Source organism: Myodes glareolus, chromosome 3 (assembly GCF_982192425.1).
Source record: "Myodes glareolus chromosome 3, mMyoGla1.1, whole genome shotgun sequence".
Classification (NCBI taxonomy): Eukaryota; Metazoa; Chordata; class Mammalia; order Rodentia; family Cricetidae; genus Myodes; species Myodes glareolus.
The window spans coordinates 3,592,748-3,736,926 of NC_142028.1; the positions used below are offsets into that span (position 1 = coordinate 3,592,748).

Below are 144,179 nucleotides of genomic sequence, written 5' to 3' on the forward strand. Positions count from 1 at the left end.
GAACGCCTTTCCTACAAAGCCATATCAGCTTCCTGCAGGAGCACAGCAATGCGATGTCGGCTACTGACAAGCGTTTTCCGTACAGCATCATGGCGTCCCCCAGAGGAGCCGGCTGGCGCAGCACGCGCCAAGGGAAGAGGCGGTCGTAAAGGAGTCGCCACTTCCTCTTCTCCCACCTCCCACCGGCTGTCGTAAAGGGTGAATGGAGAGAGAGTTGTGGGGGGGGGCGAAGGAGGGAGGACAGGGGGCGCGGAGTCAGAGTGGCGCAGCAAGTAGCTGCAGGCGGCGGTGTCGGCGGCAAGGGGTTGGGGTAAGGTGGTTCCCTGTGGCGTCCGGGCCCGAAAGGGCCAGGAGATAACCCGTCTGCAACCCGGCCTGCTGGCCCTGGGGCCGGAGTACCCGCCCGGGGCCATGGACCTCAACCGGATCATCCAGGCGCTGAAGGGCACCATAGACCCGAAGCTGAGGATTGCGGCCGAGACGGAGCTGAATCAGGTGAGCAGCGGGCCTGCTTTTTCCTCCTCTTCTCCCTTACCCGCCTCCGTCCTCCCATCGCAGCCTGAGACTCGGACCCCTGCGGAGCTGTTGGAGCACCTGTTGGGCACCCGGTCCTTTCTCGGTGCGCTTGTCCAGCCCACTTGGACAGCACAAAGAAGCTATGAAGCCCTTGCCAGTGTTCTTTGGGTGTGATTTCTTTTCCTTAGCGCGCTTAACGCGGGGACGCGGTGAGAAAATTCACTAAAGCTGAGCTAGCTTTTCTCCGGACCCGCCCTTTTCAGGTGTTGCTGTTGGAAACCCGTTCTCTCGCCTGCTGCTGGCGTGGGGCAGAGTTTTGCTGGAGCGCTGGGCAGTGCTGTCAGAGAGGCTTCTAGGGAGCACGCGGTTTCCATGTACCGTGTACCCTTTCAAAGACCGGACTATAATACATATTTGAGGCATTTCTTTCCAGTGCTGAAATGTGTGTTAACTTTTCCCTTCTTTCCTTTCTCCTTTTTGTCTTTTTCTTTCTTTGCGGGGACAGGGTCTCACTATGCAGTTTAAACAGGCTGGCCTGGAACTCAGAGATCCGCCTGCTGCTTCTGCCTCTACCCCTAGACTTCTGGTATTAAAGGTGTGCTACCACATCTGGCCCAACATTTCAAGACCGTAATAGTCATAAGCTCTGTTTCTGCACATGTAAGAGGGACCATGGGCCCCTTACTAAAAAGTACAAATTAAAATCTCCTTGCATGACTTGACAATTGTTTGAGGTTGCTCCAAGTGTGAGTGATATTACTTAACTAGTCTATCTTAAGGGGTCACCAGGACCAGTGGCCTCTGCTTCTCTGAGAACAATTGGGCATGCGAATTATGGGGCTTCATCCATGATGCAAAGACTCTGAAAAGCTGCGAGTGGTAACAAGTTTGTATTTTTACTGGCGATTCTGTGCCTCTTAAAAGTATAGGCCAGTGTGTCTGTTCTAGTTGAGTTTTAAAAGCAGGTCTATTCGATCTTTGAAAGTGATACTGTTAACTGAAAATCTGTGTGAAGTTTGCGGTACATGGGAATCCAGGATCCCCAAGAGATAAGAAGGAAAGCCGGGACTCTGCTACTATCTATTTGGCTCTGCTGTGGACTGTTCAAGAATTCTTGAGGCAGGCCCTATTTGATTTCCAGCCCTGCTCAAGCCTGTAATCCTAACACACACAAAGTTGTGTTGAATGAAAGGCTAAGAAGGATGCTTTGATGTTTCAAAAAGGAGAGTGACAGTCACCCTAGAGCAAGAGACAGTTAAAGTCAGTGGCTGTCCCAGACTTTGTAGAGTACTGTCTGGAGCAACAGTCGTTAGGTACATCCTAGTGACTGTTAGTACATCTTACTAGCTGTGTGTTAGTAAGAATGCCATATGAGGGCAGGACTTGCAACTTGCTGGTATGCACACGGAAGGCTTCTTGTTTGACACTGCTCTCACCACAGAGCAAGAGGTCCCTTTGATAGTGATAATAGGGAACATAGCTTTGATGCTATGTTATGCTTTTTGCCCATAGCCTAACCTTGCCTTCGGATTTGCCAGCACATAAGTACAGCTTTGTTTGGAAAGCAGAAGAGGCTTGAAGCCTGCAGAACCTGGAGAGGTTCGATCCCATGCTCTCTTCATAGTATTTTAATCCAAATTCTGTCTTTACTCTTCCATGCTCCCTGTCTGATCATCTCACCAGAGACTATTTTCTTTGTTACTAACTAACACTACAAAAATCAAACCAAAACAACAAGGTAACATTGCTGTGTAATTCATTTAGCATCTAAGTCTTGTACCATGTTTTGGATTGTAATTTGCCTTCAATAAGTTTTTGTACTTGAAGCAGAAAGACTAGATGTGTGGTGTATCTTATTGTTCATAAGATGTGATTTTGGTATTGGGTTTTGCATCCTTGTCTCTTAGCACCCCTGTGTCATCCTGTCTTGCTGCACGGTTGAATAAGTGTCCGCTGTAAGGGATTAGAGCTCAGCTCTTTTACATCCTCCCTCCCTTCAGGGGGCTCTCATATAGACTAGACGGTCTCCACCTTGCTGTGTAACGGAAAATGTTCTTGTACTTCTGATCCTCCCGTGTCCACCTCCTGAGTGCAACACTACTATGTGGTTCGTGTGGTGCTGGCTCTGGCTTGGGGCTTTGGGCATGCTAGGCAAGCACTGTGCCAGCTGAACTACACTCCTCCCCATCTGTTTTTTTTTTTTTTTGTATGTTTACTCCTCTTCCTCCTCCTCTTTCCTTCCCCATCTCTTTGAGGTAGTGTCTTGCCATGTAGCCTAGTCCTCCTACCTCAGCCTCTTCTGTGATGGAATTATTGTAGGTGTGTACTGTCAGGCCTGGCTTTTTGGTTCTTTTGGTGGTAGAGGGGTTTGAACCTAGGATTTTGCTCATGCTAGGTCAACTGTTTACCATTGAACTCTTATTCTCAGCCTTAAGACATTTACTTTCATTGCCAAGTTCTGGAATCCCTACTTTATAGGTGTGTGTGTGTGTGTGTGTGTGTGTGTGTGTGTGTGTGTGTGTATCTTTTTGTGGTGGTGCTTACTGAACCTAAGATCACACAGGTGACATATGCCCCCAGCTGCAACCTTAGGCATCCATCGTTTTCTTTGTCCTTTAAGGAGTTTGCTTTGAGGAATAGCAAGTTATTTGCTGAGTTGTGTTTTAGGCATTGGTGTGAGACTCTGCTCAGGTAGCTCACAAGCTAGTTGGAGACAGGTTATGAGTTCTGTAGGGAGCAGTCTACAAGTGTGCTGGGATAAATAGATGGGATGGTCACTTTCTAAGGGCGGCATTGCTGGAGACTGGGAGGCTGGAAGAAGAGAGGCAGGGCTAAGCACAGGGCAGGAGCAGAGGGTACAACAGGTTGAGAAACACTTCATCCATCCATTACACCAGCTGGTGTTTGAGGGGCTAGTGGGTCAGAGACCAGGAATCTCAAGTCTTGGCGTTGTATGAGTTTTCATAAACTGTAGGATTTAAGTAAGAAACACAACAGTTTATTTTCAGAAGGCTTCACAGATACAAAGCAAATAGACCTAAAAAGTCATTGAGAAATGACTCATCTTATTTGTTAGAAACTTGAAGCCCAAAGAGGAACAGTGATGGGGTATGATTTGTAAGGGAAGTCGCATAGGAATGCATCTGCATTTGCCTTGATGTTTTAACTTGCCAAATTAACAGCGGTCAAATCAACAAAGAAGTCCATGTTTCAAAGTTCCTTAAAATGACCAGCGGTTGCAAAATAGGAGTTCCAAAATGTGTACAGTGGCCACAGTTTTAATAAGAAGCATTAGTCTAAGTGTGCAGGTTATTTCTGTGTGTATAACAGGTTTGAAGAATTGTGGGGTGATGGTGGTGCATGCCTTTAATCCCAACACTTGGGAGGCAGAGGCAGGTGGATTGCTGAGTTTGACGCCAGCTTAGTCTACAGAGCAAATTCCAGGACAGCTAAGGCTGTTACACAGAGAAACACTGTCTCGAAAAACCAAAAAAACAAAAACAAAAAACCAAAAAAAAAACCCAACCCAGCAAAAAATAAAACTAAAAAACTGAAGTCAGTTTTTATGATTATAATAAACTATAGATGTTTATTTTTGATTTGATCTTCCACTTTTCAGAAAGCTATAAACCTAAATTATTTTAATAACATATATTGAAATGTTAGAAGACTGAGTTAAATTCATATTAAAATTTCCCCCATTAAAAACTACTGTTAAGCTGCACATGGTGGTACACTCTTTTAATCCCATCACTCAGGAGGCAGAGGCAGGTGGGTCTCTGTGAGTTCGAGACCAGCCTGGTCTGTGGCTGAGTTCCAGGACAGCCAGGGCTGCACAGTGAGCCCTGTCTCAAAAAAAACAGAAGACAAACCAAACAGACTGATGTTAAAAACACGCCTTCTTTTAAGTCAAGACTTTTTTGAGATCAAGTCTCACTGTATAGCTCTGATTGGTCTGGAACTTGTTGGATAGATCAAACTGGTCTTAAACTCAAAAAGATCCACCTGCCTCTGCCACCAAGTGCTGGGATTAAAGTCACATGCTGCCAAACCCAACAGAAAGATTTATTCCTAATTGTATGTATAACTAAGAATACACATACATAAATAATGTGTATGGGTATGTATGTACACGTGAATGCAGGCTGCGAAGGCCAGAGTCGTCAGATCTCCTGGAGCTTGAGTTACAGGCAGTTATGGGTGACCCAGCGTGGGTATTGGAAACTGAACTCAGGTGACTGCAAGGGCACCAAGCACTCTTAATGGCTGAGCCATCTCTCCAATTCTCATATCTGTTTATTTTCAGACAGGATCTCATGTAACCCAAGCTAACAAATCTGTTTTTATTTAATTTTAATTTATTTTTTTTAAATTCTGTGGATGTATATGGGTATATGCAGGTGAGTTCCAGGCACCTGTGAGCGACTTGATGCGGGTGCTGGGAACTGAACTCGGATCCTCTGAAAGAGTGGTAGCTGCTCTTACTGTTGAGCTCTCACCACAGCTGTTCTTAAACATTTTTATTTACGTGGATGCTGTGTGTGTGTGTCCTGAGAAGGCCAGAAGAAGGTCTTGGCTACCCTGGAGTTGGAGTTAGGGATGTTTGTGAACCACCTGATGTGGGTATTGGTGACTGCACTTGGGTCCTCTGGAAGTTAAGAGCAAGAGCTCTTAACTGCTGTGCCCTCCCTCCAGTCTCTCAAACCTGCTTTAAAATAACTACTTAAATTTTTTTGTACTTTCAATTATGAATTAAAAGGAATGTGTCCTTTTATTGATTGATTGATTGATTGATTGAGATAGAGTAGCCGTCCCTGGTCTGGAACTTGTTTTTAGATCAGGCTGCCCTAAAAATGACAGAGATCCACCTGCTTCTGCCCCATGAATGCCAGGATTAAAGTGTATACCCCCACACCTAGTTGGAAAAGTCATTTTAAAAAAATTGAGTAGGGCCTGGAGAGATAGATTAGCAGTTAAGAGCTGTTGCAGGATGTAAGCTGTTGCCAGCTTGTTGGGGTTTCTGTCCCGCCCGGTACCCCACAGCCGGCAAGTCCCAGAGAAAATCAATCACACAGAGATTTCTGTAAGTTATAAAGCTGATTGGCCCATTAGGTCAGGCTACTTATTAGTCCTTGTAACTTATATTAATCCATTATCATTATCTATGTTAGCCACACTGGCTCAGTACCTTTCTCAGCGTGACAGCTCACATGTTGCCTCTTTGGTGCTCTGCGCAGGAATGGCAGAGGAGGCTTCTGCTTCCCAGAATTCTCCTGTTCTCATTGCATCACCTCTACTTCCTGTCTGGTTTTCCCGCCTATACTGCCTGCCTGGCCAATCAGCGTTTTATTAAAATACATGATTGACAGACTACAGATAATTCTCCCACACCAGCAGGTTATTTGATTATGCTGTGAACCCTGAGATTATGATATTTATTGGAAAAACCTGTTTTCTAGTTGTGGCGTGACTCAACCCTAGCACATACCTTTAATCTAAGAAGTTTTCTGCTTGAATACTATAAACAGGATTAAATAAAATCAACCATAGATCAAGAGACAGAGCAGGCAACCAGTTGACAGAAAGTGAATATGAATATTAAGAAAAAAACTATAGAGAGTAAGAGGGAGTCAGGAGGACAGATAGAGAGACTCACAGGAAGTAGAAGGGAGGGACATTCAGTTTAAAGAGTTATTTTGAGATGGAGTAGAAAGGAGAGGCTTCTGGGACTTTGGTTGAGGAGGAAGGTCACCTGGGTGCGTTTTCTGAGCTAGAAAACTTTGACCCTAGCATCTGGCTCCCGAGTCCTTGTTAAAATTGAATGATTGATATCTTGTTAAAAACAACACTGGATGCTTTTCCAGAGGACCTGAATTCAATTCCCAGCACCTGCATGTTGGCCCACAACCATTTGTATCTCCAGTTCCAGGGAATCTGACTCCCTCTTCTGACTTCTGTGGAGACCAGGCACATACGTGGTGCACAGACATACAAGCAAGCAAAGAACTTATACACATAAAAATAGATTTAAAAATATTGAGTGGGCTGGCAGCAAGTTGGCTTAGTGGGTAAAAGTACTTGCCTTCCAAACCTGATGACCAAAGGTTGATTCCCTAGATCTCATGTAAAGATGGAAGGAGAGAATAGTCGTCACAAGTTATCTTCTGACCTAGCGTGGGCACGCGTGTGCTCTCTCTCTCACACACACACAAAGAAAGAAAGAAAGAAAGAATATATATATAGATATATCTATATATCTATATCTATATATATATTTTGAGAAAAATGGAGCGGCTGCACTTGCCTAGCTGTGTCTCAAAGGGTGATATCGCCTGCATAGGCTTCAGAAACCGTCAAACTGAATGGACCCTGCGGAGTGTTCAGGGTCTGGTTTCTCTCCTTGAGAATTTTTGAGGCTTCTAGCAATGTCAGTGGGCAGGTTGAGCGGAAGTCCAGGAATGTGCAGAGCTGTGGGATGGTTCAGTACTAGACATCTATGCAGAAATATGGTCAGAAGCAGTGGGGTTCTGTGTTGGTTGTGCCCATGGCCAGACCCAGAAACAGGTCAGATCAAACAACCTGCGGACGAAATAGCCCAGGCAGCAGGCTGAACAGGAAGTTGTTAGCATGGACTCTTGAGGCATTGTGATATTGAGACGACGGAGCCTGGGAATACCTGTCCTCTGTGTTGTCCATGCTTCATTGTCCCTCTGGACCAGCCTCTCTCTATAGCCCGTGGAATTCACTGTCCCTCTGGATCAGCTTCTCTCTATAGCCCATGGAATTCACTGTCTCTGGACCAGCTTCTCTCTATAGTACGTGGAATTCACTGTCTCCCTCTGGACCAGCTTCTCTCTATAGCACGTGGAATTCACTGTCTCCCTCTGGACCAGCTTCTCTCTATAGCACGTGGAATTCACTGTCCCTCTCTGGACCAGCTTCTCTCTGTAGCACGTGGAATTCACTATCAACGTGTTTGTCTTTTTCTCCCGTGCTGGGGCTTCTGGTTTCTGAAGATGACATTTTGTTTTGTTTTCTGTTTGTCAAAAATAGATATCAAGAAAATTAAATCCCAGATAATCTGTGGTGAGTAGGTTATATTAATTGCTTTTCTTCTTCAAGTAACACAATACCTGAAACAAGCAACTTAAGGGAGGAAGGGTTTATTGAGGGAGTAGTCCATCATGATGGGGAAGGCCTGGCATTCAGAGCTTGTAACAGTTGGTCACATTGCAGTACACAGTAAGGAAGCAGAGAGAGCTAAATGCTGGTGTCAAGCTGGCTTGCTGCTTTTTCTTCAGTCCAGGACCCAGCCCATGTAAGGAGTGTCTTCCCATCTCAATGAACTCAACTAGAGGTCCGTTCAGATATGTCCAGAGGCTTGTCTCTGAGGCCGATCCTGTCATGAAGACCGACAATGTTGACTCCCACAGAGGTCCAGTAAAAGGTTGAGATTGTAAATCCATTAGTAACTCTTAGAGTTCATCAATAAAAAATGAAATATCTCCTTTCAGAGGATAAAGGGTGTAAGAAATTTGTAGAGGAGATGAATGGTCAACAGAGAGACCTTGAGTAACAGAGGAAGTATCTTTTAAAACAGTGATAAGATTTTAAAGTTTGAAGGCTTTCCTGAGGTCGGTGAATGAGCCCTCCTGTGCAGGTGTTAGAGGGTTGTTCCTGAGGTAGGTGAACGGGCACTCCTGTGCAGGTGTTAGAGGGTTGTTCCTGAGGTCGGTGGACGAGCCTCCTGTGCAGGTGTTAGACGGTTGTTCCTGAGGTAGGTGAACGGGCACTCCTGTGCAGGTGTTAGAGGGTTGTTCCTGAGGTTGGTGGACAAGCCTCCTGTGCAGGTGTTAGAGGGTTGTTCCTGAGGTAGGTGAACGGGCACTCCTGTGCAGGTGTTAGAGGGCTGTTCCTGAGGTCAATGAATGAGCCCTCCTGTGCAGGTGTTAGAGGGTTGTTCCTGAGGTAGGTGAACGGGCACTCCTGTGCAGGTGTTAGAGGGTTGTTCCTGAGGTAGGTGAATGAGCCCTCCTGTGCAGGTGTTAGAGGGTTGTTCCTGAGGTAGGTGAACGGGCACTCCTGTGCAGGTGTTAGAGGGTTGTTCCTGAGGTCGGTGGACGAGCCTCCTGTGCAGGTGTTAGAGGGTTGTTCCTGAGGTAGGTGAACGGGCGCTCCTGTGCAGGTGTTAGAGGGTTGTTCCTGAGGTAGGTGAACGGGCACTCCTGTGCAGGTGTTAGAGGGTTGTTCCTGAGGTAGGTGAACGGGCACTCCTGTGCAGGTGTTAGAGGGTTGTTCCTGAGGTAGGTGAACGGGCACTCCTGTGCAGGTGTTAGAAGGTTGTTCCTGAGGTAGGTGAACGAGCACTCCTGTGCAGGTGTTAGAGGGTTGCCTAGACTGCTTTGTGGAGAACATCATAAAAGTATTCACATTTTTGTTAGTTATAAAATTTTTTTCCTCTTTAAAGTATTTTCACAACCTTCATTTTACCTTGGAATTTCTCTAATTGTTTACAGTTTTTCTTTCATTTGGACAGTAATGTATTCTGTAATGGTGCTAATAGCTATTCTGAGTGCCCTATTTTTACAAAACATTTCTTTGTAATTTCAGTCCTACAAGATTATTAATTTTGCCCCCAGCTTGCTTCGGATCATAGTCTCCGACCATGTGGAGTTCCCAGTGCGTCAGGCAGGTAAGTTGCCTTTTCAAGTCAATGAGAGTTCCACTTTAAATCTGAATAGTTAAATGTACTGTACAAGACCTGCAAAATGAAAACATTTACTTAATAATTATTAAAAAAAAAAAACCTTCCAAAAAAAAAAAAAAAGACTCGTACAAGATCTTGACAGTCAAAATTCTAGCACAGATGCAAGCATGATCCTTAAAGCCCCTCCCCTAGTGGAAGAGCTGCTAGCAGTTGGTGGCTGCTGAGGAGAGTCACTCTCCTTTGTGGGTGTGACTCTGTTAAGTTGCTCGTGCCTCAGTGGATGTCCACACACCCATGCTCGTAGGGCATCACTAATTAGACTCGGGACTATAATAACAACAGCAAAGCATAAAGAGGACACAACGATGGGAGGGTGATGCCATAGTGGTCCCTAGGGGAGCTGAAGGGAAGCAGTGGTGGGCAGATATGAGCAGTACACGCTATCCATGGTTGCATTGCTCAGTACACGCTATCCATGGTTGGATTGCTCAGTACACATTAACCATGGTTGTATTGCTCAGTACATGTTTTCCGTGGTTGAATTGCTCAATATATGTTATCCATGGTTGGATTGCTCAGTACACATTAACCATGGTTGTATTGCTCAGTACACGTTATCCATGGTTGGATTGCTCAGTACACATTATCCGTGGTTAGATTGCTCAGTACACGTTATCTGTGGTTGGATTGCTCAGTACACGTTATCCATGGTTGGATTGCTCAGTACATGTTATCTGTGGTTGGATTTTTTTCTTTGCAAACTATCAGCTCCTTAATAATGACACAGAGACATGATTAGTTATGAGAGCTCGGCCAATAGTTTAGGCTTGTTTCTAAATAGCTCTTATAACGTAAATTAACCCATATCTTTTAATCTATGGTCTTTTACATGGCTAGGTTACCTTTAACCATTTCTTAACTCTGTCCTTTTACATGGCTAGGTTACCTTTAACCATTTCTTAACTCTGTCCGTTTACATGGCTAGGTTACCTTCACTCTGCACTGCCCATGCTGCTTCCTCTGCGCCTCCTGTGTCTCCGCCCTTCTTCTCAGTGTCCTCTGCCTGGAAAACCTGCCTACTTATTGTTCAGCTTTTTAATTAAACCAGTCAGAGTGGCACATATTCCCAGTGTACACTAAGATTATTCCACAATTTCCAGATGTCATGTGTTTATGCTCAGTCTGAAAACATGTATATGATTTCCAGGTCATTTCTGTGTCATTTAGGGATGTCCTCCTGCTTAATGTTGCTGCTTTGACTCCCATATGAAACTCTTGAATTCTTCCCATCTCCCCTTCCCAAGTTGGCTTTTTGTACCTGTAAAGTTTTCCATCTCTGTTGGACATTGCATTCCACATGGAAGGCTGTTTAGCCTTTGAGCTCCGTGAGATTGAGTTGAAGTGGTCCCTCTGATTCCAATGCATCTGCTTTTCTCTTAAACTCAGCTGCCATCTACCTGAAGAACATGGTGACACAGTACTGGCCGGACAGGGAGCCTCCACCAGGAGAAGCAATATTTCCATTCAATATCCATGAGAACGACCGACAGCAAATCCGTGACAACATTGTGGAGGGGATAATTCGGTCTCCGGATCTGGTGAGGTAGGCCGTGCCCTGTCTATGATTTGAAGGAGGTATTTGAACTCCTTGGTTGGGACTGACTCTTGGGTGTAATCTTCCGCTGTGTGTGTGTGTGTGTGTGTTTTATTGTTTTGAGACAGGTCTCTTGTATCCCAGACTGGTCTCAAGTGTGCTCTGTGGCCAGTGATGACCTTGAGCTTCTAGTCCTCCTGTCTCCCTTCTCAAGTACTGGGATTACAGGTGTACGATGGATATATGTGGAATTGGAGCTTCTTTCTGGGCAAGTTTTTACCAACTGAGCTACGTCTCCAGCTCAGGAAATGAGTTTGTAGTGCCGTGTATTGGAGCTTAGCTGTGGAGTCAAGCATCTTGCAATCTTAAAATAGAAATAAATTTACTTCAGTATGTGATCCAGTCATTAAGTTTTCAGCAGATGAAACGGTGGTGAGGCATAAGATTGTTTATATCAGATATTAAGTACAATCATGATGAAAACAGGAAAAAAAGGAAACTTGAGGGAGGCGGCAACAGGAAGAACAGGCGTTGAATTGTGGTGTGGTTATTTTCTCAGCTAGGAGAACACAGGTGTGTGCACTAAAGAAAACCTCCTTATTCTCACTGGTTTTCTACAGGACACTAGTGTTCCAGGACCCTCTCAAAACCATTGTATGTTTATCTGTGAAGATGCTTGTTCCCTGGTCTCCAGAATCTCCCAGTGTTCCTACAGCAACACACAGGAGTAGCTTCTCCTGCCAGTCTCACACTTGGCCGGCAGTGAGCAGTGGCCCATGAGGCCCACCTCAAGGTGGAATCTTAAAGAAAAATTTTAGCTATGCTTAACGCCAGTGTTGTTTAAAGGAACAGCTACTGGTAGTGGACAGGGTTCCTGTTTGTTTTGAGACAGTCCCCTGTCTGTGGGTTTGCTCTTCCGATACCCTAAAGACTCCTGAAGATGCTTGTTCTCACTGTCTGATTTTGACTTAAAGTATTGAAGAGAAAACTGATTTGGTACCATAAGGAAGGCAGAAAATGCTGCTTAAGTTTTTCTGGTTGTTGTTAATCTAAGTTATTGGATATTCAACTGAACACCAGTTTATCTTTTTTTTTTTTTCAATTTGGAATCCTGGGACTGAGGGTGTAGCTCAGCTGGTGCAGTGCTCTCCTAGCGTGAGGCGTTGGGCTCGTTGCCAGCACTGCTGCAGTGGTGTGGTGCATGTGTGGATCCCAGCACTGCGTATAGCGGTGGGGTGCATGTGGTGCATGTGTGGATCCCAGCGCTTGAGATGTAGCAGCAGGAGGGTCAAAAGTGTAAGGTCATCTTCGACTACATATTGCACTGGAGATCAGTCTGGGCTACATAAAACCTTTTCACAAGTAACCAGCCCGCCAAAAACTACAGTTTGGAATGCTAATTTTGTCAGGTTAATTTTCTAATCAAATAGCCTTATGTAGACATCCTTGCTAGTAGCAATGGTCGTTTGTAGAAGGAGCACTTTTGTTTCCCTTTAATTATCTTCTCAATGTTAATCACAAATGAAATCCCACTGAAGAGGTGATGTCTGCACCAAGTGCTGTGGGACAGCTTCTTGCATCCTTTTGCCAAAGCGGAGGAGGTATTCCTCTCTTTCTGTTTTATTTCTTTGGTTGCTTTTTTTTCCCCACTTATTTCTTTGGAGGTGGTTCCTAGATTTCCCCTTTGCAGAAATTCCCTAGCAAATCTATATTTGTTTTACTCAAAGTACAAAATTTAGCGTGTGTTTTCACTATGTTTATCCACTTGATAGATATGTGTATATGTACACATGCACCTTATACTTAGAGAGGTGCTCTACCAATGAGCCACACACCAGCCCTAGGCTTGCCCATTCGGTAGATTTATGTGTATCTGTGTGTCTGCCTGTCTGTCTGTCTATCATCTATATTCTATATGTTTGCATATCTCTCTATATATTTATGTGTGTATGTATGTATCATCTATCTCTGAGTGTGTATACATAATCTATATCTTATTATTCTTTCTCTCTGTGTCTCTGTCTGTTTGTCTGTCTTTCTCTGTGTTTATGTGTTCTATAGATCAGACCCAAGACCCTATACATGCCTCTCTTTCTGGATATGAAGACCCAAATATAAAATAAGTAACAATTTTTACAGAGTTGAGATAGATTTTCTGCATACTTTGATTTTTTGATAGTCTTTAAATTAATTTTTAAAATTTTATTTATACTTTTATGTGTGAGTGCTCTCCTTGTATAACTGCCTGCCAGAAGAGGGCGCCAGATCCTATTACAGATGGTTGTCAGCCACCATGTGGTTGCTGGGAGTGGAACTCAGGACCTCTCAAAGAGCAGCCAGTGCTCTTAACCTCTGAGCCATCTCTCCAGCCCTTGAATTTATTTTTTTAAGTTCATTAAAAATACCTTTAGGATAAGACGAAGGTTTCATATATTTGAAAAAATTCTGTTTATTTTCAGTAGATTGAGCCACTGAGGTTTTTAATAGGATCATTTTTCCTTACACCCCACCACGTGTACAGTAGTTTGTTCACAATATATACATTGTATCCCATGTTATTACATCCCTCTAGATGCATCTAGATGAACATCTTAGGTTATAAAGACACGCTCTGGTGTTCACACAAGTTTGAACTGACTAATGACACATTTCTCAGTGTTGCTCATGCTCAGTGGTCCTGACTGTAGGTGACTAACAGAGGGAAAGGGGGTTACAGAACTTGATAACAGTACTGTAGTTCTTTTGTGGACGATACTCCCAACTGTTTCATGTGGACATTTCTTTCCCGCCTTACAGAGTTCAGTTAACGATGTGTCTCCGAGTTATCATTAAGCATGATTTTCCTGGCCATTGGCCTGCAGTGGTCGACAAGATGGACTTCTACTTACGGTCACCAAACAGTGGGAACTGGCTTGGCAGTTTGCTGTGCTTGTATCAGCTGGTGAAGACCTATGAGTAAGTTCATCCCTCCTGGCCAGGGGGTCAGGCTCATAGAGTGACAGTCACTGTGGAGATGCTGAGTCAGCATGTGAATGTGTTCACTGTGGAGATGCTGAGTCAGCATGTGAATGTGTTCACTGTGGAGATGCTGAGTCAGCATGTGAATGTGTTCACTGTGGAGATGCTGAGTCAGCATGTGAATGTGTTCACTGTGGAGATGCTGAGTCAGCATGTGAATGTGTTCACGTGCTGCAATAGCTCGGCGGCTCTCAGGTTTTCTGGTGTACACTGCTGATTTCTGAGGTGGTGAGTGCATACTTTCTTTATATTTTTTTTGGGTTTTAGGATGAATGTTGCTTTTGTATGTGCAATCCTGTAGTTTTCCTTTGTTTTGAGACAGGGTGTTACTTGGTAACTCCAGCTGGCCTTGAACTCACAGCCATCCTTCTGCTTCAGTTTCCTTAGTGCTGACATTACCACCCAGGTAGTTTTCCTTCTTTAAGTTTTATATGATTTCTGTTTAGAAAATATTTTAGGTTGGCTGCAATAGAAGTGGTTAGCGAGCACCAGGCTTATAAAGTACATTCACTCTCAATGTAGGATGGTACAAGAAAGTTTTCTCTGTTGTTTGCTATACAATGTCACGTTTAAACTGGCAGATCAGTTTTCATTTTATAGATTGAATTATGGTTTGATATTAACTACTAGAAAACTTCCCATATAAAATTACTAGATAGTTGGACTTTTCTTTCTTTTCTTTCTCTCTCTCTCTCTCCTGCTCCCTCCCCACCCACCTCTCTCTCTCTCTCTCTCTCTCTCCCTCTCTCCCTCTCTCTCCCTCCCTCCCTCCCTCCCCACCCATCTCTCTCTCTCCTTCCTCTCTCTCTCTCTCTCTCTCTCCCTCTCTCTCCCTCTCTCTCCCTCCCTCCCTCCCCATCCACCTTTCTCTCCTTCCCTCCATCCCCACCCACCTCTCTCTCCTTCCTCCTCTCTCTCTCTCTCTCTCCCTCCCTCCCTCCCCACCCACCTCTCTCTCCTTCCTCCTGTCCATCCCTTCTCTTTTCCACTGATGCACAGGACCAATCCAGGACCTTTTCCGTGAGCCACGTAAGTTCAGGCTGACTTTGAAATCGTCATCCTTCTGACTTTACCTCCCAAGAACTGGGATCGCAGGTGTTTAGTTTGAGACTCTACAATTAGTCCAAACCTTTTAAGAAGGATTTTTGTCTGCCTGAACCAAGACCTTATCCTTCCAACCTTATTGCAGCAACTACATAGAAAATTGAAGCTTGCGTTTTACATGGTTCTGGTTTCATGTGGTTCATCATTGTTTATAGCTCACTGGGAAGGAGAAAAGTCATCACTTTCTTTATTCTGTCTCCTTCGCTCATGTAGATACAAGAAAGCAGAGGAAAGAGAGCCTCTCCTGGCAGCCATGCAGATATTTCTGCCTCGAATTCAGCAGCAAATCCTGCAACTACTTCCCGATGCCTCCCATTACTCCGTGCTGCTGCAGAAACAGATTCTGAAAATCTTCTATTCACTTGTTCAGGTCAGTTCTACTTCAGAAGATAAACATGGAGCCTTGTCATTATTTAGAATCACATATTTTAAGATATATTTATTTTTATTTCATGTGCATTAGTGCTTTTCCCTACAATATATGTTTGTCTCAAGGTGCCAGATCCCCTGGAATTGGAGTCATAGACAGTTGTGAATTGCCATGTGGGTGCTGAAAATTGAACCTAGGTCCTCTGGGAAAACAGACAGTGCTTTTAACCACTAAACCATCTCTCAAGCCCTAAGAATTGTATATTTTTACTGTAGGAGAATCAGGCTCTCAGAAATTAACTCAGTTAGCCATGATCACTGAGTATTCAAGGTTCAGTCTGGTGTCTGTGGGCTGTTTTCTCAGAACCCAGGTGTTGCTTGAGCTTAAATTCAAGGTGCCTGTCTGCAGGTCAGCTGTGGTTATAGGAGGGGGACACAGAGTCCTTATGGGAAATCACACAGATCGATGACCTTTCTCTTCTTCAGCCAACTTTAAACCAATACAGATTTAGCTGCTTATTTTTGTGGGAGGATCCCTGTAGGCTTTACATCAGGCAGGGTCAAAACCAATCATGGTAGGTAAGAATGAAACTCGGCTCATGGAGTCTGACCCAGATCATTTTACTTTTGTCATATTTAATCACAGCACAGTTTTGGAAAAAGTATTCAGATAACAGCTCAGCCCCATGTGTATGACAAAGCTTAAGACATGTTTACGTTGAAGTTCTTAGGAAAGTACATCTGACTTCATCCACAAGATGGTTTCTTGTTGTCTTAGAAACAGTGCTCAGGATAAAGGTCTCCGAGGTAAACAACACCTGCAGAAGTCAGGACTGGCCTGGTCCTAAGATAACCTAGAAGTCACTTAGGCTGTTGTGAAGAACAAATGACATCTCTCAAGGATGTTTCCTGGCTTAGAAGTAGAGCTCAAGGTTTTAGGGGGAAAAGTCTGGGATAAACAATAGTCTGGGGCCTACAGGCAGAGCCTGTCTCAGCAGGTAGCAAAGGATTATCAGTTTGTAAACTATATTTGCCTCCAGCATTCCAGAAGAAACTGCTAAGTATTTACTCCTGTTGGAGAGATCAGCTGTATGTTTAACTTTCCCTGTATTTCCAGTGCTTATCTGGGTGCACAAGGCCTTTTTGCCCTCCACATATTTTCTCTGATTTAAGCCAATCCCCTTTTGTTATGTGGAAACTATAAGGGATACTAATATGGTAATTAAAAATAATTAGAAGATAAAGATGGAATGTCTTTAAAATTTGAGAATATTTAACAATGAATCCTTGAAAAACTTGAGTAAATGATTTGGCCTGGGAAGAAGCATTGGGGTCAGCCAGTTGTGATGATGGGTTAAAGGCTCATTTCTGTGCTTTCTTGATAATTCCTTGTGACTTGTGGGTGGTTTAGTTTAGCTAGGGAGGCAGGGGAGGCTGGACATGCTCATTTTATTTTGACTTGAGTGTCTTCTCTCATAAACTTCAAAAAAATTTTTTTTGGGAGGAGTGTTTTTAGAGATAGGGTCTCTCTGTGTAGCCCTGACTGTCGTGGAACTCAGAGATCTGCCTGCCTCTGCCTCCCAAGTACTGGGATTAAGAGTGTGGCCACCTCACCTGGCCTCATACTTGTTTAATAAAGGCAGATTCCCTCCCCCCCTCCCCAGGACAAAAGGAAGGTGATCTCACAAGAGAGAAGAAAGTAGGCTATCAGGGAAATACATTCCCCCACATTTCTCAAGTGTTTGGGAGGAAAGCTGCACATCTGTCTTGTAGGGTTAGTGTTAGAGTTCTCGCCCAGCACCATTCTTTATGCTGGGGCGTTGTAACAACAATAAGAGTCCATGTGCCTTCCCTACCGGGTAAACAGAGCCCAGGCACTGGTTGGGAACGTGAAGACTCCTGGCGTGAGTTTTCTGTGGTGATTTTATCTACTTGGCTCACTAACAGGGCAAAAAAAATCTTTTAAACACATAAAAAGAAAACAAAAGATGAACCGCTCTAACATCTTTAACTGTTTTGGTAATCTGTTATTTATAAATACAGCAGTGCGCTCCTTTGCAGGCAAAATTAAAAATAATTGAACTGCGAAACTGCAATCATGATGTGAGAGAGAATTGCCTGGCTGGGACCTAGAAGGCCCAGATGAACCACTCTTCAATGTCTAAATCATTGAGACTGATTTTGTCTTAAGCAGCATTTATCTGTGTAGAGGTACTTGGTTCCTTCAAACATATGCCAGGAGTCACCACTTTCTGCGTAACGCCCTGCCTGCTCCTCCTCTGGACCCTCGTTCAAGGCCAAATGCCTCACTCTCACGTTTTACTGGGAAGTATGGCCTTTCTTTTTTTGAGACAGGATCCCACAGTGTAGTCTAGGTGGGCCTCAGACTCAGATTACATGTGTGAGCCACCATGCCTGACTTGTAAGTATGAATTTAACATCCATGGTCGCCTCTCTCTCCCCCCTTCACTGTTTGCCCCTCCTGCTCTTGAATGCAGGTTTTCTTGCTCTTGAATGCAGGTTCTCCTGCTCTTGAATGCAGGTTCTCCTGCTCTTGAATGCAGGTTCTCCTGCTCTTGAATGCAGGTTCTCCTGCTCTTGAATGCAGGTTTTCCTGCTCTTGAATGCAGGTTTCCTGCTGCAGTGTGAGTTGTGTGAGACAGCAGCGATATCTCTTTTAGGGTCATGTCCTTAGCTCTTAGCTAGGACGGTGGGGCACTGGGCATGGAGGAGGCTCCCCGCAGTCACGGCATAGCAGGGCTGATGGAAGCCTAGTCCTTGTCAGTGTTGGGCCACACACTAGAGGACAGGAATTGAGAAAACGTCATGTGTGTTCATGAGGGGAAGGTTTTCATCAGAGTGCTTATAATTACGAATTGGATAGACGAAGTTAAAATAACCCAAAATATTATGTGAAATAAATGGGACATTATTGATAGTAATCTTTTTAAAGGTAGACAAGGGAAACAACTAATGTGTGTATTTCTAAATTTAAAAGATTTGTGTATAAAAGCCTGGGGTAAGTTGTACATGTCTGTGATCCTCCTGTTTGCAGAGTGGAGGGTGGAAGATTAGGATCTCAAGGCTCTCTTTGCTCCATTGAAGCCTGCTTGGGTTACAAGAGACCCTGTTTCAAAACACATCCAGCCAGTCAACCTGACAAACAGAAAAAGAAATCTGGGGAGTAACCCAGGTGTTAGAGTTCTCACCTAGAATGTAGGAACCCTGGGGTCAATCCCCTGTGCTACATAAAACTAGGTACGGTGGCAAACACCTGTAATTTCAGTGCGCAGGAAGTGGAGACAGGAGGATCAGGAGTTCAAGGTCATCCTCCTTGGGTGATTGTGAGGCCAACCTAGGATATGTGAGCACTTGTTGCCTTCCATCCCCCAAAAGTATATATTTGATTATAGATTTTTTTAAAGTTAAATTTTAGGTTGAATCACGAATTGCTGTTTCTTGCTCAAATGTTAGCTATTTTGCATATGTTAACCTTCTGCTATAAAGTGCTGATTTTATGGGCAGGAGGGATGACTGCTGCTGCTCTGTTTTCTAGTATGCACTGCCTCTTCAGCTGGTGACTCACCAGACCATGACAACCTGGATGGAGATCTTTCGGACCATCATTGATAGGACGGTCCCTCCGGTATGCCGGGGCTCCAAGGAAAGCCTGCAGAGGGGTTGGAGGGCTTACCTGCTTCGCTGTCCGGTTTGCTCTTTGGAAAACAAAAACCACTGTCATATTAACTAGTAAAAATAGCATAATAAATAATTAATAATGTTCACTTTTAGAAAGTCAGATCAGCAAGAATATTAAAACAGTAACTGTTTACTTAAACTGGTTAAAACATTTTAAACCTTGCTACATATCTCTCTAGTGTTTTTTTCTGCATGTATATTTAGAATTTTACTTACAAAAATAGTACATGTAGCTATTCCTTCATATTTTTTGCCTATATATATATATATGCATGCTTTCCTGGTTATAGCTTTTCTAAAATTAATTTTTATTTTACATTAAAAATTTTTATTTTAAATGTGTGTGTGTGTGTGTGTGTTGTATGGAAGTACACCATGGTATATGTGTAGGGGTCAGAGGACCCTTGTGGGTCTTTCTTTCCACTTTGTGGTTCTTGGGGCTCAAACTCAGATCATCAAGGTTGGTAGTAGGCGCCTTTACCTACCGATCCATCTTGCTGGCCCTCGACTGTGCTTCCCTGGAGTGGAACTCAGTGGCAGAGTGGTTGCTTCCTGAAAGTGTTGGGCTTTTGGCGGGCTGTGCAAAGCAGAAACAGGGCTTAGGTGTGTACTTTGATAAACAGTGACTGAGAGCTTGCTGCAAGTGTGCACTTGGTTCTAAGCCACCTGATTGACAGGTAGAAAAAGTATCTCAGTGATCTGTGGTAGCAACAATAGTACCTCTTCATCTGTCAAATTAATCTTTGTATTTTAAAAACTTGAGTTGGCCTGAAAATGTTCGCTATTCTTTTTTGCATCCATATCTTTTATTTATTTGCAGATTTAGGTTGAATCCAGGGCCTTTCACATGCTAATCACACTGTTCCTTGTCCTCATCTTCTCCATTGTCCATATTTGCAACAAATCATTTCAAGTTTTAGTATGTCCATACAGGCAATACAGTGCAGTGAGTTTTGCCAACAGTCTTATTTCTGTTGCCTACATCAAAACTCAGAACCTTCTCATCCTCTCAGAGTTCCTCCAGTGGCTTGGTTCTTGTGTTTTGTTTCTGCTTCCTTACTTCCCTTGAAGATCAGTGCAAACACCAGCACTGCCGGGAAAGATTTACTTATTTTATTCTTCGCTAGCTACGGCTTGATCTATACCAATATTTATGCTGTTTTTGTAAACCAACCTAGGAAAAACAATCTGATTTGGATGTTTTTCCCCCTTAGGAGACTCTTCAAATTGATGAGGATGACCGGCCAGAGCTGGTGTGGTGGAAGTGTAAGAAGTGGGCTCTGCATATCGTTGCTCGACTCTTTGAGCGGTACCAGTCCATTTATTATACTGATGATGTTACAGTTGGTGTCGTGGTATTGGGTATACTAGAACTGAGTGGATCCCAGATGTTCTACAGAATATGATTTCCTTTTCCTTAAAGATGCAGAGAGTAGCTGGGTATTGTGATGTATACTTTTATTCTAAGTCTTAGGGAACTGGAGGGAGGAGGATCACAAATTCAAAGTCGTTCTCAGCTACATAGTGAGTTGCAGGCCAGCCTGACCTATAGGAGACCCTGCCTCATACAACCAAAAACCAAACCAAATCAAAATACACAGAGAGGCCAAAGGTTTACCAACTGTTCAAACGAGGCTTGTGCCCACTGACTTAGAAACCATTACAAAGTGGGTAGCCTGCTCTGGCTCTTTCGTACTCTGTGTAAAACATGGAAACGTTTATTTTTTCCCCCCATTGGAAATATCCAGAAATTATCTAAGAAGGTGCACATGAATACTTGGTTCCATAAGAAAGTCAAGTTTAATTTTTAAAGCTTTTATTGAAAAGCATGTCAGGTATAACATTTTTTTTTTATCCCTTCTAGGAGTTAATTGGTTTAGAAGTTAAAGTTTCTGTCCCAAATGTTAGCTGTGCTGTAGAGTCCAGGAGTTCCTTCTGATATGTGTTGTGTCTAGTGGAAAAAGAGGATGTATTGGTTTTCTGGCCCAGTAGAATACATCTTTTAATATCTGTGTTTAAACTGGCAAGGATGCTTTGTTTTTAAACTTCACAGTATTTAGATGTGTCTTTTTCAAATTTTAAGGTATGGAAGCCCGGGAAATGTCACAAAAGAATACTTCGAATTTTCTGAATTTTTTTTGAAAACATATGCAGTCGGAATTCAGCAGGTAATAAACTTATGGTTATTACCGAGTACTATTTCCATCAGTTTTAAAGTAGCTTGCTAATGGTAATTCATGCACACGTAAAGGGGATGGAATGGCGGCTGTGGAGGCTGATACAGGGCGACTGGCCTGAGAACCCAGTGTCCTCCATCTGCTTCCACCGCAGCTGCCTTCAGGACTCTGACCTGGAAGAAAGCCTTGGATGCTGGTGTAGCCCTCTCTGTCTTCTCAGAAGTTTTTATTTCTTTGAGCTTTCCCTTGTTTATTTGAAGATTTATATACTATGAATAAGTCTATAAATAAATCGAGAGTAGCCAAGCTTAGATGTTAATGAAGACTTTTAGTTAAGAACATACATGTGTTCATAGAAGTTGGAGTATCCATTCCACATAAGGAAAATGTGGACCTCATGAGACTGTTGATGTTAATTAAAAACAAAAAATTGATGGTAGACTCTGATTGGTTCATCAAGTATTGCTAACTGAATCATGGTATGTTTGCTATTTTTTTAAGTGAGAGTTGGTAATTAGCTGTGCCAGGGCCTTTGTAGGAAAGCCAGGACTGTTTAATCACACACAGTCCAAGACTTCAATGATGCAGAGAGTGTCTATAGATTTTTCATAATACCTCGGTAATGTGAAATTAAGAATTTCAGGTGGAAGCGTTTGTGAAAAGTGCTTTGATAGGTTGCCCATGAGGTACTCTATAGAGGAAATTAGTAAATAAAAAAATGAAATTTTCTGTCTAGATAGTCAAAGCAGATACCAGCCTGATCCAGAAACGGATCAGTTGTGTCTTTGGCTCTGTTCTGCTGCTGTTAAACTTCAAGAAGTGTCTTAATGTTGATGTCTCTTGAAGTGTGTTTACAATTTTCTCATCTAAGCATGCATGTGTACATACATGCATATATTTGTATTAAAAAAAAGTAAATGCCACGTCCATGTGTCTTTGCCAGAATGTTACTTAAGACATATCCTCTTGATATTTAAAATTAGTTTCCTTGCCAAAACTGTCATCGGCTGCTGTCTTGAATCTCCACTATTGCTGCCATGAGGACCAGCCCACAGCAGCTCAGGGATTGAGGGGGATCCAGCAGGGTTGGAGAACTAATCAGTCTCCTTGACTTTTCTGTCTGAGAGAGTAGAACTTAATTTTCTGGGACCAGCAAAAAAGGAAAACACACACACAGAGACACACAGACACAGACAGAAACACACACACGCACAGACACACACAGACACACACAGACGCACACAGACACACACACACGCACACAGACACACACAGACACACACAGACGCACACAGACACACACAGACACACACAGACACACACAGACACACACAGACACACACACACGCACACAGACACACACACACGCACACAGACACACACAGACGCACACAGACACACACAGACACACACAGACACACACAGACACACACACACGCACACAGACACACACGGACACACACGGACACACACAGACACACACGGACACACACGGACACACACAGACACACAGACACACACAGACACACACACACGCACACAGACACACACAGACACACACACACGCACACAGACACACACAGACACACACGGACACACACAGACACACAGACACACACACACGCACACAGACACACACAGACGCACACAGACACACACACACACACAGACACACACAGACACACACGGACACACACATCTGCAGCATGTCAGGCTCTCACCTAGACTGCTGATGAAGAGAAAGCCGTCAGCAGGTCAGAGACTCTGAAGGCACATGGGGACTTTTCTGAGAGCCAGAGCTTGGTTCTTCATCTTACCATTCTTACTGTTTGTTCTGCTCTCCTTTTCTGCTCTGTTTCTCTACCCCGGTGTTTCCCGTCTGTCTGTCCTCTAGCTCTCCTTCTACATCTTTCCTGGTGTTTTCCTTTTCTCATGTCTTTATTTTTTTCCCTTAAAGCTCATATATCCCAGCAGAATCTTTCAAGGAATATAAAAATTACTCTGTGTTTATATACCGTTTTTCAAGTGAATGATTACAATGAATATAAGTAAAAGACAACATATTTTTCATATCCCTTACAACTCAGAACAAGTTGTTCCAAGAACTCACATACATTCATGTCCATGTTATAGATTAACAGAGTGTAAGCAAGCAAGGTATTTTTCTCAGTCAGTCCTTTTGCTAGCAGACTGCATTTTGTGGTTGCAAAGAAAGGACCAATTTTATTATTTGTCTTAAAAGGTAATCTTGTAAAAAAAATCTTAAAGGAATCACAAATCTAGACTTTTATATATAGGAAGCAATCAGATCTACTTTAAATCCTCAGGGTGCATGCCATTCATCAACAGTGTTTGTATCAGGAGGGCAGAAATGGTATAAGGAATTAGTGTTACCCTCGGTTACCAGCCCAGCCCACCCAGAAGCAGTCAGGCTGCCCCTGCTTTTGTTCCCTGACCTCAGTGAGTTCCTCGCTCAGCTATTAAACGGATGCTTTTAAATCGTTTTCCAAGATTTTTTTTTAGCCTCAAAACCATTAACAAAAACTTGTTAATCTAATGTTAAATTATTTTTTTAAAGCCCCGTTTTAGCTATGATGCACACAGAAACCTGTGAACACACCTCCCAACATTAAGATTACAAGAACTTGAGCTGGGCTTCTGGGACTCAACTGTTTTTCTTAATCATTAATCTTAACCACAGTCTATACGGCTCCTCAGGAAAAACTGGCTGTGTGACATACATTTACTTGTTCTAGTTTTCTGTCCTCTACAGACTCTGCTTTATCAAGGGCAGGGCAAGGGCAACACCATATCTTGCTTTTATCTACATTAATTTTCCCACTAAGCTAACCTTTGTCATAATTCCTAACTATATTTATTAAAGACCCTCAATCATCAAAGTCTTTTTCAAACTAATACTATTATTGTATAAAGTCATTGCTTCAGTTAAGCAGTTCAGCTTAAGAGGAAATAATCTTCATAATAATTCAAAGATAAAAATGTAGAACGGGATCATCCATGAGATAAACCCACTACGTTAAAGACAGTGGGGATCTCCCTACATCCATTCACACCACGGCAGATACCAGAGAAAATGTCAGTGGCAAACATGCAAAGACACGGCAGTAGCACGAGACGCTCACTTGTCACCTGCTGCTCCTCTGACATGGCCACCACACTTGTTTGCACCCAGCTGTATCAGGACAGCCCTGTTCAGTATCATCCTCTCAGCTTCTAGGTGGCAGTTGGACTCAGACCAATTTTATTAACCTAGATTTTTAGGTGGTTGGCAAAATTCATATTCTGGTTTGCAAATTTTGTACTTGTTTTGAAAGATTTAACAACTCTCTCATAAGCTTGACACAGTGACGTGGTGGGGACCAGGAAATAGGATGGGCAGGAGCCTTGTGCTGTCTGTAGGCCCTTGAGTCAGTCATAGATGCTTTTCAAGGTTCTTTCTTATAAACACGATTGTAGCCAGCCCACAGAAAAGTCAACTTTGTGTTATGATTCAGAGATTGTCTGTGGCCTAAGACTGTAAAATACAAAAATCCTGCATTTTCTTCTAGGAACTCCGTGCTTAGGGTTTTTAACTGCTAAAGTGTTTACCTATCTGGAGTTTATTTTGATATGAAGGTTAGTTAGGGATCTAATTGTTTAAAAGAATAATTGGTGATAAGAGAACTATTTTTAGAATAGAGTTTATCTTCTGGTTAAGGTCTGAGCTTTGGTGCTGCTGGTTCTATGTGAACATGTGCTGCCCCTACATCAAATGTTTGTTTACTCAGTCAGATCTGTAGTTTTACTGAAACTAGGAGAAACTAACTGTCTGAAAGTTCTGTTGTGAAAAGACACTCTGCCATGACATCTCTTATAAAGGAGAGCATTTACTTGGGCTGGCTTACAATTCAGAGGTTTATTCCATTGTCTTAATGTCAGGGAGCAGGTGGCACTGAAGCAGGCATGGTACTGGAGAGGGAGCCGAGAGTTCTACATCAGGATTGGCAGGCAGCAGGAGGAGAGAATGGCTCTGGGTCTGTCTTGAGCATCTGAAACCTCAAAGCCTATCACCAGTGACAATTTCCTCCAACAAGGCCACACTCTTAAGGGTGCCACACCTAGGAGCCTATAGGGGCCATGTTCATTCAAAACCCCACACTAGCCATGGACTAGAACACAGACTTATTCTGAACAGCATACAGGTTAGAAGAACAAATGCCTAAAATTGAGTGCAGCATCTCTGAGCTCAGTGTAACATACAGACCTATGTAAAATGCCTGTGTGAGCTTTCTCACAGTATCTCCCCATCTGTTTGCACAGTACTTTATGTCATGCCTCAAACATTCATTTCCTCTTTAACATAGTAACTGCTCTATCTTCATCCCTTCCAATCCCCACCTATTTTCCTATAGGTCCTACTAAAAATTTTAGACCAATACAGACAGAAAGAATATGTAGCCCCCCGTGTTCTTCAGCAAGCATTCAATTATCTCAACCAAGGGGTTGTCCATGCTGTGACCTGGAAGCAGATGAAGCCGCATATACAGGTTGGTGTTGGTGGTGGCTGTCTAAACCATGGCCAGTTAAGATGGGTTTTCTAGAGAAAGCAGGCCTTATTTACACCTATGTTTCTGTTTGATCTCTGTTTCCACTAACAATAATTTCTAACAAGTGCAGTCTTACATTATGAAGGCCCTCCAAAGTTTTAAGCATTTGAGAAGAGAGAGATCTTCAGGTTTGTGAATTGGGAGGGTTGGCATCAGGTGTCATTCAGTCATTCATTTAGCCTTGGTTTCTGTTCTGTAAAGGGAGATTGTAATGTTTTTTGACCTTTATGTGAAAACATTTTAAAAGCTGCCAGCAGGGCTTTACAAAGGGAGTGTTATTTTGCAGAAAATGAAGCCTGATAAATGACTTTTCTTCTGGATAAGCACCAGAAGGCCGGCCTGCCTCCCTGCCCGCCTCCCTGCCCGCCTCCCTGCCCGCCTCCCTGCCCGCCTCCCTGCCCGCCTCCCTGCCCGCCTCCCTGCCCGCCTCCCTGCCTGCCTCCCTGCATGCTTTCTTCCCTCCTTCCCTCCTTCCCTCCTTCCCTCCTTTCCTCCCTTCCTCCCTCCCTCCCTCTCTTTGATTCAGAGAAGTTGAAGTTTTGTTTTATTAAAAACAGCTTTACTTTTATTATTAAAAAGTTTTGTTAAAATTGATAACAGCTAACCCTGTTTTTAATACCAACTGGGTTGTTTTTTTTCAAAGATAGAATTCAGCATTGTTATTTGTTAAAATTAAAGAACAAATCAGAATGGAAAATGATGGAATATATACATTTTATTTGCACATGAATATCTGGGTAATTTAAAGACATTAAGAACTGGCTCTCCACTTCCAATAAACTCTGAATTCACTATTTTCTTCTTCCATTTTCTGAATGCTAGGACTACATTTGCTACTATACACAGCTTTGGTTAGCATTATCTGAAAACAAGTCCTACATACGTAAGACTTTTTAAAAATTAATTTAACTTTATGTGTAGTGGTGTGAGGCTGTCAGATCATCTGGACCTGGAGTTACAGAGAATTGTGAGCTGCCTTGTGGGTGCTGGGAGTTGAACCCGGGTCCTCCAGAAGAACAGCCAGTGCTCTTAACCATTGAGCCATCTCTCCAGCCCACTGTAGTATCTTTTAAATTTGTGAACTGTGGGCTCTTTGTAACTATTTGCCTATGTACTATGATTAAGTAGTGGTGATTTATTTGCAATAAAGATATTGTTTTCATTTTGCTTCCTTTATAGCTGTAATTGTAAGGGTGACATGAAGGATGAAATAGCATCTTTTCCTTTGGCCTTATTTTTACATTGCTTCACACAGGAAGTTTCAGGAAAATACTGACCTTTAGGCTGAATTTCAACTAAGTGATAAGAATTAATCCTTTTTTTAAAAAGATGTATATTTATTTTTATTTTGTTTGTATGGACGTTTTGCTGCATTTTTGTCTGTGAACTGTGTACATGCCTGGTGCCCACAGAGGTCAGAAAGTCTTTGGATCCACTAGAACCGGAGTCAGAGGTGGTAATGAACCTCCATGTGGGTGTTGGGAATAGAACCCAGATTCTCTGGAAGATTGCCAGGCCACCCTTCTAGCCCAGGCCATGTTTTTATATGAGAAGTGACTAGAATACAAAGACTGCTTCCGCTTAGCTGCTGTGCAGACTGCTTAGGGAGCTTCCTCTCTGAAACACATGGCTGTGGGTAGAGCACTGGTGCCTTGGAGATGGAGCAGAGAAGGCACAAATGTTATATTGATGCTTAGGATCAACACGAACACATGAAGCATTTTCAGAGTGAGAACTATAACAATAGTAAATATAACCCTGGTGACATTTTTCTTCCACAAGAAATCAAGGTGTTTTTAATGTTGATCTGTTAGTGAAGTTCTGTTGTTCCTGTCCTTACTCCAAGGAACATCACTGTTTTTTTTTCTGCTCCTAGCCTCCGGCTTCTAAGTGTTCAGTCTGCTGAGTCTTCGGCTATTGCTGTCCTCGCTGATGTGAATACAGGCTGAGAAGGATTACTGTAACTTTGGAAAATCTGATGTCATGAGTCTTGCTGGAATGGCCGTACTCAATTGTGTTGTTTGTTTCTCACTTTAGAACATCTCTGAAGATGTGATTTTTTCTGTGATGTGTTACAAAGACGAGGATGAAGAGCTGTGGCAAGAAGACCCGTACGAGTACATACGGATGAAATTTGGTAACTGAGATGAGTTTTCCCTCAGCCGTTCCTGAATATATAAATATGATTAAATTTATATTCCCAAGCAGTCTGCTCTGTATGGTGAACTCTGAAATTCAGAAAAGTTTGATGGTATTTTGCACCAATGAGCTTGATGCTTTTGAGTACAGGAGATGAAAGAAGCCTTATTTATCTCTTCCATCAGAACTAAGGCCCTTGCTGAGTGAGTGAAATGGAGGGACCAGCTTTCCTGTGCTGTGTGACCACAGCACCCATTCTGGGATAACTGTGGTTCATGCTGTTTTTAGAAGCACCTCAGCTTGATTGCTTCCCCTCCTTTGGACCACATAGTCCACCAGGAATAGGATTTCCTTCATCAGCCTCACATGGCTTGCATCTTTCTGGAAGCTGTAGTACTGAGTAGGTTGCCTGGTAATGAGTCCCGCTTTCTCTGGGAAAAGCCCTGTGCAGATGTTATGTGTAAATCTGTGTCCCATAGCTGAGGTATGTCAGAGCAGGAAGGCTGCCGTATTTATTTGCTTTATTTTATATTCTTCTTTCCTTTCTCATGTCTATATTCTCCTGGTCTTGATCGGCACAACTAAGGTATGTTGAAGGTGCTGTGGGAAAGTTGTTTTACTGTTTGAGTCAGGTGTGTAAAGTTCCATTGCAGCTTAAACTCCTGCCAGGGCTCACCGTGTGGGACCTCGGGTGACAGAGCTCAGCATACTCAGCTCCCTACTCCAGGGGAGCAAGGGAAGGAGCAGCTCTGACCTCCATTCCCTCTCCATTCTGCCTTTTCCTTTGAAACGTCACTGTCCTGTGCGGGATTTGTTTTCTCCTCTTGCCTGTGTCCACCCCTTTCCTTGTTTGCTACGACAGCATAATGAAGTCATTCTTCCTTCTGGTTAAGGCTTTGTGAGATAGGTGTTCACTCGCTTGTCCAGTCAGTCCTAGAACTTACTATGTAGACTGGGCTCAGATCTGACAGTCTTCATGGGCTTAACTTTCTGAGTGCGGCATTTATAGGTGCATACCACCTTGCCTGGAAAGGTGTGCTGGGATTGAGTCTAGGGCTCTGTGTGTGCTAAGTCTGCACTGTGCTAACCTCCAACCCTGGAGCATTCTTCAGCTGGTTAGCGTTTTCTATTTTATTTTTAAGACATTTTTATCTATGAATGTGTGGATGCCCGAGAAGGCCAGAAGACAGTGTGTTATTCCTTAGAGCTGTAGTGAGAGGTCATCGTGAGCTGCCTGAAGTGGGTGCTGGGGAACTGAGCTCGGATCCTCTGGAAAACAGCAAGTGTTAGAAACCACCGAGGCATCTCTCCACCCCCATGTTAACTGCTCAGCCGTCCCTCCACCCCCATGTTAACTGCTCAGCCGTCCCTCCACCCCCATGTTAACTGCTCAGCCGTCCCTCCACCCCCATGTTAACTACTCAGGCTTGCCTTGAACTTGCAGCAATCTAGCCATGGCCTCCACACTACTGGATTATATGTGTGTGCCACTGTGCCCTACGTCTTACCTTTTCTTTTAGCCCCTGTTTGGTTTTGTAATGTACAGTGTATTTACTTAACTTTTAGAAACCTAACATTATTTAATTTATTCTTTGTTTTGGTAAAATGGTATCCTCATTTTTTGTTTTGTTTTTGCTTTTTTTTAAAAAATATAACAACTAGTAGTTCTAGTATCTTTATGCTATAATACAATTAAAAAAACTCTTTTATATTTGCTCTCAGCCTGCTTGCTATAAATTTCACCAACTTGGGCTAGAGAAATGGCTCAGCAGTTAAGAGAACTGGATGCTTTTTTTTTTCCTCCAGAGAATCCAGGTTTAATTTCCAGCACCCACAGGTGGCTCACAACTATCTGTAGCTCTAGTTTCGGGGGGGGGGTCTGACACCCTTTTATAGCCTCCCTGGACAACAGGCATGAGGGGTATCCTGACATTCATGAAGGCAAAATCTCATGCACATATAATTTATTTTGTAATTGCAAGTTGGTTAGAAGAGCATTGGCAACTGAAAAAAGTCACCGAGGAGCTTTGCCCTTGCTTATTCTCTCCTGGCACGATCGAGAGGTCCTGCCAGTCATTTGACATAGGTGCTGTGTTTTCAAATGACGACAGGGAAGAAATCACTACATTCCTGTCTAAATGTATTGATTAATCTTAAAACTGATGGTTTTGTCATATTCTGTAGTCAGATTTGTCCAGTTTCCCTAGAGTAATGGTTTTAGAGTTGATCGAAGCTGACCTGAGCTCAGGGTTTGATGCTGTGGAGGTGTGAGGTGAGCACCACAAGCTTGCATCCCTGTGTACCTGTGGCTCAGCCTCTGTAAGAGGCAGTGCGTTCACTTGTGAGCAGGATACAAAGACAGTACTGTGAAGACCGATTAAGGAGCTGGAATCCTAGTGTAAAGCAGTGTACGGTACTCAGCATGGAGTGGTACTGAGTTGGGGGATGTGTGGAAGGGGCTTTGGAGACAGGATTTCTCTGTGTAGCCCTGACTGTCTTTGAACTAGCTCTGTAAACCAGGCTGGCCTCAAAGAGATCCACCTGCCTCTGCCTCTGAAATCTGGGAGTAAAGGTGTGGACCACCACCACCACCAGCAGCAAGTTTTCAAATTCTTTATTTTATTTTATTTTTCCATTAAAAAATTTCCACTTCCCCCCTCCTCCCATTTCCCTCCTGCTCCCCCAGTCACCCTCCTCTCTTCCCCTCCCTCCTTAAGAGAGGACAGGGTACACTGCCCTGTGGGAAGTCCAAGGCCCTTCCCCCTCCATTCAGGTCTAGGAACGTGTGCATTCAAATGGACTAGGGTCCCAAAAAGCCAGCACATGCAGTAGAAACAGGTCCCAGTGCTAATATCGATGACTTCTCAGTCCGCCCCCATTGGCAGCCACATTCAGAGAGTCTGGTTTGATCACATGCTCGTTCAGACCCAGTCCAGCTGGATTTGGTGAGCTCCCATTACACAGCCTGTTGTGAAGCTGTGGAAGTCTCCATGGTATTAAGTAGTATTTAAGTACTTTCCCATTCAACATAGAATCTGTTGAATGCTGTAAAGGGCCAGGCCCTCCTAGAATTCTTCCCCCACTGTTTCCTCTGCCTACCTGATGTAGTCTATTCATGTAATCTCTATCTCTTAATTCTTGCCGTGTAAGCTTCTGTGTTCGATCCTTTTCCCCTGGAGTCTAGAGCAGTGCCTGGCACATAGAACACTCTGAATAAGTTTCTGTTGCATTTTGATAGAGGTGAAGTACATTTCCTGTGATCAGTAAAATAGATACCTGAGACATATTAGTTTTCCTTAGTCTTGTCTCTTGAAAGGTTGAGCACATGGTGTTCGCTAAACATGCTAAATCATAAATTAGATTATGCATCGAAACCCTGGGAAACTCTGCAATCCACTGGACAGGTTTAAATCTGTATAATAAAGAGTTGTAATTTTATTAACAAGATTTACTTTGTCATTTTAGATATTTTTGAAGATTATGCATCTCCCACCACTGCAGCCCAAACCCTCTTGTACACAGCTGCGAAGAAAAGGAAAGAGGTATGCAGTCGTTCTTAACTGAAAAGTAGCTTGTATTATTTGACGTTCTAACATGTCCTCAATATTTATCAATTTATATCATTATTACTTACAACTTATCACTTTAAATAGTTTTATTAAGTAAAAGATTGAAATATCTTTGATACCTTTCTTTTTGAACTTATAGTTGATGAATAAAACAGTAAAGTGACCTTAATTTTGAAAATTAAATTTGAAAATGCACATGTTTAACATGGTGGTGATAAGATGGAGATTCATGCAGATTGAAATGGATTCTTTTATTTCTTTAGGTGTTGCCAAAAATGATGGCCTTCTGTTATCAAATACTAACAGACCCGAACTTTGACCCTAGGAAGAAAGATGGAGCCTTGCATGTGATTGGTTCCCTGGCTGAGATTTTGTTGAAGGTTAAGACTATCAGTTTCTTTTTTTTTTCATATGTTGGAAGGTATTTGTATCGTGTTTATGTGATAGTGTGTGCTCATGTGTATAGACGTGTTTTGGAGGTCAGAGTGAGGTGCCTTCCTCTATGACTCCCCTTATTTTTGTTCATATTTTACTTATGTGTATGGGTATCTGTCTGCATGTGTGTCTGTGCACCATATGCATGCCTGGTGCCTGAAGAGCTAGAAGAAGGTGTCAGATTCACTGAAGCTGGGGTTGCGGATGGTTGTGAGGTGCCGTGTGAGTACTGAACTGAACCGGTTTCTCTGGGAAAGGAACCAGTACTCTTTGCTGCTGTTTGTTTATTTCCCGACAGGTCTCTCATTAGCTTGGAACTTAGAATTGCTAGACTGGCCATTCAGCTTTGGGGATCTCCCATGCTTGGATTACAAATAAGCACGGGTGCACCATTACTCTGGCCGCTTTGAGAGTTTCAGTTCAGGTCCTCATGCTTGTGTGGCAGACAGTTCATCCACTGAGCCGTTTTCCCAGCTCAGTTTATCAACATTTAGCTTGAAGCTGTGACGCTCAGGCCATATAAGCATGAAAAGTCTTGGTGCCCAGTTCTGTCTGATTGGCTTTACTGCAAATATCCTTTCCATTGTAGCCTACATACATTTAAAAATATGTAGTTATTATTTTTATGTTTGGGATTTAAAAGTATTTTTATTACATTTTTTCAACATAATATTTTTATTGATTATATGGGAATTTTACATTGTGTACCATGATCACACTCACTTCCCAGTCCTCCGAAGTCCACCGCCACCCCTCTGATCTCTCCCCCCTACAAAAGGAGGAAAGCCCTTATTGCGTTTTATTTACTGATTTTGAGTGCGTGTGCCTGTCCCTTTGCATGTGTGCCCCGTAACACAGGCATGGAGGTCAGAGGAAGACGTGTGAGGTTGGGAGTCAGTTCTTGCCTGTCTCTATGTAGGTCCTAGGGACCAAAATCAGGTGATTGGCTTTGTGGCAAACATTTTTATTTGCTGAGCCATCGTACCAGCTGTGTTTCCCACTTTCCTAACTAAAAAGAAAATTTACTTTTTCCAATTTATCAGTGTGGAACTATAGCTGTGTAAAAAGATCTGAAATGATTTAGTATAATTTCTTCTTTGTACAAAAATCAATGAATATAAAATCACTCTAAGATACTATTTTTGACTTGCTTTAAAGATGTAGATCAAACAGGTTTACAAAGCTTGGTATTAACTGCAGGTCGTCATAGACACTTGTGGGACGTGGTATTAACTGCAGGCCGTCATAGACTTGTGGGACGTGGTATTAACTGCAGGCCGTCATAGACACTTGTGGGACGTGGTATTAACTGCAGGCCGTCATAGACATACTTGTGGGACGTGGTATTAACTGCAGGCCGTCATAGACTTGTGGGACGTGGTATTAACTGCAGGCCGTCATAGACACTTGTGGGACGTGGTATTAACTGCAGGCCGTCATAGACATACTTGTGGGACGTGGTATTAACTGCAGGCCATCATAGACATACTTGTGGGACGTGGTATTAACTGCAGGCCGTCATAGACTTGTGGGACGTGGTATTAACTGCAGGCCGTCATAGACATACTTGTGGGACGTGGTATTAACTGCAGGCCATCATAGACACTTGTGGGACGTGGTATTAACTGCAGGCCATCATAGACATACTTGTGGGACGTGGTATTAACTGCAGGCCGTCATAGACTTGTGGGACGTGGTATTAACTGCAGGCCGTCATAGACACTTGTGGGACGTGGTATTAACTGCAGGCCGTCATAGACACTTGTGGGACGTGGTATTAACTGCAGGCCGTCATAGACACTTGTGGGACGTGGCTCTTCGGTATAGTGGAATCATTGGCCTCTGAAATTGACTTTTCTTTTTCACTTTCTGTTCTTAACAGAAGAGTTTATTCAAGGACCAAATTGAGCTGTTCCTACAGAATCATGTATTTCCATTATTATTGTCTAACCTGGGATATCTTCGAGCTAGAGTAAGTTTTTCTTATTTACCGTCATCCCCATCTCTGTCCTACACTGTCACAGAGAACCGTCACCCCGTCTGTCCTACACTGTCACAGAGAACCATCACCCCGTCTCTGTCCTACACTGTCACAGAGAACCGTCACCCCGTCTCTGTCCTACACTGTCACAGAGAACCGTCACCCCGTCTCTGTCCTACACTGTCACAGAGAACCGTCACCCCGTCTCTGTCCTACACTGTCACAGAGTACCATCACCCCGTCTCTGTCCTACACTGTCACAGAGAACCGTCACCCCATCTCTGTCCTACACTGTCACAGAGTACCATCACCCCGTCTCTGTCCTACACTGTCACAGAGAACCATCACCCCGTCTCTGTCCTACACTGTCACAGAGTACCATCACCCCGTCTCTGTCCTACACTGTCACAGAGAACCGTCACCCCGTCTCTGTCCTACACTGTCACAGAGTACCGTCACCCTGTCTGTCCTGACACTGTCACAGAGAACCGTCACCCCATCTCTGTCCTACACTGTCACAGAGTACCATCACCCCGTCTCTACCCCTTCTTTTATTGCAGTCCTGCTGGGTGCTGCACGCATTCAGTTCTCTGAAGTTTCATAATGAGCTCAACCTCAGAAACGCTGTGGAGCTAGCGAAGAAGAGCCTGATTGAAGATGAGGAGATGCCCGTCAAGGTCGAAGCTGCCCTTGCACTGCAGTCTCTGATCTCTAACCAGACCCAAGGTGAGACTGCATGGTTTTGTTTTTTATTTATTTATTTATTTATTTAATAAATGGTCTTAAATAATCCCATACATTTCCTTCCTTAAAGAAGGAGATTTCTAAGTCTCAGGATCCAGTTTAGATTCCTTGCCCCATTCTGAATTTTATAGGTACTTATTCTGCTTGTTTTAGGAGCTCTGTTAATGTGGTTTCCAGTCAAAAATTGTGGATACTGGGGTAAGCTGGGCCTTAAAACACCTAGACCATTGGTGCTCTCCTGACTGGCTGAATGAAGCGGGGGAAGGCATCTGGTGGCTTCTCTCTGAAGCGTAACAAAGCTGACAAGGCTGTAAACCTTTCTCCTGTCTCAGTTTAAGAAGTTAGCGTGGACAGCACCAGGATTTAGCTCCAGGGTCTCTATGGTTCTACCAGTTCAGAAATTACCAAGTGATATTTCCAGTGGACAGTGACATAGGTATTTTGTTCCTTCACAAAGATCTAAATAATCTTTGCAATTAAGTTCAGCTTTTTGAGAACTGTTGGAGCCCATGTGGCTCCAACACAATTATCTATTTTCCCTAACTGGACTGGTATGGAGGCGCAAGGAATAACCAGACACAACTTACATCATTATTACGGAAAAGGGCATCTCAGACAACTTACATCAGTATTACGGAAAAGGGCATCTCAGACTTCTTCCTCCTGAAGATCTCCTCTGAAGATCTCTCCTGAAGATATCTGTGTTTATTCTCCAAACATCTTTTATACCAATACATAAACTGGGCGGGAAAATACATCATCACACTGTCTCCTAGGTAACCAGGTGAATGGCCTTTTGTCACGTCCACATCTACCTGTCTGCTGAGTATGCTAGCTGTCATGTAGGCTTGAATTAGCATCTCTATAAGGCATCCTCTAAATTACAAAGAAAGGGAGCAGCCAACATCCTGACCTTTGTCAGGTAGAGACAGCCTGTCTGCAGGGCTACGTGATCACTTTGGATCAGCCCAATGGCTTCAGAGCCTGGCTGCTACACCATAAAGAAATATGGGCCTACAATCCATTCTCTCTTATTAATTTTAATAACTCCTGTGCTTCTGCAACAGGACAGATGGATCACTCCTGGCTTGGGCAAAGTCCTCCTCATTTACCCAAATTTTACTGTCTTTGGAACAGGCATTTATATATGCGAGCCCCTGTCTTAGGCATTTGGGGAGAAGAAGCTTCAAACCCGTCATTGACTGTTGATCTCTGTAAAGAAAAGAGATTAGTGAAGAGAAATATACTTTTTGTTGGAGCCCATGTGGCTCCAACAGAGAACATGAGCTTGTGTCCTGTATCTGTGGGTAGAGATGGGTCAGGACAGTGACTGCCCCCATCAGTGCTGACCATGGTGTCTGTGGGTAGAGATGGTCAGGACAGTGACTGCCCCCATCAGTGCTGACCATGGTGTCTGTGGGCAGGAGTTCTCATACTTGTCATGTGGATACACAGTCAGGCTGATGACACAGCATTTGTGTAATTAGAATTTCTTAGAGTGTAGGACAGCTCTTCCTTAGGCAGAGCACTGCATCCTGATGCTGTGTGACTCTAGGAGAGTCACAGCTTTGTCACTGGCTCAGCACAGCACAGCAGCGTCTAGAACCTCATCTAGAGTTCCAGTGTGTGAGTGCCCAGCTCTTGCTGATTTCCTTCATCTGCCTGCACTAGCCAAGGAGTGCATGAAGCCGCACGTGAGGCCCATCATGCAGGAGCTGCTGCACATCGTCAGAGAGACGGAGAATGATGACGTCACCAACGTCATCCAGAAGATGATCTGTGAGTACAGTCACGAGGTGACCTCCATCGCTGTCGACACCACCCAGCACTTGGTAAGTGTCAGATGACTTCTCTAGGGAGGTGTGGACAAGCCTCCGTGCACCCCAAATAGGGCACTGATGACAGACTAAAGAAATGATTCTATTCAAGCCTAGCTTAGTGAACCAGTGAGTTTACTGGGGTTACTTAAAGGAGAGCGGCTGACCCAAGGCAGCTGTATCCTTGAAAAGCCTATTCTGTCATGGGTTTTGAGCTCCCTGTGTAACTTCCAGGCAACTTCCTCTCTTCCCCAGCACTTGCTGTCTTTATAATTTGGAGAAGAGCCTTGTGAATCCTAAGAACTTTGTGAATTCTGTTTTCTGAACTTTGTAAGGTTTGTTTGTTTCCTGAGTCTTCCCTTCCCTTCACTCCCTTTAAGAAGAAATAGCCACATAGCAACAGTAAGAAAGAGCTAAATGTATACTGGTTTTGTAAAGAACCCTTAATGGGGGCTGGAGAGATGGCCGGAGTGGTTAAGAGCACTGACTGCTCTTCCAGAGGTCCTGGGTTCAACTCCCAGCATCCACACGGCAGCTCACAACTGTCTGTAAAATAAAAGCCCTGAGGAGTCTAAATAAGGCCACCTTCCCAAATAAATTAAACTCCAGAATTTGGAGTTGAGTTTTATTTATATACAAAATCTTAACATGACATCATTTGCGTCGATCAGGATAGTCCTTTCACCTGTAGTATATTGAAATGCCCTAACGACACTCTTGATGTGAGTCATTTGAACTTTTACACTTGGAATTGGAATTTCATTTCCCTTCTTTGGAAAATTTAAAATTTATTTTTATTGTATGCATACTTGGTGTGTGTGTGTGTGTGTGTGTGTGTGTGTGTGTGTGTGTATGTGATTTAGAAGCTGGAGGGTTCAATGACAATACTATAGAATTGGTTTTCTTCTTCCACTGTAACATGAAGGGCTGGCTTGCTGGGTTTCTGTCCCGCCCGGTACCCCACAACCGGCAACTCCCAAGGAAAATCAATCATGCAGAGATCTCTATAAGTTATAAAGCTGATTGGCCCATTAGGTCAGGCTACTTACTAGCTCTTATAACTTATGTTACCCCATTATCCTTATCTATGTTAGCCATATGGCTCAGTACCTTTTCTAGTGGGGCAGCTTACATCTTTCCTCTCCGGTGGTCTGGGCAGAACTGCAGAGGGAGCTTCCTGCTTCCCAGAATACTCCCAGTCTCTTTGCTCCACCTCTACTTCCTGTCTGGCTTTCCCACCTATACCGCCTGCCTGGCCAATCAGCGTTTTATTAAAATATGATTGACAGAATACAGACAATTCTCCCACATCATTCCACCTTTATGTGTGTCCTGGGCATTGAACTCCTGTTACAGCCTTGTGTGGCAGGTGCCTTTTCCCACAGAACCATCGTGCCAGTTCAGGAGAATGCTTTTTGTTGCATCTTTGATAAAAATATTCCAATTTATTCATTTTCTCAGTGATCTTTGATTTCATCTTCTAAATATTCTGTTACATCTTTCCTTTTAGAAACACTTTCAGTGTTTCTGGAATTTGACTTAGTCTAAAGGTTACTAGAAGTTAAATAAATATTAGTCAATATTATAAATATTTATAAATTAAATAAATATTATAAATATTATAATAGCTCATATGTGGTTCATGTCAGTGACTATAACGGGTGCAGAAGGGTGTTCATAGAAGCATGACATGATCTGCCATTGCAAGAGACAGGGTGTAGAACGTAGTGTCTGAGAAATGCTGGCCTTTGGGTGCAGCACTACCCCTCCACCATGGTGCAATGATACCAGCCAGTGAGTATTCTGATGTGATTTTTACAGGCTGAGATATTTGGTAAAGTTCTTCAAAGTGATGAGTATGAAGAAGTTGAAGACAAAACTGTCATGGCTATGGGAATTTTACATACTATCGACACTATCCTAACAGTCGTGGAAGATCATCAAGAGGTGAGACTCCTCGTGTTTTATTATAGTGGTTATATTAACTGAAATTTATATGACCAGTGGTTACGAATTCTTGTCTTTTTAGTTTGGTGTGTGTGTGTGGGGGGGGGTGCGTACTGTGGCGTGTGTATGGGAGTTAGGGTACAGCTCTGTGTTTTCTTGTTCCATTGTGGGTTTTGGGGACTGAATTCAGGTGGCCAGGCATTTGTGGCAAACGATTTTTTCTCTTTAATTTATTTTTTAAATTTATGTATTTGTTGTGTGTATATTGAATGTATGCATGTATGTGGGTATCCTTAGAGGCAAGAAGAGGGCCTCAGATTTCCTGGAGCTGGAGTTATCCGCAGTTGTGGGCATCTGATATGGGTGCTGGGGTAGGAACCCAGGTCCGCTGAAAAAGCAGCAACCGTTTTTAACCTCCTGATATTTCACCTCCTGAGCCATCTCACCAGCCTAAAGTCTTGGTGTTAAAGAGTTGTATTTATTGTATTGGTAAGTTTTAAAAATTGTCCTCACCAAATCACAATCTCAGAGAACCTAGACAACAATAAGGACCCTAAGAGAGATATACATAGGTCTAATTGACATGGGAAGTAGAAAAAGACAAGATCTCCTGAGTAAGTTGGGAGCATGGGGACCTTGGGAGAGAGTTGAAGGGGAGGGGAGAGCAGAGAAAAATGTAGAGCTCAATAAAATCAGTAAAATCTAAAAAAAAAAAACAAAACAGGCTGAACAAGCCATAGGGGGCAAGCCAGTAAACAGCACTCCTCCATGGCCTCTTCATCAGATCCTGCCTCTAGGTCCCAGCCCTGTCTGAGTTCCTGTCCTAACTCCTTCACTGATGGACTGTTACCTGGAAGTATAAGTCAGACAAACACTTTTGTTCTCAAAAAAAAAAAAAAAAAAGAGAATTGTTCTCATAATTGAGCATTTATACAGAACCAGTACTTGGTAGTGAAATCCTTTGTCCAAACACACAAACAAATAAATTGAATTTCTCTCAAATTTTAAAGTAATGTATTAAGATGATCAAGGAAGGAAGTTACACATTTATTGAAAGTAAACTGCATAAACTTTGTATTAATCTGATCTAGGTCATCCTAGCCTCCCAGGCTAGGTTTCTGTGAATTCCAGATTGAATAGAATAAGGGACTTGCCTTCTAGGAACCCACAGTCTAATCTTCGTGGAGAAGGATGGAACTTTGGATTACAGTGGCGGGTTTGTAAAGAAGCAGGGTTGTGATACCCAAGGTACAGTAAGGATGGGAAGGAGTAAGCAAGAACTTGATGACATCTAAATCCCAGAGGATCATTGAGCTATAGAATTAACTTTTTGAGACTAGGTGTCATGCCACCCAGGCTGACCCCAAACTTAGGCTGTAGCCAAGGATGGCCTTGAACTCTGGATCCTCCTGTCCTTACCTCTTTCCCTTGTGCTGGGGCAGAACAGGTGTATTTCATCACATGCTTTTTATGCAGTGCTGGGGCCTGGGGGGCAGAACCAGGGCTTCATGCTTGCCAGGCAGTCACATCGAAGGCCCAGGGAGAAGAGTTTAGACATCTGTTCAGTGCTCACCCCTTCACTGGCTAAAGAATGCCAAGAGGTAATGGAGTCTCCTTTGCAGAGGAGGAGATGTGAGGGTCAGGAAGACTATTGTATCCAGGTCTAGATTTGTCTTTGGGGTGTTGTTGTCACACACCGGCTTTTCTAACCTGCAGTCTGTCTGGGTTCTCTTCTCCTTCGTGAAGGTTAGCCGTGTGTCCATTGCATCTGTGAGCACAGGCTGCTGTGTTTAGCAGTGACAGATGCTCAGTGAGGGGTTGGGAAGCAGGTGCCAGCTCTTTACAGTGCACTGTTAGCCGTGTGACTACAGGTTCATCCTGTGTTCGTACGGCACCCAGATTGCTGAAACAGTGCAGTTTTACTCTGCACCTCAGGACTTTATGTAAAGTTTTAATTTACATATTCAGTATTTTATTTTTGTGTTTTCATGTTGAAAATCTGGTCTTCTTGGTGACAGTGCGTTAGACAAATTAACTTAGGATAGCTGTACTTTTCTTTCTTGTATTTTCAATCTCATGAGACCTAAGAAATCACTAAACTCAGTTTTTCCTAGTATGGTATGGTGAGGAGAGCAAACTGCAGGATTATTTTAGAAACAGTAGCTCTTTGTCTTTTGCTTAATCTTTTTGATCTTGATATTAATTTTTTCAACTTCAAGTAATGTTGAGCATTCAAAGTTAACTGCAATCATCAGAGGAGGCATGACTTAAAGTTGAGGCTCATTAAGTGAATCACATCTGGCTTCCTGCCTAGGGATGAAAATATAAAAACTTCAGTGTAACTAGAGGCAAACTTGGCTGCGATCTGCCTCCTCTCACCTGTTCTCTCGTCCTTTTCCTCCCTACAGACCCTCCCGTAGGCTCCCCTCTTTCTTTCATCAATTGTTGCGTGCATATGTGTGTATCTTAGTTACATATGTGTGCGTGTGTCTACACGTGGGTATGTGTATATCTTAGTTATATATGTGTGCGTGTGTCTGCATGTGGGTATGTGTGTATCTTAGTTATATATGTGTGCGTGTGTCTACACGTGGGTATGTGTGTATCTTAGATATATCTGTGTGCGTGTGTCTGCACGTGGGTATGTGTATGTGTATATCTTAGATATATCTGTGTGCGTGTGTCTGCACGTGGGTATGTGTATGTGTATATCTTAGATATATCTGTGTGCGTGTGTCTGCACGTGGGTATGTGTATGTGTATATCTTAGATATATCTGTGTGCGTGTGTCTGCACGTGGGTATGTGTATGTGTATATCTTAGATATATCTGTGTGCGTGTGTCTGCACGTGGGTATGTGTGTATCTTAGTTACATATGTGTGCGTGTGTCTGCACGTGGATATGTGTGTATCTTAGTTATATATGTGTGCGTGTGTCTGCACGTGGGTATGTGTATATCTTAGTTATATATGTGTGCGTGTGTCTGCATGTGGGTATGTGTATATCTTAGTTACATATGTGTGTGTGTGTGTCTGCACGTGGATATGTGTGTATCTTAGTTACATATGTGTGCGTGTGTCTGCACGTGGGTATGTGCACATAGGTGTATCGAATTCCCAGGAACTGGAGTTACTACAGGCAGTTGTGCTCGGCCCAACATCTGTGCTGTGAACTGAGCTGGAGTTCTCACACGCCCTTGACTGCTGACACCTCTCTCCTGCCCCATTCATTAACTTTGAACTTCCATGTAGTGAAGGTGAACTCTGGAAGCCAGAATTCTCTCAAATAGGAACACACCTATGGTTGGTTAGAAAGGGCAAAATTGGAAATCCAGAATGGGTACTCAAGCAGGTTCATTTTTATCTGATATTTTAAGGATATTGGTAAAGTCTAGAGTTTGGATCATTTAAACTTCAAAATAATAGTTTAGCATATATCAAATTATCAAACCATACCTATAAATTAATTTCAATTAAATAAAATACCCAAAATGAAATTAAAATTGAGTATTAGGATATGTTCTAAGGTTGAATTATAAATTTACATGAAAGTGTATCTCACCACTGATTTTAACTTTTACTTATTTTAAAAATACCTGATGCAAAATATTTTATACAGGAATAGTATCGTTCACCTTTAATCCCAGCACTTGGGAGGCAGAGGCAGGCAGATTTCTGTGAGATCAAGGCCAGTCTGGTCTCGGGTCTATACAGTGAGACTCTGGCGTGGGCGTAGTATATGTTGAATGTTGAATAACTAAAGTGATGAAAAGATGCTTGTCAAGCTCGCTGCCTACTCAGTCTCCAGTTTCCAGTTGCTCTTCTCAGAGGAGATATTTTTCATCATGTTTTTTTTCTTTTGCCATACTAGCAAACATGAGTGCATGTATGTGTCTTTCATGATGATGATAATATATTTTGCTAGAATTCCTTCCTGGGGGAGGAGTATGAATAGCACCTCCCTCCCTCCCGCCCTCCCTGTAAGGTTCCAGTGACAAACCAGAGTGTGATTCCACCACAGTTACCCTGGAGAATCATTGAGTTTATTGAGCTTAGATCGTATGCTGCATAATATTTCATTACACCGTGTAAAGATGTGTCATTGTGAGTGATTTAATAAAGAGCTGAATGGCCAGTAGTTAGGAAGGAAGAGCTTAGATGGGACTTCCGGGGACAAAGAGTACTCAGGGAAGAAGAAAGGTGGAGGTGCCAGGAGATGCAGAGCAAGCAGAATGTCCAGGAGCCATGAGCCATGTGACAGAATGGAGATTACTGTAAATAGGTTAACTTAAGTTAGAAGAGCTAGTTAGAAACAACCCTAAGCTGTAGGCCAAACTTTCGTAATTAGTAAGAAGTCTCTTATTTGGGAGCTGGCAAGATAGAGGAATACTTGTTAGAATGTGGGTGAGCCCAGCGTAGCCACACTGGAATGTCTTCACTCAGCATGGATGCGGCTTCCTCACAAATGAAGCCCTCTTCAGTTACGCCTCCCCCTACTTCAGCCTATGTGGTTAGCCCCTTCCCAGAACCCCAAAGCCACGTGCATTTAGGGCAGAATTAAATATACATGGCTAGAAGGATTCTCAAGTTCGGGTCCAATGATTGCCCTATACCCTCCTCTGAGGAACGTTGGTAGTTGGCAGGTCCACTCCTGATAGACTCTTGATTCTTGTAGTCACCGCTGATCTGATGAAGATGGGAGTTGTTCTGCTCAGAAGGTGGAGCTGCATAGCAACACATGCAGTAGTTTTAACTGACATGTTCTACTCATTGTATCTCGTGATTCTTCCATATCAGTCAGTAAGCATAGAGTTTTAATGGTTTTAGTAGTATTCTCTTATATGTGTGTCACATTTACGCAGCAGCTCCGTCATGAATAGACACTGATGTTCTCTGTTAAATGGATACTTGGTTGTTGCTGTCACAGATACTGCTGCACTGGATGGCTTCACCCATGTCCTGTTGCTGGAGTGGGAAGTGTCTGTGGTTGGCTTCCTCGAGGAGATGGTGGTGTTTGTGATCTAACGAATAAAGCTTGCTTGACGATCAATGCAGACCTCGCCTCTAGTTAGCCACAGAGGTCAGACAAAGTTGGTAACACACCTTTTATCCCAACACTTGGGAGGCAGAGGCAAATGAATCTCTGTGAGTTCAAGGCCACCCTCGGCTACTCTAGATTGATCCAGTCTCAAAGAGAAACAGAACCAGGCGATAGTGGCTCACACCTTTAATCCCAGTACTAGGGAGGTAGAGACAGGACCGGATATGACTGGGCAGAGAGGAATATAAGGCAGGAGGATACAGGAGCTCAAGGCATGCATTCTGAGCATTCAGTCTGAGGATGTGTAGAGACAGGATGGCCCATTTGGTCTGAAGATTTTGTCAGAACCAGCGGCTGCTGCTCTGCTTCTCTGATCTTTCAGCTTTAACCCCTATTTCTGACTCAGGGTTTTTATTATTAAAACCAATTAGAATTCGTGCTACGGAGATGTTGTTGGCTGAGATTGCATGTGAGTGTGTAATCCTGAGATCAGAGCGCCTGTCCTCCTGCCCCCCACTTCTGACACAGCCGTATAGTGTCATGGTCGCCATGTGTGAGGGCGACAGTCTCTTCGTGAGCTTGGGCTCCTCTTTATCACTGTTTCATAGGCTTAGCTGCTTTCCTGTCGGGTTGTTAGAGCTCATGTATAAGGGGGATTTAATGTTGTTTGCGATACCACTGGACTGTTTCAGTCTGTGTGCCTTTGTCTTCATCTGCACCTACCCTGTGCAGGAGTGCTCCCTGTGCAGGAGTGCTCCCTGTGCGGAGTGCTCCCTGTGCGGAGTGCTCGACAGTGTTGCAGTCAGTTGTTTCTTCCTTTGGTTGTGACTTTCTTTACTTCTTATGGTTATACAAGAATTCTTTTACTTTTTCTGTTTTTTTTTATGTTAAGCTTTTTGCATAGAAATCGTTGATCTATTAGGAATCATTTGCTGTAGAATATGAGTTAGGGAAGTATCTAATTCTAGTTTTCCATGAATTTAACTTCCATTCCTATCATTGGTCTGCTTTCAGAATTCTCTTGTGTTTTTTACATATTTAAGTTCCACATGAAGATTATAACTGCTCTCAAAAATATCTGTGAATATTTTATTGGTGTAATATTAATTTACATACCTTAGAATGACTACAGTAAATTTTAAACTCTTTAAAATTTGTCTTTAGATCACACAACAGTTGGAGAACATCTGCCTGAGAATCATCGATCTTGTTTTACAGAAGCATGTCATTGGTAAGTTCCGAGGCCAGAGAAAAGGTAAACTGAGATTTTTTTCAATTTGATGAACTCAAAAGTGATACTTTTAGCTCTTTAAACTTAGTGATGTAGACAGTTTTAAGAGAGTGGAACTTATGTTCTTTAAACTTGAGGCTCAGCTTTCTGATATTAGCGAGGTATATTCTCATTCAGTGGTGAACGCCTAATGTGTCCAGAGAAGACTTTGTTTTTAGGAACTTTAAAGGATGGTGAATGTAGTGTCTACATTTTAAGCAGAACTGGACTGGGGCTGAGGATCCAGGTCAGTTGGTGGAGGGCTTGCCTGGCAGGCAAGAAGCCCTGGGTTTGTTCCCAGCACCAACAAACCCTGATGTGGGTGGGACTTGCCTGAATTTTCAACTTCTCAGGAGATGGAGGAAGGAAGATCAGAAGTTGGCCACACAGTGAGTTTGAGGCCAGTCTGGGCCACTTGAGACCCTAGTGTGGAGGGGCAGAGGGAGAAGGAAAGAAGTGGGGGAAGGAGAGAGAGAGAGAGACAGAGAGAGAGAGACAGAGACAGAGACAGGGAGGAGGGAGGAGACTGGGATGAAGTTTACTTGGGATTTGAAAAGTACACACGACTAGACAAGTATTTCACCAGGAGTATACATTAGCAGAAAAGCTGTGAGTTTCCAAGGTATGTACTAGAAAAAGCAGAGTTTAGAAGTTAGATATCTCTGCCCGGAAGTAAGAGCCATGCATTTTCTGATGAAATATTTAGATACAGCTTTCTTTTGACCGAGAGTCATGATAGTGCGTATGAATACACAGCATTTCTTTGGGCGTCTTATAGTTGGTATAAAGTGTTCTGGGGTAAATAAAGAATACTGCTCAAACTGTAAGTTCTATAACTTGAAGAAAATGCTCTATCTTTTATAGTTGTTAGTAAAACTATAAATGAGATAGTAATATATATTATCTGTATTATTAAGCTCTCCAAAAATTACTAATAGTTTATACATTTTAAATCTACACGATAGAGGTATGCTAATATAGTTCTCTTATATATTTGCAATATGAATTTATAGATAGAAATTCTATTTTATGCTATAAAATAGAAATTTGATTTTGTTTTGTTATGGTTTTTTGTTTGTTTGTTTGTTTTGAGACAAGGTCTCACTGTATAGCTCTGGCTATCCTGGAACTCTTCTTTGTAGACCAGGCTGGCCTCCAGAGATCTATTTGCCTCTGCCTCTGAGTGTTGGGGTTAAAGGTGTGCGCCACTATGCCTGGCTGAAATTTGATTCCTTTTTTTCTCCACAGGATTTCACTATATTGTCTTGGCTTTGCCTGGAACTTGCTATGTAACCAGGCTGGCCTTAAGCTTAGAGATCTCTCTGCCTCTGGCTCCAGAGTGCTGGGACTAAAGGCCACTATACATGTGCCACTATACATGGCCTAAAATAGAAATTCTAAGTTTGTTTTTTGTTGTTGTTTCAGTACTGTGAGCAGATTGCCGCTTTGCCTTGTTGAGTAGAGGATACATTTTAGAGTTGAAGGCAGCCTCGTTATGCTCCTGAGGAATCTGTTCAGGACGCTTGTGGCTCATGGGAGCAATGTTTTCAGTCCTCTGTGTGGTCCCTTTGATCTCTCTGTTTCCTTCCATTCTAACGAGAGGTTTTTCCCTTCTAGAATTCTATGAGGAAATCCTCTCCCTGGCATACAGTTTAACCTGCCATGCCGTCTCCCCGCAGATGTGGCAGCTCCTGGGCATTTTATATGAAGTTTTCCAGCAGGACTCCTTCGAGTACTTTACAGGCACGTAGTGATCACACCACAGTTCTTTCTAGATATACTTCCCTTAGCAGTTGAGATGAGTACTAATCAGACGTGGGGTACTTGTAGCCCTTAGACAGGCAGAGGCGGTGGGTTTGGATGTCTTGTTTCTTATGTTCGTTTGCAGCCAGAGCATGTATCCATGTGTTCATCGAGTAAATATTTCTGAACACAGCTATGTTCCAAGCACTGCTTGCAGCCCAGCCATCCTACAGTGAACAGCTGAGCCCTTCTCTAGTTTTCTTTCTTGTGGGAGTGGGAGTCGGCAAGGGTGAACTAAAGGCAGCCACTGAGAACCTTGACAGTGTGTCGGGTTCTGCTGCTGAGGGAGACGCGGTGTTTGAGTGCCGCAGCAATGCTGAGGGAGACGCCGTGTTTGCTCCAGTGGGAACCATTTGTTTCTGCTCCTGTTGCACAAGTCTCAGTGGGCTTCTGGATCTTTCCCCAGATATGATGCCTCTCCTGCATAATTACGTGACAGTAGATACCAACACGCTGCTGTCCAATCCAAAGCACTTGGAAGTCCTGTTCTCGATGTGCAGGAAGGTAGGTGCAGCCTCAGCTGTCACGTGAGTCTTTGCAACGTCTGGTGTTTAGTTTACCAGAATAGACTTGTCAGTTTCATTTTAAAAATTAGTTTGTGATTGTTGTAATTTTAGTTTTACAATATGTGTTATCACTTACAAGTGTCACTTCCGTATACACGTACTTTAAGTAAATACGGCCATCTCTCTGTATCCATGGAGACCCTGTGGACGTCAGACTCTGTGGTCCTCCAGCCTATAACTGACAAGTCTGGTGTCTGCCCATAGCCCCCGTGCACATCTCACTGTGCACATCTCACTGTGCACTCAACCCACTTTTGTGATAACACCCAGTACAATAGAGTGTGATGTAAACAGTTGTTAAACCGCGTGGGCCAGAGAATCAGGACCAGCAAAAGAATCTACAAATTTAGTGTAGATCCCAGTTCAAAGAAAACATTTGACTTATGGTTGGCTGAATCCATGGATAGAGTGTCAACCTCTTGTGGCTATGGTGGACCAGCACTCTACTTTTCTTTCCATTTCTTTTTCTTTCAAAAAATATAAACTTGTGGGTGCAGGAGAGATGGCTCAGTGGTTAAGAGCCTTGTTGCTCTTGCAGAGGACTCAGGTTCGGGTCTCAGCACCCACATGGTAGCTCATAACCATCTGTAACTCCAGTCCCTGTGGATTTGAATACCCTTTTTTGGCCTTTGTGGGCACCAGACATGTACATGATGCACATACATAGATGAAATGAAATAAATCTAAAAAGAAAATTTAAAAACATAAACTTGTGGATAATTAAAGGGATGAGAAAACTAACCGGCATACAGTTTGCCAGTCGGTGACAGAATGGTACCAGTCTTTACCTTCAATTAATTGTATATTGGAAGTCACCTGTGTACCTAGATGTAGTTAATTTGAACATAAGCAACATCAAACAATGATAAAAGTTACAAAAGCACACTTTGCTCAGTATGTGATAATTTATTGATGCTTATGCACAGACATAATTGTTCACTATGTTAACTTAATCCTCGTTTGATTACATCCTAAGAAGTTTTTGATGACTAAGTCATGTTTGCCTCCTTCAGGTAAGTGTGTGTGTGTGCGTGTGTGTGTAAACTTGTATTACATCAAGCTGGCAGGGATTGTGAAAAGTTCAATTAGTCAGAAACTAAGAAATTTGGCCGTGGAATTAGAGGGAAAATAACTATAATGCAGCCCATGGTTCTCATTAGCAGGGAGGTGTGTTCAGGGCTGGTGAGAGCTCTCAGCTGGTCACTAGTGTATCTGTTAGGTCCTGTTAAATTATAAACAGCTCATAAAATTGTGCAGGTGTCTTATCCAACCTTCTGTAGCTCTGTGATAGCCCCTTGATCAAACCATTCCCACCTGTCAGTATTCAGGTTTTAGCCTCAGTTGTGGGGTGCTGAGGAAAGGGGGGCAGAGAGCTGCAGCAGAGCAGTGTGTGTCCTATCAGCAGTTCAGCTGCTCCCTGCAGCAGACAAGACAAGGTGATGTCACAGCGGGGGTTCTTGTCAAGTAGGTGACATGTAGCTCCTATTTTTAGTTCTAATACTAGCTCATATTTAAATAATTCTTGCAATGCATTAGACATTTCCTGTGTGCTTTAAAAATATTTATCTTTAGCTGTGTATGTGTGTGTGTGTCACTGTATTGCTCAAGGAGGCCAGAAGAAAGCATCAGATCCCCTGGAGCTGGTGTTACAGGTGGTTATGATTCTCCCAGTGTGGGTGCTGGGAACCAAATTCTGGTCCTCTGCCAGGGCATTCTTAACTACCAAGACATCTCTGTAGGCCGTCCCCCACATCCCCTCCCCAGTATTCTGTTTGAGACAGGGTTTTACTGTGTAGATCTGACTGACCTAGAACTCACTTTGTTCACCATGCTGGTTTGGAACTCACAGAGATCTGCCTGCCTCTGCCTTTTGAATGCTAGGATTAAAGACATGTGACACCATGTCTGACTCCTTTAAAAATGTTTTTGATAACATGAATTAATTATACATAATAATTCATTATAACATTATTTTCATACATGCACTTGTATGTCAGTCATATTTACTCATTATCACCCTCTCTTGCCTGGCTCCAACTCCCGGTGACTCCTCTCCCAGACTCGTGCCCTGTGCCCTCCCACACCTCAGCCCTGTGAACGTTGGTGCCTGCTCCCCTTTCTGTGACCTAGTCAGTTTCCTTGGGGTTGTTTACAGAAGCTACACCTGTGAAGAAAGTATCTCTTGCTTAGCAGTAATTCTGGGCTTTTTGACCTTGTTGTGCCCAAAGACATTCCGGAGCCCTACTTTTATCACTGGGCTGCTTGCTGCTTAGTAACCAGGTTTCAGAGCTTCTGTGTTGGAGCCAAGTTTGAACTCAGGTGTGTGGCTCCACAGCCTCTTTGTAAATTACACGGTATGTCTTGTTTCATTACCTTTTTGCAAACAAAGATCAGACAGACTTTGGGCTCAGAGAAAACTGCCTGCTTCTGCCTTACAATGCTGGGATTAAAGGTGTGTGCACTACCACACCTGCCTAGCCAATTTCTTTTCTAAAAACTGTGATCCCTGCAGGGTTGATGGCACAGGCCTTTAATCCCAGCACTTGAAAGGCAGAGACAGGTGGAGTTCTCGGAGTCTGATGCAGGCGGTCCATACAGTGAGTTCCAGGCCAGCCAGGGCTACATAGAGATCCTGTCTCTAAAAACAACAAAGCTTATTTCTATGACTGAATTCACAGGAGTTTGCTTCCTCCGACACTCATGCTGAGCTAACTGGTCACTCTAGGTACTGTGTGGAGACGCGGGGGAGGACGCCGAGTGCCATGCTGCCAAGCTCCTGGAAGTCATCATCCTCCAGTGCAAAGGAAGGGGAATTGACCAGGTGATGCACACTAGGAAAGCCTCCTCCTGGGCGCTTGTGTAGAAATGTCCTTGCCTGACTGATATTCTACTTATATTTTGATGGAAAGGTAAAAAGGCAGCCATAGTTTGTGCTTGCTGGTGCAAATCCTGTTTGAATGATAGAAAAAAAAAAGACTCAGAAACATTCATGGCAATGGTAACAGGAACAAACAGGAGCATATGCAATAGAGATCACATGTGGCTTGCAGAGTAGGAATCATGTGGGCTAGCTCCTGCTCTGAGCAGAGAAATGACAAGGGCAGAGGCCGGTTGCCGAGTGTGCTACCAACGAGCGGGTCTTCTGCAGATGAGCGTGGAGGCTGTGGCTGGTGGAGGCTTGGGGAGAGCAGTGGGAAGGGAAGAGCAGGATCTGCAGCAGGAGCTCGTGTAGCCTTGGGTGAGAGCTGGACACCTGCCCTGTGGAGAGCAGGTGGGAGCAGGGCCGTGCTACCCACACTTACTGCCTGCAGGTAGTCATAGATGTTCATGAAACATGTTTTCTAGGGCCAAATCTAGGGAAAAATGAGCCACACAAAAGTCGACGGATTCCATTGTGCAACTGTCTGGAGTGTGTCCAGGAAGCTGGGTTTATATTGTTTTCCAAGTTAAATATGAAATGATTTTGCTTTCTAAACCCTAGGGCCATACTGATTGTCTTGAAAGGGCTGTTTAGATAATGCTTATGGTGATTTGTCTTGAGATAGAGAGATGGGATGTGAAAACTTCTGTCTGGTGACTTTATCTCATCACCAACTTAGGAGAGTTGTATTGGGTGGGAAAAGGTGACAGCTTCAGTTTGGAGGGATGTGAGTAGGAAGGAGTTGGATAAGTGCCTGTCGGCTAGAGGAATCCTAGTGAGTTATTTCTACCAGAAGGGCTGGTGTATCTCGTCTGGGATGTCAGTGCTGCTGCTGCTGGTCTTTCATTCACTTATTGATTCGTTTCTTATTGGATAATGTATTTCTATGAATATATTTTCCTAAGTCGTCAGTCTTCTTTTAATTTAACGGAAGGGATAATTGTTATATTAATTTTAAAATTTAAAGATTTTTTTACCTCTTGGTGGTTTTACGTATGATAGTAAATATTTGTTAACTTTAGTTTTGAAACATGTGAGAAAGGTTTTTTGTTTTTTTGTTTTTAGTGGGGAGGTTCTTGAGATAGTGTTTTTCTAAAACTTGCTCTGTAGACCAGGCTGGCCTCAACTCAGGTCCCCCTGCCTCTGCCTCCTGAGTGCTGGGATTAACGGCGTGCACTACCACGACTGGCTCAAAGTTACATTCCTTGTGATTTTACCGATTTTTAAATAATTATTTTACCATGACTTGTGATTCTTAATGTAGGTATCAGATGTGTGTGACACAATCCAGCCCAATCCAGTAACAGTGAGTTTCTGAATGAGAAATACATGCTTGAGTTAACATTGCAGTCAGGGGACTTGAGACCCACAGTATTTTTGTTTTCCCCAACATTTTTGAGCTTTCATGTGTAGCAGTAGGATTTTGTTTTTCAAGAGACAAATGGATCATGTCTTAATCTGATTCATTTATTTCCAAATTGGCATCAACCCTGCCTTTGTCATTTACCTTGAACATGGAAGTGGAGCGAGCTGTTTCGCAGGTGGAGCTCACAAGCGATTTCCTGCTGGCTCCAGTGTGAACATAAAAGGGAATATGAGACTCCTGCTTGACTGTCACTTTCTGTCGACTTAGTCTCTTGGTCTCTGTGAGTTTGGGAATATTGGTCTTTAAATATCTCCTACACACAGTTGAAATAAACAAACACTTTGTTTAGTCACAAAGACACATTTATTGGGGACACAGCCGCATCAGCCTTCGGGAAGTCTCTTGGCTGCAGAGTGTGGGTGACTCTTGCTTCCATCCCCCCCTCCAGTGTATCCCGCTGTTTGTTCAGCTTGTCCTGGAGAGATTGACCCGTGGGGTCAAGACCAGCGAGCTGCGGACAATGTGTCTTCAGGTGGCAATCGCTGCCCTCTACTACAGCCCCGAGCTGTTGTTCCACACTCTGGAGCAGGTCCAGCTGCCCCACAACCCAGGACCTGTCACCTCGCAGTTCATAAACCAGTGGATGAATGACACGGATTACTTCCTTGGGTATGTGCCCCGTTGGTTTTACATGGCCTTAATGTTTTGGGAAGTTTAGTTTTTAATACAGTGATGTGTTGAGAGATAATCTATATTTTTTTGCGGGGAGGGGGGACTATTTTTAGTGTATTATTTAAGTTTTGAAAATTAGGAATATTTAAAAAGATATTCTGTATCTGTGCCAGTGTGTGTGTGTGGGCACAATGTGTCATGTCGTGTGTGTGGAGGATGTCTGAGCACGGCTTTTAGGGGTGATTTTGTTCTTAAATCATGTGGGCCCAGCACCTTTACCTGCTGAGCCATCACTTTAATCCAGAAAATTAGGAATGTGTTTTGAAGTATAACCTGATGGAAAGATACATTATATAGTATATAATATAGAATAGTTGTTTTCAATTTTGTTTCAAGACAGATTTTGTGTGCCCAGGCTGGCCTTGAATGCTTGATCCCCTGCCTCTACCTTCTGAGTACTGGACTCTTAAGATTTGTTTTTATTCATGTGTATGCGTATATCTCTGTGGATGCTTTACTGTGTGTATGAGGTTCATGGTGGGTACCCTCAGAGGCCAGAAGAAGTGTTGGGTCCTCTGGAACTGATGTTGTAGATCCTGGGCATCAATCTCAAGCCGTCTAGAAGAACAGCAATTGCTTTTAACACTGAGTTCCCCCACTCCAATTTTGTTTTAATTTTTGATGTCTTTAAACAAAAGAATTTCATAGAAAAATCTATCTAACATAAAACAACCAATCATTTTTTCCTTTGGAATTACAATTTTCTTATCTGGTGGTAAATGTGTGTGTGTAGCCACCTAGCATGCTGACTTTTTGAAATACTGCTTGGCACCTGGGGTTGGTGTGGATGGAGCATCTCTGCCGGGAGCACGGCCTGGAGAGCTCTTCATTTCTCCCGTTGTATGCAATCTTACGTTGTGAGTAGACATTTCGGCTCTACAACCTCAGATACAGCTCTTTCATTAATCATAAGTGGCATTACAGCAAGTTGACTCCTGTAAGCCTTTCCCCTGTTCCTGAAATCAAGTCTTTTTATAGAGCTTAGGCTGGCCTTGAAATTGCTCTATAGTTGAGATATTCTTGAGTTTGCAGTACTCCTGCCTCAGCGTCCTCAGTGTTGTGGTTAAAGGTATGATCCACCACACCTGACCTCCCTCACAGATTTTTTGTGGTAAGGGCTGGTTGGTTGGTTTGTAGAATTTGGTTTATAAGGATTTTACTTGCTTTAGTTTTTCTAGAGCAGTGGTTCTCAACCCCTTTGACTGACCCCTATCTCCAAAATATTACATAATGATTCATAACAGTAGGAAAAGTACAGTTATGAAGTAGCAGTGAGGTTAGTTTGTTTGGGGTCCCCACAGCACGAGGAGCTGTATCAAAGGATCACGGCACTATGGAAGGTTGAGAACCACTGTTCTAGAGTTGGCCCTCTGTGACCGCATCTGCGTGGTTTTCAACTTTCGCAGACACCACGACCGGAAGATGTGTATAATAGGACTGAGCATCCTCTTGGAGCTGCAGAACCGCCCTCCTGCTGTGGACGCCGTGGCTGCACAGATCCTGCCCTCCATCCTCTTCCTGTTCCTCGGCCTGAAGCAGGTCTGTGCAACACGACAGCTGGTCAGCCGAGGAGATCCTGCAAAAGCACAGAAAGCCGACATGGAGGAAGATGGTAAAGCCTACTTACGATTTGTACTGTATTGATTTTGCTTTGTAAAAGTAATTTATCACTGAGTTGTTATTATAAAAATTAAATTATTTTACGTGCATGAGTGTTTGCCAGCAGGCATGTTCGTGTGCCATGTGTGCCTGGTATCTGTGGAGGTCAGAAGGAGGTGTTGGATCTCCTGGAACTGAATTTAGATCATTATGACCCAGGCCAGAAGGAGGTGTTGGATCTCCTAGAACTAAATTTAGATCATTGTGAACAACCATGCGGGTTCTGAGAACCAAACTTTGGTCCTCTGCAAGAGGTCCACTGAGCTATCTCTCCAGCCCCAGATTTTGCTTTAAAAAATTTTAAAAAAATTATAATTACACTTGTTTGTTTGTGGAAGTCAGAAAACAGCTTACTGGGTCTTGGGATTGAACTCGGATCTTCAGACTTGGAGGCAAGCACCTAACTCACTGAGCCATCTCACCGGCCTTCGCTTTCTTGTTTTTTGAGACAGGTCTTGCTTTGTAGCTCAGACTAGCTTTGAATTCATGATTCTCCTGCCTCCATCTCCTGTATGTTAGGACTGTGTGTGTGCACTGTCATTTCTGACTTGGATTTTGATTGGAACATGTTTACTTTATTTCAGCGTGTTTGGAATCATTAAACAGATTGACATCCTTTGGCCTGTGACACCTTTAAACTGGGCCTTGCATGACTTTACAGATTTTATCATGTGGAGTACATTTAGATCTGTGCCCCTTGATTCTTAAAACTCTGTGACTTCTAAGTGGAGCCTCGTAGGTGTTGTTTTGCCTTGAAAAGCATATATATGAGAATCAGATGGTCATGACCATGAGTTAGAAACTGAAGACTTACTTTTTTGTGTACACTGACAAGCTCAGTGAAAGCAGCTGCCATTAACTAATTGAGTCCCTAGACTAAGTGCACACTGTCAGGACAAGAGTTTTATAGGATTCTTTTTTAATGGCTCTTGGGTAATTCATCTTCAAAAATTAAAATTTCGAGAGGTTTAAGGTTTAAACAAATTTAGTGTAAAATGGATGAATGCAGGCAGTTCAGTCAATCAAGACTCACAGGGCTGGCAAGATATTTCCATGGGTGAACATGCTTGCTGCCAAACCTCGTGACCTGATCCTGTTGTGCTTTTGTATCTGGGGTAGACATTAGAGCGAATAACTGTTTTCTAGAAGTACTTGACCTTGGAGAATCAATGGAGTAAACAGTAAAGAATCTTTGCTTCTTTATAATTTCTTACTTTCTTACCTATTTATTGGTTCATAACTAGTATGGTCTCGGGGATACCCCAGACCTGAGAGTTGAAGCCATTGTGATGGGAACCATTCTCTGTTTCTTCCCACGGGAAGAGTAGGGCAGTCTGCAGTTCAGCGGCATGTGAGCAGACGTGCTGCCGAGTTTCAGAGGGAGACGCAGTCAGTCGGCTACAGTGAGGAGAAGGTTTAGATTTTAGATAGATCCTGTGCTGATTTCACATTTCCAGATTACTTCATCATTCTTGTTTTTTATTCTTTACACGGTGATTGGGTCCCCAGAGGAGATTTCCAGTGAGGAGGAGGAGACGAACGTCGCAGCCGAAGCCATGCAGTCACACCCCGGCAGAGGCGAGGAGGAGGAGGAGGAGGACTGGGATGAGGATGTGCTGGAGGAGACGGCCCTGGAGGGCTTCAGCACCCCGCTGGACCTCGACAGCGGTGTGGACGAGTACCAGTTCTTTACACACGCTCTACTGAGTATGTCTTCGCCTCCCCCACTCCATTCCTCAAACTTGAAGATTTTTTTTCCAAACATCTTTAATTTCTTCCTGTTAGAAGGTGTTTTGGGATCTGCCCCCATATTGGTATAGACTCTTTAAGATTTTTTTCTTTTGCTTTAGAAATATCCAAACACATTTCAAATGATAAAGGTTAGAACATTAAACACTTGAAAGCCACCCTGAACTCCCATTGCTGTAGCAGCAGCATCAGGCTGAGCCTGCTAGCCGTCTTCACAGATGTCATTTTAGGCGCAAGTGTCTACGAGTTGTGCTTGGTCTCAGACAACAATGGCCTTTTGTTCTCTTTCACAGCTGAGATTTTATTGGTTGAGGTGCACTCCTTTAATCCCAGCACTCAGGAGGCAGAGGCAGGCGGATCTCTGAATTCCGTGACAGGCTCCAAAGCTACACACAGAAACCCTGTCTTGAAAAACCAGGGGTTACTGTATACGGCTGTAAATACTGGGTGGCAGGAGTTGGGAATAGCCGTGGTAGATGTTGTGCGCACGCTGTCAGTGTTTGCACATGGACCCCAGGAAAGTTTTGCCGTTCTCTGAACCTCATCTGGGGAAAACTTCGCCACTCCCATGGGGCTGAGGCACTGGGGTCCTTGACTTCGCTATACTCATGGCAACAACACACGTTCAATCCAGAGCTGCAGTTGCTTCCTACAGATAAAAATAGAGAATAAGCCATTGAAATCCTTTGCAAATTATTAATCTAGCCATTGTACTGAAAAAAATCCTTAATTTATGTCTGTTATTTGCTTTATGGTTAAATAGTAGTTATGTGGTTATGTTATCTTTCATTTCTACTATTGGATGTTTAAAATTCTCAAGTGTGCATCCTATTTTTGCCAAGTAGGCAATGCCAACACAATATACTACCATTGTTCAGTTCTGACACAGTACAGGAGTGCTCTCAAAGCCAGCTGTGGAGATAGAAATAGGAAAGTGTGCTCTAGTGTGGTCATCTGTAGATACAGCATGAATCCTGACCACGGCAGGAGCTTTCGGGTCTCAAGTACAACTGAACATGCTCAACAGTTTAGGTGCTCCTCTCATGGGCTGCACAGCCATCTGTTGACAAGCGTGAATAGACCACTAAGAAGCCTGAGGACCGCGGGCAACTGCCTTGAATATGGACTCTTTTTGCCCAGTGCAGAGTGGCTCTAAGCTGTTGACCTATTATGGTATTTTATTTCTGGGAGTAATTAGGTTTGAAGTGCAAGATCTCCAGGATCCCAGACAATGTGAGATTGTTAGATCAGGAGTAGAACAGTATGGAATTTGATGAGAAGAGTGTGTAGGTGGATTTTGCACAAGGCTGCAGATTTGGGTCCTCAGTGTAGAAACAGCTGTTGTGGAAGGTCTTAGGAAGAGTCCAAGGAGAACTCTTAACCCAGGTGTTTTCCAGGGTCAGAATTTTAGGGAATATATATATTTAGGGAAAACTTCAGAAGAAGATAGACAAAATTAGGGGAAACCACAGATTTGTAAAGTGAACTTTCTTTAGGATTCCTTATAGTTGGTAAATGGGGTCTGAAACGATTGTCTGTGGGGATCAGTTTCATCACTCTGTCTTATTGTCTGAAATAATTTTATTAAGATTTGATCATACCACCTACTTTTCCTGAGATAATAATGGGCACTGGCTTCTTACCTTTTCTCCTCCACCGCTCCCCCCGAAATGCTGTAGCTGTGCAGAATCGGGATGCTGCCTGGTATCAGCTGCTGGTGGCACCGCTCAGTGAGGACCAGAAGAGAAAGCTGCAGGAGGTGTACACATTGGCGGAGCATCGGAGGACAATGGGAGGTCAGCCATCCTTTCCACACTGTATGTCAGAGGCCCACCATCCGCCCCGCTTGATTGGCTGAGGAGCACCCTTCATGATAATGAAGAATTCTATTGCCGTATGGCTGTTCTTGCTTTGGTGTCATGGCAGGCTCTTGCTGCGCAGCCTAGACCTCCCTGAACTTGTAATCCTCCTATTTTGATCTGTATGTGCGTGCTAGAGTTACTGGTATGTGCTACTTCTCCTGGGCTGATTTGCAGGTGGGGGCTGCTCGTTTGCTTCCTGGCCTCCCAAACTCAATTTAATCACTCAGAAACTATTAATTACATCACTGCTTAGCCTATTAGCTTGTGCATATTTCTAGCTAGCTCTTACATCTTGAATTGACTCATTTCTATTCATCTGTGCATCGTTATGAGATTGTGGCCTACTGGCAAGGTTCCAGCATCTGTCTCTCCAGCTGCTTCAGGGTGTCTCCTAACTCCACCTCCTCTCTCCTCTATCTGCTTGGAATTCCCACCTTGCCCTATTCTGCACTGCAATAGGCCCAAAGCAGCTTCTTTATTAACCAATGGTATTCACAGTATACAGAGGAGAATCCCACATCACCTCCCTTTTTCTGTCTAAATAAAAAGGAAGATTTTAACTTTAACATAGTAAAATTACATATGCAAAACAGTTATCAAGCAAGAATTATAGTTACACTCTTTAGTCTATTTACATTTGGCAAATTAAGAAAAATACACTATCTTCTGTCTTTGTGAGTCTAAAAGTCTTTAAAGTTACTCAGTGCTCTTCCCTTCCCTCTTTCCAGTAGCAGGGAGGCTTCACATCTGAGGACAAGATCATCTTCTCTGCGTTTAACTTTGGGGTCGCGCCCAGCAACACCCGAAAGGCGTGTCCACCGTTCACCGACCAGCATCACCGCTGCTGCTGCTTTCACGGAATGCGTGAGGGCCAGGAGGGAAGCAAGGGGCCGTGTCATCGGCATCAGGCAGCCATGGACTCGCTCGCCCTTCCCTTGATCCTTCTTAACCTGGAATGTGTATTTTTCAACAGCTACTGTAATGTATGAGATTAAAGCAGAGCAGAGCATTGGGTGGAGAGGACAGAACATCTGGTCTGAAGGCCGAGGCTGAGGGGTTAGAGTTAGGCATCTGCGCATGCGTCTCAGGTTTTTGCCTTGCAGGATCAGTGGATTTACGCGGATCACAGTGCCTTCTGTTGTACATGAATTATCAGAAACAAATTTTTTTGGAGTGCGTTGCAATTTTTTTAAATCACAAACGTATTTCTAGATATCCTGTAAACCTTGGTTAGATGCCTCTTCATTCTTCATTTTCCTCTGCATCGACTGTCAGGCAGTTAGTGCGAGTCTAACTCTGGTTTCAGAAACATCCTTGCTCCTTTGACCACCCTGTGCCCAGTGACTTTCTTCAGGGCTCTTCATAAGACATCCATGGCTTTCCAGAGAACTGCTGTATTCCCTTTTCCATCACATTTTCCCTCTTGAATGGGGGTGATGTTCTTTCAGGATCACAAATGTATTGATTACGTCAGTAGCCTGCTAAGTTCAGGCTTTGCCCACTTGTTGGCACCAGCAGCAGGGGCCTGTTAGTCACTGGGCTTAGCGACAAGACTGAAGTTCTTACGAATCACATGTTTAATTATTCTGTATGTTTGGGGGCATCCAAATACGAAGGCACATTAAAGTTCTAAGAAGGCAATTTCTGGGGGAGGACTTGGTCACTACTTACCATTCCAGCCACGTTGGACAGGACCCAAAGCATTTTATCATTTTTTTCTTCTTTTTTTTTCCTTCCGGCCCTCCCTCCTTTCTTTTTAGATAGAGTGTTGCACTGTATGCAGCTCAGGCTGGCCCCAAAGTTGCATCCCTCTTGACTGCTGTTGACAGACCCAGCTGATTTTTTAACTTCTTTTTAAGTCGGGGTCTTGCTACACAGTTCTGGCTGGACTGGAACCGCAGCCTAGTCTGGCCCCAGTCTTGTGGCAGTCCTCCTGCCTCAGCTTCCCAGGGATTGGAGTTATGGCCCACTTCAGGTGACCCAACAGATCTCACTACCTGCTTTCTCAGAGTCTGAAATTTCTCCAGCCTGATTTAGCTTGTTCTCTATTACGGCTCAGTTGGTTTTTAAAAATTCTCCAAGGGTTGGCCTTTTGGTCAGCTGGGTTTATAAGTGAATGATGTCAGTATTGCAGATGACTTTTTCCTGAACTGTTGAAAGCCGAATATGAACCCCACAGTGTTTTTATTTAGCAAAATGAAAATGTGTCATCAGGACTCGATGTGTTTCTGGACGTGATACAAATTTAGTTTCTGTGAAATTCCTACAGTGTAAATTTCCATCAGCAGCTGGCAGAATTTTCTGGATGCGTCCTGAATTGCCAACCCTTACTCATATATTTTGTTTTAAAATTTAGGTTATTTAATTTTTCTTTTAAAGAAGTATCTTGAAAAGCCATACGTTTCAGAGTGAAATGGCCCTGCATTTTCCCATCCCTCATTTTTCAGGGCACCAAAGCTGCATGACCCCCAGCAATTAGAAGGGAAAGATTGCATTGTGGGGATTTTAGATCTTTGAAATTGTTTGGTTTCCCCCATGTCTCATACGGTTTAATTGTAACGTAGGTAATATGCCTTCACACTGGATCTCGGGGGCATGTGTTTTAGGGATTTGCTTTGTGGTGGGTTGTCATCTGCAGTTGTAAAGGTAAGGGAGACTCCTGCACACCACCACACCTTGTTTTTGAAGCCAGAGTCATTGTATGATTTTATTACCAGAAGTGCTAACCGGAATGTGATCTGGTTACCTTGGAAATGCAGGAACTTACATGAATGTACTGTAAAATAAAGTGTGGGCTAATTCCCACCAACTGAACTCTGCTATGTGGACTGTTTTCTGGAGTGTGGAGGTGATAACTCGTTAGCCTGTTTTCCTGACTTCCAGGAGCCTGGAACAAGAGGGCTGCTGGTATTGAGGGGAGAGCGGGTAACATCAGAACCTCAGGTCTCCTTGTGAACAGGGTGAGCATGAGAGTGCTTCTGCAGGCCATGGGCGTGCATCCTGGTAGGCAGATGCTAAAGTGGACAAGGCTTGAGGTCATCCTCCACTGTACTTTTAGAGCCCGTGGTAGCAGGCGAGAGGATCATAGGTTCAAGGCCATCTTCATCTATGTGCTGAGTTAGAGGCCAGCCTGGGTGATGTATGACTAGCTCAAAAATAAATGTGTAAGAATTTAAAATATTAAAAATTGATTTGAATAGCACACCAGAAAAGGATTATACTCTGTGGTTACACGGAATTCATCTTAAGGGATTTGAGAATAGTTTGACCCATATAAACATACCTGCAGGACCAAACTATCATCATTTCAAACAGTATTGTGAAAGTATTTGATAAAATTTAGCATCCTCCAATAATAACAACTTTAAAAATCAGGTATAGCAAAAATTTACCTCAACACAATTTCATATACAATGTATTCAGATAACACCATATTATAATGTAATATATTCAGATAACATATAATATATTCATAAAACACCATATTAAATGGGGGAAAATTGAAAGCCTGCCTTCTGAGAACTAGAATAAGACAAGGTTCTAACTTTGTTGTTATAGTTCTGAGAAATTAGGTAAGAGAAAGAAATGGAGGGCACCCAGATCAGAAAGAGGACACTTTATTATTATTATTATTATTATTATTATTATTATTATTATTATTAACTTTATTTTTATTTTTTGTGACTTTTTGTCACATCTTGCATCACAGTCCCATTCATTTCTCACCCCTTTGTACCCTTGCAAACCAACCCCCCCAATAAAATAAAACTTGAGAAGAAAAATTTTAAAAAAATCTCATCATAGAAACTGTAGTGTGACACAGTGAGTCACACAGTAAACCCTTCTTTTATCCGTATATCTTTACTAACAAATGTTCATTGCAAAATGTCATTGGTCTGGTTGGAGACCTCTGGTTTCTCTGTCAATGCTGGGCCCTCACTGGGATTCCTCTTAGGTCTCCTGTTGTTGCCCTGTGTCATGGAGATCCTGCAGCTTTGGATCTGCAGAGCCAGTCCCTTCGTGTGGTCCAGCAGATCCAGATGGGGTGGATGTTGGGATGGGCCAGCTCATAGCTGATTCTGGGCATGGGTAATTGAAGGATTAGTCAGCTCGCCGCTCTCGCCCTGTCTTTACCACCAGGATGAACTCTCCAGCATCGCCCCAGCTAGTTCACCATTTGCAGTGATGAGCGAGGGCGGGGCCAGTTCAACTGTTTTCACGCCCTCAGGGTCGGCTCTCCCACACCTACAGGGCCAGAGCCAGCTCTACTGTGTTGCCCAGGCGAGGTGCAGGGGCCATTTCCCAGAATACTGCAGGCGGTGAGGGGAAGGGACAGCTCTCCCACCTGCCACAGGTGTTGAGGGGTGGGGGTGGGCAGCCCTTCCCCACCCACACCACCACATGGCAAATGAAGAGCGGGACCAGATTCGTGCTCATATTCTCGGGGCCACTTCCGCGTCACCGCTATCGATAGGGTCAGCTCTGCCGTGTTGCCCAGACAAGGTACTGGGTCCACAGGAAGAGGACGTTATCTCTGTTTGCAAATAGCATGGTTTTAAAATTTTTATTTATTAATTTTTAAATTTTATAGGGTTTTTTGACTTTTTTTAAATTGCAGTATATTCTGGTTATGCCTTTTTCCCTCCTCCAATTCTTCCTAGAACCTCCCCAGCATATTTTTTTTTGTTATATTTAGTGTATGTATGTATGTGTGTGTGTCCTGCCATAAAGTTTCTAGGATTAAATTCAGATTTTCAGGCTTGGCAGCAATCACCTTGCAGCAATCACCTTACCTGATGAGCTTTGTTGGGAGCTTAGCATGATCCTAATGAAGAAAAATCTAAAAAGACAACTAAAAACCTGTTAGGATTGAAAAGAAGTTCAGTTAAGTTGCAGAATATAAGATTTACCTATCAAATTAGCCTATCTATACATGAATAATAAACTAGTTGGAAATCAAGAGAATAAGACTTATAAAAATAAATATAACCCCAAAACCTATAATAAATTTAACTGAGAAGGCAAACAAGCTATAATGAAGATAAGCCACTGATAAAAGAAACTGAAGACACACACATAGAAAAGTGTTCCATGTTCACATTGGAAGACTGTTGTGTATGTACATGCATGTACACATGTGCATATGCATGTGGAAGCCAGAGGCTAACTAACACTGGCTATCTTCAATTGATCCCCACTTTATTTTTTAAGACATTGTCTATTCTCTAAATCTACAGCTCATCAATTGGCTAGATTGGCTGGTCAGTGAGCTTTGAGGATCTGCTTGTCTTCCCTATCTACTACCAATGCTGGGGCATGTGCTGTCTACTAGATGATGTTCCTTGATTCCAAGATGGCCTTTGTAGGTGGAGGCTGCTTGTTCATTCCTGGCAGCCCAGACATGAAATAATTACACAGAAACTATATTATTTAAAACACTGTTTGGCCAATACCTTAAGTATATTGCTACCTAGCTCTTATATTTTAAATTAATTAATTTCTATTATTTTATATTTTACCACCAGGCTTGTAGTTTACTGGTAAAGTTCCCAGACATCTGTCTCCTTCAGAAGCTGCTACATGGTGTCTTCCTGACTCCGCCTACTCTCTCTCTCTACATCTCTGTTTGAATTTTCCACCTGGCTTTACTCTGTGAAGCCATTGGCCAAAAGCGGATTTATTCATTAACTAATAAAAGCAACACATATACAGAAGGGCTTCCCACATTGTTTCCCCTTTTCTGTTTAAATAAAAAGAAAGATTTTAACTTTAACATAGTAAAATTATATATAACAAAACAGGTATCAAGCAAAAATTACAGTTACAATATATATATATCTACTAAGGAAAACTATAATTACAACTATTCAACTCCATCAAAGACACCAGAAGGATATAATATTACCTAAGTAAACAGGAAGTACATTATAAGCAACTTCCAAAACTCTGGAATTGACAGAGACATCTTGCTGCCTGGACAGTCACCCAAAGTTCTTCTGTAACATTGGGGCATCTATCTGTAGCCTACAGGTCCATATTATTCAACAGGCTTTTTTATGAAGCAGGAAATTTGAAGATCTGTTCTGGCTTATAATGACAAAGTTTTTTTGTTTTTTGTTTTTTTTAAATATTTATTTATTATGTATACAACATTCCTTCTATGTATGCCTGCACACCAGAAGAAGACACCAGATCTCTTTACAGATGGTTGTGAGCCACCATGTGGGTGCTGGGAATTGAACTCAGGACCTCTGGAAGAGCAGCCAGTGCTCTTAACCTCTGAGCCATCTCTCCAGCCCCGACAAAGTTTATCAGTTGCTTTTTTCTGTGTCCTACAGAAACCCTGAAGGGTGGTCTCACCTTTAGTCAAATTCAGTAGTCATTTCTCTGTGGGTCCTACATGTCCAGTTCACACAGTATAGCATCAAGCAGTCCAGGCAAGAGCTGTCTCCTGCCCAAATGACTAACAAACTCCATGAGAAGCCTCTTCAGTGCCCATCTTCATCTTGAAGTAATTGGTGCTTCCAGGAGCAGATGTGTCTCATTATTATGAAAAGTCCTAAGTTTTTAAACATTTTAAATACTATATTCCATAAGTCCTTTAAAGGTTTGAAAATTATCTAACTGAAATATATCTCTATATCTAGAAAACCTAACATGACTAGTTCAACTATTATAGGTGACTATTAACCCATATTTTTAATTATACATTACATTTTAAATGAACTGCACACACAATGCCTTAATCAAGAGCAGAAATATACATATAACAAATTGACTTTAAATTTGTATCACTAGACCAAGATCCATATCAGTGCTAAGTATTCATCTTTATAGCATATCCCCCTTTAAATGTAAACAAATGTTTACAAACAATCATTTAGGGAATTTGGGCATAGTTCTCTCCAAACTGCTTCCTGCTTTTTGTTGGGCAAAGTATTTTCTTTTTCTGGGATTCACAGAGACCTTTCAGGGGCTCTCGATCCATCAAACCACATTAGTCTGGCAGGAATCCGCAGGTTCTCATCTTCTGTGGAAACAAAAGCAAAACCTCTTTTCCAAAGCAGCATATCCTTAGACCCAAATTTTGAAGTCAAGATACCTTTAAAGCATTTATGTTAGTTTAGTTTAGCAGCCTGTACAATGAAATGTCCCTCTGTACTTAGCTCATTCACAGTCAAAAAAATTCAAAGAAAACAAAAATATGCATAATCCAGACTCTCTGTGTAGTTTCCATCTTTGCATGGCTTATTTTTCTTTTCTCCTTTAATCTATGACTGTCTGCACTTTGTCTCTTTAAAGACTTTGGTTTTTTTTTAAATAATTTACTTCTTTTTAATAACTCTCTATACTCTTTTTCTTTTCTCTCCCAAACCTACGTACATTTTTTAAAGACACTAACCTGTTTAGAGGTTTATTTCTGTTGGACTCTGTCTTCATTATGTATCTGTACTTTCAATTTTTGACCAGGAGCACTTTTAAAATGGTAAGCAGCTTGGTTGCAGCAGCCCTGAATGCTGGCTCCACCTCTTACAGCTTTTTAACATAATTGAGGTAATTTACTGCAAGCTCTGGGACTGCCAGGAGGGAGCTGTGCTCACCACCTCAACTCTGGTTAGCAGTTGGCTCCTGTTGCCACCAAGTAACTTGCTACCACAAACCCCATTCAAGTGCTTGGCCTCCTGAAAGATCCAGAGTTTATGCTGGCAGTATGAACCAGGAAGTCCCTGTGGGTTTTTTTTTTTTGTTTTGTTTCTTGTTTTTGTTTTGTTTCTTTTGTTGTTGTTGTTGGGGTTTTTTTTTTTTGTTAATCCTGAATCAGGAAGACCTCTCTTAAAGGAGCTATAGCACCCTTGTTCATTGGCTGCAAACCGAGTTTATCTGAAAAAAAAAATGCTGTTAAACTTTATTTTTTTGTGTCTAGAATTTCTTTCCAAGCTCTCTCGGGTTTTATGTGAATAAAAAAGCCTGTTGAATAATATGGACCTGTAGGCTACAGATAGATGCCCCAATGTTACAGAAGAACTTTGGGTGACTGTCCAGGCAGCAAGATGTCTCTGTAGAGAGAAGTTTGGACATCTGGATGAGTGAATAAGAAAGTCATATTGCAAGAGTGTGGGCACAGGCTGCTGCAAATTTGGGGAGCTATTGCAGTAAATAGTCACCATTGTCTGCACTCCCTAGTAACTCAAGTTACTTCTTCATGAAAAATACACTCACTTCTTCCCAAGATCCCTGAAGTCTCATTATTTTAGAATTGGCATCACATGCACAAATGATTTGTGTTGTTTTTCATGTAGAGACCTGAGAACTAAGAGGTTTTCTGCATTCACACTCAGTACACACATCCACGCACTCTCAGTACACACACACCCCTCCATGTAACATACAAAGGTGAGGTAAAGAGTGTGTCTACTAATAAACAGGCTCATTTGAAAGAGGAGGACAGGAAGATACTTAGTGACTAGTTCTCACTAAAGGAGAGGGTCCCCTGCAGAGATGGATTGGTCCCTCTGGCTTCTTATTACCCTGTCATTTCCTTATTAGTTTTTGGAAGCATTCTGCTGAACTTAGCTGCTTTTGAAAAACTTCTATTCAAGTTTCTGCATCTTCTAGTGTCATAAAACTTGGGCTTGTGCTTTTAAAAAAATTATCTGTCGCTCTGTGTGTGTTTTTACCCCAGAGAAGCTGTCTTTAGAGATACTACCACTGAGTTTACACCAGTGGTCTGCAGCTTTATGAGAAAAGGCTGACACTGTCAAATTCTAGTGTTTAGAAGCATGACAGGAGCGTGTACCACGGTGTCAGCCTGTGGTTGTGACTCTTGTTTCTTCAGTACACAACTTTAGCATGACTCAGGAAGTCAGCATAAGAGACGAGGTGGGGAGTCACTTAAAATGCTCATACCAGTTCTAATGCATGGAGAATAGTGTAGTCTCTTGGTGATTTTCTTCAATTAGTCTCAGAGAAAGAAGTCAGATGCTATCTGTCTAAGACGACTGTGAGAGTTTCAGCTGCCCCAAATTCACACTGGGCAGTGTTGGTTATTTTATTGACTCAGTATTAAGATTTCAACACATATTACAGATGCAAATTATTTATCAAATACATGTCTGTGCCTGACATTTATTTTTTTTATGAGTCAGAGTCTCACCTTGTAGACCTGAACAGTTTGAACTGCTATGTTGATAAGAGCAAGCTTCGACCTGATTCTTACCTTTACCTCCCAAGGTTTGCTGTTACAAGTACACACCTTCGTGCCTGGACCAATAGTGTTTTTTGAGCAGCAGAATTTTGATGCCATTCAATTAATCAATTAACTTTTTATAGCTTATGATAAGTTTTTGCCAAAATAGGACACTATTGTGGGAAATAAATTGAGGCCCTCTCACCCAATATTTCAGGATGTGATCTCATTGAGGCAAGAAGGCTCACAGAGGGTCAGGTTGAAATTAGGTTACTGAGGAACATACCAGTTCTAATGCCTGGTATCCTTACATGAAAGAGAAATTTGGCGGCAAATAGAATGCCATGTAATCATAAATGTAGAGATTAGAGTGTGCATGTGTGTGTGTGTGTGTCATACCTTAATAAATGAGGAATTTCCAAATTGATGGCAGAGTTGTAAGTGAGGAGAGATGCATGGAACCAGAAGGTTCTAGCAGATTACATCTGGATTTGGGACCGTCACCTCCAGGACCACAAAGTCATTGTCATGTAGAACTTTCATTTTGGGTACAAATGTCTTAGTCAGTAAACAGCTTGCTGCACAAGCACGAGGATCTATGTTCAGTCCCCAGAACACATGAATAAAAGATGCATGAGTCATGTGTGCTTGCAGTCTCAGTGCTGAGGAGGCAGAGGCAGGTGGATTCCTGAGGTTCGACAGCTAGCCAGTCTAACCAGCCCAGTCAGGGAACTCCAAGCCAAGATGAGACCTTGCCTTACAGGAGGTGAATTTTATCCCTGAACATGACACCTGAGGTTATTCTCCACAAATAAATACACAAAAATGCATACCCACACATTCATGCTCTTAACACACACACACACACACACACACACACACACACACACACACACACTAAAAGAAGCTTCGCTTCGTGAGACTTTGCTATAGCAATGATCACTAAGCCATGAAAATGTCTTATCTTTTTTTTTAAAGGAAGTCTGTAGCATTTTGATGAGCCCAATCTTGAAGAGGTGTCAAAGAGTTCTTTAATTCAGAATATTTCAGTGTGTCCTTAAGAAGTCGGAAGATGCCGATAGTGCTATTTTTATAGGAATGAAGATCTTGCCTTGTTTCTGGTAAGCAGCGTGATTTCATCTTCAGAGGTTCAGAAGTTCAGTTTTGGTGGCAAGAAGCTACAGTGTAAACTATCCTTCTGTTCTTGATGAAGAAATGGTTTACTTCTTTATTGGTAGAGCTCTGACAGAAGGTTTTGGGGAATGAAGGGAGAAAGTACTGTTCTGTGCATATAGTAAAGTGCATGGGCTAGAAGTCTTGTGTTAAATTTCAGCAGAGGCGGTGTTGTGCCATCCTCAGCTCTGCCAGTCCTCCTGAAACCACAGGGACTTCAGCGATTCAAATAGACAAGGGATCACTGCATCCTCTGTCTTATCAAGATAGATAGGAACCCATAAGTTGAAGTCCAGTACTTATGAAATCTGTATAATCACTTCTGTGATTCTCATACATTCTTATGACAATCTCACTGTGGGATGATCTTTCTGCATGCTGAGAATATGCATTGCTCTCGTTGGTTGATAAATAAAACAGCTTTGGCCTATGGCAAAGCAGGATAGAGTCAGGTGGGCAATCCAAGTAAGAAGGGTGGAGTCGAGGAGATGCCAGCTAACTGCCAAGGAAGCAAGACAGGTAGAAAATGAGGTAACAAGTCACAAACCACAGGGCAAAGCATAGATAAGAAATATGGGTTAATTTAAATTTAAGTATAAGAGCTAGCTAGTAATAAGCCTAAGCCATTGTCCAAACATTTATAATTAATGTAAGCCTCTGAGTACTTATTCGGGAAATGGTGGGTGAGAGAGAAACCTCCAATTACACAGTCTTGAGGATAAGCCCATGCTGGAACGCTTAATAAAGAATTGTAAGCATGTAGTGATAGTTTGTGTTTTAACAAATAAAGCTTGTCTGAAGATCAGAGTGCAGAGCTAAGCACCAGAGGCTAGAGAGTGGTGGCATACACCATTAATCACAAGACTCAGGAGACAGAGGCAGAGGGATCTCTGTTAGTTCAAGGCCACCCTGGGCTACATGAGATTTAATCTGTCTAAAAGAAAAACAGAACTCACACAAAGGTGATCCCAGCACTTGGGATCCTATGCCTTTAATCACAGCATCAGGGAGGTGGAGATAGGAGTGATGTGACCAGGTAGAGAAAGGAATATAAGGCAGGAGGAGACAGGAGCTCAGATGCAGCCTGAGAATCACCCCTGTAGTCTAAGGAGACAGTCTGAGAACAAGATCATCCTTTCAGTCTGAATATTGGTAGAGGTGAGTTCCAGGACAGCCAGGGCTGTTACACAAAGAAACCCTGTATTGTAAAACAAAGAAAGTCATGTTAGCAAGGATATGGAGAAAGTGAACCCACGTCCTTCTTAGTGGAAATGAACCTTTTTATTACTTGCTTTATTACTTGCTGTTAGAAAGTTGAGGACTGCAAAGGAAAGATGTAGCATGAGGGCCCGGCTTGTTGTGGGTTTCTGTCCCACCCGGTACCCCACAACCGGCAAGCCCAAAGAAAATCACACACAAGACTCCATAAGATTATAAACTGATTGGCCCATTAGATCAGGCTACTTATTAGTTCTTATAACTTATGTTACCCCATTATCCTTATCTACGTTAGCCACACGGCTCAGTACCTTTCTCAGCTGGGCAGCTTACATCTTTCCTCTGCGGTGGTCTGGGCAGAACTGTGGAGGGAACTTCCTGCTTGCCAGAATACTCCCAGTCTCTTTGCTCCACCTCTACTTCCTGTTTGGCTTTCCCGCCTATACTGCCTGCCTGGCCAATCAGCGTTTTATTAAAATATGATTGACAGAATACAGACAATTCTCCCGCACCAGAAAGAGACCACCACTCTTTTTTTGTTTGTTTGTTTGTTTTTGAGACAGGGTTTTTTCTGTCTCAAAAGAGCCTGCCCTGGAACTAGCTCTTGCAGAGTAGGCTGGCCTTGAACTCACAGAGATCCCCCTGTCCCTGCCTCCTGAGTGCTGGGATTAAAGGTGTGAGCCACCATTCTTGTCTTAAGAGGTTGTACTTAGAAGAGGAAACATAGAGAGACAGAAGGTACATTTGGTTTTTATTCTAACTCAGGTGGTGACTGTCTTTTCCCCATTGACTGGGGTCTGCCTTCACAGTCTTAATTCAGTTGGCTAGTATGAAAAAAATTGGCTCACAGGAAATGAAGGATGGGGAAAGGAATCAGTACTCCAAGAAGAAAAGGGGCCACTGTTCCAGACCATCAAATTCCTAGAATTTAACAGTGGGCTTTTATGTAAAAAAAGGTTTTACTTTGTATGTGTGTGGGGGGATTGAAATATTTGCATAAATTTCTACAAAGTATTTGATAGAAAAGACTCATGTTTGATATTTCTTACAACTCCATGGGAAATGCAGAGGTTCCTTAAAGAAAGATGAACTAGACTTATAGATAATTCAGCAGCCCCACTTCTGGGCAGATATTAAAGGACAGACATCACTATGCTGAAGTGATCTGCAGTCTAGCTGCTAATGGGAATCATTGGTCAGATTCAAGATACAGAAAAAGCTCAGCTATACCCTTGTGGATGAACACAAAGAAAACATGGTATTGATGAAGGAGGAATCCAATTTAATAGAATTGGTGTTACAAAGAATTTGCTAATAGATTTGTTTAAGAGACATTAGATCACATAAAGTAGGATTTAGCTAAGGGAGCACTATCCCCACAGACACCCCAAAGATAAGTAGTCTGCTCACCAGGCTGTTAGAGATAAGCAAAATTCACGATCACTGATTAGTCATTAGGCCTGTCCCCAAAGAACATGTCTCTAACGGGGAGCTGAAGGAGACAGCTCAGGGTCACAGCCAATGTTGTAAAGGCTCATAGTTCACTTTTTTTGAGAAAAGCATAGCTTTGCTTGATGGGGAAGATGACCCCAGGTAGCAACTGCTCCTAAAAGAACAACACTGGTGTCATCTTCGCTGTGCCATATCTCCCATCTGACCGAGTGCCCAGACTTGCTGTTTCCTGTCTCTGTTTAAATTCTTCAGCGTGTAACCTGGGGCTGGAACTGAAAAGACATTTAAGGATGACAGCGTCTGTAAATTGCACAAGCCTAAAGTGTAACACAACACTACAGATCCCACTTAACTGCAGAACTTAAAAGCATGAACCTAGAATTAGAGAGCATTGTGGTAGTTTCCAGGGATGGTCAAAAGGCACAAAGTTTCAGTTACTCAGGATGAATAGTTCTGGAGACTTTAGCATGGTTGCTCTAGTTAACATATGCATTCTTGAAACTAAGAGCACATCTCCAGTATTGTAACACCCGATTCTGTGTTACCCTCTTGGTACAGTTCGCGCACAACCATACCTTACATGAGTTTGGGCAAAGGTCCGGAGATTGAAAGAAAGGCACAAGAGACCATGGTCATTCAAAAAGAGATCAGCCAAATGCCACTTTATTTAGCTTTTTGCAAAACTAATATACTTAGGCCCCAGTAAAGGAATTCCTCCCTGGCAGGTGGGAAATTACCATACCAAAGATGAAACAATGCCCTACAGCTAAATCACCAGGCTATGATTGAGTGAGCACAGGAACTAGCAGGAAGCTTTAGCTGGCTGACCAAAACTGTCCTCGAGAAGCACCCCAGGGAGCAAGGGTAGACCCGGCCCTACACAGTATTCTCACTCCGAAAACAGAAGAAACCAGAACAGCGGTAGGTATTGGAGGTAACCGAGTGTCAATTGGTTGGTTAAGTCAGACGTCTGACAATGTATTAAGACCTCATGCAATACACATTAACTGTTTATAGTCTTTGTTGGTCATCTTTCCATAAATCTGTACTGAGATTCATCCTGGGAGATCCTGTGTATGTGTGTATCTCATGAAGGTTGTGTGTGTATAGTATGATAAAGATGTTGACAGAGGTTTCTGTCCTGCCCAGTCCCGCAGCACAGTTGTTCAGTCCCAAAGAAATACACAGAGGTCTACTACATTAATTATAAGCTGGTTGACCAATAGCTCAGGCTTCTTATTAACTCTTATAACTTTTATTAGCTCATAATTCTTGTCTGTGTTAGCCAAGTGGCTTGGTACCTTTTTCAGCGAGGCAGTCACATTTTGCTTCGTCTGGGACTGAACAACTGTGGGAACTTATGGGACAGAAACTTCTGTCAACAATGGTACCCACATGAACAACTACATCCACATAAAACCTGAGAATTGGGGAAGTAATTCTAGACACAAAATAACAGCATTAAGCATGGCTTCTTGGTAGCAGTAATTTCTCAGTTTTTTTTCTCTTTGCTAAAGGCAAGTGCATCTCATTCAAGAGAGGCTTCCTGACTCAGCTTTAGCTGTGAAACTTTGCAGCTCTTTTAAGAGGCCCTGCCACCAAACACTTAAATGGTGTTTATGAATTGCTGACAGCATGCTTCTTGGTGGTAGAGAGACCTTGAAACTCCATAGAGTTGTGGCAATAAACATGACTCCAGCCAGTACCATGAAGCTAGGCTCTCAGAAAGCTGAGGAATGGGTTGGATCCAGCCGTCAAAACTACAGCTTTAATCCTAGCATATCACTTAGCAAATTAAAGACTCATGTGGTCAGAAAAAGAGAGGTATACATTAAAGATAGATTCAGATGAAGAAAACCTCTAAATGGTTTACAGTGTGTTTAAATATGTATGTAGGCTTGTAAGAGAAAAGAAAAAGAATAAAGTCGAGTAGTTGGTGTGGTGGCACACACCTTTACTCCTAACACTTGGGAGTCAGAGGCCGCAGAGTGAATGCCAGGACAACCAAAGGTACACAGAGAAACCCTGTATAACAAAAAGCCAAAAATTAAAAAAGAAAAATAAAGGAAATAGAGTTTAAAATAAAGCCATGTAAAGATGAAAGATACACAGAGATTCTGGATAATGTATGCTATTGTGTTGTCTTTAAATTGTTTGATGACCGAGGAAGGAACAAAAGTTGCTAAAAGACATTTGATTATAAATGCTGCTGGATTAATCCAACATATGTATTTTGAAAATGCCTTGACTTCAAAATTTAAGTCAAAAGGTATGTTACTTTGGAGAAGAGGCTTTACTTTTGTTTCCACAGGAAATGAGAGGCTGTGGACTCATTTTAGGCTAAGAAAAACCAAGTTTGACCAAGGAAAATCCCCTGAGAGATAGGAATAGATGGCCCAGATGTCTGAGTTCTACATCCAGAACAGATTCAAGACTGCTGCCTGAGATGATCAAGACTCACAGGATATTCCAGCCAGGACCTGACCATAATTCTAAATTTTCTTTAGGTCCCCATAATATTATCAGCACCCCCAATTAACAGGAAGGAGCCTGGAAAACTGTGCCCACATTCCCAAAATGGACTATGGATGTTTGTCTTTGTTTAGAGTGTTAGTTACAAGATGTTATGGACAATGGCCTAGACAAAAAGCTAAACTAAGGATATTAGATTCAGAGTTCTTGTTTTGTTTTTTTTTTGAGGGGGTGAGTACTGTGGGACAATGGTCTTTTTTTCATATCATTTGTATTATTTTTAATAAAATGCTGATTGGCCAGTAGCCAGGCAAAAAGTATAGGTGGGCGAGGGGAACAGGAGAATGCTGGAAAGAGGAAAGGTCAGTCTGTAGTTGTCATCCAGACACAGAGGAAGCAAGATATTACTGCCTCACTGAAAAAGGTACCAAGCCACGTGGCTAACACAGACAAGTTATACGAGTTAATAAGAAGCCTGAGCTACTAGGCCAACCAGTTTATTATTAATGTAGACCTCTATGTGTTTCTTTGGGGCTGAACGACTGTGGGACTGGGCAGGACAGAAACCTCAGTCAGCATAAAGATTGTGGAGACATTGATAAAGATTGTGGAAACATTGATAAAGATTGTGGAGACATTGATAAAGATTGTGGAAACATTGATAAAGATTGTGGAGACATTGATAAAGATTGTAGGGACATTGATAAAGATTGTGGAGACATTGGTAAAGATCGTGGGGACACTAATAAAGATCGTGGGTACATTGATAAAGATCGTGGGGACATTGATAAAGATCGTGGGGACATTGATAAAGATCATGAATCCACTGAAGTTCATGAAGATTATGGGTAAGGCTTTTTGTGTTTTCCTTACTTTGCCACATTTCCACAGATCTATGCTGTAGCACACTAAAATCTCTTCTTGAAATGGCCAACCTGCATTCCCCCCACTCTCAACGCTGCTCTGGCCAGGACACAGGTCCCCAGTGGGTCCATCTGAGTGAGTGGCATCACTGTCCCTCTGTGTAGACGGAGACTACTCATTCGTTTCCTGACTGTTCACACCCAAATAATCACACAGAAACTATTAATTACAACACTGTTCGTTCAATGATTCAGGCATATCTCTAGCTAACTCTTACATCTTGAATCAACCCATTTCTATTAATCTATGTATTGGCACGAGGCTGTGGCTTACTGGTAAGGATCCGCCATTTGTCTCCTTTGGCAGCTACATGGCGTCTCCTTGACTCTGCCTACTCTCTTCTGTATTTCTGTTAGGATTTCCTGCCTGGCTTTACTCTGCTAAGCCATTGGCCGAAACAACTTCTTTATTAACCAGTGGTAATGAAACATATTCACAGCATACAGAGGGGGTTCCACATCACCACTGTGAACTTCAGTATTGTTGCCTTTAGCTCATGTGATATCTATTGATGTGTGTCCCTCCAGGAAGGACTGGACCATGGTCACACTGTCTAGGTCAGAGAATGCACAGAGATAAATGTACTGTGGTTAGTTAGTCTGGCTTGCAACATGAATTAACTGTTAAAATCAGTTGCAAATATTAGAATTTTTTTCATGGAATTAGTTTTTTGACCCCTTTTGAAAAGATGAAAGATTTGGCATTTCAGGTCTCATGGTTGTTTAATAGACACAGTGAATTGGGCTGACTATGTTAGATTACTCAATGATCTTTAGCTCAGTTAATTAGCAGCCTGGAGGCTTTCACATGTGGAACTGGTAGACTCCACCAGGCTTCAAACTCATTGTTGGATAAACCACTTAACAGGAAAGTAAACTTGTCTTCTTGCTGATAAACCGCTATGCTAGTTCCTAGTACCTACCTGTTTCAGGGCTTATCACAGCCTAAAAAGTCACAGGGCAACACTAAATCTCTTCTAATTCAAACCCTCACACATTAAACAGAGAACTTGGTCTGTCACTAACCCATCCCTGGTTACGGTTCCGCAGGTTTCAAGAGTGGCTTGTGCTTGTGTTCCTTTTAGTCATAGTCCCAGGAGTGTACCACCCCTGCTGAGTAATTCACTTTTAAGTGGTTTTTCTTTTCTTTCCTTCTTCCTTTTTTTGGGGGGGGGTGTAGGGTGGGACCGGGGTTTTCTATGAATTATTTTTTTCCTTGCTGCAAACGAATACCTGACAAGCACTTAATGGAGGAAGAGTGTGCTCTGACTTGTGGTTTGAGCAGATGTGGTCTACTATGTTGGGGAGGGCAAAGTGGCAGGGGCTCCCTGGCAGCAGGATCGTGAGACTGGGTCCTCGCATGATGGTAGAACAGGAAGTAGATGATGTCAGTCCTCTTTCTTTCTCTTTTTTGTTCAGTCAAGGACCATATCCTGTGGAACAATGCCACCCATGTTAGGTCGAACCTTCCTTCCTCAGTTAAATCTCTCTGGAAAAGCCCTCCCAGACATGCACAGAGCTGCTTCTCCTAGGTGACTCCAAATCCAGTCACATGGACAGTAATTAACCATGGCAAGATTGAGCCTAAGGATTAAGTTGCTTTTTAGAGGAAGTTTTGAGTCCATTTAAGGACGCCTTCTGGGTAGCTCTGATTTAGCTAGGTTCCTTTAATTTTGTCTGTACTACTTTGCTCTGTGTTTTTATACCAACCTGAGGCAGGACAAGGTGCTCCAATGGGAAGCAAGTCAAAGATCCGTGTTGTGAGTCACCTAAGACCACCGACCTCTCTAACCCAGACGAGAGTGAAACCAGACCTTTGGTGAGGGCTGCTTTAATTATCATTCCCCAAAAGAACATTGTGCTCAGCAGAAAAGGAATGGAGACATAGCAGCCCATTCCTGACCTGTATCTCTTTGTAAGAATGATAATGCTGTAAGCCTGTAGATTTCACAATACACATTTATAAACAAAGATCATCTGCCAGATTTGTTTTTACTTGTACATTATAGTTGGCGGAAGGGAACTGGTAATTTTTAAACTCCTGAGGCTCTATCTTAATTCAACACTTCCACAACTTCCTCATGCAGCTCTGAAGGTCAAGTCTGAGCACCGAGGCAGCCTAAGCCTCCAGCAGTGTCTTCTTCAGTATGCTCGGAGCATTTCTCATCACTAGATGACAACTTGCTACTATGGAGTATTCGACCAGAAAAATGAAAAGGGAACGAAGAGCGAAAATTAAATTAACACATTCTCAGAGATAACACCTTTAGCTCATGAATAAAGATGTGCTAGAAATTCACATTAGGTGTTGTCAAGATCTAAATGTCACCTTGCCTTCTGCATCAGCTACCATTGATGCTACCTCTTCAACACAGAGCTTAAAAATAATCCGAAGAGACCTGGGATTTCAAGAGCACAGTTCACACCACAAAATTGATTTTTCCTGAAAAGATACATTAAAATTAACTCTCTAATACCATACCTCCAAGAAGTAAGATATAACAGAAAACAATAGTGAAACTATCAAGTTTAATTTTCATTCCCCAAACATGTAAAAAAAATTAATGTAAAAATGTAGCTCTGACTACATTTGTAGTCCTGGAAGTTATGTAGACCAGGCTGGACTTGAACTCACATAGATCCACTTGCGCCTGCCTCTTGATTGGTGGAATTAAAGGTGTGGCACATATTAAAGGTGTTCTGTTCCATTTATGGACATCTGAGGGACATTTTTCATTTTTTTTTTTTTTTTGGTTTTTTGAGACAGGGTTTCTCTGCAGCTTTGGTACCTGTCCTGGAACTAGCTCTTATAGACCAGGCTGGCCTCAAACTCACAGAGATCCTCCTGCCTCTGCCTCCTGAGTGCTGAGATTAAAGGTGTGCGCCACCACCGTCAGGCTAGTTTTCAACTTTTGGGACCACGAAAAGGTAACAAAATATTCAGAGTGACCATGCATTTTAGGGGTAAATAGCCTCTCCCATGGCTTCAAGAATGCCCATAAAACTGTGTTGCAGGGACAAGTGCTGCCAGCAACTGGCCTTCTTTCTCTTTCTCTCAGGTATAAACTGAGGGAGCAAAGTGCTACTTTTAAGATCTATGAAGGGGCCAGGTATATGGTGCACATACAATCCCCGCACTTGGAGGTTGAGACAGGAGGATTGCTGTGAGTTTAAGAACAGTGTATTAGTTGCTTTTATGTTGCTGTAGTAGAACATCATGACGAAAAGAACCTTAAGGAAGAGTTTATTTTAGCTTACAGTTCCAGAGGGAGCAAGCAAAGCATGGTGTCAGGGATAGGAAGAATCAGACAGATTGTGTTTCATCCTTACACAGGAAGGAGAGAGAGAGAGAGAGAGAGAGAGAGAGAGAGAGAGAGAGAGAGAGAGAGAGAGAGAGAGAGAGAAGAGACGAGAAGGGGGAAGTGAGGGAGGGAGGGAGGGAGGGAGAGAGACAGAGAGAGACAGAGAGAGACTGAAGAGAGGGGGGAGAAGGGAGGGAGGGAGAGAAAGAAAGAGGGAGGGAGGGAGGGAGAAAAGGAAATGGGGTGAAGCTATCCTCAGACCCTATACCCAGTGACATATCTCCTCCAGCAAGACTTCACTTCTGAAAGCTTCTGAAACCTCCTCAGACAGTTCCACCAACTGTGCCTATGGGAGACGTTTCTCAGCACCTTCCACAGACAGCTTGGAACATATAGTAAACCTCTGTGTGGTGGTCTGAAGAAAACGACCTCATAGGGACTGGCACTATTAGGAGGTGTGCTTTTGTTGGAGGAAGTGTGTCACTACGGGGTGGGCTTTGCTTGCTGCTATATTGCACCATGAAGATAATGGACTAAACCTCTGAAATTGTAAGCCCTCCATTGAAATGTTTTCCTTTATTAAGAGTTACTGTGGTCATGGTGTCCTTTCACAACAATAAAGAAACCAAAGACGGTAGCTGGTTCCAGGTACTGTGGTGTTGTGATAGGCTGACCCTGTGTTTGTTTGGAGGAATGTGGAGTTTGGCAGTTTGGGTTAGGGAAGCTTTAAGCACTGCTTAATGGGCCATACCAATAAGTATGGAAGACAATGGTACTGAGTCATTTGAACTGTTGGGGGCTAGGTCAAGAGGTTAAAGGGGAGGAGAACTTTAGTGTGTTGCCTAGAGATCATTCTTGTGATATTTTGGTGAAGAAAGTGGCTGTTTTTGCCATTGTCTGACGGGTCTGCGTGAGGCTAAAGTGAAGAGATTTGGAGTAATTCTATTGGCAGAGGAAATCTCAAAATGGTCTAGCATTAACTCTGTTGTGTGGTTATTATTGATCACGCCTAGATTTATAATGAAAAGGAGCAAGAACATGTTAAATTGAGGAGAAAAGGAGAACCAGGAAGTAGAATGGAGCTAAGTCCTGTGTTCAAGGAGATAAACTGAGAAATGAAATAAAGGGAGTGATGGCCTCAGGGCAAGATACCAACCAGTTAGCTTTCCAATTTGTGGAAAGGAATTAAAGAAAAGCTTCGAGTTGGATGTACACACCTTTAATGCCAGCACTCCAGAGGCAGAGGCTGATAAGTCTCTGAGTTGGAAGTCAGCCTGGTTTACAGAGAAAGTTCAAGAAACTGCAAAACTAAGTCAGTGAAGAAAACCATTAAACCAGTATTTTTGTATTTATATTCTTTTTTTTAAATTTATTTATCTATTTATTTATTATGTATACAATTTTCTGTCTGTGTGTATGCCTGCAGGCCAGAAGAGGGCACCAGACCTCATTACAGATGGTTGTGAGCCACCATGTGGTTGCTGGGGATTGAACTCAGGACCTTTGGAAGAGCAGGCAATGCTCTTAACCACTGAGCCATCTCTCCAGCCCTGTATTTATATTCTTTAAGAAGGATATTAAGAAGGATATTCTATTGCTGTGAAGAGGCGCCATGACCAAGCCAACTCTTATAAAAGAAAGCGTGTAACTGGGGGCTTGTTTACAGTTTCAGAGGGTAGTCCATTACCATGGTGGCAGGCAGGCAGGCAGGAGAGTGAAGCAATAGCTGAGAGCTTTATGTTCTGATCACAGGCAGCAGGCAGACACACACACACACACACACACACACACACACACACAGAGAGAGAGAGAGAGAGAGAGAGAGAGAGTGACTAGGTTTGGAATGGGCTTTTGAAACCTCAAAGTTCACCCCTAGAGACAAACCTTCTCCTACAAGGTCATATCCCCCAGTCCTTCCTGGACAGTGCATCAGCTGGGTACAAAGCATGCGAATATGTGAGCCTATGGGCGTGAAGATCGTTCAGACCTCCACAGAGAGCATCATGAAGTTGGAGGGTTGTGAACTAAAGCTTCTGCTTATGATTTTGGTTGACGCTGAGTTTAGGTGCAAGGGAGAGAAAGCATGGGCAGGAGCAGGTCAGCCCCTAACACCTGCTGTCACTCAGTGCGTCACTTCGTACCTGCCTGAGGACAGTAGGGATGGCCAGTGTCTCACGGCATGGTCCTCCGTGGATTTCAAAGCCTTGTGGTAGGGTAAAAGTGAAATGAGCCATGGTAGAAGACTAGAATCAGAAGGTGGCTCTTTTGCTTCTTTTCTTCTTCTTCTTCTTTTTTTTGTGTGTGGGTTTGTTGGTGTTGTTTGAATCAAGATTTCCCTGTGTAGCCCTCGCTGTCATGTAACTCTCTGTAGACCAGGCTAACCTCGAACTCATAGAGATTCACCTGCTTCTGCCTCCCAAGTGCTGGGATTAAAGGTGTGCACCACACTGCCTAGCTCTTTTTTTCTATTTAAGTTACATTTTTGTATTCTCTTTTTCTCTCTCTCTCCCTTCTTCCGTTTGTCCCTTCCTACTTCCATCCTCTCTATTTGTTTCTCTCTCATATGTATGTGTTGTGTGCATGTGTATCTGTGTTTCTGTCTCTTTGTATGTTTCTCTGTCTCTGTCTCTTTCTCTCTGTCTCTCTGTCTCTCTCTGTCTCTCTCTCTCTCTGTGTCTATCTCTATCTGTGTGTGCCTGTGTTTTGGTCCAAGTGCCTGTGCAGGTCAGAGGACAACTTTCATGAATAACTTTTCACTTTCCACCATGTGGGTTCTGGGGATTTGGACTTGGCTCATCCTGACTGGGGGTAAGTGCTTTGACCCACTGAGACCTCTCACTGCTCCAGAAGACAGACATTCTTATCTTATGTGAGGCTTACCTGTTGTGTTTTTGTTGTGTACTGAAGACCATGAAGAACCCATGACGGTCAAGTTCTCCCTTGGCCAAATGATCACAGTTGATCACAGTTGGAGACTTGTTCTTATGACTTGAGGTCCATGGTTCTGAAGAGAAATGCACTTTACTTGATGGATAGCCACACAACATAGACACAGCATTCAGCACCATGGCGACCACCATGGGGAGAAGACTGCATCAGCCACCTGTGGAATTCTGCCGGGCATCCTGACATCACGTCCACGTGTCTGTGATACTTTCTTTTCTACAAAACAATTCCTTCTAGTTAGTGTGGGAAGAATGGGTTTCCTTATGTGACTTTCAAAATATTTATCACTGTTTCTTGTTCTCATTCACTCCCCAGTCCTCTCCCATCTTCTTCCCCTGCCCACCTCGATGGTTCCCTCCCTCCTCACAAACAGGCCACCTTAGTTGTCATACATACGTGCAGTGTGTGTGTGTGTGTGTGTGTGTGTGTGTGTGTGTGTGTGTGCTGCATGAGAGAAAATATGCAACATTTTCTTTTTAAGTCTCCTGCTTTCTAGAAGTACTTCCACTCCAGACCTCAAAGTAAACACACATTGTTCCATCTGTGTCCCCATCCAGGTGACTTTCTGCCAACAACAAGAGAAAGTTTAGAACAAGGAGAATGTAGGCTATGTTAGTTCTTCCAGAGAAGCAAGCAATTCAAGTCACACCGTCTCAGAACATGGCAGCCACACGTTTTTCCTTGCCCCATCTACAGGACAGTTTCCCTTGCTGTATGGTATGAAAATTTTGTGAGAAACACTCTCCAGGATCTGCTTTGCATTTAATTTTTCTCGAAGACTGAAGACCTTCTCTCCACCCACCTTTCCAGAAACGTCTCCCTTCCAGCTCCCGAAGTTGGGTTTTCTCAGTGGCCAGAGGAGGCAGGAGCTGCGAGGTGACTAGAGGAAGATAATCAACTGTGATGTCCCATTCCTGTGGACTTTTCCTTCAGCTCAGGGTCTGCCTTATCCTTTGCTCTTCCAGAAAGCCCATCTTCCTTCTAGCGCTGGAATCCTTAGGAGGAGGTGCTTTATTCAGGCTTGCCTGGAGGACCACAGGAGCCTGAGGACTCAACATTGTATTCTTTACTTTGGGCCCCTTCTGTAAACTTACATTTCATTGACCCAATGTTCTTTTTATCCATGTGCTGGGTAAAGACAAACACCAAAATGCGTTCAAGGAAAATATCCAATTAGATGTGCTGTTAATTCTTCCAGTTTTTCCAACACTTCACAAACTTGGGGCTGGGCAGCCATAAGACAGGCAGCATCACAGAAAAGTTTGGTTATTTTTAATATTATTGCATGAGACTATGGGGCAGAAGTAAGCGGCGTGTAAGTGTTTATGAATCACTGTGAGAAGCTGGTTAATGATCGGTTCTCAGACCTGAAGGAGGCTCAGAGGACATCCTGTGATATAAGAAATACTCCCTTCAAATCCAACATTTTCCCTTTCTCTGATGTCTTCTTTTGGCTTGGTTTGCTTACTATCTATTTATGAAAATCCTACATGTGTATTTCTAGATCCAATTTATCTCGCTTCAAACAGTCCAGCTGCCATCACTATATAAAGGTCCCATTCTAATTCAGACCTAATCGTCAAGCCTTGACAGTGAGAGTGGGAATTGGTACCCTCTCCTGGAAGCAAACTAATAACCTGAGTCCATGAAATATATTCATACTGTTTATTCAGGCATTTCAATTTTAGGAATCCATCATAAGGAATTAATTCAATGTAGACTTTGGGGGAAACCCAAAATGTAAACATACTCAAAACTGAAAAGACTTTAAATGACCAACAACAAGGAACCTAGTAACTCTTAAAACATTATTTTTACCGGTGCCACAGTATTACATATACCAACATTCTTGCCTATGAGCCGGACACCACAGTTTTTACAGGAAACAAAGCAGAATGATGACTGTCCTGTCTAAGTAGCAGGCGGCATATGAGTGTTCAGCGTGTGCTTTTCCTTTTCTGGGAAAAATATCTGTATATCTCTATTTGTGTAATTGGGGAAGAAAAAATCAGGGCTGAAACTAGATCCTGTTTCCTTCTTTCTTCCACATTGACCTACTTTGGCTGCTCATGTCTTCACAGACCTCTGGGGCAGTGGTTCTCAACCTTCCTAATGCCACAGCCCTTGAATACAGTTCCTCATGCTGTGTGACCACCAAGCATAAAGTTATTTTTGTTGGTACTTCATAGCTAATTATACTGCTTCTGTGAATCCTAAATATCTGATACACAGCATGGTCTTAAGCGACCCCAGTTAAAGAGTCATTTGACTCCCAAAGGGGTCAAAATCCACAGTTTGAGAACCAGGTGCCTGTGGAGGTCAGAATAGGGCATCAGATCCTTTGATGCTGGAGTTACAGGTGGTTGTGAGATGCCCTGTCTGTGTGCAGAGGACTGAACTCAGGTTCTTGTAACTGAGCAGCAAGCCCCAGCTCTGGCTTTTTTTTCTTTTTATATCTTATGCTCCACCAACCCCATGAAATTCTCTACAGTAGATTTTACCTGTGCCATACCCTCTGCTGCAAACTGAGCTCAGTCTTTGTGGCTAGAATGTATTGTGCAGTCCACCAATACCCTAAACATTTCTTTCCCCATAGACTTACCTTGGCTGTCTCTTACCTGTCTGTCATTTTCAAATTTCAAATGTGGTCTTTCTGCTCCTGTTTGTCAGACAGCTCCCTTTCTACCCTGACTCAAGTGTGACCATCTAGGGATTTCTGCTCCAGTCAGTGCTCTTTGGGGTCCCCCTCCCGAGGTTGTATCCTTGACTCTTCACTGAAAAACCCACTCTCTAGGTCATGTGAATTTTCGTCTCCACATTTGGGTTATCCTACCCATGTATCCTGGATCTCGTTTCCTATGCGGAGCTTGGGCTGCACTGGAATCAGAGCTAGCTGCTCTCTCCCCCTCGCCATGCTTTTTCGGGGCACCCGGGAGCGCTGCATTAAACGTGGGCATCTTTTATTTGGCCTAATTTGGTCCGATGGGAATTATTTACGTCGGTGAAGAGGCTTGTCTTAAGAATATACCTAACACAAGGCACTGATATCTGTTCAGGTGGTAGGTGTGAATCGACATCTCGGTGTGAATTGTTGTCTAGGTGTATCTAGGTATGAACTCTCCTGCTGGAGGGAAGGATCTGGGGATGGTAAGAACTCACCAGGAGCTCCACTGTCCTCAGACTCCACGGCAGTGGTGAGCCTGTCTGCTTATAGCTATTTCCAACATCAGCCTGCTTGCTGGCTTCGGGCTCAAGGCTGTCAGCTCCAGATATATCCTTAATTGATGAGAGTCAGCTCTGAGGGTGGGGTTCTCTTCTTCCCTATACTGTTCTCCGGAACCCTCAGCATCTGGCTCTCTGCACTGTGTCCTGGGCTGTCTCTCCTCCTGGGCTGTGTCCCAGGGTCATCTCTCTTCCTGGGCTGTGGCGTGTTGACTTTGTGTTTCCTGACTGGTGATTCTTCCTTGCCACCCAAGTTCCTTCTCAAGATGGTGTGGGCACAGCCCTCTGAACCATGAGTATCCCTCGCCACTGCTGGCTGACCCAGATGCTGCAGAAGTCACCATCTGAGCAAGACCCACAGGTGGATTAAGGCTTTGAGGGTTGTGAGTTGTTCCTAGCGATGCTTGCATCACCTTTTCTATGAATCTTCAGTTTCTCCTCACCCCTGGAGCCCTGGAGATCTGTTTGGCTCAGTTTCCTTGTTTTTGGTGTTTGTTTCTCTGAAGTTTTTTTTAGCTGTTCTATCACTTCTTTTGTGACTTTCTGAAGTAGGAGGAGTGGGCTACGTCCTGCTGCCCGGCTAGCTTAACCCCTGAAATAACCACATGGAAATTGTATTAATTAAATTGCTGCCTGGCCCATTATCTCTAGCCTCTCTTATTGGCTAACTCTCACATCTTGCTTTAACCCATATCTAGTAATCTGTGTATCCCCACAGGTCGTGGCTTACTGAGAAAGATCCTAACCAGCATCCGTCCCAGGCCAGAGGATCATGGTGTCTGCCACACTTCCCTTCTTCCCAGCATTCTGTTCTGTCTACTCCGCCCACCTAAGGGCTGCCCTATTAAAAGGCCAAGGCAGCTTCTTTTTTTCAACCAATGAAATCAACACAAATACAGAAGGGCATCGTACACCAACTTTCTGAAGTTCTTCCTCTTTTCTCTTTGGAACATTTTTTTTTCCTCTCCCTCTTTTAGATTTATTTTTTTCTTTAAATTGGTGATTGTTCCTTGTTCTCAGGTCCCGTGTGTGTGTGTGTGTGTGTGTGTGTGTGTGTGTGTGTGTGTGTGAGAGAGAGAGAGAGAGAGAGAGAGAGAGAGAGAGAGAGAGAGAGAGAGAGAAACTTGTGTGCAGTGTTCAAAGAGGCCAGAAGAGGATTCTCCTGCAGCTCAAGTTATGGGCAGTTTCCAGCAGTTCAGCCTAGGTGTTGAGAACTGATCTTGGGTCTTTTGGAAGACCAGTAAGTGCACTTATCCACTGAGTTATCTCTCCAGCTCCTAGAACCTAGTTTTTCTTATCCTGACATTCCTGCGTCTCTAAGTTGCACAGACAGTGTCTAGTCTACAATCTTCTCTATGTTCCAAGGAAGGATCTTCAACTCAGGAAGCCAAGGCTGAAATTATGTCTCTTAGAACACAGCATGATTGGACTCAGGTGTTATTCCAACCTTGTTAAGGAGGTGTATTTTCAATATTGCTTATTCCCACTTCAAATGGAACTCTGTAAGTCTCTATATCAAGTCTCACAGAGTAATGTTCTTATAAGCTGGCAAATTTAAATGCTTGGAGTCCTCCATAAACACCAAAGTCTAAAACGGCACCTCCAAGGAGCCCTGAAAGGAGCTGGAGAGATGACTCGGTGGTTAAGAGCTGATGTTCCAGAGGACTCAGGTTTGATTCCCAGAACCCACACAGTGACCCACAACTGTCTGTAATTCCAGCTGAGGAGTCTGATGTCCTCTTTTGACATATGTGGGCACCAGACACTTACATGGTATACACATACATATGTAGATAAAACAACTATAAACAGAAAACAAATGAATAATTAAACCCCACAAAACCTTGAGAGATGTCATCTTCCTGGCTCAAAGGGGAGGCAGGGAGAACCTCTTCGAGTATTTGGTTTTATATGGAAATATTAAGACTTGTCGTGTGTTTAAGTGTGAGATTTCTGAATTTTGCATGCCAGGATAACCTTGCTTTGGAGGAGAGAGTTGTTTAGGGATTTTATTTTAATTCTCAAATTTATTCATTTATTTTATGTGAGACTGTTTTGCCTGCATGCATCTCTGTGCCTCAGAAGGAGGTCAGAAGAAGGAGTTGAATCCCCTAGAACTGGAGTTACAGCTGATTGTAAACCACCGTGTGGGTGCAGGGAACCCAATCTGACTCCTCTGCAAAAGCAACAAGTGCTCTTAACTGCTGAGCAATATTTCTCATCTTGTTTTGGGATTTTTAAATCCCAGTGGATTTTTTTTTTTTTGAGACAGGGTCTCTTTATTACAGAGCTCTGGCTGGCTTGTAACTCACTGTGTAGATTAGACAGTCACATAGATCCACCCCCCTCTGCCTCCTGAGGCACATGCCACCACATCTGGTCAACCCCAGTGTTCTTCTTCTTCTTTTATTTTTTTATTTTATTTATTTTATTTTTTATTTTTGGATTTTTGAGACAGGTTCTCTCTGTAGCTTTTGGTTCCTGTCCTGGAACTAGCTCTTGTAGACCAGGCTGACCTCGAACTCACAGAGATCCACTACCTCTGCCTCCTGAGTTCTGGGATTAAAGGTGTGCACCACCACCACCCGGCAATCCCAGTGTTCTTGAAGAAAGTCTTTTGTAGTTCCCTGTGTCCAATGACTCTCAGTATGACTAGTGCCCTCTAATGGAATCATAGGCTTTTTTTTTCTTTTACATTATGGAATTCCCTGAAACACTTAAATTTTTGAGAGATGGCTCAGAGGTTAACAGCGCTGATTATTCTTCTAGAGGTCCTGAGTTCAATTCCCAGAATTGACATGGTGGCTCACAACCATCTACAGTGAGATCTGGTGCCCTCTTCTGACCTGCAGGCAAACATGCAGACATAACATTGTAAACAAAATAAATAAAAATTTCCACAACCAGGTTACCTCTAATACTAACTCTTAGTGTCCACGGTCTCAAGATGTCCAAGCTCCAGGTCTCAAGATGTCCAAAAGTACTCCCATGTTGTTTTTTTTTTTCATAGCTAAATTTGTCAGCCAGCTCGAGCGGCTGGATAACTTGCCCTTACAAGGGTGTTGTGTTGTGTGCATGCATGCATGAGCATGTGTGTGTCCTGACGTGTGTGTGTACTTGTGTGTACAGGTGTGTGAAGGATAACCTGGGTTGTTCTTCCTTAGACATCATCCCTGCTCTTTTCAGACAAGCCTCTGATGGGGCTGGAACTTGCCAAGTGTGCTAGGCTGGCTGGCTAGGGAGCCCCAGGGTGCTCCTGCTTCTGCTTCCCGAGTGTTGGAGATTACACACTGATGCCACCAATCCTGGCTTTTTAAAAAACATGGATTCTGGGGGCTGAACTCAGGTCCCCCTGCTTACAAATCAAACATTTTACTCTCTTCCCAGCCCAAGAGGCTTAACACTGTCTTGAGAAGGATTTAAGAAGCGATAGTTATAGAATCAAATGGATCTCACAAACCACTGGGTGGCAGTCAGCTCTCGGCATCTGCAGGAAAGATCTGAACTGGAAGACTATTTTTTTGAATGCCTGTTTTCTTTGTGGCTCCCTCCTCCAGCCTGAATAAACACTGCAGAGAGAAGGAAGTGGCGTCCCTTGCATGCTCAGAAAGTCACAAGAACATGCGAACATATCAGATGTTCTATAGAAATACCTTTTGACTTTCTTTAAAAAAAATTATCAAGTGCTTTTTTCACCTTTTGTTTATTTAAAGGACCAGTGAGATACCTAAACATATACTTATTTATTTAGCGTGTGTGCATTTGTGTTGGGAGGTGCACTGTGTAGAGGGAGGTCAGAGGACAACTTGTAACACCTAGTTCTCTCCGTGTACCAAGTGGGTCCTGGGGATGGGACTCAGGATGTTAGCCCTGGCAGCAGGTGCCTTTCCCCACTGACCCATCTTGCTAGTCCCTAAAATATAATTTCATACTAATTCTAAGTGATTAGATTAGGAGCTGGATTATTCTAACTGAAAATCTTGAGTTTGGTGCTAGGAATCTACAATAGGATCCTTATGCTGTAAGTGAATTTAGTGCTGAAGCCAGCCCTGGTGACAGTGACAGTCATTGGTTACTTACGACATGCAAGTCCAGCCCAGAGCTTGTCATCAACTGGCTCTAAAAGCTGAGTTAGCGCCACACAAACTCCCTGAGCTGTGGTTTCTCATTTGAAAAAGATTAGGCCAGGCAGATCTATCACAGGGTGCTTTTTCTTTCTTCAACAAAACTATGAAGATAAACTAATAACTTAGCTCTAAGTACATCCCCAGGAAATAACCTGGATGTGTAACGCCTAGTGCAGGGTTTCATCAGAGCAGATGCCGTCAGTCACACCATCATGGGGATTCTCTGAAGGTTGTACATCCAGCCACATGCTGGCGGTGAGAGAAACTACTCAGTTCTGAAATCAGAAAGGAAGTCAGTCATTTTTTTCTTTGTCCTGAGAGTCAAGCTTCAGGTCATTACCGGGCCCTGTGAGGCAGCCTGGAGGCTCCTCTTACTGTGGAGTAAGTCACTCTCCCCCATGGACCATGCCTCTGTGTAAGGAGATGCTGACAAGGAGATGACCTCATCTAGCGGCTGGCAGTAATTTTAGTCTCAGCCCTGTCATCAATGGCTTTGCATTCTCTCAAACTTGCCAACTCTTTGAGGCAATCGCTTGCTGTGCACGGGTGGGCTGCGGAAGAGGCAATGATAGTTTTGTGTCGATGGTGACCACATTCGAGGAAGTTAGTCCCAGCCTACAAACAGCTAATTACTAGGGAGGAAAAGATAATTTATTCAGTGGTGTAACTGGTAAACTGCCTGTGCTCCTGTGAATCTCTGACCTGTGACCTACAAGCTACTTTAATTAATCTCATGCTCATATACACAAGGACATGGAAGCAGAAAGCAGACCAATTGGGAAGAATTATATGGCAGGAGGACAAGGGAGAATAATGGGGTAAATATATTGAAATGCATTATTTATATGTGAAAATAATGCTATTAAGTATAATTTATTTTAAAAGATTATTTTGTTTTATGTGTGTTAATGTCTTGTCTGCATGTATCTACGTGCACTACATGCATGACCTGTAGAGGTCAGAAGCGGGTATTGGATCCCCGAGAGCTGAAGTTACAGATGGTCGTGACCCACCGAGTGGATGCTGAGTCCTCTGTGAGAGTATTGAGTGTTCTGAGCTGTCTCTCTAACTTTATTATGTATAATTTATACAAGCTCACACAACATTAATGATTGTATGTTAATATTGATATCAAAGCATTCTATGATTGGATGGAAAGTATTGAAATGACACTCCTGTGCATTGACAGAAAATTTGTGACAAAATGAGCTTTTGTGGTTGCTACAGTCCAAGCCTTTGCATTTCCTCTAAATCCACAAGCTGAAACTCCCCGAGGGAGGGGCTAGGAGGTCAGACCCTTAAGTGATTAGGTGATGAGGAAAGAGATTTCACGAAGGAGATAACATCCTTATAAAAGAAGTTCAGGAGAGTTCGTTTGTCCTTCTACACTGTGAAGACATAACAAGAGTCCTCTATAAGCACAAAAGCACTGAACACTTAATCTGCCTTGGCACTGGTCTTCCCAGACTTTAGAGCTATGAGAAATAAAGTTTATATTTCACTTTTATATTTTGATAATAATCGGAATCAACTAAGAAAATGGTCAAAGACTAACACTGGGAAAAAGGCAAATATTGCAACTTAACATTGTACTGGAAGTCCCAGATAGTGTGACAAGACAAGAAAAGATTAAAGTTATGCACATTGACAAGCAGAAATGAACTTGTCCTTTTCTACAGATGACTTCAAAATATACAAGGAATCCCAAGTATTGTATAAGCAATTCAACAAGTACAACTCAACCACAATTAGTCAACTTAGCTACGTTTTCAAGCAAAAGGCCAATATTCCGTGATTGTTGATGGGGATGAAACTCAGGTTGTCAGGCTTAATGGCAAGTGCCTTCACCAGAGCCATGTTGCCTGACCAGGATAATCTTTCCAACATGTGGTATTGTAATAATAACACCTGTAGTCACAAAACTAAAAATTTCAACATAAACTCATCCCTTAGGCAAAAATGAACTAAAAATGAATCATAGAGATGAAGTATGACACTTCAAAAGGTTTAAAAGAAAACACACAAAAACTTCCCTATCTGGGATTTGGTGAAGAATTCTTACATGAGACATCAAAAATTCAAGAAGAAAGATAAAGTTACGGAAAATTGGATTTCACAGAAATTTAAATTTTTGTGCTTTAAAGGATACCTATCAAAAAAGTGAAAAGAGAGCTCACAAAATATTTGTTACAGGAGAAAATGATCACAAATCATATATCTGATAATAGCCTTTAAAATCCATGAAGGATTTTTCCAGTGCAATAGAGAAAGATAAGCCAGTTAAACAAGGAGCAAAAGATGAAAGTGAGCACTTCATGAGACAAGAAGTGTGGATGGCCGAATGCTCACGAGAAGATGCTCACTAGACAAATCCCACGAGAAGCACAGTGATACACTGGCCGGTTAGGCCAGCCACAGTGAAATGCTGGACAAGGAGCAGTGCCTGAGAGGATGTGAGGAATCAGAACATCTACAGAACACCGGGGAACACCTACAGAGGGAGCCACTGTGAAGACAGTTTTGTAGCTCCTCAGAACGGTACACCCAGCAGTTCCATCTTTGTAGACACTTACACCAGAGAAGTAGAAAGGCATTTATACCAAAACTCTGACATGAGGCAGTATCCGTAGTAGCCCAACAGTGGAAAGAGTCCAGTGTCCACCAACAGATGGATAAAGATGTGGTATCCATACCATGGAGCATTATTTGGTCAGTCAGGAATGAAGTACTGTTATGTGCTGAAACATAGATGAACCCAGAAAAATGTTCTGAGCAGAAGAAACCAAACACACTGTATATTTCAGTATATTAGTGTTCAAAATAGACCAAACCATAGGGACAGAAGGGGGATTACTGATGGTTATAATCTAGTGCAAGCAACTTTATACAACAAATATCCACCATAAACACTGGATCCTGCATATAAACATTGCTTGATAAATGGTATGTTTGCAATACTGAATGCTTCAGGGTTAGTTAGTGATGTGGGATTTCCCTTCTTATGCTGTGAATATGTTTTATTACCATAGGTTAATAAAAAATTGCTTTGGCCTGTGGCAGGGCAGAATAGAGCTAGGTGGGAAAACTAAATTGAATACTGGGAGAAAGTAGGCAGAGTCAGGGAGATGCATATAGCTGCAGAAGAAGACAGACCCCAGAGCCTTAACGGTAAACCATAAGCCAAGTGGTAAAATATAAAATAATAAAAATTGGTTAATTTAAAATGTAAGAGTTAGCTAAAAATATACCTAAGCTATTGACCAAACAGTGTTGTAATTGATAGAGTTTCTGTGTTACTATTCGGGTCTGGACAGCCAGGAACGAGTAAGCACCCTCTGCCTACAAGTTAGGGTCAGTTGGAGTAAATAGCTTAATTTTTTGGAAAACTCTGTTAAGGATTTCTGTAAACTATCGCTTATATATGCCCCATGTGATGCTTTTTGTGCTGTCCAACAAATTCAGAACAAAACCATTTCTTAGGATTAGCATTCAACACACAGAAGAGGGACAGTCAGACACCAGGCAGGCATAGACAGACACACAGCAGACATACTACAGACAAGCCGAGAAAACACAAGCTACAGACCAATGGAGAACACAGGGAGCAAAGCCGAGAATTCAAACTTGTGCTGGCCCATGATCAAACTAATCCCAGGGGATGTGATGAGCTTTCTTTCCTTAGTGCCCATAGGACATTTTGGTGCCTCTATCTTTAACATTTTAACCGATGTGTTTTGGTGCCTCATGTGAGGAATCTCTAATAAATTTATCCATATTGAGACACCTTAGAGAAGTCTTAGAGAAGAAGGGGACCCTGTCATCTGTGACCGTGTCCACTGCTATCACTTGAGGAAGTTGGAGTCCACATAAAGTGGCTGTGCTGGAGCTGGACCACGGCAAGGATCCCATCATCGAAAAACCTGATGAGAACATCTAAGGATCTAAGATGCTTGGCCGTTAGAAAAGAGGCACCTGCCTGAGCTGAGATATGTACTCACCCTAGCGACCTGCACAGCACAGCCTTCTTTTGAACAGATTGAGAGACTGGGTACTTTTCTCATCTCCATGGAGATCAAACCAGAGGCCAGTTTCCTCCATCCTGGTCCATGGACGAACCTGCTGCCAAGCAGATTTTACAGAGGAGCCACTTGAAACTGTGACAGTGGACAACCCGAAAACCTGGCAAGCTGCAGGCTGGACTCCACTTTGGTTCAATAGAGGGGCACATGGCTGAGGTACATTTCCTAGAAGCCTCTGACTGATGACCCCAGTTACTAACATGATGGTTTCTGACAACTCACCACTAGATTCTGCATCTCCTGCACATGTGTGATCCAAATCAGCATAGTTCAGCAAAGCTTTAAAGATGTCTTTTCAAACGTGGAGTGGCAGAACAACATCCCTTTAAGCCTAGCAATGAGAAAGAGTAGCCTGGGTTACATAGCAAGATCCTATCACAAACAACACCTCCAACTAAACCAAAACTAACAACTAAACAGACCACCTAACTAGAGCGACTGACCCAGTCGTGACTAGGGGGAGCGAGCGTCTGTAGCACTCACAAGTCTTTCCTGTGACTTGGTCATTAGAAACAGAGGAGGCTGAGAGGGCAGTGGGAAGCCTTTCTTGCCTCTTCACCTCTCTTCTTGAATCAGGTCATGAAACCAGGAATGGAACTCTCTGATATACCCTGAAGATCTTCCTGTGATTCATATCCTGCTTATACGTGAAGGTCTTATTATCATTAAATCTTTTTGTCTACCATGTTCCTACAGAGCTGTGTATAAAAGTAGAGATTTCTTTCTCATGGATCTTCATTTCCTTATGATGCCCCAAAATGCATAGAATCCAAACATTTATGAACTGAAGGATAAAACATGGTATATCCATACAACAGAATATTATTTAACTATGAAGAGGGATGAGATTTTGAGGTATGCTATAAGGAGAGGGAATCTTGAAAACACATGAAGCAAAAGAAGTCACCTCCATGCATCTGTATTTTCTATATCCTATTTAGATGAATTTCTAAGAATAGGCAAGTCTATGGACTGAAAATAGTTATTAACTTATGCTGTACAGGGAGAGTGGTAGCTGCTGTGGGAAGTTTTTGGGTGGAGATGAAAATGTTCTGAACTAGACACAGCAGTAGCTGTGACTGCTTGAACAGTCATTGCTTTCGAGACTTAAATGGGTAAAATACATAATATGAGAATGATACCTTAATAAAGCTACAGAAATAAAAAGAGCCAGTAGGATGGTCACTGTCACAAAACGAACATAAAACCAACACTGATCCAAAACTCTAATGATCAGAAAGTAACAAGTGCTATCGGTGAGGGCCACAGAAAAATTAGAAGCTGGTGTGCTCTCTTGGAAAGACTGTGAAATGGTCACTAAGGAATATGGTGTGATGGCTCTTTGATGTGGAATACCCTCTGTGTGCTATGAATAGATTTTATTACCATTGGTTAATAAATAATCTGATTTGGCCAATAGCCAGGCAGAATAGAGCTAGGCAGGAAATTCAAGCAAAGATCCAGGGAAAAAGAAGGCAGAATCAGGGAGACATCAGGAGCTGCCAGGGAAGCAAAATGTGAGGTAACGATCCATGAGCCTCGTGGTAAAATACAGAATAATAGAAATTGGTTAATGTAAGTTGTAAGAGCTAGCTAATAATAACCCTGAGCTAATAGGTCAAACAGTTATAATTAATATTAAGTCTCAGAGTGGTTGTTTGAGAAGTGGTGGGCAGAAGAGAAACTGCCAGTTACAGTTCATCAAAATTTAGAAATAGAATCAACAAAGTAGGGATGTAAAAATGCTTTACAGTTATGCTCCTAGTATTATTATTGGCTTTGGCCAAAAACAACCCAGGCATCCAATGCCAGATGAGTGGATAAAAAAAATGTCTGTGTGCATAAGTGAGATAAAATGTAGCCTTGAAAAAGAAGGAAATTCAAATGCATACATTAATGTGGTTGAACCTTGAGGACATTGTGCAAAATGAAAGAAGTTGTCACCAACGGCTAGATAAATATACGCAACACCCTCTTCATGTATGCGTTTTATTTTACTCCACTAAAACATTAAAAGTCTTGTATTTGGAGTTTACACTGGAGAAAAAACTTGGGATCTGGGAGTTCAGTAGTCTGGGCTTTGTCGTACAGGGTCTGTGGCCATGGGCAGGTCATGCAAGCCTTCTGATGCTGGGCCTTTATTAACAGGACATACATGGTGTTTTTGTACCTCACAGGGTTGTAATCAGAGCACCTGAAATAAATGTCAGGTGACTATTAATGTCTGTCAGGTGTGGTGTCATCAGAGGTGGAGCCAAGAAGGTAGATGTGAACTTGGGGACGGACACCCTGCCAGTTCAGTGTCTGTGAGACAAGACAAGTTTCAGGAATATGCATAAAGCAAACCCTACTCACGACAGTTACATGTAGTGAAGTATTTAACTATATAAATATGTGTTACATTTGTTTATGCTGTAGACTATTACTCTAAGTGTCTAAAGGTGGTTTATTTGTTTCGTTGCCTTTGTTTAATTATGAAAAGATGTGTAGCATTTGGTTCATCTTGTCTGCCTCAGGCACCTGATTGGTCTAATAGAGAACTGAATAGCCAGTAGGTGAATGGCAGGAGAAAGGCTAGGTAAGGTTGGTGGGCAGAGAGACCAAATAGGAGAATAATCTAGGTGAGAAGAATGAGAGGAAGAAGTCAGGTAGTCACCAGGTAGTTGTTAGCCAGCCAGACATAAGAAAAAGTGAAGGTAAGATATATAGAAGGAAAGAAAAGTAAAAAGTCCTGAGGCAGAAGGTGGATAAAGAGAAACAGGCTAAATTAAGTTAAAAGAGCTAGCCAGAAACGAGCCTAAACTAGGCCAGGCGTTCATAACTAATAAGTCTCTGTGTCGTGATGTGGGAGTTGGTTGGTGGCCCAGAAGAAAAAAGCCTGGTAGGTTATGGTTTATTTATTTAATTTAGAGGGTAATCACTTGCCTTTTAAGATTTTCTGAAAATATTCTTAAAAAGGCAACTTCCCTGTAGGATATTATTTATTTTAAGAAGTTTTTTATTTGTTTAACCATCAGGCTATGGTGCAGCTCTGGAACCCTGTTGACATTTTGTCAGCTGGTAAACCTTGGCCTGTTTTTAGCAGCCAAGTTGCCTCTTGATAAACTTCTGAGCCTCCTGAACTTGGCTCTGGTGGTGCCTACCCTGCACCCCTGGTTGGCTGGAGCTCATATCCCATCTACATATGCTTCCTTTGGTTTTCATCCAGGTGAACTTATCCTGATCAGGACACCCCTTGCCTCCCAGTGCAGCCTACACTGTGGCTTCCAGACCACTTCTTCCTGCCTCCATGGCCCCTTAGAGAGCACTATGTCACAGGAGGCCCTCCTTCCCTGACTTACCCCGGGGGACTCAGAGAAAGAGGAGTAAGAGGGAGAGAAAGGGAGGAGGGAGAAGAGGGGGAAGGAGAAAGAGAAAGAAGAGGAAGAGGGAGAGAAAGGGAAGAGGGAGAAGAGGGGGAAGAAGGAGAAAGAGAAAGAAGAGAAAGAGGAAGAGAAAGGGAGGAGGGAGAAGAGGAAGAAACTTGAAGGAGGAGGTTCAAGTGTCACGTAAAGATTTGAGTGATTATTTTATTTAATCTTAATTTTGTCATGTAAGGATATCAACGAATAAAGCAACTATATCATTTACCCTCATTATCATTTTGTAAGAGAAACAACACTCTAGTAGCACTAAATTGAAACAAACATAATTTAAATAATTTAGAAACTGCACAAATTAGCTTTATGAAGAATTCATGACATTGTCTGCTAATTTCCGTTTGGTTACAGATGTGCAGAACCCTGTCAAGAACTGAGAGTCCACAGCCATCCTTTCCTTCAAACAATATTCGGGGTGGAAGACTGGCCCTCATTTTATAGATCAGAGTGTGGCAGCGAGCCAAATCCCAATTATTTTCCAAGGTAATGAACCAGATTGGCATTCTTTGGGCCGCATTTGCAAAACTCTGTTTATGATCACATGAAAACTCTCCCTGCTGATGTTAACCTTGACAAAAACTAGGCTCATTCTTAATTCACTATTTCTTTCTACATCTCCCAGACAGCAGAGGTTAACATGCAGATGCAAAATCAACCCCACATGCCATGTCTTATCTCAAGAAAGAAACACCAGGACTGCCTCTTCAGGGAGATCCCCATTCATTTTCATTTAATGTTGATAACTATCTTTAGAAATGTCATCTTCAATAGAAAATAACAAAGAAATTAATTAAATTAAATTAATGACATATTATGGAGTAGCAAGAGAGGCAACAAGATGCCCATACATACAAGGGACCAGACAGTGAGATACTGGGTCATTTTCTATGGCCATAACAGAATACAACAGAATGGGTAAAATATAAAGAAAACACCTTCTCATGATTCCAGAGGCCCCAAAGACAGATACATGGGGCCAGCATCTTGCTTACCTCTTTCTGTTCCATAATATGGCAGTAATTAAATTAAATTAAAAATTTCTTTGTTATTTTCTACTGAAGATATAATTTAAATTAAATTGTTGATTTAATACAGTAGCTTTAAAATTCCCTATTTTCAAGTGTCTTCACTTTTGGAACCCCATGGTAGGAACCACCCCTCTTTATGGTGACTATTTTTAGTTTTTTCTCTACCCCTAAATATTTACAACAGCCCTTTATCTGCTAGTCTAAATCCTTTTCTAAGTCATGACATCTGTTTTCGTAAATTTGACTTTCTTCCTGTTCCAACCTACACTATGTTCTTATTAGCTTAGCATTTTCTTCCTCTCTCCTTTGAAAGATCTACTTTAACTATGTCTCTGTGTGGGTAGTGTATGTGAGTGGCAGAAGATGAGAGGCCCAGGATTCCTTGCAGTTGGAGTTAGAGGCGGTGGTTAGCCTCCCAGTTGGAGCCGTCTCTCCAGTCCCGAAGTTTCCCTTGAATACCGGAAAGAGGGAACTGTCTTATAATGGGGGTGTTTCATCAGAATCTATTGCTTATCTGTTGTTTCTTGCCATTTCAACTTTTTCAACCATACGACACATTAGTCATTTGAAATACAGCTAAATCCTGAGGAGAGGATCTGAAGTTTTATGTCTCCTTAGATTAAAATTAGGGCTTCAGTTTATGGAGTGAACATGTCATAATGCCTGCCTGTTCACAGAGCATGCCTGCAAAGTGGTTCTTGTCACCAGAAAGATGGATCATTCTCATATATTTATATTTTACCAATAAAAGTCTTGACCCTGGGACTATACAGTGAGATCTTGGGTCATTTTCTATGGCCACAACAGAATACAGCAGACTGGGTAAAATATAAAGAAAACACCGTCTCATGATTCTGGAGGCCCCAAAGACAGATAAATGAGGCCAGCATCTTGCTGCCCCTCTTGCTGCTCCATAATATAGCAGCCAGTAGCTTGTCCGTCTTCCTTGTCTGGCAAAGTTATAGATCTCACTATGTCTTCATCCAACACTGGTTACCTTGCAAACACCCTACCCCAAAGTTTGACCAATCTGTGAATTTGGGGCTGAATTTTTGAAGCATTGAATCTGGAGCCCCAGCCCATGGGGGTGCCACACACTTGTGTTTTCTCTACTCAGTGAACCTCTGTAGGGGGCACAGACATGCCTACAGGTGTCTCCTAGGCGATTCTAAGTCTTGTTAGAATGACAACAAAGAATGGACTCTACAGCATTGAGTCTTTTCTATAATCTGCTGCCTCGCTGCATCTGATCATGGATCAGAACCTCTAAAAACACAAAAGCAAGGTCCCTCCTGGGGTTCTTAGTCTCATTAATAAAAGAATTATTAACTATTAATTAATAAAAGAATACTCAGGGGCTAGAGATATGGCTCAGCACTTGCTGTCCTTTCAGAACAGAGTTCAATTGTCAGCACCCACATTGGTGGCTCACAACTGCCTGTAACTCCAGTTCTAGGGCATCTAGAACCTTCTGTTCCCCGTGGGAACACACTCGTATGTTTACACATACATGTTCACATACCCAGACACACATGCACACACATCAATATTTTTTTTAAAGGACTCAAACAGAAGTCCGAGGACACTTTTTAGTCAGAGTTTAAAAGAACCCCTAGCCTGATCCAGGCAAGCTGCAAATCTCAGCAACTGTGTGGAGGAGAGAGGGGAAAAGGCCATGCTTTCTAGTCAGACACATGGCTGATGAGCAGTTATATGGCGGGTGGGGGGGGGGGGGGAGAGGCTTAGGAGAGATTCAGAAGCCTAGAGTATCCGAGAAAGCTTATTTAGGTCCTGGTCAGCGCCCGAAAGAATGAGAGAAAACAGAAAGGCTTTCAAGTTCGGTCTGACTCAGGCTTCAGAAAGGTGGACAGACCTAGCTGAGCCTCCTTGGTGGCTTATAGGGACTGTGCTGGAGTAGCCAGGGGCATGGGATTCTGGGAAGGAAAGTATAGAAAAATTATTTCATCTGTCTCTTTAGCATAGCCCAGATGGGCTCGCCTTCCTAGGGATGGTCCCTTGCACGGGTGCTTGACTGGCCCAAGTGGACTGTTAGATCTCTGTCTGGCCAGAGATTCTATTTTCTTGACAGGAAGGATTTTTTTTCCTTTATTGGACTTTTACTGCTACTATTACAAATTGGAGGACTGAACAGATCAAACTGAGCTATGACCACGTCTGTGGGGATTTTCTTGGTAATTGATACAGGACAGCCCAGCTCACTGTGGGCAGGACCATTCCCTGGCCAGGTGGTGCTGGGCTGTGTAAAAAATCTAGCTGAGCACAAAGCCATGAGCAAGCCCACAAAGATCTTTCCTTCCTGGTTTCTGCTCAGACTTGTGCTTCAGTTCCTGCTCTGACTTCCCTCAGTGATGGACCTTGACCCATAAGCCAAAATAATACCTCCTTTTTTTTTTTTGTCCCCTAAGTTGGTTTTGTTCAAAATGTTTTATCATAGAAGCAGAGATGAAGCTAGAGCTGGAAGGTGCTAGTGTCTTCCCTGTGGCCGGAATGCTGGGCTTGAACTTTCCCTTTTGCCTTGGGAGGTTACAGGAAAGCATCCCCAGGGACCTCCAGGGGCTGACCTTTTCTCTCAGCGCGCTTGCTACTGTCTCCTAGGCGACCAAGTGTGAATGAGTCACATGTGTTGTTAAATAGCTCAGAGGAGAGCAGCAGCCTTTCTCAGGCTACAAATTACCAGAGATGAGTCATAGTATCCACACCTGGTGTCCTGGAAGCTCCTTTATCTGCCTGTCTTCCCCGTAGTTCAGCTTCCAGAGCTTGGCATACAGTCAAGGAAGCAAAGCGGGATGCAGATTAACAGGCTGATGCAAATGTGTAAACGGGAATACTCAGACTGCCATGCAGAGGCAGCAGATTAAAGAGCCGGACGCTCGTTCTAGGAAGTTAGATTATTCACACCACAGCTAAATGCTTGTGCCTCTGGCTGAGACCCACGTTTAGGTCTACACAGCCACGTGAGCACAGGCCACACCTGGCTCAAACACAGAGCTATGGAGGACCACATATTCTGTATTCCCAAAGTGACAGGACAAAATTGAGTTGGAAGAAATGATACCTTAGAGGTTTCCATGGCAGGGTACCATGCCTGGGGCTCATTGCCTGGAGAAAGTAGACCTTGGGAGGTTATTTTAGACAACTCCAAAGAACACTTTTCTGAGTCCAAACTTTTCCTCCAAGAGATTGCAATGAATGCAAATTAAAATCAGATTACTTATGTTTCCAAACACACCTCGTTTTTTCCTATTTATTGACTACCACATAGAAAATAGTGTACTAACTTTGCAATCTGAAATTAATAAGGAAAAACTACCCCAAATGACATAAATCCTTTAAAAACTGGGTTTCCTGAAGGTGGCCAAATGTTCACTGCAGTTATACAAATCTTTTCCAGCAACAAGATGCTAATTCCTGGCTTACTTCAAGCCACATGAAAGAAACAATAAATCCTGAAAGTTTCCATTTTAATGGTTGAAAGAGGAGATAAAGACATGTTTGCGTAGCGGTTTCTGGGAAAGGCACTTTTGTAGCGGACTTGATTCCTGCTATCCAACTGTATTCATGCAAAGCAAAATCTGTAATCAAAACATGTTGCCTCTCTTTGGGCAAAGCCTTGTGTCTTACAACGGAGACGCATGGTAATAAAAGTGTTGTAGATTATGTTACGTCTGAAGAAGAGTTTAAGAAGGTCCTTGCAGGGGCTGGAGAGGTAACTGAGTTGACAGAATGCTTGCCCAGCCTGCAGAAAGTTCAAGGTTCAATTCCAATGCTGCCTAAGTTGGGCATGATAGGAGAATCAGAGGTTCAAGGTCATTCTCAGCTACTGAGGGAGTTTGAGGCCAGCCTGGACCACAGAACTCATGCAAACAAACAAACAAATAAATAAATAAATAAAATAAAGCAAGCAAGCTACTTTCACAAACTGCCACAAGAACAACTCACTTCCATCAAAGTAAGCATGTATGAGGACAGCTTACCTCTTCACTTCAGACGGACTGTAACCGATTCATAACATGTTATATGTGGCAACAAAGAAAAGACCCACACATGACATCAAAGATATGGAAGATGCCCCAGAAAAAGACTTCTATAAATTAGGATCTATCACTTTTTGAAAGAAATTTATTTTTTTGTGGTTTGTATATACGTATGTCTCCATCTAAGATATATGCACATGAATGCAGTTGGCCAAAGAGGCCAGAGGGGGTTTTATTAGAAAGAGGGCTGGATGGCCTTAGTGGCTAAGAGTCTTGTTGCTATTGCAGAAGATTCAGGTTCAAGTCTCAGCACCCACATGGTGGCTCGCAACCATCTATGGCATCAGTTTCCGGGGAATCTGATGCCTTCTTCGGACCTTCATGGGTACCAGGAACATGTGCAGGCTAAACACTTATACACTTATACACACAAAGGAAAAAAAAATTAAAAAATACTCTAAAAATCATTTACTTAAAAAAATAAGAAAGAGTAGCTGGAGCTACAGACAGTTGTGAGCCACCTGATGTGGGTGCTGGGAACTGACCTGGGCCCTCTGTAAGGGCAGCCAGTGCCCTTAGCCACTGAACCATGTTGCCTGGTCCCATGAAAAGGTATCAAATTAAATTAAGAGAGGCAACTTTACACAATTCCTTTGAAGTTTCAAGACTCGATAAAGAAGCAATGAGAACTGAACACATCATGAGGGTTTTTTTTCATAGAAATTCCTTCAAGATGGTAGAACCACATACTTGACTAAAAGCAAAGAAAAAACTGGAAAATTGCAACACTTGGGTGGCATGAGTTATTACACAGACAAAGAATGAATGAATGAAAGATAAAGAACCAAAGAACTCCCTTCCCTGTCAAATAAGGTTTGTGTCTTTGTATAATATCTGTACATAGATGATAGAGTCCACTGGGTGAATTTACTAGTGCCCAAAGGAATTTTAGTAGATTTGAATGACTAGAATTTTTCCAGTGATCCTGGAAGTCTGATTTACAAAATAGTCCTGTCATTGGGTTATTGCAAATCCCCAATACTGGAGTCCTGATGTTGGGAATTCACTTAAACTACCCTGGCTGCCTTGAGATGCGTGACCTTCACAAATACTGCTGGTCAGTGGTGTTGGGAGCCAGATGGACTGTAACACAGACATCAAGACTTGAATAAGATGCAGTTGGAAGTACAAATATTTATTAGCAAACAAGTACAAAGTGAGGTTTACACCATCTGTTCTTGCAAGCTCAGACAGTCCCTGCTCTGTCTAATGGCTGTCCTCTCCTGCCTCACACAGAAGGGTGTCTGAGAATGATTATGTATCTCCACGGAGGAATGGTTCCTCTTCCAGTCACACTGGGCTCAGAGCCTTCGGCAAGGATGGAGACCAGGTAGGGTTGGGTTCAGTGCAGGGAGGCTGATGTGCTCACGGCCTGACCAGCCCCTGGTCTTCTGTCCAAGGAAGATGGTGTCAGCACAACCTTTCTAGATAACTCCCCAGTTTGGCTACTACCAAATTAACTGGTGTAAAATTACCTCCGGACACTGCTCACCCTGAATAAACCTTTGGCACTGGTATTTTGACAGCAGTTTGGAAATGCCGTGGCAGCCCTCGAGGGCACGGACTCCAGGTAAGCTATGTTTATACTGATCAACAGGCTGTAGATATGATTTCAATTAACACACGTGGTTGTAACTCAGTGTTAGCACCAATAAGCTTTCAATGGCCACATAGCACACATAGCTTACTTCAGTGGTTTTGTCCTTTTCTATTTACTTTTGTGCTTCATATTTTCTTTCCAAGTCATTTGTCAAATTATGTGACTTCCACTCCACAAAGATTCACTATTGAATGAAAACTTAGGAGAGAAACAGAAAACTGAGCTACATATGATGTCACGTTGGTTTTATGTAGGAAGGAACTGTCACTTCACATGATGGGTAAGCTCTTGCAGGTGAAATACCATCTCCCCATGCCCCTCTTTGTGTCTAGCAGTGTGTTTATTCCATGTCAGGATGTATTTTACAGAGACAAAGTCAAGCATGCACAGTCCTAATCATAGCCTTTGCTGTTGGGACCAGCAAGTGATGTTTCTGCCCTCTGGCATCTGGAATGTAGAAGAAAAGTTGCAACAGTCTCAGGCTCTTATCTTAATGTTGCCTAGATGAGTTCTCAGTAACTTTAAACAAAAGCGTCCAAAGAAATCCTTTTTTAGGTGACGTTGTTAAAGACAGATATCTGTGTGGGTTTCCTTGTAACCACCTTCTCCTTTTAAAGATTTATTTTATGTGTGTGTGCTTGAATGTATGTGCACCGTGTCAGTGCAGTGCCCACAGAGGGCAGAAGAGAGTGTTCTGTCCCTCAGAACTAGAATTACAGGCAGCTGTAAGCCATTCGGTGTGGGTGCTGGGAATAAATGCCAGTTGCTGCAAGAGCAGCAGGGGCTCTCATCCGCAGAGCCTTCTCCCCAGCTATGGCTACTGTTATTCTTGAAAGCAGGAGTGAGGAAAAGTAGACGTAATACTTTGCATCTGGAAGGACCCATTGCTTGCCTGGGTCCTTTTGTCCAACTCCACACTTTCCGTGTGTAGTTGATGGCAGAATTCCAATTCTACGTAAACGCTCCACGATGGTTAGTTTTGATTATCAACTCCATTGTGTGGAGAGACACCTGGGCTCTTAGTAAAGCACACTTTTGGGTGTGTCTGTGCAGACAGCGGCAGCTCTGACCCAAGCTGCTAATCTATTAACAGCTTTGAATAAACTGTCGGAAAGTGGTGGAACTTTGGGAGGTGGGTGTGACCTTTGAGGTTACCTTCCTGTGCTCCCTTCCTATTATGGTTCCACTCTGCTTCCCATCCTTTGCGATGAGAACAAGCTTCTCCTTCACACTTACTAACCGCTGTGATGCTCCTGCCTCATCACAGGCCCAAATCAACATAGTCAAGCAACCATGGACCAAATGTCTGAAATTACAAACCAGAGAAAATCCTCGTCCCTTTAAGTTATTTCTGTTAGGCATCTGTCACAGTAATGTACAAATAATAACAAACTCTCGGCGTGCTATATAAGTCTAGACTATACTTTGAGAAGCGCTGGTAAAAAAAGGTTTTAGTGAAAATGAGGGTGGGGGAATCCATGTAAAAAATCAGGTACAATGGTTCTGCGATCCCAGGGCTGTGAAGGCAGAGACAGGAGCTCACTGGCCAGGTAGTCCAGCTGAATCAGTGAGCTCCAGGGTCAGGGGGACATCCTGACTCAAAAATAAGATGGAGAGCAAACTTAGAAGATGTTGGGTGTCTTACCTTGGTAGGTGCTTTAGGCCGTGCCTTTAGAGCTACAGAGAAGCACTGAGGACTAATTGTACTCATGCCCAGTACGTTGCTTACTGTGCTGGCTAGTTGTGTATCATGTCAACTTGACACAAGCTAGAGTTATCTGAGAAGTGGGAGCCACAATTGGGAAAACACCTCCATAAGATTGGCCTGCAGGCATGTCTGGGGGATAGTATTGTCTTGATTAATGATTGATGTGGGAGGACCCTTCACAGTGGGCAGTGCCACCCCGAGCAGGTGGTGTTGAGCTGTGTAAGAAAACAAGTTGAGCAAGCCAGTAAGCAGCAGCTCCTGCCTCTGGGTTCCTGTGCTTTTTGAATTTCTGCCATGACTTCCTTCAGCAATGGACTCCTAACTGGAAGTACACAATGGAATAGACCCTTTGCTTTCCAAGTTACTTTTGGTGATGGTGTTTATCACAGTAGCAGAAACCATAATGAAGACAGCAATTGGTACAAGGTCATAGAATGTATCTGTGACAGACCTGATCATATTTTTATTTTATTTTATTGAGGTTTGTGATGGAATTTGGAGTTTGGGCTGGTAAAAAAAAGAACTGTGGAATGCTCTGTACTCAGGGTTCAGAGCTCGGTGGGCTGTCCTGTGGGTACATGAAACATGAAAGGATTGAGAGAAATGCAGATGATCGAGGGCTGACTTGTCAACTTTTAGACGGAAATTGAGACAGCCTTAAAGACTCTATCCATGACGTGAATATTGTGAGAATTAAGAATTTGTGATTCTGGTCAGCTAGTGCTGAAGAATAAGCTGTGGTTAATAAGAGACCGGCACCACTGAAATAAACCTCTGCTTTACTGGTACAGTGAACTGATTCCCGTCAACTGCATCTGATCAATTAGCAGTGATTAAGAAGAGACCTGCGTCACCGTGGTGAAATCTTCTGGGAAGTGTTTCCTTAGAGTCAGCACACAGTAGTTGTGTTTCAGAGGATAATTTTTCAGGAGATTCCCACGAGGAACTGATTTTAAAGGCACGAAGGGATCAGAGGAAGCAGCTGAGATGCGGTATGGGGAGAGGATTGAAAGTGTCATGGTGAGAGAGTCTGATGATTGATGTGGCAGGATGCCCTTGAAGAAAGTCCAGGGGAGGCTATTGGTGAAGTTCCAGCGAACACCCAGTGTTTGGAGAATCGAGCACCGTCGGATGACTCCCAAGGCCAGCTGCAGTGGTGGTGTGAGCTGATCTAAGCCTAGGAGAAAAACTCTAGGCGCTGCAAGAAGCTGCAGTGGTGGTGTGAGCTGATCTAAGCCTAGGAGAAAAACTCTAGGCGCTGCAAGAAGCTGCAGTGGTGGTGTGAGCTGATCTAAGCCTAGGAGAAAAACTCTAGGCGCTGCAAGAAGCTGCAGTGGTGGTGTGAGCTGATCTAAGCCTAGGAGAAAAACTCTAGGCGCTGCAAGAAGCTGCAGTGGTGGTGTGAGCTGATCTAAGCCTAGGAGAAAAACTCTAGGCGCTGCAAGAAGCTGCAGTGGTGGTGTGAGCTGATCTAAGCCTAGGAGAAAAACTCTAGGCGCTGCAAGAAGCTGCAGTGGTGGTGTGAGCTGATCTAAGCCTAGGAGAAAAACTCTAGGCGCTGCAAGAAGCTGCAGTGGTGGTGTGAGCTGATCTAAGCCTAGGAGAAAAACTCTAGGCGCTGCAAGAAGCTGCAGTGGTGGTGTGAGCTGATCTAAGCCTAGGAGAAAAACTCTAGGCGCTGCAAGAAGCTGCAGTGGTGGTGTGAGCTGATCTAAGCCTAGGAGAAAAACTCTAGGCGCTGCAAGAAGCTGCAGTGGTGGTGTGAGCTGATCTAAGCCTAGGAGAAAAACTCTAGGCGCTGCAAGAAGCTGCAGTGGTGGTGTGAGCTGATCTAAGCCTAGGAGAAAAACTCTATGTGCTGCAAGAAGCTGCAGTGGTGGTGTGAGCTGATCTAAGCCTAGGAGAAAAACTCTAGGCGCTGCAAGAAGCAGAGCCAGACAGGTATGATTGTTCGAGCTCTTTGCAGCTCAGAAAATCAAGAGTGAACACCAGATGTCGGACACTAACTAAGTTGTTTACACTGTTGGAATTTGGTTTTGCTTTGCTTTGATTGTGACTGTGCTCTGATTCTTCCTTCTGGAACAAGAAGTTATGTAACTTATTTCTGATTTTTAATAGGTGCCCACAGTTGAGAGAGACTGGTGTTTTAGAGAGACTTTATATTTTAGAGCATTTTTGGCTACTTTGGAGAGGGTTTGAACTTGGAGAAACTAAGAGATGAAACTTTTAAAGTGTTTGAACTTTTAAAGACTGGGACTACAGCCAAGCCTGATGGTATGTACCTATAAACCCAGCATTTAGGAGGCAGAGTGGGTGGATCTCTGAGTTTGAAGTCAGCCTGGTCTACAGAGCGAGTTCCAGGACAGCCTGAGCTACACAGAGAAACTCTGTCTCAAACAAAACAAGCAAACAAAAAAGACGGGAACTTTAAAAAAAGTTGGAATGTTTTATATTGTGCTATTAATATTAACTTGCCTTCTTGGGGACAAATAAGAAAGGAAATGTTCTAGTTGGATAGTGATGTGTTTGTGTGTCAAATTGACAAGGGGCCAGGTGGGCTGGTTAGTTTTAGGTCAGCTTGATACAACTAGAGTTACCTGAAAAGAGGGAGCCACAACTGAGAAAATATTGGACTATAAGGCAAGTCTGTGGAGTATTGTCTTGATTAATGATTGATGTGGGAGGTCCCATTCCACAGTGGGCAGTGCCACTCCTGGGTGGGTGGTTCTGAGTTAGGAAGCAGGTTAAATTATGTGGACCAGGTCACTAGGCAGCATTCTTCTATGGCTTCTGCTTTACTTCCTGTCTCCAGGTCCATGCTCTGAGTGCCTGCCATGACTCCCTTCTGCAATGAACTTAACTGGAAGTCAAGATAAAATAAACCCTTCCTTCCCAAGTCGTTAAGACATTCACCTTCCAGCAGACTTTCTGCCCTGTGAACTGGCCTCAGCGCTTTTGTTCCTAATTTCTTTAGGGCATGATTTCTTTAGGGCAGAACATGATGAGTCTCCTTAAACAAGTATTTCTCATTCTGAATAGAAACAGGAAGGGCTGAATGGCTCAAGAGTTATAAACAGATTCTTTTGACCAAATTAGCAGTTTTGAAAACTCCAAAAGTACACCAGGACTGAATGGCAAAACATTCCTTTAATAAGAACTTGAAGCATAACACGGCTTCAATAACCAACACTGCCTTCAAAATTAAGTAATTTTTTGGCACAATGAAATCATAGTACAAATCATAACATCTTCCTGAGAGTCATAAAGAGTAAAGCAAAGTTTGTTTGTTTGTTTTTGTTTTTTTAGCTTTGGAGCCTGTCGTGGAACTCACTCTGTAGGCCAAGTTGGTCTCAAACTCAAAGAGATCTGCCTGCCCCTGCTTCCCGAGTGCCGGGATTGAAGGCGTGCGCCATCACTGCCTGGCAGTAAGCTGTTGGTCATCTAACTTCTTCCCATGCGATCCCAGTTCTTCCCCAGTAGCTTTAGTGATTGCTGAGGGGTGAGGATGATGCAGGAGCGGCAGCTCACACAAACCACCAAGTTATTAGAAACTTTGAAAATATCTATAAAGTCAAATAAAAAGGTAACAAAAATCCAAATAAATAAGCAAACAAATAAATGCCTGCGTGCTGTGTGCTCCAGGTTCTAAAACGCCATATTGTGCAGAGCCTTAAGAGAGGGGTTTGCGTAAGACGGAGCCCCAGACAGGAGAATAATCTCGCTGGTGACCTGCCTTCACTGTTGATGGAAAGGAACACTTTACAGAGACAGAGTTTCTGCCTTTCAGGAATGCAAAGCTGAGTTTTTAGCATTTGTTTTGTTTGGGACCTACGACTGAGGGGTTTGGAAAACCTGTAACAGATCTGATGATAAACCCCAGACTGATTCATTCCTGTCTCCTGGTTGTTGTTGTTGTTTCTTAAATTTATGTTCCTTAAGAACTACGAACAGAACCTCCCTCTGTGCTTGCACTCAGAGACCGCAAGTTCGTTTTTCAAGGAAGTCACTGGATCTTCACCATTCTTGGTTTCAGGAGCCGTGTATGTTGAGTTCCTCCAGTGCTGGTGCTGGGTGTGGAACCCAGGGCCTCCTGCAAGAGCAACCCTTTTGTGATGGCTGAAGAAACTCCATGCTATGTTAGTCATCCATCTTGACACCCACAGGCCTCCTGTCTCTGACAAAAAGATTCATCCCCAGTAACTTTGAATCAGTGACCCCTACTCAGAAATGTAGAGCTGAACACCTGCTTTTTTGGCTTTTGAAACCTGTCTATGCAGACAGTCAAGGACTATTTTGAGGTTGCCTTCTCTATCTAAGCTTGGCAGAGCAGAACAGCTCTTGACTTGCCTGTACAGATGCTCGAGACCTTCCTGTGGTTTTCACCTTTAAGAACCTTCCCCTCAGCCCCCTTTACTCAGTGCACTTCTGATTTGGCTTAGAGACTGTGGCCCTGCTAGAATTTGGGGGTTCTGAACTCTGTAACACTTTCTCTAACAGGAAGGTTTGATGTCATCCTGCCTTTTAGTTACATCTGTACATATTATCATATCATCCCAATTTAAGCATAAGCACTAAAACTCAAAGTATGTCATTAGTATTGAGTTTTAGGACAGAGATTCATGTCGTCGGATCCAAACTGGGGGAGGAGAAGGTACTGGGCTAATTTTCACCACCACATGTATGTTTGGATCATGTCTGGATCTTGAAATTCACAATTTAAAAGGCTAATCAGTTGGGCTGCCTTCCTTCTTGCTTTCCTGGCATTTGTAAAGATGTGTTCCTGGAGCTGACTTGTGGCCCTTTGAGGAGGGTTGTGACCTTGACAAGGATCACAGCCAGACTCTGTGAGCAGCTGGTGTACATTCAGCGCTCCCCTGACACACTATGAAGGCCACTGTGTTGAGAGCATCCCAAGGCATGAATACCCTTCTCTGACATCACAGCATGGTATAGAAAGGCTGGGGGCCGGGCGCCCACACAACTGGCCAGCTGCAGAGCCAGCCTCCAGCTCACACCTCCCCTGCCCTCCTTCCAGTTACAGGACACTTGACCTAGATCTTGAGCTGAGACAGTTCTCCCCCTACGCACACCAGGGCTCATCAAAGAGGGAGCTGGTGCAGACTATCTTTCTGGGGACACTGGTAGATGACGTCTGCTTCCTGCAGAGCTAGAAGGGCTCTTGGCCAGCAATCTGGTTCTTTTACTCTGTAACCAAGGAAACACACACTGTTGGGAATGGAGGCGGGAAGAGAGAAATCAGGGCTAGAGGAGATTGACATGCGGAAGAGACTCAGGGAACAGGAGGCGTGTGGCTGAATGGATATGGCTGTCTGTTCTTGAATGGGATGAGAGGGGCTGCCTTGAGTCCTTGCCCCGACTTCCCTTTAATGATGAATTGTGAGCAGAATTAAATGTTTTCTTCCCTAACTTGCTTTTTGCCAGGGTATTTTACCACAGCAGCCGAGATAAAACTAGGACAGTATCCAAAAAGGAACTCTGCAGGAAATCAGTTGTAAAGCGACACACAGGATTGCGAACTGGGGAGGGGCAGGTTTCTAGAGCATTTCTTAGGACTATGTGTCCCCTCCTTTCTGAAGCAAAGGAAGAAAAGCAGCAGGCACAGTAATCACACTAAGCATTCTAAGGCGGTATCTGGAAAGGGGGATTGGAAAACCACCACACAGTCCCCGAGCCGAAGACTGCAGCGGTGGCTCTGAGGTAATGTGTACAGTACGTGTGCCAATAAATCACCGGAAAGAAAGACCAAGTGTGGAGGAAAGATGCTATCTCCTGGGCATGTGGAGTTATTGAGTATCTGAGCCAGGGAGCAGGGTTTTGTGGGAAGGCAATTTCCTGGGTCTGCTCACAAAGGCAATGAATCACGGCTGAGACCTGCAGCACTAGGGCAGAAAGCCAGCAGGTGACATGTCCAGGAAACTTGAAGCGACTGACAAGCACTCATGCAAGACTTTGGGGCCACTTTCCGGAGCCGCACGTCTATGCTCCACTCAGCTCTGAGTGTGGGATGGCCCATGCCACCCCAGCTTGCTCTTAGGAGCTCAAACTAGTTGCTGATGCTCTCACATTCTCATCTCATTCCTGGTCTTATTCTGCCCCTTGGGAAAGTCCCCACATAGGCTTCTTCCCAAATCATACTTACCCGTCACTTAGGAGTAGAAGCCACAGGGGCTATCTGTGTGGGTAATTAAGGCTAATTAAAACAGATCAAAACTTCTTGAGACAGGGTCTTTCTGTGCAGCTTTATGGTCTTGAATTGATGGAACTTCTTCTGCCTTGGCCTCCCAAGTGCTGAGATAACAGATATTAGCACTGTATCTGACTGTTAGTGTTAATTTTAAGTCTCCTCTGTGAAGGCTCAGCAGCCAGTGACAAGCAGGAGGACATCCTCAACAGGGATTGTGTCTGGTCACTATGGGCTGGCTTGTTCATGGGTCAGTGTTGTGAGGCAGGAGAGTTGAGACATGGGTGCGACAATTCCTGACCCTTCGTCCCCCGTTTTCCTCAGTGGATGGTTACTGCGGGGGGGTGAGCAGGGAGCTGTGTGGGTGGAGTGTGCTGTCCCCATTCCCAGTGAAACAGGAAGCCAAGCCATCAGCGGAGAGATGGGGGAAAAGGGGGAGGACGGTTATGGCAGTGGCAAGGGTCCCCCTGAAGTAGGCACCTGTGAGTAGAAGAAGGGAGCCCATATGGAAGAGAAGTAGAAGCCAATTTAGTCTGCATCACAGCAGCACTCACAAGGAAAAGTGCTGTGGGGAATGCCCTTGTATGCTATAAAGATTTGTCACTCATTTTGGTTTAATAAAACGCTGATTGACCAGTAGCCAGGCAGGAAGTAGAGGCTAGGATAACCAGACTAAGAATTCTGGCAAGAGGAAAGGCAGAGAGTCAGTCACCAGCCAAACAGAGGAAGCAAGATGAGAAAAGATACCAAACCATGTAGCTAAACATAGATAAGATTTACTGGTTAATTTAAGCTGTAAGAGCTAATTAATCATAAGCCCGAGCTAATAGGCCAAGCAGTTTGTAATTAATATAGGCCTCTGTGTGTTTCTTTGGGAAATAACTGCGGGACAAGGCGGGACAGAAATTTCTGTCAACAGGAGAGTATCCTGGGTGTAGGAACTCCCATCTAAAAGGCGTGGTTCTAGTGTCATTGTGTTGTTGTGATAAATACTATGACCAGAAGCAGCAACTGGGGGAGGAAAGGGTTTACTTATGCTTACATTTCTGGGTCACAGTCCACTGTTGGAATCAGGGCAGGAACTCAAGGTAGCACTGCGTTTTAGTCCATGCAGAAGCGCCTCCACTTGGGGAACTCACAACCAAGGAAGCACAGCAGGAACCATGGAGGATGCTGCCTGTAGGCTCACTGATGGCTCATGCTTAGCCAGCTTTCTTATGTAGTCCAGGACCACCTCCTTCCCAAGAAACATGTGGCCCACAATGGTCTAGGCCCTCTTATATCAATTAATAATCAGTATGATCCCCCACAGACATACCCACAGACCAACTGGATATAAGCAATTCTTCCACCGAGGCTTCTCTTTTCAAAATGACTCTGGGCTGTGCCACCTTGATAAAGTTAACCAGGACTGTCATTATCTTTAAACACGATCCATTTTAAGGTAAACCTAAACTGTACATATCCCAACACTGTCAAATCTATCCGTAAGTTTATTTTCGAGTTCTTTTGATGTATATGGAAATCTCACAATTTGAGAAGAGCATAATTACACACCATGGTCATTGTTATTGAACTGGGAATATGACAAAAGGAAGAGGCAGGAGATTACTCCTGGGGGGAATGGGTAGCAGATGGAAGAGCCAGTGAAGAGCGTTAAGAGGAGGCCCACCTGTGCTGGCTCAGTCGGGCACAGAGAGGCTATGGCAGTGCCCAAGGCAGCAGTGGGCAAGGATGGGCTGACCACAGTAACACAACTGGAACATCTTCTCTCATGATTGCAGAGCTCCTGATGTGGACCGTGCTGGTACAGGCAGAAAGTGACCAGAATGAAGGTCGATCTTACGAACTGAGTTCAGGAAAGGGAGGAGAGCCTGGTGCATGGAGTGAGTGGGGAGTGGGAAGGGAACCATCTTCCGGAAGGAAGTACCAGTGGTGTCGCCGCAGACCCCTTCGGTGCTCCCCTGCTTCACTTTCCTGAGTGCGACCTTACTTTCCTCTCTGTATATTGGAACACGGTGCCTATTCCCCTAGGCTTTGAGAGTGATTTGTCTGGCTTGGCAGTAATGCCAGCTTCCTCTTAGCTTTCTTTCCACACTTTTGCAGTACAGTGGTCTGCCTTATTGAACTATCTGTCTGTAATCAATCCTTTCTGGATCACGATGAATTATTAATGTAATAAATAGAGTCCTCTTGCAGCAGTGGGGTGGAAAGACTCTTAGCTGACTCCCGTTGTCCCTATCTTTGTGTATTTCCTTCTTAGGTATTAGCCTCTGGAGAAAGTTCCCGTTCCTCTGTGATTCCGCATACCGTGTGAGTTTTCATCTGGCTACCATGGACTCCTGTTAGGGAATGTCTCTTCTGTGGCTTTGGAGAAGGCTGCTGCCCTGTTATAAAACAGCCTGTGTAGGAAGGAACTGGAAGAAGGCTGTCACTGATGAGAGGGACCCAGCATAGCAGTCAGCAAGACGTTGGGGACTTAGCTTGCAGCAAGGACATGAATGTTACCAGGAGCTCAATGAAGTCAGACCATCCCGGCCACGCCTTCAACCAACACAAAGCCTTGCAGACGACACAGATGACTGGGCCTGGACTCCTAGCCCACAGAGGTTGTAGGTAAAAATGTGTGCTCCTTTCATCCACTAAGTTCATTTTTTAAACAACAGATAAAATAATAGTACTCTATATTCTATTTTCATTTTCTCTTTAAGATGTATTTAGGGCCCCGGGAAGCCCTGTCTGTCTTTCTGGTGATCTTTGTCAGAGAGATGTAGGGTCATAATTAGGAAAGTCCAATCTTCTCTCCCCACAACCCCATCCAAGCCTCTGCATCTACAGGCATGCCTCATCTCAAGATAGCCTGTGAGCATGTGATGGAAAGTCACTTCCAAACACACTGCTCATCAATAACGCTCAGCGACTCGGCTGCTAGTGGTGCAGGGGAGCTATATTACAGAACACAGAGGCAGGGAACTGTAAAAAAATAGAAGTGATGGTATTAATTCTCTTAAACAATCAAAGTTGGGCCAGCTATTTTCCTGATTTATGTCACCCTTTATTGCAAAACAGCATGCCTCGTCCAGCTTAAATCTAAAAGAGCCATGAGGGAAACTCAAGTACATCTTCAGCCTGTGTTCTCCTGGGTATAAACTAACTGCTCACAAGAAAATAGAATAAGCAGCCCTCACTGCTTAAATACCGTTTATTTCTGCTGTGCTTACCTTCCACTGGGGTGATTATTCTAATCACAAGCATCGAGAGCAAATTAGTCCGTCTTAAAATTCATTATTGACAATGGACTTGGTTCAATAGTGAATTTCTAAACACATTTCTGCATCCAGTAAAGTTGAATCTGGCCCTGGTGTATCCAGAGAATGAATGGAGGGAAGGTAGGTGGATAACGGAGAGCCAGGGTTGCCCAGGTTGGGAGCAGTCTTCAACTCTTTAAAAACGTTTTAAATTAATTTTTAAGTTAGCATGCCATGTAATAGGTTTCATGACGGCATTTTTGTATCTATAGCATTACACTTTGCTCTTACCTGAGCATCCCACCCCCACCCCACTGCATTCCCTTCTTCCTGGGAGATCTCTTGCTGTTCCTTTTCTTCCCCTGCTGAAATATGAAGTATGCTGTTCCTTTTCTTCCCCCTATGCTTTTATACCACCTTTGTACCATTCCTTCTCTTTTCCCACCCTTTAGACCTCTTTCCTCTCATCACCTCCTTTCTACTTCTCTCTCTCTCTCTCTTGCACACACACACACACACACACACGCATGCACACACACATGCACGCATGCACCCATGCAATGCACACACGCAATGAACACACACGCACACACACGCACACATGCACACACATGCACACTTCCAGACATTACACCCAGCCATGACTCACTCTCCACCAGCTGTGGCAGTCTCTCTGCTGTTCTGGAATGTTCTCCACAACTCAGGGCCTTGGTATTTATTTTCCTTTTACTTGGAATACATTCTCCAAGTATCCACATGGCTTGTTCCTTCAATTTCTGTATGTCTCTGTTTAACTGTCTCTCGAATTCTCTGAGCCTCATTCTGTTTCATACAACATGGAAGAGAGTGACATAGAGAGGAAGTGTAATAGTTCATGCAACGTGCTTAGCACGCTGTCTGCCTTATGTAGAAAACATCAAGAGCACGAGGGGACGTGAGAGAGCAGGCAGTGTGCTTCCACGTAAGACAAAATACAGGGCTGGAGAGATGGCTCAGCCGGTAAGAGCACTGGCTGCTCTTCCAGAGGTCCTGAGTTCAAATCCAGCAACCACACGGTGGCTCACAACCACCTGTAATGAGACCTGGTACCCTCTTCTGGTAGGCAGGCGTACATGCAGACAGGACACTGTATGCATGATAAATAAATAAAGAAACAAATAAATCTTTCAAAACCAAAACAAAAAAAAATCCAAAATAGATTGGTATATTAACTACTTTGTTGTTGTTGTTGTTGCTGTAAGTTAAGAAAGGAAGGCAGTTTGGATGCAGGTCAGTATGCCAACAGTATGGCGGTGAGCAGGTGTGGCGGTGGGAGGGTTCCTGGCTGTGGTGGGGCCGGCAGACATGGCGGTGGGAGGGGTTCCCGGCTATGGTGGGGCAGGCAGATGTGGCGGTGGGAGGGGTTCCTAGCTGTGGTGGGACAGGCAGATGTGGTGGTGGGAGGGGTTCCCAGCTATGGTCACGTAGGCAGACGTGGCGGTGGGAGGGGTTCCTAGCTGTGGCGGGGCAGGCAGATGTGGTGGTGGGAGGGGTTCCCGGCTGTGGTGATGGGAGCACGAGGCTTGTTCACATCTAGACAGATCAGGAAGGGAGAGGCGTTAGTCCACACGCAACAGGAAGGCTCACGCCCTTTTATCCAGTCCGGAACCCTAACCTAGTTCAATCGACTTGACCATCAAGAAAACATCTCGTGGTACCCAAACACGACTCATCAATCCACAACAATTGATCTGAAAATTTCGAGGAAAGATGTCACAGATTTTCAAAAGGAAAGCATAAAAGTAAAGCCCGGGGCAGGGGCAAGCAGTGACACCCAAACTATCAGAGGAGTTCAGATGCCAGGCTACAAACAGGTGATCCTTTCGTAGACACTTGTCCAATTTCCAAATGGCCTTAAAATTTAAAAAAATTTGGATTTTCTAAAAAAAAAAAAAGTTTTAAATAACTTTAATTCTCAAGTGTCTTTGCCTCTAAGAGTGCCCTGGTTTTCTAATGATATGATATCCACAAAGCATAAAATATGTTTTCAGTATTAATAGAAAGAAAATGAGTGAGGTGAGGTACAGCTCACAACACAAGAAGATCTCCATATTGACCTAAGCTGCTGCAAGATGGGTCATCAGCAGGGTGGGTCTCTTTGCAGACAAACTTTTCAATCTAGAGTTAATGACATCTCCTTTAGGTAAAGCAAAGAGGTTGTCGTTGCTGTCTGCTTCTCTCATTCATCTCTTCTTCCCAACAACTGGACAGTCTCTCACTGCCTTCTGATACACTGTGCCATGTCCCGCCTGCACTACTTTGCTGGGCTCTGTGTCCAGGCCTGTGAGAAGGACACAGCCATCCCTTGTAAGTCCCTGTTTCTCTGGATCCTAATGCCTGTCAGTTGGTTTATAGCTATTCTTTTTTTTGCAGTCAGAGGAACCATTTTTCTGGTTGACAATAAAGTTGAACCTCATACCTCATGTCTGTCAATAACCTGGGCCTCAAATCTCCTTTGTCTGACCTACTTGGATTCCTAGGAGATTGTTTGCAGATCTCGAAGTATATGACACACATTTTACAAGAGAGGAAGCCCCTCAAAAGACTTGGGCAGAAAGAGGAAACTGTCCAGGAAAGGGATAGAGGGAGGAGAGACTGCCAAGCAGTGCTGGGAATAAAGCCTGCTTCTAGCAGCCAGACTGGAAAAAGACGCACAAATCCCAGAGACCGGGAAAAGTGTTCAGGAGATATTTCAATAGTGAAAAACTAATTGCATGGCCTGGGCACCATTTCAGAATGTTTAACTACTTTTCCAGGTCCTAAAAGACCTGGAAACAGCTAACTATCACAATTACTTAACCACATAGTAGAAAAAAAAAGCCCAGGACAGTTTGAAAGCATCTAAACATTTCCATCATCCAACAAAGTGACTTTCACAAAGTCCGTCTGGTTTCTAATCAGAGGCCATGTTGCAGACCAAGGAAAAAAACACAGACCTCAATCCAGCAAAGGGTCAGTTACAACCATCTCAGAACTGGCCCCAGTGCTAGAATTAGCTGTCAGCTTGGAATAATTCCTCTGCTGAGGAATCTCCAACACCCGATTTATTTGGGAATAATAATATGAAGTTGAGCTTCAGCACATACAGACCAAGTCTACCTCCCATGTCCACACTACAGAGAGAAAGGGGATAGGGCCCAAAGAGTCTACGGGATAAACTGGTGCTGCCTGGGTCTTATACAGTTAGACTTCTGATTGGCAAATGTTAATTGTTGCTAGGCAGGATTTGAAGCTGAGTTCTGACTAGAACCCAGTAGTTTTAGATTAGGGGTACACGATGAGTTTTGAAACAGGGGTCAGCACCCTGTGTTCTTCCCATGGCCCCCTGACTCTGATTCGGTTGGTGGTCATACTTTGTGTTATTAGTTTTTTTTTTTGGAAAAAATGTTCAATTTTATTGCTGATTTTTCTTTTTTTTTCCTTATTTATTAATTTAAAGAATTTTTCACTTCCTCCCCTCCTCCCAATACCCTCCCACTCCCCCCACTCCCTCTCCTCCTCCCTCACCAGTCCCAAGAGCAGTCAGGGTTTCCTGCCCTGTGGAAAGTTCCTCCCCCTCCCTCCAGGTCCAGGAAGGTGAGCATCCAAACAGACTAGGATCCCAAAAAGCCAGTACATGCAGAAGAAACAAGACCCAGTGCCATTGTCAATGGCTTCTCAGTCAGCCCCCATGTCAGCCACATTCAGAGAATCCGGTTTGATCACATGCTCGTTCAGTCCCAGTCCAGTTGGCCTTGGTGAGCTCTCATTTGATCAGTCCCCTTGTATCAGTGGGTGAATGCACCCTTCGCGGTCCTGACTTCCTTTTTCATGTTCTCCTTCCTTCTTCTCTTCATTTGGACCTTGGGGGCTCAGTCCAGTGCTCCAATGTGGGTCTCCGTCTCTATCTCCATCCATCGTTGGATGAAGGTTCCCTCTGGTTCTGCCTTCCTTGCTCACGTTCTCCCTCCCTCTGCTTCTCATTTGGACCTAGGGAGTTAAGTCCAGTGTTTCAATATGTGTCTCTGTCTCTATCTCCATCCTTCGCCATATGAAGGTTCTGTGGTGACAAGCAAAATATTCATCAGTATGGTTATGGGCCAAGGCCAGTTCAGGCACCCTCTCCTCTGCTGCCTAGGGAACAATCTGGGAACCTCTCCTTGGGCCTGGGAACCCCTCCAGAATCAAGTCTCTTGCAAACCCTAAAATGGCTCCCTTAGTTGAGATATAAACTTCCCTACTCCCATAACCATCCTTCCTCTCCCCCCATTCCCCCAAGCCATCCCCAATCCTCCCCCTCTCCCCTCTCCCTAACCATCTCCCCTTACTTCCACGCCCCCACCCCCCATGCACCCAAGTTTGCCTGGCAATCTTGTCTACTTCTAATATCCAGGAGGATAACTATATGATTTTCTTCAGGTTCACCTTCTTATTTAGCTTCTCTAGGATCACGAATTATAGACTCAAAGACCTTTAACTATGGCTAGAATCCACTTATGAGTGAGTACATAACATATTCCTCTTTTTGGGTCTGGGTTACCTCCTCAGTAAAGCGTTTTCTATTTCCATCCATTTGCATGCAAAATTCAAGATGTCATTTTTTTTAACTGCTGAGTAAAACTCTAATGTATATATGTTCCACACCTTCTTTAACCATTCTTCTATTGAGGGGCACCTAGGTTGTTTCCAGGTTCTGGCTATTACAAATAGTGCAGCTATGAACATAGTTGAACAAATGCTTTTGTAGTATGATAGGGCATCTCTTGGGTATATTCCCAAGAGTGGAATTGCTGGGTCCTGAGGGAGGTTGACTCCCAGTTTCCTGAGAAACCGCCACACTGATTTCCACAGTGGCTGCACAAGTTTGCATTCCCACCAACAACGGATGAATGTTCCCCTCACTCCACATCCTCTCCAGCATAGGCTATCATTGGTGTTTTTGAGTTTAGCTATTCTGACAGGTGTAAGATGGTATCTCAAAGTGGTTTTGATTTGCATTTCCCTGATAGCTAAGGAGGTTGAGCATGACCTTAAGTGTCTTTTGGCCATTCGAAGTTCATCTGTTGTGAATTCTCTGTTCAGTTCAGTACCCCATTTTTTAATTGGGTTAATCAGAGTTTTAGTGTCTAGTTTTTTGAGTTCTTTGTATATTTTGGAGATCAGACCTTTGTCTGATGAAGGGTTTGTGAAGATCTTCTCCCAGTCAGAAGGTAGCCTTTTGGTCTTACTGACAGTGTCCTTTGCTTTACAGAAGCTTCTCAGTTTCAGGAGGTCCCATTTATTCATTGATTCTCTTCTTGTCTGTGCTACTGGGGTTCTACTTAGGAAGTGGTCTCCTGTGCCTATATCTTGTAGACTACTTCTCACTTTCTCTTCTATCAGGTTCAAAGTGGACAGATTACTGTTGATGTCTTTAATCCATTTGGACTTGAGTTTTGTGCATGGTGATAGATTTGAATCTACTTTCATTCTTCTACAGGTTGACATCCAGTTATGCCAGCACCATTTGTTAAAGATGTTTTCCTTCTTCCATTGTATACCTTTAGCTCCCTTGTCGAAAATTAGGTGTTCATAGGTTTGTGGGTTAATATCTGGGTCTTCTATTCGATTCCATAGGTCGACTTCTCTGTTCTTATGCCAATACCAAGCTGTTTTCAATACTGTAGCTCTGTAATAGAGTTTGAAGTCAGGGATGGTAATGCCTCCAGAAGTTCCTTTATTGTATGAGATTGTTTTGGCTATCCTGGGTTTTTTGTTTTGCCATATAAACTTGATTATTGTTCTCTCAAGGTCTGTGAAGAAGTTTGATGGGATTTTAATGGGGATTGCATTGAATCTATAGATTGCTTTTGGTAGAATTGCCATTTTTACTATGTTGATTCTCCCAATCCAAGAGCAGGGGAGGCTTTTCCATTTTCTGGTATCCTCATCAATTTCTTTCTTCAAAGACTTAAAGTTCTTGTCAAATAGGTCTTTCACTTCCTTGGTTAGAGTTACCCCAAGATATTTTATGCTATTTGTGGCTATCGTGAAAGGTGATGTTTCTCTGATTTCCCTCTCTGCTTCTTTATCCTTTGTGTATAGGAGGGCAACCGATTTTTGGAGTTGATCTTGTATCCTGCCACATTACTAAAGGTGTTTATCAGCTGTAGGAGTTCTTTGGTAGAGTTTTTGTGGTTGCTTATGTACACTATCATATCGTCTGCAATTAACGAAAGTTTAATTTCATCCTTTCCAATTCGAATCCCCTTGATCCCCTTATGTTGTCTTATTGCTTTTGCTAGAACTTCAAGCACTATATTGAAGAGGTATGGAGAGAGTGGACAGCCTTGTCATGCTCCTGATTTTAGTGGAATGGCTTTGAGTTTCTCTCCATTCAATTTGATGTTAGCTGTCGGCTTGCTGTATATTACTTTTATTATATTTAGGTATGATCCTTGTATCCCCGATCTCTCCAACACCTTTATCATAAATGGGTGTTGAATTTTGTCAAATGCTTTTTCAGCATCCAATGAAATGATCATATGGTTTTTTCTTTCAGTTTATTTATATGATGGATTACATTGATAGATTTGCATATGTTGAACCAGCCCTGCATCTCTGGGATGAAGCCTTCTTGATCATAATGGATAATTTTTCTAATGTGTTCTTGGATTCGGTTTGCCAGTATTTTATTGAGAATTTTCACGTCGATGTTCATGAGTGAGATTGGCCTGTAATTCTCTTTCTTGGTTGTGTCTTTGTGTGGTTTTGGTATCAGAGTAACTGTAGCTTCATAAAAGGAGTTTGGCAATGACTCTTCTGTTTTGTGGAATTTCTATATTGTGGAATACATTAAGGAGTATAGGTATTAGCTCTTCCTGGAAGTTCTGGTAGAATTCTGCATTGAAACCATCTGGTCCTGGGCTTTTTTTGGTAGGGAGATTTTTGATAACAGCTTCTAATTCTTCGCGACTAACAGGTCTATTTAGATTGTTCACCTGTTCTTGGTTCAACTTTGGTATATGGTACTTATCTAAAAAATGTCCGTTTCTTTTAGTTTCCAACTTTGTGGCATATAAACTTTCATAGTAAGATCTAATGATTCTCTGAATTTCCTCTGTGTCTGTGGTTATGTCCCCCTTTTCATTTCTGATCTTATTAATTTGCATGTTCTCTCTCTGCCGTTTGAGCCCATGTGGCTAACGTAGATAAGAATAATGGGGTAACATAAGTTATAAGAGTTAACAAGAAGCCTGACCTAATGGGCCAATCAGTTTTTAACCTAATGTAGACTCCGTGTGATTTTCCTTGGGACTTGCTGGCTTGTTGGGGTACTGGGCGGGACAGAAACCCCAACAAGCAGGCCCCTCATGCTACAGATGGCGCCCACGTGGATAACTGCATCCACAGAAAGCCTGAGAAAGTTTGGAAAAGAATAGAGTAAAGCATGTTTTCTTGGTGGCAGCAATTTCTCGGGTCTACTCTGCTTGCTATAGACAAGCAAATGCTCTCATCTAAGAGAGGCTTCCTGACTCAGCTTTAGCTGCAAAACTTTGTAGCTACTTTAAGAGGTCCTGCCGTGAAACACTTTAACGGTGTTGATGAAAAGCTGAACGCATGCTTTTCGGTTTTCAGCTGTAGCAGGAAAAAAGCTGCGCTGTTTTAAAATGCCGGTTTTCTGGGCCGTCCTGCCTGGGCAAACTCTGACTCTTTCAGGCAGGCAGTCCGACTGAGTGTGGTCTGTGAGCAGAATGCTGCAGCTTGCTTGCTGGCAAGGACCTTGAAACGCCATAGAGTTGTGGCAGTGAACACAGCTCTGGCTGGTATCTCAGCCGTGAGGCTGGAAAGCTAAAAAATGAGCTGGATCTAGCCGTCAAAGCCACGGCTCTCCATATTGATTAGTAAATTAAAGGCTTATGAAGTCAGAAAAAGAGAGATATACAGTAAAGAGAGATTCAAAGATGAAAAAAAAACCTCTAAATGGTTTACTATGTGTTAAAAATACATGCAGATTAAAGGTTAAAGTTCTTAGGGTAAAAAGGGAAGAAAGAGAGTAGTTGGGTGTGGTAGAACACACCTTTAATCCCAATGCCTAGGAGGCAGAGACAGAAGCATCTCTGAGTTCAAGGTGTGGTAGCACACGCCTTTAATCCCAGCACTTGGGAGGCAGAGACAAGTGGATCTCTGTGAGTTCAAGGACAGCCTGGTCTACAGAGTTATTCCAGGACAAAGATATATACAGAGAACCTGTCTCAAAAAGCCAAAAGTTAAAAGTAAAAATAAAAGAAATAGAGGTTGAAATAAAGCTGCATAAAGATGGAAAATACACAGAGAATCTTGATACTGTATGCTATTATGCTCTCTTTGAATTGTTTGAATGCTGAGGAAGGAGCAACAGCTGATAAAAGACTTTTGTTTATAAATGCTGCTGAACTAATCCAAGATAGATATTTTGAAAATACCTTGACTTCAGAATTTGTATCTAAGAATATGATACTTTGGAAAGGAGGTTCTTCTTTTGTTTTCACAGAGGATGAGACCCTGTGGATTGCGTCTATCCCAATATGGTATGATAGACCACGCCCTCCTGAAAGGTTTCTGTGAACACCCTCAAAAAATTTCTTCACTCAACTGCCGACTGAGATGAACCTGGCAGACAGGTTATACCATGAAAGACCTGATTAACAGCGCCCCTATTCAGCAGGAAGAAGTTTGGAGAGAAATAACTACGTCCATATTTCCAGATATTGTTTATAAATGTTCTTTTACATTTAAAGGGGGATATGGGATAGATATGACTAATTGGCTTTGTTATGGATTTTAAGGTCAATTTTGTTATTTTCTGATTTTGATTGTGTAGTTCATTTAAAAATGCAATGTATAATTAAAAATATAGGTTGTTAATGGATAATCATCGATAATAGTCAAGCTTGTAGTAATGTTAGTCTGATTTTCTAGAAGTGCATAGATATATTTCAGATAGACATTCATATCTTTCAAAGACTACAGAACATAGCATTTAATGTTTTAATAACTTAGGACTTTTCATGACAATGAGACAATCTGCTCCTGGCAGCACCAATCTACTTCAAGAGGAAGATGGGCATCGAAGAGGCTCCTTATGGAGTTTGATAGCCATTTTGGGCAAGAAACTGCTCTTGCCTGAACTGTTGTATAAACTGGACACAAAGAACCCGCAGAGAGAGGACTGCTAAACTTTCCTAAATGTGAGATGATCTTTCGAGGTTCTTGATTCATGAAAGAGTCTGCGAGACATTCTGCAGGACATAGCAGATAGTGACTGAACTGCCTTTGAAATTTCCTGCTTCATGGAAATGTCTCTGGATATTATGGGCCTGAAGGCCGAAGATGGGTGCCCCAACGATACAGAGGAACTTTGGGTGACTGTCCAGGCAGCAAGATGTCTCTGTCATTTCTAGAGTTTTGGAAGTTGCTTACTTCTTGTTTACTTAGGTAATATTATATCCTTCTGGAGTCTTTGATGGAGTTGAAGAATGGATAGTCATAGTTATAGTTTTCCATTATTATGATAAAGATATAGTTATAAATATTGTGACTGTAATTCTTGCTTGATAACTGTTTTGTTATATGTAATTTTACTATGTTAAAATGAAAGCCTTTCTTTTTTGTTTAAACAGAAAAAGGGGAAATGATGGAGAAGGGTTATCTGTCTATTGTGTTATTTTCATTGGTCAATAAAGAGACTGCGTTGGCCCTTTGATAGGACAGAAAATTAGGTAGGCGGAGTAAACAGAACAGAATGCTGGGAAGAGGGCTATGAGGCAGAAACCATGGAGCCAGCCACCAGGTCAGACATGCTGAATCTTTTCCGGTAAGCCACTACCTCGTGGTGCTACCACGAGATTATTAGAAATGGGTTAATATCAAGATATGAGAGTTAGTCAGTAACTAACTCTCTAGAGATAATGGGCCAGGCAGTGTTTAAATGAATATAACTTGTGTGTTATTATTTCTGGGACTAAGCTAGCCATGCAGGAGCCGGGCGGGATGAAAAGCAGGCCTGCCCGTAGCTCCTTGTTACATTAGTTTGGCTAGGGGTTTGTCGATCTTGTTGATTTTCTCCAAGAACCAGCTTTTAGTTTCATTGATTCTTTGGATTGTTTTCTGTGTTTCTATTTTGTTGATTTCAGCCCTCAGTTTGATTATTTCCAGTCTTCTACTCCTCCTGGGTGAATCAGCTTCTTTTTTTTTCTAGAACTTTCAAGTTCTAGATTTAAGTCTCCAATGTGTGCTTTCTCTGTTTCTTTAATTGGGCACTTAGTGCTATGAACTTTTCTCTTAGCACTGCTTTCATAGTGTCCCATAGGTTTGAGTATGTGTGTCTTTATTTTCATTAAATTCAAGGAAGGCTTTAATTTCTTTCTTTATTTCTTCCTTGACCCAGGGGTGATTTAGTAATTGACTGTTCAACTTCCATGAGTTTGTTGGCTTCCTGGGGGTAGCATTGTTGTTGAATTCTAACTTTAATCCATGGTGATCTGACAATACACAAGTGGTTACTAATATTTTTTTGTATCTGTGGAAGTTTGCTTTGTTACCCAGTATGTGGTCAATTTTCGAGAAGGTTCCCTGAGCTGCAGAGAAGAAGGTATATTCTTTCCTATTTGGGTGGAGTGTTCTATAGATGTCTGTTAAGTCCATTTGATTCAATACCTCCAATAAATCTCTTATTTCTCTCTTAGGTTTATGTCTGATTGACCTGTCCATTGGTGAGAGAAGTGTGTTGAAGTCTCCTACTATTAGTGTGTGGGGTTTGATGATTGCCTTGAGTTCTAGAAGAGTTTCTTTTACATATGTGAGTGCCTTTATATTAGGGACATAGATATTCAGGATTGAGACTTCTTCCTGATGAATTGTTCCTGTTATGAGTATGAAATGACCATCTCCATCTCTTCTGATTGATTTTAGTTTGAAGTTGATTTTGTTAGATATTAGAATGGCCACACACGCTTGTTTCTTAGGTCCATTTGCTTGGAAAACCTTTTCCCAACACTTTACTCTGAGTAGGTGTCTGTCTTTGTGGTTGAGGTGTGTTTCTTGTAAACAGCAGAATATTGGATCCTGTTTTTGTATCCAATCTCTAAGTCTGTGTCTTTTTATAGGTGAATTGAGTTCATTGATATTAAGTGATATTAATGACCAGTGGTTGTTGACTCTGGTCATTTTTTTTTTTGGGTAGTAGAGTGTATGTGTTTTCCTTCTTTGAGTTGTGCTAGTGAAGGGTCGCTAGATGTCTGAGTTATTGTAGGCAGTGTTGGGAATGTTGGATTCCTTGGGTTGTGATTTTCCTTCTAATATATTCTGTAAGGCTGGATTTGTAGCTACATATTGTTTAAATTTGTTTTTATCCTGGAATATTTTGTTTTCTCTGTTGATAGTGAATGATAGCTTGGCTGGGTATAGTAGTCTGGGCTTGCATTCATGGCCTCTTAGTTTCTGCAGTACCTCTATCTAGGACCTTCTGGCTTTCACGGTTTCCATAGAGAAGTCTGGTGTAAGTCTGATAGGTTTACCTTTATAAGTTACTTGACGTTTTTCCTTTGCAGCTCTTAATATCCTTTCTTTAATCTGAATGTGTTTTGATTATTATATGGCGAGGGGATTTTTTTTTCTGATCCAGTCTATTTGGTGTTCTATATGCTTCTTGAACCTTCATAGGAATATTGTTCTTTAGGTTGGGAAAGTTTTCTTCTATAATTTTGTTGAATATATTTTCTGGACCTTTGATCTGCAATTCTTCTCCTTCTTCTACCCCTATTATTCTTAGATTTGTTTTTTTTTATTATGTCCCAGATTTCCTGAATGTTTTGTGATGAGAATTTGTTGGATATGCTGTTTTCTTGGGTCAGAGCATTTATTTTCTCTATGGTGTCTTCATAATCTGAGATTCGTTCTTCTATCTCTTGTATTCTATTGGCTATGCTTGTTCCTGAAGTCTCTGTTTGTTTACCTAGATTTTCCATATCCAGCCAGCCCTTGGTTTGTGTTTTCTTTATTGCCTCCATTTCAGTTTTCAATTCTTGAACTGATTCCATTACCTGGTTGATTGTTTTTTTCTTGGTTTCCCAGGGTATCGTTTACGAATTTACTCATTTCTTCAAACTTTTTGTTATATTTCTCTTCCATTTCTTTAAGTGAGTTATTCATACCCTGTTTAAGAGACTCTATTGCTTTCATAATGACACTGTTTTCCACTTCTTCCGGAATAGAGCGTTCAAGCCCTTACCGGGCTTGTGTGGTGGGTCAGGAGCACACTTACCCCTCCATTGTATCTTCTGCTACAGGATCAGTGCCACTTGCTGGTCCTGTTATTAGTTTTTGAAGGGAAACAGAGACACTGCGAGTGTCCCAGTACTGAGGTTCCATTCCCAGCACCCACATGACAACCATGTCTAATTTCAGTCCTGTGGGATTTGACCCCCTTTTCTGGCCTCCGCAGACACTGAATGCACATGGTGCATAGATGTCCATGCAGGTGGAGCATCTACACGAATAAATAAAAATAAGTAAATCTTTAAAAAAATCAAATCCTCTAATGTGAAACAGTGCTAAGGAATATTAAACTCTTACTGTAAGTGATAAGAGGCAGGATATTAAAAAGTACATTGCCACTGCTGTAGTGACTCATGCCAATAATTCCAGCACTTGAGAGGCTGAAGTAGGAGAATTGGCATGGTTTTGGGGCTAGCCTGGGCTACAAAGTGAGACCCTGTTTCAAAACAAACAAACAAAAAAATCAAACAACAAAGCCAAACAATACCATACAATTTCAGCTGAAATTCTCACATAGGTAAAATTCATGAGAATAGAAATCTTGTTGTTTCTGGAGTATGGGATCACAGAAGTAAAGAACGCAAGAGAACATTGAGAAGATCAGGTATTCTCTGGGTTGTGCAAGTTACAGGAGTATCTGCAGTTATCACAATGGATTGGACTGTCTAGTTCATGGAATAAGAATTTTCATCAGCATGACAATAATCCAAGAGGAAATCCACACTACATGTAGAAGTGGGTCCAATGGCAACTATGAGCACATGAGAACATGCTCAGTACCATTAGGATTCTCGATAACCAGCAGAGCCCCAGCCAGAAAATGCTTAATACCTGCCAGATTTGTGATATTTTAAAACTTTGTCATATTTTGACACCTCTTATCACATTCCTTGTTGATGTAGGGTAATATATAGAGTGATCAAGTTAGGAAATATTGTGGCTGATTTGTGCCATTAAATACCACTCCCGTGAGTGATGGAGGAGGGTTATCTGTCTATTGTGTTATTTTCATTGGTCAATAAAGAGACTGCCTTGGCCCCTTGATAGGACGGAAAATTAGGTAGGCGGAGTAAACAGAACAGAATGCTGGGAAGAGGGCTATGAGACAGAAGCCATGGAGCCAGCCACCAGGTCAGACATGCTGAATCTTTTCCGGTAAGCCACCACCTTGTGGTGCTACAGATTATTAGAAATGGGTTAATATCAAGATATGAGAGTTAGTCAGTAACTAACTCTCTAGAGATAATGGGCCAGGCAGTGCTTAAATGAATACAATTTGTGTGTTGTTATTTCTGGGACTAAGCTAGCCATGCAGGAGCCGGGCAGGATGAAAAGCAGGCCTGCCCGCAGCCCCTTACTACACGTGAGTATTTCTGTAAAAAATGACTTGATTATTAGAGATATATAGAATTTATGGGACTCTGGACAAATGGTATAGTCTAATATGTGTTGAGTACAACCATCAAAAGTGTAATTTGTTGAAGCTACATAAATAACCTAGGTAAATCTCAGGGTGTAACACTGACTGAGGAAACTGGTCTCCAAATGCAGAATGAGTTGATGTCCACTGTTGGGGAATATTATTTTCAGGTGTATGATTTTTGTTTATGCTGCATTTGTTTAACTCTGTGAAGCTGTGTTACTGTGCCTGTCTCAAACACCTGATGGTCCTAATAAAGTGATGAACAGCCAATAGCGAGACAGGAATAAGGCAAGGCAGGGCGAGCAGGCAGAGAGGATAAATAGGAGACCCGAGCTGGAGGACAGTGAGGAGCAGTAAGAGAACAGGGAGAGGAGGACATCAGGGGCCAGCCGCCCAGCCCCCCAGCCGCCCAGCGGCCCAGCCCCCCAGCCGCCCAGCCGCCCAGCCGCCCAGTTACACAGCAAGTCACGGAGAAAGAAGTAAAAACCCAGGTATACAGAAATAGAGAAAGATAAAATTCCAGAGGCAAAAGGTAGTTGGGATAATTTAAGACAAGAAAAGCTGGCAAGAAACAGGCCACACTAAGGCTGAGCATTCACAAGTAATAATAAGCCTCCTTGTGATTTATTTGGGAGCTGGGTGGTGGGCCCCTCAAGAAGCCAAAACAGTAAAATACTCAATCGTTTACCTACCTGTCTACCTATCAGTCTGCCATCTATCAATCTGTCCTCTATTTAGCAACACACAAAACTAAACTGTATGAAGTTTGGAGGCATAAACATGGTATCTGATGTGGAACGTCCTGGAAACAATGAAAAGAGTTATGGACGCAGAGAAGAATGCAAAGATGCTTGTTCCTTATTCCTCCCCCTTTCCTTCTGCTTTCTCCCCCCCAACCTCTTCTCTTCTCCTTCGCTTTGGTAAGGCCTTGACATATAGCCGAGCTGGGCTCCTTCTCTTCCTGCCTCTCAGTCCTAATGTTATGTTGCCACTCTTTAAACTTGACATAGTCTCTGCAGAAATTCTTTCTTGTTCCCTTAATGTTTCACATGAGATTTAGTAAAAGAGCAAAAAAATAATATTGGAGAGTCAACCAAAGGTTTTAAAGTAAAATGATGTATATAAAAATTTTAAAGTTATCAACGACAACGTAAAAATCTCTGTGAAACTCAACTTAAACCTGCCTATTTTTCAACTGTGAAACGTCCTCATTTAGATTAATAAGATGAAGCTGTCTAAAGGCAGAGCTGAAGGGCATGAATGATGTTGTTAATGAAACAATGCATGGGGTTTCGAGGTATTATGAACATGTTATTCATTCCCGGATCATAGTTAGCTACGACCTGTGGAGGTGAAGTGATTGAGTGTGAAGATTTTGGCTCCTCACAACAGTTCATCACGTGTAGTGAGAGTCATCTCCCTTGCAGAACCTTTCACGTCATCGGAGGAACACAGGGAGTGCCATTGGTGGTGGGGGGCACCCAACACTAAATCCTGTTTTTGAGAACCCAATATTTAAGTTGAAATGTTATTCTATCTCTTCTGAAGACTGATGTCCCCCTGGTGCATTTGTGTCTTTTCCACACGCCGGCGGTTTCTGAAAGAAATGACCTGAATCTGAAGGATATATTGCCTATAAAAGGAGATAAGTTCCATTCTGAAGTTTTGGTCTTTTGCAAGACCAGCGTGGTCATGTGCAGAGCCATTTAGGAGTCTGCATCTGACTGAGTGGCTGAGCATCAGCTCCTAAGGAAGAGAAAAATCAGACAAAGTTCTGGGTCATTTAAAACTGCTTCCAAAACCACATGATACAATCTGAGGTGGTGGTCCAGGTAATAGCCTGCTTGCCTAGTATGCTTGAGGCCCTGGTTTTGGACATCACCGCATAAACTGGGCTCGGAAGCAAACACCTATAATCCCGGTGGTTGGAGGTGGAGGCAGCAGGATTGAGTTCCTATCCACCTTTGGCTTCGTAGAAAGTTCAAGGTCAGCCTGGGATACATAAGATTTTGTCTTAAGGAATAGAGAAAGGAAGGAAGGAAAGAGAAAAGGAAGCCCCTCTCCCAAGGACCTATAAGTAAACAGCTTATGGGTGGAATAGAATCATAGTCCTTAGAGGTATAGCCACTGGACGCTGCCCTTCCACCCCAAGTCACTTTAGCAATGCTAATAAAATGCAAAGGGCCCCAAAAAGGCACGAAGGGGACACTTGTTGGGTAAAGCAAGGGGTTTGATGTGAGTGGGAGGGAAACAAGGGGATAATGGTGGTGGAATACCAAAGTGCACTATATATATGTGTGTGTGTGTGTGTGTGTGTGTATGTGTGCGTGTGTGTGTGTGTGTTGGGTAATATTTTCAGGTGTGCTGCTTTTGTTTATGATGCATTCATTTAACTCTGTGAAGCTGTGATTCTTTGCCCGTCTAAAACACCTGATGGCTAATAAAGAATTGAATGACCAATAGCCAGGCAGGAGCAAGGATAGGCGGGGCTGGCAGACAGAGAGAATAAATAGAAGGAGAAATGAGGAAGAGGAGCAAGCGAGAGAACAAGGGGAGAAAGACATCAGGGGTCAGCCACCTGGTACACAGCAAGTAGCAGAGAAAGAAATAAAGGTATACAGAAAGAGAGAAATATAAAAGCCCAGAGGTAAAAGGTAGTCAGGATAATTTCAGTTAAGAAAAGTGGACAAGAAACAAGCCAAGCTAAGGCTAGACATTTTTAACTAAGAATAAGCCTCTGTGTGTGATTTATCTGGGAATTGGATGGTGGACTCCCCAGAAGAGTCAAAAGAGTAAAACATCACACAACATATATATGAATTATGAAGGAATGGTAAAATATGAGTGCTCTGATTATAGGAATCAAATAGTTTTAGCCGGGTGGTGGTTGCGTACACTTTTAATCCCAGCACTCGGGAGGCACAGGCAGGTGGATCTCTGTGAGTTTGAGGCCAGCTGGTCTATAAGAGCTAGTTCCAGGACAGGCTCCAAAGCTGCAGAGAAACCCTGTCTCAAAACAAACAAACAAACAAAAAATAATTTCTTGTGGAAATTACAGCGAGATTTGGAAGAAAGAGTGTCCCTTGAATGTCAGACTTACTTACTATCTCTAGTCGCCCCACCAGGATCAGAAAGCAGGATTCTTAGAGGTACAAAGACAGGGACGCAGGTTCTGGGAGATGCTTTAGGCTGGGGAAGAACCAGTAACAGACTAGGTTCTAAGAATCCGGGGTGGGGTGGGGTGAAGGTGGGGATGGTGGGGAGCTATTGAAAGTCTGTGTCAGTGTCTGTACCTGCTCATTCGATGCAGTCTCCACATGATCTTCCTCCAGTGTAGTAACCACTTTCTGGCCTTTCCCCTGAGTGATGGGAGGGAAACCTAGCATGTCTGTTGTGCACCACACCACCGTGTCTTGGCCTATTCACATGTGTAAACAATCTGTGAAAATGGCTCCAGTTAATCCCAATTTGATCTCTTACTTTTCTCCAATTTTTTGCTTCTTGTGAGTAGCCATACAAATCTTTAATTTTTTTTTACATCTGCCCCAAACATGGCAGTGATTTATAAGTTAGGAAATAAGTATCAGTTTAAAAGAATCACCTCAAAGCAGAAATTTCTGAAAAAAAAAATGACCTTGGAGATTTTTCTTAAAGATTTCACCTCTGAGCCAGACAAGGTAGTTCACAGCTACAAGCCAACATTTGGGAGACTGAGGCAAGATCAGACACCAGCCTGGGCTGTATGACGAGCTGCAGGATGTCTGTGCCCACAGAATGAGACCGTGGCTCAACAAATACACAAGTATTTTCCTTGATACTTCACTGATTGGATGAATGGCCATTTCTTGAAGATTTGAGGAAATTTGGGCTCTGGAACCCTACTAAATGAACCTCTGACATCTTGTGATATTGAAATATTAGCTCTTTTATTAATTCACAATTCTGTTATGTCACCTTTTGTGAACCATTGATTCACTTAATTATGCAAATTCCCTGATTATAAATCATTTCATTGCATAACATCAAAGTTTATGTTCATTAGCACCCAGTCTATGTTGCCCAAAAATGTTTATAGGATTAGGGAATTCTCAGTACAGGTGCAGATTTTCCAAGATTCTAATTTTCAGTTGAAAGGACAAAATTTGCCTTGGGCAATAAATTCTTTCAGCTGTTTTCTTCAAACACCCTTCAGCCATTTCCTTGGCAAACACTATTGAATCTAAACCAGCCTGGTCTACATAGTGAGCTCCAGGCGAGCAAGTGAGACCATGACCCCAAAAGTCAAATCAAACCCCAGGTAATAGCCCTAAGGTAAAGCCAACACACCGTGCGTAGCTAATCTGCCAGCCAGTCTTTCAAACAAGACTTTTCTGGAGAGTGTGTGTGTGGTTTGCCTGAGCCACCCCAGGAGTCTTTTCCTCAGTTTCCCACCTGTCTTGTGAAGCCATGAAGAAAGTGGTTTGTGGATACATCTGGTATCACCCACTAAAGATGAAAGGCAGAGATTTAATAAAATCAATATTCCCCCCTGCAAGTTCCTGACAGTAAAGACACACAACGGTTGCCATTGCCTTGGTTTGGGCCAAGAGCAATTTCCTCCCACTATTGCTTTTGCTCAGCCACTGCAAGATCAGCCCAGTGACAAAGGCAGACAGTTCACTGAAGACTTTTCATTCTGAGAACCCAATTATGAAGGTGATTTTGACAGTCAGCTGGATTGACTAAGATATACTTAGGACGCAGCGAGGCTCGCCTATGGCTGTTGTCAGAGTTAGTGTGATGCTGTATGACACCCATCATGAATGTGGCCTGGGATCCTGATTTAATAAGGGAAAAAGGACCCCATTCCTGTTTGGATGTTTCCTTGTCTGTTGAGATGTGAGCAAGCAGTTTTCTGCCTAGCCTCTTTACCATCCTGATGTGGTAGACTGTATCCCTTGAACTGTGAGCCATCCCTCAAGTTGCTTCTTGTTAGACAGGTGGTCACAGCAATAAGAAAAGTCAATAACAGCGCTGAAAAGCTCTTGTGGACCCCACCCCGTGCCCAGTCTCTGAAGGACCACTGACTGCTTTAGAAGGGAAAGCGATCCTCTGATTGAGATTTGCGTGGGGGCCTGAAGGTTGCTAAGCAGCAGCTCCCAACCAACGCTGAGCAAAGCGATCCAAGAACACCAGCAGCCAACTACTGTCCATAAATTAAAAGGAATTTGCGTCTTAGCGTGTGATTTATCTGGAAGAGGCTTTTAGTGCTGAGTTCTGGAAGAAGCCAAGAGGAATTTTATTACGGTGATCTATTTTAATATTGAGCTCAGTTCAGCCATCAAAGCCATTTTCAATAAGCTTTCAGAAAACACACGGATGTGTCTTCTCTGGGGCTGCTTCAGAAAGGAAATAAATCTTCTACTAATGTTTAGGAAATGACGATGACTTCAACTTCCCTAAAACTTCTCTCAAGCTTTGAAGCCTTGACAAGGAATAATTCACTGGGAAAGTTCTGCACATTTGTGGATTTATTATAGATCAAATTTCAAATTGAGATTCAGATTTGGGTAAATCAATTAATATATAGAATCTTAAGGTCTGGGTAACTTTGTAGGATGCAATCTTTTTTTTTGTTTTTGTTTTTTTTTTTTTTTGAGACAGGGTTTCTCTGTAGCTTTGGAGCCTCTCCTGGAGCTTGCTTTGTAGACCAGGCTGGCCTTGAACTCACAGAGATCTGCCTGTCTTGCCTCCCAAGGGCTGGGATTAAAGATGTGTGCCACCACCACCCAGCTATAATCCTGTTCCCCCCCACTATTCCTTTTTTCTATTGTTTTTATTGAGCTACATATTTTTTCTCTACTACCCTCCCTTTCTCCCCCTCCCCTTCTACCCTCTGCCATGATCCCCACACTTCCAATTTACTCAGGAGATCTTGTCTTTTTTGCAATCCTGTTTTCTATTGGTTCTTACAAACAAAGGTAAAGAAGCCAGGAAGGCCATGCTAATTCAAACCATTTTTAATAGTTTACAATAGCCCCTATCATTTCTGTCTCTTCTATGACAAAACAAGAGAATTTGGTCCCCTTACCCAGTGAGATATTCCCATCATCTACCTCTTCTTGCTTTGTCTCAGCACACATTAGGCTTGTGTATATTCCAGGACACCAAGTGTTGGCAGAACCCATCCTCATTCCACTCTGTTGAACAGATGTAATTTTGTAAACGGTGCAGAAGAACTGGGTGCGTTTGGAACTGAAGATCTGGAAAGGGCATGAGGAAATAGGAAGTGTATTCAGATGGTGGAGTCACGTGTAAATGACATAAACTTGTTCTGTGGCAATGGTGACAGTAGGTTTGTTGCTAAATATTGCCTGGAGGTTGCTGTGTCTTCAGGTTTCAGTATCATCACTTTCCTTCTACTAAAGATGCATGGTGGCAGTAGGTGTAGCCACCATGAGATCCATGTGAGAGACCCACGTAGTCCTACAACACAAGAAAAGGAGGGCTTCCACATATTCTTAAACAAAGGACATTCATGTGAGAAAGCACTGAAGAAGCTGAGAGTAAAAGAAGAGGAACTTTGCAAAATTAAAAAAAAATGTGATCTAAGGAAAGCAGTACAAAGCTGAGGTTCGGTTCAGTGGTAAAGCCCTTGCCTAGCCTGATTAAAGCTTAATCCCTTACATGATTGCAAGAAATAAACATGAATAACTGTGGGCCCACTTCCCTTTGGGATCTACTTATCTATTAGGTTTAATTTTTATCAAGGTATTGAAAATGATGGGGTGTAGGGGTATTGAAACATGGCTGTTAGACTCTTTGATGCCCCTTCACGGAGAGGCAGGGTCTGTCTGCTTCTTACATTGTGGTGAGCTCGTGACTGCCTAAGCCAGTGTAGCACAGCTAGGGGACACATGATAACTAAGACAGCAGTGGCCACTGCACTCGCTGGGGACATTCGCTCTGGAGAACTGAGGCACTGTAGAAGGAGTCTGGACATCGTACAGCACCATGTTAGAGATACCCAACATAGCCATCCTGCTTCACAGTCCAGATGTGATTTCACACCAGCATCCTAGTTCCAGTGAAGGATATGGAAGTGATCTACACCCGTTAACAGCAAGTTTATCTCTCACAACACAGCCATCGTAGATGGGGTTCAGTCAGACAGGGGAGCTAAGAAGATGCTTCCTTAGGGTACCTCTTCTAAGCTCCTCACCTCCACCCCACCCCACCCCAGAAACTATGAGAGTAGCTTGGTGGTTGTTGGCTAACCCCACTGAGTTCCAAGATGGTTGATTACTTATGAAGGACAGTAGGGAAGGGTAGGGGGCTATCAGTTAGATTAATACAAGCCTATAATATCTGATACTGCCTATATCTGATGGTTCTATCATCTCCCTCATATCTGGTTCATATAATCAGTTCATCGAAGGTCACAGCCAAGGGACCACAGACCGAGATGGCCCAGGATCAGCCATGGGGGAAAACATGCAAAAATTCATCGATTTCCTCTCAACACTAACACACGGCTGACATCAGCGACTTTGCCAACCTTAGTTACCATCTTTGCCTTGAAAACTCAGGAGCTCACCTTGGATATTTTAAGCATGACTAGGCAAATCTTGCAGGAATGTAATGTAAAAATGTAAAAGTGATCCTTAAAAACGCTAGCTAAGCATCCCACCAGTGAAGGTCACAGTATTTATATGCCTGCTTCAGTCTCCTGAATTTTAAATACCCTATGGTTTTAATTTAGTACCCAGCATGAAGCTGTTCTCTGCCCTCTAACTTCCCTTAATGTCTTGATTTACTTGGCTATGTAAAGGTAATTATAAGACTTTTTAGAGTCACCAAGAGTCCATATCTCATCCATATAGGAAAAAAATTTAAGCAAACTAGTGGTGATTGCTATCTAACTTCTGAGAACCACGCTTTGTTCTGTGGGCTGCTCTGGCTCCCAGCACCTAGCGTGGTGATTAGCATGTCATAAATATTCAAGAAGTGTTTGTTGATTAAATATAACTGACACTACCTGACTAAGCTACTGAACAAAAAGAGAGAAGTATCCACACATTATTAGAGTTAGTTCTTTGAGTAAAAAATTGTTTACTATAAACAGGCATGGTGGCCCATACTGGTAATCCCAGCACTAAGAAGACTGAGGCAGGAGGATTTTCTATTAGTTTGAGGTAATCTTGGGCAATGTAGTAAATTCCAGGGGGGCTTGAACTACAGAGTGAGATCCTGTACCAAGAAAATAAAATAAAACAAAATGAAAACATTTGCTTTTTGTATATTTTGGCTACTATGCAGCGAAAGTGAAGTCAGTCAAAAGTATATATAGGTGGAATTTTCCTGTCCCACCGGCCCACTCCTAAATTACCAAACAGAGACTTAATATTAGTTACCAATGCTTGGCCAATAGCTCAGGCTTATTACTTACTCGCTGTTAACACTTAAGTCAACCAATTTCTATTAATCTATGTGTTGCCATGTGACTCATGGCTTGTTACCTTATTTTGTCCTGCTTCTCTGCATCTGGCTGACAACTTTTCTGATTCTACCCTCCTTTCTAGCCTTCTCTGTGTCTGGTTGTCCTGCCTATACTTTCTGTCTAGCTACTGATCAGCCAACTTTGTTATTGAACTAATCCAAATGACAATTCTTTATAGTGTACAAAAGGATCATTCCACAGCAAGAATATATATGTAACATACATGTAAATAGGCTGGCGGTGTAACCCTGTTGTCCCAACTCATGGAGATCCTACAGTTATGGTTCCACAGGACCAGTTCCTTCATGTGCTCCAGCAGGTCATACATGGGGTAGAGTTGGGGTGGGCCAACTCAAAGCCCTGGACATGAAGTGTTCACACACAAGCCTGTGGATGGTTCAAGCATCAGGCTACTGATGCCTCTCCCCCTTCTCCACCCTTCTGAGAAAATACGTAAATCCTCTGCTATTTCTTGCAAACTCATGCCTCCTTGAAGGTATCTTATCTCTTAAGCCTTTTTCAGAAAATTCCTCTCTAATCTTTCTCTTTTTTTCTCTATACAATTAAACCTCACACTCAGGAATGCTGGAATTTCTTTTCTCCCTCATTCTATCCATTAATCGATCATTTTCATTCTATAAAGAAATGCACCCTTAAGTCCCCATTGCCCCTTCCTTGCTATAACCCAGGATCTTTCATACCTCACTGGCATCATAACTACCTGCTACCAGCTTTCTTGTTTCAAACAGCCATTGACTATTACAATAGAAATTATACTTATTTATTGTACATATCTGTGTGACGGTGGAGGTCAGAGGACAGTTTGCTCCTTCCACCAAGTGGATCCCAGGGATTGAACTCAGGTTGCCAGGCTTGGCAGCAGGCACCCCCATGGAACCACTTATTGATCTTTGATTGAACTTAAAAATAAAGCAAACTTATTCACCACTCCAATATGTAAACACCAAAATTTAACAAACACAAGGCTTCTCATTCCACTCAGAGGAAACCTTCACTGGGCTTCAAGGCTGACTCCTGACCCTTCTCCCACCCCCCTACCTGTACACTGCCCTCAAATCTGGAGCCCTTTGGCAGAGCCCTGCAGTACTGGCTGCCATTCACAGGGTATGGGGTGTTAGCTCAGACTTTGCCCAGTAAGGTCCACCCGGCTGGACCTCCCTCCTTTCTGTCTCACTCCATTGCTGTCTTGTTCAGCTGGAAAGAAAACCACATCTTGTTTCCATGGTTCACCAGGATGTCTCTGGTTCTACAAGAGTGCTGGAGAAATCATGGACCCTTGGCATCTATTAGCTGAGCTGGAATGAGTATGAATAGACAGGCAGACAGAGAATGACTGTGAGCAAGGCCCAGAGAAGAACATTTGCTGGAACTGAACAGAAGATGAGAATTGAAATATCCATGATACAAACGGTTTCTGCGGTTATTAGAATACTAACTTGCCTATGGCTGTACACCCAATTTACAAGATGCTGCTGAATTCAGGAGTCAAAGAAAGGAAAACATTACAAAGGTTTTGAAAATTCCCATGCCCTAAAATCGTTTCCTTTCTATTCTGTCCCCCAGGCTCTTTCTCATATTTGTGTCATAATAAATTCATACCAAACATCAAGAACAGGGAGGAAGTAGTCCCACAAAGCTGAGCATCTGCTCTCTAAGCCCAGCTGGGGGCTCTTCCACCAGGGAAATAGGAGCACACTTGCTTCAAGAACATAGGTCAGCACCCTGAAGCCAGATGAGTGTTTCATGCTATTCTTTTTCTTTCTTTTTTTTTTTTATTTAAAATTTGATCTTAGATGTTGAAGGAATGGAGCAGCAGAACAAACAGGGAGGAAGAGAAGCGATCACAAAGACTCAGGGCTTTACTTTTCCAGGTGAGGAGGGCTTTGCCTTATTCATTGAGGCAGAGTGGTCAGTCAAACTCAGAGCTCATTGTTTTGACTAGTTTTGCTAGCTGGGTAGCTCTGGGACCCCTGGGGTATAATTTATTTTTATTTTACAATTTATACATTTTTACTTATTTGAGGAGGCATGGTAATTGTGGTGGTTTGAGTAAGAATAGGACTATTCTCATGTATTTGAATACTTGATCCTTAGTTGATAGAACTGTTTGGAAAGGATTAGTAGGTGTGGCCTTGTTGGAGGAGGTGTGTCACTGGGGATGGGCTTTAAGGTTTCAGAAGACTCCCATCGCACTCAGGGTTTTTTGTTTTTTGTTTTTTTGTTTTTGTTTTGTTTTGTTTTGTTTTTCTGTGTAACAGCCTTAGCTGTCCTGGGACTAGCTCTTGTAGAACAGGCTGGCCTTGAAATCACAGAGATCCACTGCCTCTGCCTCCCAAGTGCTAGGATTGAAAGTGTGCACCACTGCCATTTGGCTTAACCTGTATTCCTTACTTACTCTAAATAGTTTTTAATGATGGCTTTTAAGGACTAGAGCTATACATTTTAAAATGAGCTGCATAGGTAAATACCTTAAACAAGGGTAGAAACATACCCACAGCATGTTAAAACAAAAATAACCTTAAATTTGTATCATCATACAAATATCCAGCTTGAAACTAACCCTCCCAAACTATAACAAACATCCACCAAACAACCAGAACCCATTTACCCCACCTTTTGGGAAGGTGGGCATTGTGCTCTGTAGACTGTTTCCTATTGTCTGGGAGTGATGACATCTTTAGGGGACTCTGAGAAAATTGGGATAATGGTCAATTCCTGGGAGAGCTACCTGTTTTACTTTTTTAGGCTCCGTGTGATGGGAAAGTGTAGGGCTTGTCTGTAGTCTTGGCCAGAGTAGTGTGTGAGGCTGGACCATCTCAGTTGGCAGCTCTGAAGTTCTTCTGGATGCAGAATTTTGAGTAAACTGAAACTAAGGTATCCTGGGAGGCTGGATTACCTGGCTACTTATCTTCTTTGGTGTTTGGTCCTTTCTTTTTCTTCTGAAAACACATAAACTTTTAAAGATACGATGTCTTCATTAGCACAAGTATGGGATGTCCTGTGTGCACAAGTTAGTTAAAGATGATTTTTTTGTTTTATATTTGAGCAGGTAAAAGACTTCTGTCAACTTTATAAATCTGTTTGGACTGCCTAACTAAACTGTAATATCAATCTCTATCCATCTCATATGAAAGGATAGTATGTACTAATAAGTCATGGGGACTCTGTAGCCAACAAGACGTATCATGTCTCATTCAGTCTTAGAGTTGCTCCCATATTGAGAGAACAGAATATACACCATCTGTCCTGTAATCTTTCTTGGCTTTTACCCCCTCATGTCTGTAGCCAAGATCCTCAGGATATCTCCCCTGGTCAAACCTGATCTCAATTAACTTTGAAGGAATCCATAGCCTTTTGTTTTCTGTGTGTGGGAGGGGTAGGGGAGGCACAGCTTCTCCTACAACGGAATACATTTCCCAACTTCTAGTCTGAAGCCAAGACATCTCTAAAGTACATAGGCTGGCTTCATTCAGTCCCTTCCACAATTCAATGTGTCTCAGCAGCTGCCAGGTTCTGTTCATCAACATTAAAAAAAATCAATATTAACAAAGCACCATATAAGGTTCAAACTCTCTGTAATACCTCCCATCCTTATGTGGCGTATTCTTCTTATGTTACTTCACTCTTTCTTTATAGACTTTATTATCAAGCTATTTATTTCCTCTATGATGGTCTGTACCCATTTCATTCTCTTTGTTCAGCACCTAAGCACCTTTTAGGAGCTATACCATTAGGCACACTGTTCCTTTTCAGAGGTTTTCTGTGTCTGGACCTGTTTTTTTTTTTTTTTTGTGTGTGTGTGTGTGTGCTTGCAGCATTCTCTGACAGCGTGAGCCAAGTCTTAAAGGGCCAGTCCATCTTCCACACAATTCTGGGCTGGTGGCTGACTTAAGCCCACAGGCAGCAGCGGGTAGCCAAGGCTATACACCAAGCATTGGCCTGCCTGAGAGATGCAGGATTAGAAAGCCATATCCAGCTCCTTGTTCAGAACTTTTCTTAGCTTTCATAGGCCCTATGTTTGGGTATGTGAGTCTCCATGTTGGGTGCCATACGTAGTAGTACTTTCTCATTAGGACTGCTAGTCTACAAAAAAGAATACAGTGACTGATGACTCATTATAAAAGCTTGGCCATGGCTTAGGCTTGTTCTTCACTAGTTTTATGACTTAAATTAACCCATATTTTAAAATATATGCTCCTCCACGAGACCTGTTGCCTCATCTTCATACTGCCCATTGGGCTTCCTCAGTGTGTGGCTGGTGTTCCACCTTTTTTTTTCCCAGAGTTCTCTCTCTGTCCGGAAGTCCTGCCTAAACTCTTCCTGCCTAGCTATTGGCCTTTCAGCTTTTTATTACACCAATAACAGCAAATACATCTTTACACACTGTACAAATATCCCACAACATCTCTCTCTCTGCGTGTGTTCATGTATATGTGTGTATTAGCATGAGGAGTGGGTACATTACTTCCATAACAGCCCCAAAAGATCTTCTGTGTAAGAAACCACCATATAATGTGTTAGAACAAAGCACCCAGCATTTCCTTAGGTTCCCAGCATTGAGTGAGGAATTCCAGCAGGGCATACTGTGGAGCTCTGTCTGCACAGTGCTGATAGAGACCTCAGCTGGAATGGGGCTCTCAGTGGCTCATGCTTGGGGTCTTATTTTGTATTGACTTATATCTCTGACTTTCTTCCTTGCTGAGTTGGTAGGGTGACTAACCAAGGGAGTTTTTCTGCTCATCTCTGAGGCCTGGGTTGTGGTGGCTGCAATAGTTCAGACGGACTGTGTATCTTTCTTTATTAGCCCAGCTACTCCAACGGACTGACTTGAGCTTCCTTCAAGTGTGGCTGTCTCAGGATCACTGAATTTCTTACCTGGCGTTCATCTCCCATCAGAGAAATTGTTCCAGGAGGCAGAGAGTGCAAGCTGCTGCTCCCTCCAGACTTGAGCCTGGAACTAACAGTGAGACTCTTATCGTGTTCTGTTGGTTGGATCCGACAGAGGGAAGCCCAGATCGCTACAGGGAACACAGGTCATGTCTGCCTGCAAGGGGAGTCTCTACAGGCTTGTGACCACCTTACTTTTTCCAAGGACACGTGACTCTTCAAACACAAAGATCCTTTGATGTAGTAGAAGCATTCCACGGTAGAAAAGTAGCCCAGACTCTGCGGTCTCTGATCATGGACGTATGCTCCTTTCACAGGAGACAGGGATGCCTATAGGTTAATGACATCAGCATGAGAATTACACAGACTCAGGTCCAGATTCTGACTCCATTCCTCACTACAGGTGTCTCTTTAGGTTGGTTGTTCCTTTTTATTAATTAAAAAATTCATTTGGGATTTTATACAAATTTAAAGAGCTATTTGGAGCATATCTACACTTCCCTACCTCTCTATCCCTCCCACTCACTTGGCATTCTCTTCTCTACTTCATATTCTCTTTTTAGTAATTTTTGGTGACCCACTTAATCCACTGGTGTAGGACCATCCCCTGGAGCATGCACAATCTACCTGTGGCCATTTTTCTGAAGAAAATGGACTTTTTGTCTCTCAGCAGCCATCAGCTCCCCAAAACTCTCCAGACAGGGGTGAGGTCTGATAAGCCCATACTCCATCCATGCTGGTGTGTTGACTGCTTGATCTAATGTCGGCAACCACAACTGTTATAGGTTCATGGGCTGGTTATTAAAAAAGATTAAACATTATTTTAAATGGTGTGTGTGTATGTGCATGCACATGTGCACTTGCGTGTGCATATGTGCACACGACATGCACACATTCAGGTTCTCAGATGCCAGCAGAGGATGTCAAACCCTGTAATTGGAGTGATATGAATTATCTGGTGGGGAGCTGGGAACTGAACTGAAGTACTCTGGAAGAGCAATGCCTGCTTTGAACTGCTGGGCTACCTCATCAGGCCTTGGGCTGGTTATTCTGGATGCCTCCGTTTCCTCTTTGTGAGAGGGAAACAGACACAGTCCCTGTTCGATTAGAATGTCAAACTCACATGTGGTCGGTGCTCAGCAACCACAATGTGCCGTTCATCAGGCTCCTCGTCATACATGTCTGGCATCATACAACGACATGTGTGAACACTTCCATCAGCAGTGTCATGGCTGTGACTCCTGAGACATGTATACTTTCTCCTTCACACTAGGATGTCTTTAGAGGTAGGAGTCATGCCTACCCTGTTCTTGGATTTGTCCCTAATTTCCTGCAGAGTTCCAGGCACAGAATACACACTGAAAGAGAATAAAAGAGTTAACGAATGAACGAATGACCATCCCCATATATGAAGTTGTAGGGTATAAGAGCAAACTGTTTTGAAAGGTACAGAAGTTGGTGCTGGGAATTACTGGTTTTCTCAGCTATAGGACAGCAGTCTTGCTCCTTTACAGAACTTCTGCTAGCCTATTAGGAAGGTCAGGGAAGGGTATTCTGAGAACAAAAGAGCCAATTATTCTCTTTGAGAAAAGCATGGCTTGGCAGTGACAGGATGAAGAGGAGAGAAATGAGCAGAGGAATCTGCTGGAGGAGTCCCAAGACCACAGGGATACGAGCGACAGGACAATGCTGATGGTACCATGTGCATTCGCGAGACCACAGAGATATGAGCGGCAGGACAGCTCTGATGGCACTGTGTGCAGTCCCGAGACCACAGAGATATGAGCGGCAGGACAGCTCTGATGGCACTGTGTGCAGTCCCGAGACCACAGGTATATGAGCGGCAGGACAGCGCTGACGGCACCGTGTGCAGTCCCGAGACCACAGGGATATGAGCAGCAGGACAGCGCTGACGGCACCGTGTGCAGTCCCGAGACCACAGGGATATGACAGCGCCGTGTGCAGTCCCGAGACCACAGAGATATGAGTGGCAGGACAGCTCTGATGGCACCGTGTGCAGTCCCGAGACCACAGAGATATGAACGGCAGGGCAGGGCTGACAGCACCGTGTGCAGTCCCGAGACCACAGGGATATGAGCTGCAGGACAGCGCTGATGGCACCGTGTGCAGGATGCACCTGCCGCCAGCTGTCAGGCTCCTTGGCGGTCATGAGGAAAAGCAGGAGGGTGTTGGGAAACAAGCTAAGTGGGGTCTCCAGGCTGTTCTCTAAAGCTGAGGCAGGCTTTACGGTTACTCACAGGACCAGGACTTTGACTCCTCCAAATTTCAGCCTTTGCAGTGATACCCACACTCGACATGAACCTTTGTGGGAGTGCTAAGAACTCCTTGCACTGACCCACAGGGAATGCCCAAGGATCACCTGCCAGGCAGGAAGACGTTCAGAATCTCTTCACTTGTCCAAGCTCATTGTCACTCATCAGTGCACTTGTCATTCAGGTCAAGAACCATAAAACACAGAACATTAAAAATCTCTCGGAGGTGGGCGGTGGTGGCCAACGCCTTTAACCCCAGCACTCAGGAGGCGGAGGCAGGTGGATCTCTGTGAGTTCGAGGCCAGCCTGGTCTACAAGAGCTAGTTCCAGGACAGGCCCCAAAGCCACAGAGAAACCCTGTCTTGAAAAAACCCAAAAAACTCTCAGATTTTTTTTTTTAGGGTAAATTCTTTTGTCTTTCAAGGTTGAGAGTAAATTCATCACGAAAGGAATGAGTTTTTTAAAAAGACAGGACCTTATAATTGCCACCATTAAGTACATCAGTCTGGTTGTCAAATAGCTGCTTTTTATGAGTATAATAGAGGAAGAAAATTTCAATGTGTGTTTAAACTTCTAACACATCTCAGTCATTCTTCATGAAGTACCTACAGGTATATGTTGAATATGCAGAGACTTAATTTTTTTCATGGAAACGATTGCAAATATAAAATTATTCTTTAATTTGAAGCTCATAAATGACTAAAAAGTTGTTTGTGGAATTCTAGTTGACTTAATTGTTGATTTTAATAGGCTTGATGATTGCTGTCTTCGACATTAGCATATATAGTGATATTTTATTTATGTTTTATTAAACAAAGCTTGCCTAAAGATCAGAAGGGCAAAGCAAGCCAGTAGAGGTTAGGCAGTGGTGGCACACACTTTTAATTCCAGGATCTGAGAGATAGAGGAGGATGGATCTTTGTGAGTTCAAGTCCACCCTGGGCTACACAAGATCAAAGCAGAAACAAATCCAAGTGGTGGTAGCCCACACCTTTAGTCCTAGCACTAGGGAGTCACACGGCTTTAATCCAACACTAGAGGGAAGACAAGATGAGGAGAGAGAGGTTTAGTCTGTTTGGTCTGTGGTCGCCCAGCCTCGGGAGAGCCAAGATTTCTCTAGTGGTTTAGCTGCTTTTCTGGTTTCCACTTGAACCCCAATCCCTGACTTTGGGTTTTTATTTTTCATGCTATAAGCGTATGTGCCTCTCACTGTCTTACGGTCACAGGGACCTCTTGCCTTGGTGTCCACAGTAGGAGAAAAAAGAGATTGAAGAGGCAAAGAAAGGTAGATTTCCTGCTGAGAAGGTTCGGCAGTGAGGAAAACATGCCGGGCAGGGAGGAAGCGTGGGATCTTCTCATCATCACAAAAGCTTTGTCAATGTGATTATGAAAAACAGGAGCATAATTTGCCATCACGCTTCCCACAAAAATGCATCTTTTTCTCTCTTCCTGATTAGAAATTTGTGCTGAGGTCTGATTGATTGATTGATGATTGTGATGGGGTGGCATGTGTGCAGACGCCAGGGGACGGCTTTTGGGAGCCGGTTTGTCCCTTCCACCTTGTTTTCAGGCAGTGTCTCTCTTGTTTTTACTGTTCTGCCTACTCCAGGCTGACTTACAGTCTTCCAGGTGACTGTCTCACTCTTTCATCTCATAGAGAAGCGCTGGGATTACAGGTGCATGCCAATGCATCTAGCTTTTTAATGTGAATTCTGAGGAGCAGACTCTGGCTGTGAGACTTTGTACAGGGAGAGATTTTACCTGATGAACCTTCTTGATGACCCCTAGGCTAGATACTTAAAAAGAGTCTGGGTCTTTCATTTTTCCTTTTCCTCTTTTTGCAGTGTTCGAATGGAGCTAGGGGCCTCCCACTCTTTCAGTACAAAACTGAGACTTTCACTTTGACTCTTTCCTACCCTTCCCAGCTTTGTGAAGTTGCAAACGGCCTCTGTCACATCCTGCCCAGGAAAGTATTTGCTGGCAGACTCCTTTGCTACTGTTACCTTGTTGCCCTGAGTCCTATCAACCA

At 43.0% G+C, this 144,179-nt stretch overlaps 1 protein-coding gene across 3 annotated transcripts; it reads left to right on the top strand.

The window, feature by feature from the left end:
* Positions 1-242: 242 nt before the first annotated feature.
* Ipo8 (importin 8) lies at positions 243-58,285 on the top strand. 3 transcript variants are annotated; one of them, XM_048432719.3, is made up of 25 exons: positions 243-495; positions 9,127-9,208; positions 10,670-10,826; positions 13,614-13,772; positions 15,153-15,309; positions 18,865-18,954; positions 20,222-20,316; positions 21,091-21,175; positions 25,597-25,731; positions 27,829-27,928; positions 31,396-31,472; positions 31,763-31,879; positions 33,817-33,906; positions 34,476-34,641; positions 36,331-36,491; positions 38,298-38,423; positions 44,629-44,695; positions 46,352-46,477; positions 46,944-47,041; positions 49,829-49,924; positions 51,838-52,058; positions 53,528-53,733; positions 55,290-55,487; positions 57,209-57,325; positions 58,120-58,285. In XM_048432719.3, the coding sequence occupies exons 1-25, from the start codon at positions 412-414 to the stop codon at positions 58,140-58,142; spliced, it is 3,033 nt and encodes a 1,010-aa protein (XP_048288676.1). In that variant the 5' UTR covers positions 243-411; the 3' UTR covers positions 58,143-58,285. The 3 variants fall into 3 exon arrangements, with proteins under 3 accessions (XP_048288676.1, XP_048288677.1, XP_048288678.1); XM_048432720.3 differs by having other exon boundaries at positions 58,123-58,285; XM_048432721.3 differs by lacking the exons at positions 243-495; positions 9,127-9,208; positions 10,670-10,826; positions 13,614-13,772 and adding an exon at positions 13,999-14,063.
* Positions 58,286-144,179: the final 85,894 nt, after the last annotated feature.

Bases quoted from the DNA above. Each gene is read 5' to 3' on its own strand.
- Ipo8 (XM_048432719.3), top strand. From the start codon at position 412: ATGGACCTCAACCGGATCATCCAGGCGCTGAAGGGCACCATAGACCCG. The intron at 496-9,126 runs GTGAGCAGCGGG...TTGTAATTTCAG, and splicing joins CCGAGACGGAGCTGAATCAG to TCCTACAAGATTATTAATTT. The intron at 44,696-46,351 runs GTAAGTTCCGAG...TTTCCCTTCTAG, and splicing joins TTTACAGAAGCATGTCATTG to AATTCTATGAGGAAATCCTC.